The sequence below is a fragment of the Mus musculus genome, chromosome 10 (assembly GCF_000001635.26).
Source record: "Mus musculus strain C57BL/6J chromosome 10, GRCm38.p6 C57BL/6J".
Lineage (NCBI taxonomy): Eukaryota > Metazoa > Chordata > Mammalia > Rodentia > Muridae > Mus > Mus musculus.
Genome location: NC_000076.6, coordinates 79,112,925 through 79,246,919, shown reverse-complemented (window position 1 = coordinate 79,246,919; position 133,995 = coordinate 79,112,925). Strand labels below are relative to the sequence as shown.

The window sequence follows — 133,995 nt, the reverse complement described above, 5'->3', positions numbered from 1 at the left end:
TATGTGCATTTTATGTAATTACTCTACAGATAAAACAAGAGAAAGTATTATTTTCTAGCAATAAAACATTTTTAGTACCGTGAAATACATTGTGCTGTAGTTTAGACATGGCTACATTTTCTTGTTTCTTTGATTGCTATGAAAGCTTGATAACCCCGCCTGGGAGGGCTCTGCTGTGGAGCACCTGGGGGAGCCATCTTGGGTTCCCAGATCCCTCAGTGACTAGTCTGCACAGGTGACAGTGTGGACTACAGAAGTTATTCAGCTTCTGGGACAAGCCCTGTTTCCAGCTGCAGACATCCGGGCACCTTTATTGCCAGAGGAGAGGTGTCTGCCCTGCCCAGGTGGGCTTGCTGAAGAGCATCTGGGGGACACATCTTGGATCCAGGTTCCTTCAATGAGTAGTCTGTGCAGGTGAGAGTGAGGACTACAGAAGCTACACAGCTTCTGGGACAGGCAGAAGTGACACAGCTTCTGGCACAGGCCCAGTTTTGGGCCTTCATCTTCAGCCAAGAGGCAGGTCTGAATGCCAGATACCTGTGCACCTTACCTGCAAGAGGAGAGCTTTCCTGCAGAGAGTACTCTGATCACAGAAACTCAGGAGAGAGCTACACTCCCAGTTCTGCTGACAGAGGTTAACAGAATCACAGGAGGAACAAGTCCAACCAGAGACAACTATAACAACTAACGCCAGAGATTACCAGATGGCAAAAGGCAAACATAAGAATCTTACTAACAGAAACCAAGACCAATCACCATCATCAGAACCTAGCATTCCCACCTCAGCAGTCCTGGATACTCCAACATACCTGAAATGCAAGATTCAGAGTTAAATTCATATCTCTTGATGTTGGTAGAGGACATCAAGAAAGAGTTTATTAGAGCCATCTTGGTTCCCAGATCCTGCCAAGACAAGTCTGCGCAGGTGAGAGTGTGGACTACAGAAGCTAACAGCTTTTGGGACAGGCAGAAGCCACAGAACTTCTGAGGCAGACAGCTTTTCGGGCTCCAGACATATGGGCACCTTCCCTGCCAGAGGAGAGGTGTCCACCCTGCCTGGAAGGGCTTTGCCAGAGCACCTGGGGGAGCCATCTTGGTTCCCAGATCCCACCGAGACTAGTCTGCACAGGTGAGAGTGTGGACTACAGAACCTACACAGATTCTGGGGCAATCCCTGTTTCAGGCCTTCATCTTCTGCCAGATATCTGTGCACATTCCCTGCAAGAGGAGAGCTTGCCTACAGAGAGTGCTCTAACCACTGAAACTCAGGAGAGATCTAGTCTCACAGGTCTGCTGATAGAGGCGATCAGATTCATGAGAGGAACAAGCTCTAACCAGAGACAACTATAACAACTAACTCCAGAGATTACCAGATGGCGAAAGGCAAACATAAGAATCCTACTAACAGAAACCAAGGCCATTCACCATCATCAGAACCTAGCACTCCCACCTCAGCCAGTCCTAGGTACCCTAAGACACCCGAAAATCTAGACCTGGATTTAAAAGCATATCTCATGATGATGGTAGAAGACATCAAGAAGGACTTTAATAACTCACTTAAAGAAATACAGGACAACACTGCTAAAGAGTTACAATTCCTTAAATAAAAACAGGAAAATACAACCAAACAGGTAGAAGTCCTTAAAGAAAAACAGAAAAACATATCCAAACAGGTGATGGAAATGAACAAAACAATACTAGACCTAGAAGGGGAAGTAGACACACTAAAGAAAACCCAAAGTGAGACAACACTGGAGATAGAATCCCTAGGAAAGAAATCTGGAACCATAACACAAGCATCAGCAACAGAGTACAAGAGATGGAAGAGAGAATCTTAGCTGCAGAAGATTCCGTAGAGAACATGGGTACAACAATCAAAGAAAATGTAAAATGCATAAAGGTCCTAACTCAAAACATCCAGGAAATCCAGGACACAATGTGAAGACCAAATCTATGGATAATAGGAGTAGATGAGAATGAAGATTCTCAAGTTAAAGGGCCAGCAAATATTTTCAATAAAATTATGGAAGAAAACTTCCCAAATCTAAAGATAGAGATGCCCATGAACATAAAAGAAGCCTACAGAACTCCAAATAGACTGGACCAGAAAAGAAATTCCTCCCAACACATAATAATCAGAACAACAAATGCACCAAATAAAGATAGAATATTAAAAGCAGCAAGGGAAAGAGGTCAAGTAACATATAAAGGAAGGCCTATTAGAATTACATCAGACTTCTCATGAGAGACTATGAAAGCCAGAAGATCTTGGACAGATGCTATGCAGACCCTAAGAGAACACAAATGCCAGCCCAGGCTACTATACCCAGCAAAACTCTCAATTACCATATATGGAGAAACCAAAGTATTCCATGATAAAGCCAAATTCACACAATATCTTTGTACAAATCCAGCCCTTCAAAGGATATAAAGGGGAAACTTCAACACAAGTTCAGAAACTACACCCTAAAAAAAGCAAGAAAGCAATCCTTCAACAAACCAAAAAGAAGATAGCCAGAAGAACAGAATCCCAACTTTAACAACAAAAATAACAGGAAGCAACAATTACTTTTCTTTAATTTCTCTTAATATTAATGGACTTAATTCCCCAATAAAAAGACATTAAGTAATAGACTGGCTACACAAACAGGACCCAACATTTTGTTGCTCACAGGACCCACCTCAGGGAAAAAGACAGACACTACCTCAGAGTGAAAGGCTGGAAAACAATTTTCAAGGAAATGGTCCGAAGAAAAAAGCAGGAGTAGCCATTCTTTTTTTTTTTTTTAATCTGGTATTTTCCTCATTTACATTTCCAATGCTATCCCAAAAGTCCCCACACACACCCCCACAATCTCCTACCCACCCACTCCCCCTTTTTGGCCTTGGTGTTCCCCTGTACTGGGGCATATAAAGTTTACAAGTCCAATGGGCCTCTCTTTGCAGTGATGGCTGACTAGGCCATCTTTTGATACATATGCAGCTAGAGACAAGAGCTCTGGGGTACTGGTTAGTTCATATTGTTGTTCCATCTATAGGGTTGCAGTTCCCTTTAGCTCCTTGGGTACTTTCTCTAGCTCCTCCATTGGGGGCCGTGTGACCCATCCAATAGCTGACTGTGATCATCCACTTCTGTGTTTGCTAGGCCCCGGCATAGTCTCACAAGAGACAGCTATATCTGGGTCCTTTCAGCAAAATCATGCTAGTGTATGCAATGGTGTCAGCATTTGGAAGCTGATTATGGGATGGATCCCTGGATATGGCAATCACTAGATGGTCCATCATTTCGTCACAGCTCCAAATTTTGTCTCTGTAACTCCTTCCATGGGTGTTTTGTTCCCATTTCTAAGAAGGGGCAAAGTGTCCACACTTTGGTTCTCGTTCTTCTTGAGTTTCATGCGTTTAGCAAATTGTATCTTATATCTTGGGTATCCTAAGTTTCTGGGCTAATATCCACTTATCAGTGAGTACATATTGTGTCAGTTCGTTTGTGACTGGGTTACCTCACTCAGGATGATGCCCTCCAGGTCCATCCATTTTCCTAGGAATTTCATAAATTCATTCTTTTTAATAGCTGAGTAGTACTCCATTGTGTAAATGTACCACATTTTCTGTATCCATTCCTCTGTTGAGGGGCATCTGGGTTCTTTCCAGCTTCTGGCTATTATAAATAAGGCTGCTATGAATATAGTGGAGCATGTGTCCTTACCGGTTGGGGCATCTTCTGGATATATGCTCAGGAGAGGTATTGCTGGATCCTCCGGTAGTACTATGTCCAATTTTCTGAGGAACCGCCAGACTGATTTCCAGAATGGTTGTACAAGCTTGCAATCCCACCAACAATGGAGGAGTGTTCCTCTTTCTACACATCCTCACCAGCATCTGCTGTCACCTGAATTTTTGAACTTAGCCATTCTGACTGGAGTGAAGTGGAATCTCAGGGTTGTTTTGATTTGCATTTCCCTGATGATTAAGGATGTTGAACATTTTTTCAGGTGCTTCTCTGCCATTCGGTATTCCTCAGGTGAGAATTCTTTGTTCAGCTCTGAGCCCCATTTTTTAATGGGGTTAATTGTTTTTCTGGAGTCCACCTTCTTGAGTTCTTTATATATATTGGATATTAGTCCCCTATCTGACTTGGGATAGGTTAAGTTCCTTTCCCAATCTGTAGGTGGTTGGAGTAGCCATTCTTATATCGAATAAAATTGACTTCCAACCCAAAGTTATTAAAAAAGACAAGGAGGGGCACTTCATACTCATCAAAGGTAAAATCTACCAAGATGAACTCTCAATTCTGAATATATATGCTCCAAATGCAAGGGCAGCCACATTTATTAAAGAAACTTTAGTAAAGCTCAAAGCACACATTGTACCTCACACAATAATAGTGGGAGACTTCAACACACCACTTTTACCAATGGACAGATCATGGAAATAGAAACTAAACATGGACACAGTGACAATAACAGAAGTTATGAAACAAATGGATTTAATTGATATCTACAGAATATTTTATACTAAAACAGAAGGATATACCTTCTATTCAGTGCTACATGGTACCTCCTCCATAATTGACCGTATAATTGGTCACAAAACAGGCCTCAACAGATACAAAAATATTGAAATTGTCCCATGCATCCTATCTGATCACCACGGACTAATGCTGATCTTCAATAACAACATAAATAATAGAAAGCCAACATTCACATGGAAACTGAACAACACTCCACTCAATGATTCCTTGGTCAAGGATGAAATAAAAAAAAGAAATTAAAGTCTTTTTAGAGTTTCATGCAAATGAAGCCACAACATACCCAAACTTATGGGACACAATGAAGGCAGTCCTAAGAGAAAAACTCATAGACCTTTTTGGGTGCTTCCAAAAAGAAACTAGAGAGAGCATATACTAGAAGACTGACAGCACACCTAGAAGCTCTAGAACTAAAGGAAGAAAATCCAATCAAGAGGAGTAGACATCAGGAAATAATCAAACTCAGGGCTGAAATCAACCAAGTGGAAACAAAAAGAAATATTCAAAGAATCGACCAAATCATTAACTGGTTCTTTGAGAAAATCAACAAGATAGATAAACCCTTAGCCAGACTAACTAGAGGGCACAGAGACAGTATCCTAATTAACAAAATGAAAAATGAAAAAGGAGACATAACAACAGAACCTGAGGAAATCCAAAACATCATCAGATCATACTGCAAAAGGCTATATTCAACAAATCTAGAAAACCTGGATGAAATGGACAAATTTCTAGACAGATACCAGGTACCAAAGTTAAATCAGGATCAGATTAACGATCTAAACAGTCCCATTTCCCCTAAAGAAATAGCAGCAGTCATCAATAGTATCCCAACCCCCCCCCAAAAAAAAAGCCCAGGATCAGATTGGTTTAGTGTAGAGTTCTATCAATCCTTCAAAGAAGACCTAATTCCAAATCTTTTCAAACTATTCCACAAAATAGAAACAGAAGGACCCTATCCAATTCATTCTATGAAGCCACAATTACTCTGATACCTAAACCACACAAAGATCCAACAAAGAAAGAAACTTCAGACCAATTTCCCTTATGAATATTGATGCAAAAATACTCAATAAAATCCTCGCAAACCGAATCCAAGAACACATCAAAACGATCATCCATCATGACCAAGTAGGCTTCATCCCAGGGATGCAGTGATGGTTTAGTATACGGAAATCCATCAACATAATCCACTATATAAACAAACTCAAAGACAGAAAACCACAGTGTCATCCCGTTAGATGCTGAGAAAGCATTTGACAAAATCCAACACCCCTTCATGATAAAAGTCATGGAAAGATCAGGAATTACAGTTACATACCTAAACACAATAAAAGCAATACACAGGCAACCAGTAGTCAACATCAAACTAAATTGAGAGAAATTCGAAGCAATCCCACTAAAATCAGGGACTAGACAAGGATACCCACTTTCTTCCTACCTATTCAATATAGTATTTGAAGTTCCAGCCAGAGCAATTCGACAACAAAGGAGATCATGGGGATACAATTTGGAAAGGAAGAACTCAAAATATCACTATTTGCAGATGATATGATAGTATATATAAGTGACCCAAAAATTCCAACAGAGAAATCCTAAACCTGATATACTGCTTCAGTCCAGTAGCTGGATATAAAATTAACTCAAATAAATCAATGGCCTTACTTTACACAAAGGATAAACTGACTGAGAAAGAAATTAGGGAAACAACACCCTTCACAATAGTCACAAATAATATGAAATACCTTGGTGTGACTATAACTAAGGAAGTGAAAGATCTGTATGATAAGAACTTGAAGTCTCTGAAGAAAGAAATTAAAGAAGATCTCATAAGATGGAAAGATCTCCCATGTTCATAGATTGGCAGGATCAACATTGTAAAAATGGCTATCTTGCCAAAAGCAATCTACAGATTCAATGCAATGCCCATCAAAATTCCAACTCAATTCTTCAACGAATTAGAAAAGGAAATTTGCAAATTCATCTGGAATAACAAAAAAACCAAGGATAGCAAAAACTATTCTCAACAATATAAGAACCTCTGGTGGAATCACCATGCCTGACCTCAAGCTGTACTATAGAGCAATTGCGATAAAAACAGCAAGGTACTGGTACAGTGACAGACAGGTAGATCAACGGAATAGAATTGAAGTCCCAGAAATGAGTCCACATGCTATGGTCACTTTATCTTTGACAAGGGAGCAAAAACCATCCAGTGGAAAAAGGACAGCATTTTCAACAAATGGTGCTGGTACAACTGGTGGTTATCATGTAGAAGAATGCGAATAGATCCATTCTTATCCCCTTGTACCAAGCTCAAGTCTAAGTGGATCAAAGACCTCCACATAAGACCAGAGACAGTGAAATTAATTTACACAATGGAGTACTACTCAGCAATTAAAAACAATGGATTTATGAAATTATTAGTCAAATGGCCCTATCTGGAAGATATCATCCTTAGTATGGAAAATTAAAAAATTAAATTAAAGTAAATTAAATTGAATTAAATTAAAAAATTAAAGTAGGAAAAAGCCTCGAAGATATGGGCACAGGGGAAAAATTCCTAAAGGGATCATCAATTGCTTTCGTTGTAGAATCAAGAATTGATAAATGGGACCTCATAAAATTGCAAAGTTTCTATAAGGCAAAAGACACTATCAATAAGACAGAAAGGCCACCAATAGATTGGGAAAGGATTTTACCATTCCTAAATCTGATAGGGACTAATATCCAATATATATATACAAAGAGCTCAAGAAGGTGGACTCCAAAAATTCAAATAACCCCATTAAAAAATGCGGTTCAGAGCTAAACAAGGAATTCTCAACTGAGGAATTCCGAATGGCTTAGAAGCACCTGAAAAAAAAGTTCAACGTTCTTAATCATAAGGGGAGTGCAAATCAAAACAACCCTGAGATTCCACCTCACACCAGTCAGAATGGCTAAGATAAAAAATTCAGGTGACAGCAGATGCTGGAGAGGATGTGGAGAAAGAGGAACACTCCTCTATTGCTGATGAGATTGCAAGCTTGTACAACCACTCTGGAAGACAGTCTGAAGTTTCCTCAGAAAATTAGACATAATACTACCACAAGCTCAAGCAAAACACTCCTAGCCATATACCCAGAATAAGTTCCAACTGTCAATAAGAACACATGCTCCACTATGTTCATATCAGCTTTATTTATAATATCAGAACCTGGAAAGAACCCAGATGTCCCTCAACAGAAGAATGGATACAGAAAATGTGGTACATTTACACAATGGAGTACTATTCAGCAATTAAAAACAATGGATTTATGAAATTCTTGGACAAATGGATGTATCTGGAGGATATCATCCTCAGTGAAGTAACCCTATCACAAAAGAAGTCATTAGATATGCACTCACTGATAAGTGGATATTAGCCCAGAAACACAGAACACCGAAGATACAATTTGGGAAACACAAGAAAATCAAGAAGAGGGGTCCAAAGGGTGGATACTTCATTCCTCCTTAGAATAGGCAACAAAATACCCATGAAAGGAGTTACAGAGACAAAGTTTGGAGCTAAGACAAAAGGATGGATCTTCCAGAGACTACCCCACCTGGGGATCCATCCCATAATCAGCCACCAAACCCACACACTATTGCACAATGCCATAAAGATTTTGCTGATGGGACCCTGTTATAGCTGTATCATATGAGGCTATGCCAGTGCCTGGCAAATAGAGAAGTGTATGCTCACAGACATCTATAAGCTGGAACACAGGTCCCCCAATAGAGAAGCCAGAGAAAGCACCCAAGGAGCTGAAGGGGTCTGCAACCTTATAGGTGGAACAATATGAACTATCCAGTACCTCCAGAGCTCATATCTCTAGATGCATATGTTGCAGAAGATGGCCTAGTTGGCCATCACTAGAAAGAGTGGCCCCTTCGTATTGCAAACTTTATATGCCCCAGTACAGGGGAATGCCAGCGCCAAGAAGCAGGAGTGGGTGGGTAGGGGAGCCAGGCAGAGGGAGTGTATAGGGATAGCGTTTGAAATGTATATAAAGGAAATATCTAATAATAAATGAATAAATAAATAAATAAATAAATAAACAAATAATGCTGGATAACATAAAGTCTAAAGGGAGTATAAGCAATGATTTTCTTCAACAAAATATGGTACATTATTGTGGCTTCTGCACCTGAAATATGAGATGTGAACACAGGGAACATAGTAATGGAAATTTTGTTTATATGGGCACATAACTGAATGCAATGTTTTCTCTTCACATTTACTTTCATTCTGACTGTGCCATAAGAACGTACCTGTTCCTAAACAGAACAGCAATGTCCTGTGCTGTAAGATCAAGAATCGACAAATGGGACCTCAAAAAATTGCAAAACAAAAGATACTGTCAAGACAAAATGGCCACCAACAGATTGGGAAAGAATTTTTACCAATCCTAAATCTATTAGGGACTAATATCCAATATATACAAAGAGCTCAAGAAGCTGAACTCTAGAAATTCAAATAACCCCATGAAAAATGGGGTACAATGCTAAACAATGATTTCTCAACTGACGAATACAGAAGGGCTCAGAAGCACTTGTAAAAACGTTCAACATTCTTAATCATCAGGGAACTGCAAATCAAAAATGACCCTGAGATTCCACCTCACACCAGTTAGAATGGCTAGGATCAAAAATTAAGGTGACAGCAGATGCAGGCAAGGATGTGGAGAAAGAGGAACACTTCTCCACTGCTAGTGGGATTGCAAGCTTGTACAACCACTCTTGAAAACAGTCTGCTGTTTCCTCAGAAAACTGGACATAGTACTACTGTAAGATTCAGCAATACCTCTTCTGGGCATATACCCAGAATTTGTTACAACTGGTAATGGGGACACATGCCCCACTATGATCATAGCAGCCTTATTTATAATATCCAGAAGCTGAAAAGAACCCAGGTGTCCCTCAACAGAGGAATGGATACAGAAAATGTGGTACATTTACACAATGGAGCACTACTCAGCTATTAAAAACAATGAATTTATGAAATTCTTGGGCAAATGGATGTATCTGGAGGATATCATCCTGAGTGAGCTAACCCAAACACAAAAGAAGTCTCTTGATATGCACTCACTAATAAGTGGATATTAGCGCAGAAACCTAGAATGCCCAAGATACAATTTCCAAAACACAAGAAAATCAGGAAGGAAGACCAACACGTGGATACTTCATTTCTCCCTAGAATAGGGAATAAAATACCCATGGAAGGAGTTGCAGAGACAAAGGTTGGAGCTAACACGAAGGGATGGACCATCCAGAGACTGCCCCACCCAGGGATCTATCCCATAATCAGTCACAAAATGCAGACACTATTGCATATGCCTTTCAGATTTTGCTGAAAGGACCCTGATATAGCTATCTTCTGTAAGGCTATGCCAGTGCCTGGCAAATACAGAAGTGGTTGCTCACAGTCATCTATAGATTGGAACACAGGGCCCCCAATGGAGGAGCTAGAGAAAGTACCCAAGGAGCTGAAGAGGTCTGCAACCTTATAGGTGGAACAAAAATATGAACTAAGCAGTACCCCCAGAGCTCATATCTCTAGCTGCATATATAGCAGAAGAAGGCCTAGTCGGCCATCATTGGGAAGTGAGGCCCATGGGCTAGCAATCTTTACATGCCCAGTACTTGGGGAATGCCAGGGCCAAGAATTGGGAGTGAGTGGGTAGGGGAGCAGCATGGGGGGGAGGTATAGGGGACTTTTGGGATAGCATTTGAAATGTAAATGAAGAAAATATCTAATTAAAAAATTAAAAATATATTGTGATCCATTTAGCCAATAAATTAGAAAAATAACTGGAAAAAAAGAACATGCCTGTTGAATTTAAGAGTCAACTCCATTATCATTATGAATGCATTAATGCCATGTGAGAAGTGAATACCTATTATGTATCTGTTCTAAAAGGCAATGTGCTAAGTAGAAACTGTAGTAGCTAATTGTCTTATTTTCCTGCACTATATCAATCATACATTTTTATTTGTTTTATGACAAGAATCTAGAATTAATTGTTTATTATATTTTATTTGTAAGTGTGTGTGTGTGTGCAAAAGTTCAGGGATAACTTTTGGATATCATGGTCCTTTGAGCTACAGTTTCTTTGTGATTACTTAAGTATATAATGGAGGCACTTCATCAGGTTGTCTGCAATTACAGCATGAACAATTAAATGCTCAAAAAACTCTTCAGTGCTAGACCTAGGAATTTATTTCTATTTCTTTAATAGGGAAGTGGGAATGGAAAAGTGGTCAAGATCAGGTGTAGTAGGAGGCAAGAGAGAAGGAAAACCATCCAGTAACCATTGGAACTTGGGTCAGTCTCATGCGCAGGCATCAAATAGTGTTCCTGATACTATTACTGATGTTATCTTGTACTTGCAGATAGGAGGTTAGCAGAGCTGTCCTCTGAGAGGGCCTACCTTCAGCTGATTGAGGCATATGCAGACACTTTCTACCAACCACTGAACTGAGATGGGGGACCCGTATGGAAGAGGTTGGGGAAGGATTGAAGAAGCTGAAGGGGATGACACCGTGATCTGATAGGAAGGCCTACAGTGTCAATCACATAAAATCCTGGGAACACCCAGAGAAGAAGCCACCAACCAAACACATACATCTACTGGTTCATGGCAATTAGTACTTAATGTGTCAGAGGACTGCCTTGACTGCGCTAATTGGGACTAGATGTGCATAAATCTACTGTGACTTGAGGCTCCATGGAAGGGTGATGCCTGGTTGTGGTGTTGGTGTGGTGTGGATGTGGGAGTAGTGTATGTGGGGAACACCCTCTGAGAGGAAAATGGGAGGCAGTTTGGGTTGAAAATCTTGGGGAGTAGGGGACGTAGGGTAGGATCAAAATTTGGAACATAAATACATAAAATAATTCATGAACAATAAACACCACGTTGAATTCCTTCTTCTACAAGGATAGATACAGAGAAGCAATTACTGCTGTAAAGAAGCTAATCAGGGTTTGGTTGGCAAGAAGCAACTGTTTATTATCTAACATCTGGTTGTCAGGAATCAAGCATGTATACACCAGCAACCTTATCAACTAGTTCATAAAGCCCATGGACTTCACAACGCAAAATTAAAGGAGTTATTTGTATTATGTCTTCTAAATTGCATATGAACTCTTTAGGAATTTATATCTTGTAAGTATTGCTATCCTATGTTTTTTGTTATTTTAGATGAATTTCCAAATATCCCTTTCTAATTCGTTGAAGAATTGAGTTGGAATTTTGATGGGCATTGCATTAAATCTGTAGATTGCTTTTGACAAAATAGCCATTTTTACTATATTGATCCTGCCAATCTATGAGCATGGGAGATCTTTCCATGTTCTATGAGATCTGGTAATAAGGACACATGCTCTACTATGTTCATTAGCAGTCTTATTCATAATAGCCAGAAACTGGAAAGAACCCAGATGTCCCTCAGCAGAGGAATGGATACAGAAAATGTGGTACATTTACACAATGGAGTACTACTCAGCTATTAAAAAGAATGAATTTATGAAATTCCTAGGCAAATGGATGGATCTGGAGGGTATCATTCTGAGTAAGGTAACACAATCACAAAAAAACTCACATGATATGTACTCCCTGATAAGTGGATATTAGCCCAGAAACTCAGAAAACCCAAGATACAATTTGCAAACATATGAAACTCAAGAAGAATGAATACCAAAGTGTGGACACTTTGCCCATTCTTAGAATTGGGAACAAAACACCCATGGAAGGAGTTGCAGAGACAAAGTTTGGAGTTGAGATGAAAGGATGGACCATCTAGAGAACTGCCGCTCCTGGGGATCCACCCCATAATCAGCCTCCAATCGCAGACACCATTGCATATGCCAGAAAAATTTTGCTGAAAGGACCCTGATATTGCTGTCTCTTGTGAGGCTATGCTGGTGCCTGGCAAACACAAAAGTGGATGCTCACAGTCAGCTATTGGATGGAACACAGGGCACCCAATGGAGGAGCTAGAGAAAGTACCCAAGGAGCTAAAGGGGTCTGCAATCCTATAGGTGGAACAATATGAACTAACCAGTACCCGCAGAGCTCCTGTCTCTAGCTGCATATGTAACAGAAGATGGCCTAGTAGGCCATCATTTAGAAGAGAGGCCCCTTGGTCTTGCAAACTATATGCCCCAGTACAAGGGAACACTAGGGCTAAAAAGTGGGAGTGGGTGGGTAGGAGAGCGGGGTGGGAGGATAGGGGACTTTTGGGATAGCATTGGAAATGTAAATGAAGACAATACCTAATAAAAATTGGAAAAAAATGTCTAGTGTACCTTGTTGCCTAAATATAATGCTGATTCCTTTTCAATATTTATATATATGCAAGCTTTACAGTGGTAGGTTTCTATATGGCTCTTCTAAAGAAATTTATTGCTATTTGCACTTGCCATATTCCCACCTTTATATTTTCTTGCCAACCAAATTTGATCCTTCAATTGTAGGCATATTTGCATGGATGTCAAGCTCCATCCATAACAAGCATACTTATTGGCAACTTCATACTTGTGATTTTTGTTACCAAAAAACCCCAATACTTAAAGTTTAAAATCTAAAATCCTGTATGTGTTACCTCACATATGATTGGTATTTCATGATCCATGAATTTTTTGAAAACTTTCAGGGTTATAATATCTATATATGATCATAATATGTAAATATGACACAGTTTCAGTATCCATTCTTCACTTTAAGTGATCTATGTTTCCAAATCCCAGGTGTGAGGAATACAACCAGAGAGAATATTGATATTCATGTATGTCTGTACTAAGAGGTAAAATTCTTTGGGTGAGTTATCAATAACTGTATAGCTAGATTTTATTGTAAGTTGAAATTCACTTTTCTGAGAATCCCTCTCAACGAATGTTGTTGTGATTACGCCACTAATGGTATGTGAGCGTCCCTTGTAGGGTATAACCAAACCAGTACTTGTGGATCATATTAGATACTAACCTTGTATATTTTGAGTATGTTTTTTTTAATTAGGTATTTTCCTCGTTTACATTTTCAATGCTATCCCAAAGGTCCCCCATACCCACCCCACCAATCCCCTACCCACCCACTCCCCCTTTTTGGCCCTGGCGTTCCCCTGTACTGGGGCATATAAAGTTTGCAAGTCCAATGGGCCTCTCTTTCCACTGATGGCCGACTAGGCCATCTTTTGATACATATGCAGCTAAAGACAAGAGCTCCCGAATACTGGTTAGTTCATATTGTTGTTCCATCTATAGGGTTGCAGTTCCCTTTAGCTCCTTGGGTAATTTCTCTAGCTCCTCCATTGGGGGCCGTGTGACCCATCCAATAGCTGACTGTGATCATCCACTTCTGTGTTTGCTAGGCCCCGGCATAGTCTCACAAGAGACAGCTATATCTGGGTCCTTTCAGCAAAATCTTGCTAGTGTATGCAATGGTGTCAGCATTTGGAAGCTGATTATGGGATGGATCCCTGCATATGGCAATCACTAGATGGTCCATCCTTTCGTCACAGCTCCAAATTTTGTCTCTGTAACTCCTTCCATGGGTGTTTTGTTCCCATTTCTAAGAAAGGGTAAAGTGTCCACACTTTGGTCTTCGTTCTTCTTGAATTTCATGCGTTTGGCAAGTTGTATCTTATATCTTGGGTATCCTAAGTTTCTGGGCTAATATCCACTTATCAGTGAGTACATATTGTGTGAGTTCCTTTGTGATTGGGTTACTTCACTCAGGATGATACCCTCCAGGTCCATCCATTTGCCTAGGAATTTCATAAATTCATTTTTTTAATAGCTGAGTAGTATTCCATTGTGTAACGTGAAATCTCAAACCAGATTTAATTTGCATTTTAGTAATGGTCCAGGATGTTATATAGCTTTAATGTGTGGATCAGTTATCTCTGTCTACATATTTGATAACTACTACACTAGTGCTATACACAATTTGAATCGTTTTGTTTTTCATGTTCAGTTTAGTTTTCATATACAGGAAAATATTACCATGCTGAATAATATTGAGATACCTTCTAGATCAAAATGCATCTCATACTTAGATTTTGAATTGTTTTAAATTAGCTGTAGTAATAAAAACACAATGGCACTGACCCAAAAAGAGACATGTTGATCAATGTAACAGAAGTGATGAGAGACCTTATTGTGAGGATTTGGAGTTAGGAACACAGATAAGACAGAACATGTAGAAAAGATATTTCTGTGTCTGGATTTCCTTTGCCAATAAATTATTTTCTAGGTCCACCAATTTACCTGCAAATTTTATGACTTCCATTTTCCTCTGAAATTATTATATTCTAATTATTTGCAATATCCATTTTCATTATCCATTCATTGAATGAATCACATTTGTTGTGTCCCTTTACTGACATTTGGGACTTACTCTACAATGCACATGGAAAACCAAGCATCCTTGCACAATAGGTTTACACCTTTGGACATATCTTTGCCATATGATAGATTTGTTTTTATTTTTTTTTAACTTTCTTAATGCTCATCTCAAGCTTGGTTTCAACAAATCACATCCTGAATATGAGGCTTTCCCTTTTCTCAAAACTAAATAAGAATTTCTTTCCTATTCATTCCTAGTCTCACTTATTCTGACTGAAGTAAGGTGAAATCACCAAGTTGTTTGGACTTTCTTTCCATAACTGCTAAGGATCATGAACCTGTTTCACTATTTTATGAATTTTTATTTCTTCTATTGAGAACAATATGTTTAAATCCTTTGCCCATCTTTTCAAGTGAATCATTTGTTCCTTGATTATATTTGGTTTTTGATTTCTCTATATGTACTGGATATTAAGTCAGATTCCCTGGTGGCATATGATATCTGCATCTATACCTCAGGAAATAAGAAAGAAGTGTGGAATGGGTAATGTGAAAGGTAAAATATGAAGAAGTCTGTGATGAAACTCTTCTACAAAATGGCTGCATAAATAGACACATTAAAGTGAAAGAGACAAAGTTTTGCATGGTTACACTAACAACACCAAGAATTACAGGTATCTACTGACAGCCAGAAGGAGAAATAGCATCCCATTGGAATGAATCTGATTAATTATTGCCTTATGCTTTGCAGTATTCAGCCTCTAAACCATATATACAAAAACAGCATAATCAGACTCAGCTCATGTAAGCATATAAGTCTGTAATAAAACTAAACAAAAAGGGAGATAATAAATTAGAATTTTCAGGTAATATGGAATGATTTAGAGGGAAGTAGCCTGAGAGGAGCTTATGGAAAGCAAATTAATTCTTGTTCAATTATAATATATTAAAATTCCCCAAATTTATTGAAAATATTTCCCATACTAATTGTTCCTAAAATGCATGGGAATATTCATATTTTTTCAAAAATGTATCTAATATCTATAATATACTCAAGATACTCACATATCACAGAATCAAAATAGTGAATGAAATGTATAAGTCAATCAAAGACAGAAAAGTATAAGTTAACGTGAACAGACACCTCAAAGGATAATGATGCTGAAATTGTAAACTTTTATTATCCAAGTAATAATTTGAGGGTACACCCTCAACCAAGGAATGAAGCCTATCAAAACAAAGAATGATAGGTAGAAGACAAAGTAGAGAAATTTGATCATTCAGAAATGGAAAAGGGAAATAAATACATAAACAAAATACAGGAAACATTTTTGTTCCCACTCAAGGGACAAATTTTGTATTAGATACATAGAAGGAGAAAAATAACATTGTGAAATAATAGAAAATCCTAAAAGAAAAAGTTCAAGAGGTAAAGTCAAGAGATGCCAATCCAGATACAAGTGATTTACAGAATACCAGGAAGAAATACGCCAATAGAAACTCATGCTGTATATGAAACTCAAGAAGAAAGAAGACTAAAGTGTGGACACTTTGATCCTTCTTAGGAGGGGGAACAAGATATCCATGGAAGGAGTTACAGAAACAAAGTTTGGAGCAGAGCCTGAAGGCATGACCATCCAGAGACTATGCAAGCTGGGGATCCATCCCATAAACAATCACCAAACACAGACACTATTGTAGATGCCAACAAGAGCTTGCTGACAGCAGCCTGATATAGTTGTCTCTTGAGAGACTATGCCAGTGTTTGACTAATACAGAAGTGGATGCTCACAGTCATCCATTAGACAGAGCACAGAGTCCCTCATGAAGAAGCCAGAGAAAGTTCCCAAGGAGCTGAAGGGGTTTTCATCCCCCTAAGTGGAACAACAATATGAAGTAACCAGCAACCCCAGAGCTCCCTGGGACTAAATAAGTAATCAAAGAAAACACACAAAGAGACTCATGGTTCTAGCTGCATATGTAGGTGAGGATGGCCTAGTCGGTCATCAATGGGAAGAGAAGCCCCTGGTCCTGTGAAGGTTCTCTGCCAAAGTTGGGGTATTGCCTGGACAGGAAACAGGAGGGGTTGGGTTGTGGAGCAGGGAGTAGAGGATAGGAGATTTTCAGAGGAGAAACTAGGAAAGGGGAAAACATTTGAAAGTAAATATAGAAAATATCTAATTAAAAAAAGAGATGGAGAGACTCATGTTGTAGTTAAGATAAAAAAAATACAGAATAACAAGAGAATAGTTGAGGTTTTAAAACAGAATTGGTAAATCACTTCCAAAGGCATCATCATGACAATCATGTGATTGTGTGTTACAAATCTTAAAAGTTCGAGAGACCTAGGAAGATGTATTTGAATCAAGAGAAACCAGAAAATTTAACATGTACTAGTATATTTTGCAAAGCTACTTTTTCAAAAAGAAGTAAGAATAAATAATGTACAAACTGAAGGGTTCTTTGGAAAGTTAGTTGGATGTTGTTTTGCTGGGGCAGATACATGAAGGAATGTTTATCTGAAGTGAACATAGGTGAAAGATTAAGGCAGATTCATGAAGGAATGTTTAGCTGAAGCAGATACAAGTGAAAGGATGCTCTGCATGAGCAACCACATGGATGGACATGTGATTAAAGATTCTTCACTAATGACACAAGCCTTGGCCAACCTTATCTGATCTCCATAGAGAGAAATGCATCAATAAAATTCTGGTTGTGTGCTGCACTTTCTTTGCCCTTTTGTGATCTTGGCCTGATTGGCAGAGTGATGTAGGATGAGACTGGCTCAAGTGCTGAAGCAAGACACTTGCTGCAGCAAGTCCTTTGGAGGCCATTTGATGTTTGGATGAAGTATAAATAGGGTTTTATACATAGGGATGGAGGTTGTGTGGCTTGCTTTTACAGCTAGCTGTCCAATGCTCATTTGTCCTGAGCCTCTACTGATATTTACTTCTACAAGAGAAGCATAACTGAAAAAATTTCCAGGTGTTCCTGTTGTTTCTAATCTCCCCCTGTTGACCTGTATGAGGCTGAGGCCTGGCTGTTCCTGCTAGGTCCTATCACCACTGCTGCTAACCCAGTTCTACTGAACTGGACTACTGGTGAATGGGTAAATTGTTTGCAACTGGATTGAGGTGCTACTACCATCTCCCGTGCAGTGAACTGCTGATTAACTCGAAACAGTCATAGGATTTGCTCCAAAGAACTCTTTATAAACATGTCCACTTCCCTGATATCCTTTCTTAAATACTACCTCTGATGGGTGGTATAAATAAATAATTTCCACTATAAAGTATGCTTTAGACTGAGCTCTCAGAACCTGGTGGCATAGCTGGTAAAAGGACTAGAGGAGTGGAAGTTGATTGCAAACCCATTGGAAAAACAGCATAGGTTGGACTGACCATCCAGTTCTCAGTGAGTCTAGACCACCAACCAAGAAGTCTATCTGGAAGGATCCATGGCTCCAGATTCATATGTAGCAGAGGATGGCCTTGCCTGACAGCAATAAAAGGGGAGGCCCTTGGTCTCTGAGGGGCTTGATGCCCCAGAGTATGGATATGCTGGAGTGGTGTGACAGGACTGTGTGGATGGGTAGGGGAGCACCCTCATACAGGCAAAGGGAGTTGGAGGGAGGATGTGGAAGGGAGGTTGATGAAGGGGTAACTGGGAATTGGTATATCATGTGATGGGGGTTGGTGAACCTGATAACTCAGAAGTGGGATATCATTTGGGATATAAAGAAATGGAATGCTTAATAAAATTTAAAAATATATATTTTAAATAGTCTATTAAGATATGTGTACTGGATATTATAGAAGAATTACTTCCATCTGAAGAGAAGTATAAACACCGTAAAAGGAATGCATCAGATGACTGATAAACTAAAAAAAAAAAAAGACATTTTGATATTTTGAGATAAATATACTCATTTCCACAATGATTCTATACATGAAGTGTCTCAATTATTCATACAAACACCAAAATTATGGAATGAATTATAAAGCAACCACCATTTTGATGATTACTAATACACCTTATCGTATAAATCGAAAACTATTTTATAATAAATGAAATGAAAAAAACTATTCCATTAAAAATCAAAGGAAACAAATATTGCTATACTCATACATGCCAATATAGACATGTTAGAAAAAATACACTAAAGGAACACTACATTTCTAAACATGGATATAGAAAGCATGGTTTCACCAAGTTTCATAGATGAAACTATTCCATCTAAAATCATACACTAACCACAACACAACTCAACACAATAATAACTGGTAATTTCTGCAACCAACACCAGCCAGTCATAAGTCACCTACAAAACAAAACACCCAGAAATATAAATAAAGGCATTATAAAATTAAATGGCATTAAAAGTACAATGGAATTAAAACTTATCTCAAGAGCATTTCATTTAAACCTTAATGAATATACATTCTTTTCCTGAGCCCAAAAACATTCTGCAAAATCAATGACAAAATAAGATATAAAACAAGCCAAACATACACAGAAAAATAAGATTCTATAGCCACATTGACCATGAAATAAGAAAGCTGAATATGAATAGTAATAGAAACTGCAGAAAATGCAAAGTATTGTGGGAGATATTGCCATACTACTGAATGATGCTTAACTCAAGAAAGTGGTGGACAATGAAATCTATGCTTTCCTAAGCCAAGCCTGAGTCACAATGCTAATTTATAATAACAAAATCTGTAGTACATATAAAGCCATAAAGAAGAGAAAACATTATGTCACTAAGTGACTATATAAAAATATTTTTCTTTAATTTGTAGCTGAATAAGGTGACAACCTTTGAAAAAAAAGAATAATAAAATACACAAAGATGTATGTATGAAGAGATAATAGCAACCAGAGCCAACAAAAGAAAACAAGATCTACCAGATAATTAATAGAACGAAGCCATAGATTGAAGATTTCAAGAGTTTATCCTTTAAAAGTACCAACTTCTTGACAAAGTTTGGGACAAATAGATGATTTGAACTAATGGGTACAAATTGATAAAATTATGAATGAAAAGGGAAATAGTAAAAAAACAACCTAGGAAATTCAGACAATCATTACCACATACCTATTAGTAGTTCAAGCAGGTAAAGTGTTGAGTAAAGGGAATACTCATGCATTGTTGGAGGTATTACAAATATATACAGCTAATACAGAATGTAGTATGGCACTTTCAAAGGAATCTGAAAATTTATCTACTTCAAGAATAGCCCATACAACTCTTGGGCATATATCCAAATGACACTATGTCTTAGTACAGAGATACATGCTAAACAATATTCATTTAAACTCTATATTAGCAAGAAAATGGAAACAGACTGTATGTCTGACATCAGATAAAAAGATATTGTAAATGGCTGTTTTAAGTGGAATATTACTCAGCAGAAAACATGAAAATATAAAATTCTCAGGTAAAAGAATAAAGGTAGAAAAAAATGATACTGAGATACAATTCACAGCCAGAAAAGAAAATATGGCGTTTACTTACATAAATATGGATGTTACATTTGTACACTTTGGTAAGCATACTATAATCCATATAAGCACATATAATGGTAGGAATTTCTTTCTTTTTTTTAAGTTTTATTTATTTATTTATTTTTAATTTTTTTCACTTGATCTTTTTTTAAAATATTTTTTATTACATATTTTCCTCAATTACATTTCCAATGCTATCCCAAAAGTCCCCCATACCCTCCCCCCCACTTCCCTACCCCCCCATTCCCTTTTTTTTTTTTTTTTTTTTTTGGCCCTGGCGTTCCCCTGTACTGGGGCATATACAGTTTGCATGTCCAATGGGCCTCTCTTTCCAGTGATGGCCGACTAGGCCATCTTTTGATACATATGCAGCTAGAGTCAAGAGCTCCGGGGTACTGGTTAGTTCATAATGTTGTTCCACCTATAGGGTTGCAGATCCCTTTAGCTCCTTGGGTACTTTCTCTAGCTCCTCCATTGGGAGCCCTGTGATCCATCCAATAGCTGACTGTGAGCATCCACTTCTGTGTTTGCTAGGCCCCGGCATAGTCTCACAAGAGACAGCTACATCTGGGTCCTTTCGATAAAATCTTACTAGTGTATGCAATGGTGTCAGCATTTGGAAGCTGATTATGGGGTGTATCCCTGGATATGGCAGTCTCTAGATGGTCCATCCTTTTGTCTCAGCTCCAAACTTTGTCTCTGTAACTCCTTCCATGGGTGTTTTGTTCCCAATTCTAAGGAGGGGCATAGTGTCCACACTTCAGTCTTCATTCTTCTTGAGTTTCATGTGTTTAGCAAATTGTATCTTATATCTTGGGTATCCTAGGTTTTGGGCTAATATCCACTTATCAGTGAGTACATATTGTGTGAGTTCCTTTGTGAATGTGTTACCTCACTCAGGATGATGCCCTCCAGGTCCATCCATTTGGCTAGGAATTTCATAAATTCATTCTTTTTAATAGCTGAGTAGTACTCCATTGTATAAATGTACCACATTTTCTGTATCCATTCCTCTGTTGAGGGGCATCTGGGTTCTTTCCAGCTTCTGGCAATTATAAATAAGGCTGCTATGAACATAGTGGAGCATGTGTCCTTCTTACCGGTTGGGACATCTTCTGGATATATGCCCAGGAGAGGTATTGCTGGATTCTCCGGTAGTACTATGTCCAATTTTCTGAGGAACTGCCAGACTGATTTTCAGAGTGGTTGTACAAGCCTGCAATCCCATAATGGTAGGAATTTTAAGAGGGATTGAATATATGTAGGAAACAGAAGTAGAATTGATAATTATGGATACATGAAGGCAGGGCTAGTGTTGTGTTAGAATCACAATCCAGACAGACCACACCAGGTCAAGACAGTTCCATGTTGGATTTAATGTGGGGGAAGAGGGAAAATGTGGAAACAAAGACAAATGGGGATCAGAGAGAGAAGTTAGGTCCAAAGGGTCTGCTTTTTATTTGGGTTGTGATATAGCTTTACCTTTACAGGTAAAGGTGGGTCATGAGCCAAGTTGAATCTGGGAATATATGGTGGTTGCCGTGGCAATAGATGCATGGATCCCTGTCACTTATGTGGGATGTCACTGAGTTCAGAGACAATCTGCCATGCTGGTTCCTTATACCAACAGCTACCATGAAAAAACTACAATTGGAAAGATGGGGCAAACTGTGGTTAGGGAGGTAATATAAGAACTAAGAGCTAATACTAAGGGACATTTCAAATGTTGTAAGGAAACCTCCTGCTGTAAAAGCATCCTAATTAAATACATATATGAACATAATCTAAATAGAATCTTCAAATAGTGGGAGAGAAAAGCCCAACAAGATATTTTTTATCATTAAATGAGTTTCCTAGTTTAGGAATGATTACATGCTATAGAGATATTGGTCAAGATGGAAATGCCTAAAGAAGTCAGGGTATTAACAAGGCTATGGGGTCACTCATGCCAAATAAGAGGAAACAGAAACTAAGGGGAATACCTAAGATATCCCATCTATTGAGCAAAAATAAATTCACAAATCTGAATATGCAGCTATAATAACTACGAAAAACCCAACAACAACAACAACAACCAGATGGTTAAAGCCCAGGTTACAAAGTACTGTCAACAGAAGACAGGTAAATGTAGAACCACCAGAGCCCAAGTATACTTCTACAGCAAGCCCAGTGTATCTCAACAGAGCTGAAGCCCAATTTATCTCTATTTAATATTCAAAGTTCTAGCAAGAGCAAATAAACAACAAAAGGATATCAAATTGATATAAATGGGAAAGGAAGAATTCACAGTATCACTATTTATAGATGATATGGTAGTATACATGAGTAACAGACAACATTCCACCAGGGAATTACTACAGCTGATAAACAACTTTAGAAATGTGGCAGAATATAAATTAACTCAAACATTCAGTAAATGTCTTTCACACAAATGATAAAAGGTTTGAGAAAGAAAGTAAGGAAACAGCATCCTTCATAATAGCCACAAATAGGATAAAAGATCTTGGTGTAATTCTTACTAGGCAGGTAAAAAAAAAATTATGAGATGAACTTCAAATCCCTTAAAGAAGAAATTAAAGAAGACCTCAAAAGATGGACAGACCTCTCATGCACATTGGGAGGAATACCATAGTAAAAATGGCCATCATAATAAAAGTACTCTACAGAATCCACAAAATCCCCCTCAAAATTCCAACACAATTTTTCACAGACATGGAAAGAGCAAATCTCAACTTCATATGGAACAAATAATCAAAGAATCAAACAAATACAAGGTAACCAAAACAATTATCAACAGTAAAAGAACTTCTGCGAGAGTCACCATCCCTGATGTCAAACTGCACTAGACACAATAATGTTTATAACTGTGTGGTATTGATACAGAGATAGGTCAATCAATGGAATAAAATTGAAGTCCCAGAAGTAAACCCATACACTTATGGAAACTTGATCTTTGAGAAAGAATTAAAAAACATACGGTGTAAAATTGAAAGCATTTCCAATTAATGGTGATAGTCTAACTGGTAGTATCTATATAGGAGAATGAAAATAGATCCATATTGATCACCTTGCACAAAGTTCAATCTAAGTGGATCAAGGACCTCAAGATAAAACGAGATACACGGATTTTTTTAAGACAGGGTTTCTCTGTGTAGCCCAGGCTGTCACAGAACTCACTCTGTATACCAGGCTGGCCTCGAACTCAAAAATTTGCCTGCCTCTGTGTTTTTTGTCCTCTGAGCCTGAGGTGACACAAACAACACAGACACCAAGTTGGGTTCACGCAATGGCTTCTTTTTTTTTTTTTATTACATATTTTCCTCAATTACATTTCCAATGCTATCCCAAAAGTCCCCCATAACCTCCCCCCTACTTCCCTATCCACCCATTCCCATATTTTTGGCCCTGGCATTCCCCTGTACTGGGGCATATACAGTTTGCATGTCCAATGGGCCTCTCTTTCCAGTGATGGCCGACTAGGCCATCTTTTGATACATATGCAGCTAGAGTCAAGAGCTCCGGGGTACTGGTTAGTTCATAATGTTGTTCCACCTATAGGGTTGCAGATCCCTTTAGCTCCTTGGGTACTTTCTCTAGCTCCTCCATTGGGAGCCCTGTGATCCATCCAATAGCTGACTGTGAGCATCCACTTCTGTGTTTGCTAGGCCCTGGCATAGTCTCACAAGAGACAGCTACATCTGGGTCCTTTCAACAAAATCTATGCAATGGCTTCTTTACTTCAGGGTTTTTCCCCTACAGCTCTTTTCCCCAGCAGCCTTGTCTTCTACTCCTTCTCCTAAAACAGCTTCTTCTACTACTACTCTCTTCTAAATAGGGCAAGGGCTAAAACAACTTTTATTACAACAGCTTCTCTTACTTTACTTCTACTCAAGGCAAGGGGTAAAACTTTATCTCCTTACTCCTCGAGCAGACTCACCTCCTTCTAGCTCCACCCCACCTCATCCAATCAGAATTCACACATGCTCCAGGCACGAGCTCAGGTCGTTCACAGATAGGCTGACAGGTCCCGATTATGAGGAACAGTCCAGCCTGGCAGGCAGCACACTCTTGCAGCCTCACTATGCATGCTCGGGCAAGTCAGTAATCCAGTGGGTTTCACTGGGTCTGTGGCCGCACCCACTTCCATCACCTCTGCCTCCCAAGTGCTGGGATTAAAAGTATGCGCCAGCATGCCCAGGCCAGATACACTGAATTTTATAGAAGTGAAATTGGGAAAGAGTCTCAACCTCATTGGCACAGGGGGATATTTCCTGAAGAGAACACCAATGGCTCATTATATAGATCAACAATTGATAAAGGGGACCTTATGAAACTGAATAGCTTCTGTAAGGCAAAATAAGCCATCAGTGAGACAAACCAGCAATGATCAGAGTAGGAAAAAATGTTCATTGACCCTACATCTGATAGAGTGCTGATATCAAGAATATATAAAGAACTCAAGAAGTTAAACTTCAAAAACCCAAATAACCTACATAAAAATGGGGTTCAGAACTAACTAAAGAATTAAAAGCAGTGGAATCTAGAAGAGCAGAGAAGCACTTAAAAAGTGTTCAAAATTCTTAGTTGTCAGAGAAGTACTAATCAAAACAACCATGAGATTCCACCTCACATCAATCAGATGCTAAGATAAAAGCTTCAGTATTAGCCAATGCTGGAGAGGATGTGGAGAAAGTGGAACACTCCTCCATTGCTAATGGGATTACAAAATGGTAAAACTACTGTGGAAATCATTCTGGCAGGTTTATTGAAGGATTACCTTCTTACTTTTTCTAGGGCATCATTTCCCTCCTTATTTTGGTGTTTTCCCTTACTTATCCTTTGAAGGGCTGGATTTGTGGAAAGATATTGTGTGAATTTGGTCTTGGATGGTTTTATTCAATTCCATCACCTGCTTGGTTATGTTTTCTTCTAATTCTTTAAGGGATTTTTGTGTTTCTTCTTTAAGGGTTTCTACTTGTCTAACAGTATTTTCCTGTAATTCTTTAAGGTCTTCCACCTATTTCACAGTGTTCTACTGCACTTAAGTGAGTTATTAATGCCCTTCTTAAAATCCTCTACCACCATCATGAGATATGATTTTAAATCTGAATCTTGCTTTTCAGGTGTGTTGGGGTATCCAGGTTCGCTGAGGTGGGAGTGCTGGGTTCTGATGATGGTTAGCACTCTTGGTTTCTGTTAGTAAGATTCTTACATTTGCCTTTAGCCATCTGGTAACCTCTGGCATTAATGGTTATAGCTGTCTCTGGCTGGAGCTTGTTCCTCCTGTGATTCTATTAACCTCTGTCAGCACTCCTGTGGATCCAACTCTCTCCTGAGTCTCAGTGGTCAGAGTCCTTTCTGCAGGCCACCTCTCCTCTGGCAGGGAAGGAGTGTAGGGGCCTGGGGTTCAGATCTGCTTCCTGGCTGAAGATGAGGGCCCGACACTGTGTCTGTCCCAGAACCTATGTTGCTTCTGCAGTCTACAGGCTCTCCTGTGCAGACTGGTCTCTGAGGGACCTAGGATACAAGGTCTTCATTTCAAATTTTAGACTGTCCTGTGCAAGTAGATTTGTATTATCAGCAGAGGCTCCTGTTTTGAATTTATTTCTTAGACCAGGCTTTTTCTACATGTGTTCTACATGTCTCTAACTCATCGGTCTACTGTTTTTAGCTCTGATGGTGTACTGTAACTGCCTATGCTTTCATCCATTTGTTTACAGAGATAGGTGTTTTGGCCTTCTGCCCAATTCTGGCTGTAGCACCCAAACTAAGGCTGCACTTTTAAAAGTCATGATAATTGGGCATCAATTCCCATATGGTATGGCTAGACTGACCTTACAAAATCTGTTGATCCCACAGCTATGAACTTTCAAAATTCTCCATGGATTTTGCAATCTCTTGCTGTATCAGGTGCATCTAGCCCTTGTGTAACCCAGAGCTGGTTCCTCCACCTTAGATGTGCTACCCCCAGGAGAAGCCTCAATTTCTTTGTCTTGCTTTTAAATTTAGTATGAGCTTCTTGAAAAGGCAACTTTTTCTATTTCTATGAAAATTCCTTCTCCTTGGTTAGGAAATCTACCCAGCTATTTGTCTTATCTTGTTCTGGGAAGCTTTGACTTCAGTCTCTCTTCATTATTTCTTTCCTTATTATTATTACTATTTATTATTATTATTTTTTAAAGAGATCAGATACCTTGCCCAACTAACCTGACCATTCCCTGCTTTTTACCCAGTACTTTTTATGCTGTATGCTTGGGTTTTAATTGCCATTAAATTGGGTTCCATTTTGTTGCAGTTAGGCCCTGATTCTTCTTCCCGGCCACCATATTCCCAGAAATAAGACTCAGACTCAAAATATATTTACAATTGCATTGGCTATATGTGGGACTGTGAAAAACAGCCTGTTTTCTCATCCTGTTCCAGGATCCCAGGATAACAGGAGCTTGGTCACACCAGGACCTCAGGGTCTCAGAGAAGCTTGACTGCCAAGAACTCTGACACACCCAGAATCTCAGGTTCACGGGAGTTAGGAATTACAGGATCACAGAGAAAGCTGGACTCTGAGGAATCTTGAATCAACAAGGATTATAGGAAGGAGAGAGTCCAATCAGATATATTGAGGGCAGCAAGCACTCAAGATAATCAGATGGCAGGAGGCAAGTGTAAGAACAGAAGCAACAGAAACAAAGGTTACGTGGCATGTTCAGAACCAAATTCTCCCACCATAGCAATTCCTGGATACACCATCACACCAGAAAAGGAAGATATAGATCTAAAGTCACTTCTCATGATGATGATGGGGGACTTTAAGAAGGAAATAAGTAAGTTGATTAAAGAAATACGGGAAAACACAGGTAAACAGCTAGAAGACCTTAAGGATGAAACATAAAAATCACTTAAAGACTGACAGAAAAACACTGCCAAACAGGTGAAAAAATTGAACAATAAAATCCAGGATCTTAAAATGGGAGTAGAAACAATAAAGAAATCACAAAGGGAGACAACTCTTGAGATAGAAATCCTAGGAAAGAAATCAGGAACCATAGATGCAATCATCAGCAACAGAAAACAAGAGGTGGAAGAGAGAATCTCAGGTGCAGAAGATTCCATAGAGAACATGGGCACAACAATCAAAGAAAACACAAAATGCAAAAGGATCCTAACTCAAAACATCCAGAAAGTGCAGGACACAATGAGAAGACCAAACCTACTGATAATAGGAGTAGATGAGAATGAAAATTTTCAACTTAAAGGACCAGCAAATATCTTCAACAAAATTATAGAAGAAAACTTCCCATACCTAAAGAAAGACATGCCCATGAACATACAAGAAGCCTACAGAACTCCAAATAGAGTGGACCAGAAAAGAAACTCCTACCAACACACAATAATCAGAACAACAAATGCACTAAATAAAGATAGAATATTAAAAGCATTAAGGGAAAAGGGTCAAGTAACATATAAAGACAGGCAAATTACAATTACAACAGACTTCTCACAAGAGACTATGAAAGCCAGAAGATCCTGGACAGATGATATACAGACCCTAAGAGAACACAAATGCCAGCCTAGGCTACTATACCCAGCAAAATTCTCAGTTACCATAGATGGAGAAACCAAAGTATTCCATGATAAAACCAAATTCACACATTATCTTTCCAAGAATCCAGCCCTTCAAAGGATAATAACAGGTAAATACCAACACAAGAATGAAAATTATATCAAGGACTAATAAATTGGTTACACAAACAGGACCCAACATGTTGCTGCTTACAGTAAACCCACCTCAGGGAAAAAGACAAACACTACCTCAGAGTGAAAGGCTGGAAAACAATTTTCCAAGCAAATGGTCTGAAGAAACATGCTGGAGTAGCCATTCTAATATCAAATAAAGTTGACTTCCAACCCAAAGTTATCAAAAAAGACAAGGAGGGGCACTTCATACTCATCAAAGGTAAAATCTACCAAGATGAACTATCAATTCTGAATATCTATGCTCCAAATGCAAGGGCAGCCACATTCATTAAAGAAACTTCAGTAAAGCTCAAAGCATACATTGCACCTCACACAATAATAGTGGGAGATTTCAACACCCTACTCTCATCAATGGACAGATCCTGGAAACAGAAATTAAACAGACACATGGACACTATGAGAAGTTATGAAACAAATGGATTTAACTGATATCTACAGAACATTTTATCCTAAACCAAAAGGATTTACCTGATATGCACACTCCAGTGAAGTTTGCTTGGCAAGCTGAGAGTCCTGGGAGCATTCATGAGGCAAAGAGTTTCACTGAAACTCATCTCCTGGAACTTTGGCGTCTTATAACCCATATACTCATACCCTATCCTGGCGTTAGTCTGGTGTATGGATCCACGTGCTCTCCTTTAGTATTATCTTATTATAAGTGCCTTTTAAGATTGAATTCTGACATAGCTAAGCCTTTGCCGGTGTTCCAATGTCCCAGAAAATTCTCAAAGCCAACAAACTTGGAATTCAGTAGGAATTCAGTGAGAATTTTACCTATTCAGTAACATTCAAATTTACTTCTAGTAGAGTCAGTGAAACTAATTAGGCATTACAAAGAACCTAGCCTGATTAGCTCAGGGCTGGTCTGCAGAGTGTTTACTTGAGGCAGTAGCCAGTCTCACCCATACACAATGGCCTAGCTAATAGGTGGGTTTACCATGTAAAAGTTAGGGAATCCCACTGAGACAGGGATCTTCACTACAGCCAGATAGCAGGCTACATTGCATATTAGAAGCAAGTTGGTGAATTCTTCTGACAAATGGAGATTCTCAACAGATACTTAAAAGTTATACAAGAATTTATCAGGGCCTAGGAAATCCGGGGTTGTGGTATTTTATTATTCATAAAAAGGTCTGCTAGAGCAGAATCCCTGGTGCTAGCTTTCACAAGGCTCAAATGAGTAGCACTAATTGTGACTAGGGTGTGAAATCCTTACCTATCATTAAGCTGACCCTAGGCAGGACTGCTTTATCTTTACTGTAAACATTTACCTGGTTCCTGTAAGTCCTTTTGAAGTCATTCCTTTGTTTTGTGTCAGGTAACTTCAATGTACTTTTCCTGCTGTGACTTCCTACCCCCTTTATTTTTTTGTATTATATAACACTGGTTTTCACTTTGTGACAATACATTCAGATTCTACACAATCTTGTGTGCATCTGTCTGTCATTTTTGCCGACTCTTTGCTCATCTGCACCCAGAGACCTGTCCTATGCAGACAAGGGACCCAAGAGGGTCTGTGGCATATACCTTCTTCTCAGCACCACATGGTACCTCTTCCAAAATTGACCATATAATCGGTCACAAAACAGGTCTCAACAGATACAAAAATATTGAAATTGTCCCAGGCATCCTATCAGATCACCACGGACTAAGGCTGATCTTCAATAACAGCATAATTATAGAATGTCAACATTCATGTGGAAACTGAACAACACTCTACTCAATGATACCTTGTTCAAGGATGAAATAAGGAAAGAAATTAAAGACATTTTAGAGTTTAATGCAAATGAAGCCACAACATACTCAAATTTATGGGACACATGAAGGCAGTCCTAAGAGGAAAACTCCTAGTTCTGAGAGCTACCAAAAAGAAACTAGAGAGAGCATACACTAGCAGCCTGACAGCACACTTAAAAGCCCTAGAACAAAAGGAAGCAAATTCACCCAAGGGGAGGAGATAGCAGGAAATAATCAAACTCAGGGATGAAATCAACCAAGTAAAAACATAAAGAACTGCTGGTGAGGATGAGGAGAAAGAGGAACACTCCTCTGTTGCTGGTGGGATTGCAAGCTTGTACAACCACTGTGGAAGTCAGTCTGGCAGTTCCTCAGAAAATTGGACACTGTTCTACCTGAAGATCCAGCAATACCTCTCCTGGGCATATATCCAGAAGATGTTCCAATGGGTAATAAGGACACATGCTCCACTATGTTCATAGCAGCTTTATTTATAATTGGCAGAAGCTGGAAAGAACTCAGATGTCTCTCAACAGAGGAATAGATACAGAGAATGTGGTACATTTACACAATGAAGTACTGCTCTGCTATTAAAACAATCAACTTCAGCAGGGTGTGGTGGCTCACCCCTTTAATCTCAGCACTTGTAAGGCAGAAGCAGGCAGATTTCTGAGTTCCAGGTCAGCCTAATCTACATAGTGAGTTTCAGGACAGCCAGGGCTATACAGAGAAACCCTGTCTTGAAAAACCAAAAAACCAACCAACCAACCAGCCAACCAACCAACCAACCAAACAAACAAACAAACAAAATCTTTGGCAAATGGATGTATCTGGAGGATATCATCCTAAGTGAGGTCACCCAATCACAAAAGAAGTCACTTGATATGCACTCACTGATAAGTGGATATTAGCCCAGAAACTTAGAATACCCAAGATACAATTTGCAAAACACAAGCAAATCAAGAAGAAGGAAGACCAACCTCTGGATACTTCATTTCTACTTAGAATAGGTAGGAAAATACCCATGGAAGGAGTTACAGAGACAAGTTTTGATCTAAGTCAAAAGGATGGATCATCCTGAGACTACCCTACCTGAGGATCCATCCCATAATCAGCCACCAAATCCAGACACTATTGTATATGACAAGAAGATTTTACTGAAATGACCTTGATATAATTGTCCTGTGTGGGGCTATGCCAGTGCCTGGCAAATACAGAAGTGCATGCTTACAGTCATCTATTGGGTGGAACACAGGCCCCCCAATATAGGAGCTAGAGAAAGTACTCAAGGAGCTGAAGGGAGTGCAACTCTATAGGTGGAACAACAATATGAACTAATCAGTACTCCCAGAGCTCTTGTCTCTAGCCTCATATGTAGCAGAAGATAGTCTAGTAGGCCTTCAGTGGGAAGAGAGTCCCCTAAGTCTTGCACACTCTATCTGCCCCAGTACAGGAGAATGCCAGGACCAAGAAGTGGGAGTAAATGGGTAGGGGAACATGGCAGGGGTAGGGTGTAGGGAACTTTTGGGATAGCATTTGAAATGTAAATAAAGAAAATACCTAATTAAAAATTGGAAAATTAAAAAAAAGAGCAGTAACTGAAAAAAAAAAAGAAAAAGAAAGGAAAAAGAAAAGGAGGATAGAAAGAACTATTCTTAATAAAAGAATTTCTGTTGGAATTACCATCCCTAACCTCAAGCTCTACTACTGAGCAATAGTGATAAAATCTGCATAGTACTGGTACAAAGACAGTTAGGTAGATGAATGGAATAGAATTGATGATACAGAAGTGAATCCACACACCTATAATCACTTAATGTTTGATAGAGAAGCTAAAACCATCAGCAGGAGAATGGGGACTCCAAAGGAGAATTTAGGGAAAGGACACTAGGAGCTGAATGAATTTGCATCACCAAAGAAAGAACAACAATCACAAACAACCAGACCTGCCAAAATTCTCAGGGATTAAACCACCAACCAAAGAATATGCATAGAGTAATATACCCATGGCAGCAGGTGCATATGTACCAGAGGGTCTTTATCTAGCATTATTGGGAGGGGAGGCTCTTTGTCCTGTGAAAGCTCTATGTCACAACATAGGGGAATGGTAGAGAGGTGAATCAGGTGTCGGTGGGTAGGTGAGGAGCTCCCTCATAGAGGCAGGGGGAGAGGAGAGGAATTTGGGGTTGGGGGAGGGGAAATTTGGAAAAAGGAATATATTTGAAGTGTAAATAAATAAAATAAAGAATAAAATATTTTTAAATGTTTATATATCTGAGAGTAAGTAGATATTTGTTGGTATCTGGGTTTTATGAATAAAGATTGGTCTTCAGTTCAAGATCATACTCCCTTTTTTCTGGGCAATGAGAAGTGAAGGAACAGCAGGAGCCAATGTAGCAGAAAGAAGGTTCACTGAGTGGGTAAGGACACTCAACACTGACACATAGAACACTGAACTTGACAATGATTTAGAATAGACAACAGCACTTGATATGAGTGGCTCTACTGGCCTTCAGTTCCTATATGTCAGTGTCACTATGCTGATTTCTTGCTCTACATGATGCGTTTTACAACTAACTTTTTCTTCCAACAATGTTTACCTGATAGATGGCACAAAATGTTGTCTAGTGAGAACACGAACATCCCTGACACCCTTTCTATTACTAAAACTGTGCTGATTCCTGGCTCCAGAAACTCTGTGACTCATCCCTTATCTGTTTTTTAAATTAGTTTTATTTGATATTTTATTTATTTACATTTTAAATGTTATCCCCTTTTCCAGTTCCCTCCCCACAAGCCTCCTTTTGCACCCCCCCTGCTTCTATGAGGGTGATCCCCCCACTAACCCACCCACTCTAACCTCACTAATCTGGCATTCATCTACACTGGGGCATTGTGTCCCTGCTGGAATGAATAACTCTTAGGAATGGCTTCACCTCAGTGATCCACTATTGCCTTTATTTGACAAGTGAAGTCCTTTTTGCCAGAACTCCTAAAAGTGAGAGCTTAAGCACATGAGAGAACAATTACATTCCACAGTCTAACAAAGAGATTAGCCTAGATCATATATGTGTATTGATTCAGACACTATTTTTTCTAGTGCACATAGAGTGTTCTTATTTTTTTTCTTTTTTCCTTTTGTTTTTTCTTTTTCATTTTCTTTCTTTTTTTTGTTTTTTGTTTTCTTTGTTTTTTTGATACAGGGTTTCTCTGTCTATCTCTGGCTGTTCTGTTACTCATGACCGGCCTTGAACTCAGAAATCCTCCTGCCTCTGCCTCCCAAGTGCTGGTATTAAAGGCTTGTGCCAGCACTGACTGGCCTACATATAGTGTTCTGATTAACTATGATCCATTTGGTGACAATGGGAGGGTTTTCTCAGTTGTTCAATGCCAGGTCTATAAACTACGATCTCTAATGGAGTATCATGTTGAAGAATAGCTTTTTTTTTCCTTTGTTTTTGAGACAGGTTTTCTCTGTGTAGCCCTGGCTGTACTGGAATGTACTTTGTAGACCAGGCTGGCCTCGAACTCAGAAATCCAACTGCCCCTGCCTCCCAAGTGCTGGAAATAAAGGCTTGCGACACCACTGCCTGGCTGAAGAATAGCTTTTAACTGACCAATAACAATGTGATATCAGAATATAAGTAAATGTCATTCATTTCTATAAACAGGGCACATGATGTACTAAAGTCTCATTGTTGTAGCCTGTTTGATGTGGTGAAGTGATACACATGAAACTCTACATAAGGCAATTGAAGAGTATACATTAGTTCTTAGACATTATATTTCATTTTATTAGAAGCTTGAGGATCAATTCATTGTACATATGCTGTACACCTTAATATAAACTTTTAGATCTATTCAAAGAAATTCTTCTCACAATGGGTCAATCCTCTTTGCAGTTTTATGGCAAGTGAAGAGTTCTTTACCATAGAGCTTATCCATCCAATAGAAGATTTCACATCTACCTGTGAAATGGGTGTCTTTTGTTGTCAAGTGTAACAACCCACATATGCACAAAACTTATCTGGGGAAATTCTTTGATGAGAGCTTTTTTGACAACTTAAAAATAAAAGGCACACACTGAAGTTCAATGTCCACAGAAGATGAGTATAGATTATCAAAGTTATTAAGCAATATGGGGGCAGACACTTCACATTCATCATAGAAAAAAATCTACCAAGAGAAAGTCTTAATTCTGAACACCCATGCCCCAAATTGAAGGGCATAAATACTCATAAAACAAAATTTATTAAATCTCCAAACACACATTGAACACCAGACAATAACAATGGGAGATATCAACACCCTATTGTCACCAATTGACTGGTCATTGAAATGGAAACTAAACAGAGACATAGTGAAACTAGTAGAGGTTATGAACAAATGGATTTAACAGATATCTACAAAACATTTTACCCTGAAACAAAAGAACATACTATAGTCTCAGCATCTCATGGTACCTGTAGTGGCTATTCCTGGTTGTCAACTTGACTATATTTGGAATGAACTACAATCCAGAATTGGAAGGCTCACCAGTGACCCTTATCTGGAGGCTTGGAGATCCTTATCTGGATCTTGGTATGGAGATCTTGAGCCATAGTGGCTATGGATTCCAGAAGATTCAATCTCCGAGTTTAAGGAACACACCTTTAATCTGGGCTACAACTTTTCATCTGGGATTAAGGGTGTGGTGGAACACACCTTTAATCTGGGCTACACCTTCTGCTGGAGACAATATAAGGACATTGGAAGAAGGGAGTCTAGCTCTTGCTCCTTCACCTGCTTGCTGCGTGAGACTGAGTAACTGCTAGATCCTTGGACTTCCATTCACAGCTGCGACTGAACAATTGTTGGGAATTGGGCTGCCGACTGTAAGTCATCAATAAATTCCTTTACTATCTAGAGACTGTCCATAAGTTCTGTGACTCTAGAGAACCCTGACTAATACAGAAATTGGTACCAGGAGTGGTTCTAGAGTAACAGAAGTACAAGGATGAATCTTTTAAAATACTGGAATTGGCTTGTTGATCCACCAGCACGTTCAACTATTGAAACCTCTCCAGATTCTCTCCCTCCTGGGAGCTCAGAGAATTTTGAAGACCCATGGTTGAAACTATATTCCGAACTTAAAGAAGCTAATGCCCTTGATTTTCTTAATGAATTAGGTGATTCAGTGCACAAAGCTTTCTACAAGATGGGGAAAAAATCGGAAAATGATTTTACTGGCTGGCTGCTCTTAGTATCTGTGGAAAGAATGATGAATGAAAGGAAGGAGTTGTGTGATAAAATCGAAAGGCTCCAGACACAAGTAAACGATCTAAAAGTTGCTAAGTGTGTCCTTGAAGAAAATCTTCTCTCTTGTAGCAACAGAGCTCAAGTTGCAGAAGATCAAACGGAAACTCTCATTGTAAGGTTGGCTGAACTACAGCGAAAATTCAAGTCTCAGCCTCAGAGTGCGTCAACAGTTAAAGTAAGGGCTCTAATTGGCAAAGAATGGGATCCTATAACATGGGACGGGGATGTGTGGGAAGACCATGTTGAAACTGAGAATTTTGAATCTTCAGATTCTCAAGGGTTTGCCCCACCTGAGGAAGTAGTACCCTCAGCCCCACCCCTTGAAATAATGCCTTCCCCACATGAGGAAATTAATTTTGCAGAGTCTGATAAACCAGCAATGACTTTCACTACTGATGTTTCTCAAAGCCCACCAATGGTTTCTTCTAGACCTGTAACCAGACTCAAAGCAAAACAGGCTCCTAGAGGGGAGGTAGAAAGTGTAGTCCATGAGGAAATTCGCTACACTACTAAGGAGCTTAATGAGTTTGCTAATTCATTCAAACAGAAACCTGGTGAATATGTGTGGGAATGGATTTTAAGGGTGTGGGATAAGGGTGGAAGGAACATAAAACTAGAGCAGGCTGAGTTTATTGACATGGGTCCTCTGAGTAGAGATTCTAGGTTTAATACGGAAGCTCGCATAGTTAAAAAAGGTGTCAAAAGTTTGTTTGAATGGTTGGCTGAGGTGTTTATCAAAAGATGGCCTACTGGAAATGACTTGGAGATGCCTGATATTCCGTGGCTTAGTGTTGATGAAGGGATTTTAAGACTCAGGGAAATTGCAATGCTAGAGTGAATATATTGTGTAAAGCATAATTGTCCACAATGGGAAGGTCCAGAAGATATGCCTTTCACCAGCTCTATAAGACGCAAATTGGTGTGAGGGGCACCAGCACATTTGAAGGGTTTTGTTCTTTCCCTTTTCCTTGTGCCAGATCTTAGCATTGGAGATGCTTCTGCTCAATTAGATGAATTAAATTCACTGGGTTTAGTTGGATTCCGAGGTAACAAGGGCCAGGTGGCAGCATTGAATCGCCGGAGACAAGGTGATCCTAGTTATTATAATGGACAGCGTAGACAAAAGAATGTTTATAATAACATACCCAGTAATGGTCAGCACAGGAGAGGTGAAATTTATAATGGCATGACTCGGTTGGACCTTTGGTACTGGCTAACCAATCATGGTGTTTCCAGGAATGAAATACATAGGAAGCCTACTGCATATTTGTTTGATCTGTATAAGCAGAAAAATTTTCAAACAAATGAAAGAAAGGCTACATTAGATCATGGTAAACAGCCAAATGAAAGAAAGGCTACATCAGATCGTGGTAAACAGCAATCTCGGCCAGTGAATCAATTTCCAGACTTGAGACAGTTTGCAGATCCGGAACCCCTTGAATGAAGGGGTGGCCAGGTTCCGCTGAGGAAGGATCTTGATAAGACACCCAAAGGTTTTGCTGTTACCCTTTCTCCAGTTCTTCCCCAGAGGGACCTACGGCCTTTTACAAGGGTAACTGTACACTGGGGAAAAGGAAATAATCAGACTTTTCGGGGTCTGCTGGATACTGGTTCTGAGTTGACACTGATCCCAGGGGATCCCAAGAAACATTGTGGCCCTCCAGTTAAAGTAGGGGCTTAGGGAGGGCAGGTGATTAATGGAGTTTTTACTGATGTCCGACTCACAGTAGGTCCAGTAGGTCCCCGGACACATCCTGTGGTGATTTCCCCAGTTCCAGAATGTATAATTGGGATAGATATACTCAGAAATTGGCAGAATTCTCATATTGGTTCCCTGAACTGTAAAGTGAGGGCTATTATGGTTGGAAAGGCCAAATGGAAGCCTTTAGAGTTGCCTCTGCCAAAGAAAATAGTGAATCAAAAACAGTATCGTATTCCTGGAGGCATTGCAGAAATTACTGCCACTGTCAAGGACTTGAAAGATGCAGGGGTGGTGGTTCCCACCACATCTCCGTTTAACTCTCCTATCTGGCCAGTGCAGAAAACAGATGGATCGTGGAGAATGACAGTTGATTATCAAAAACTAAATCAGGTAGTAACTCCAATTGCAGCTGCTGTACCAGATGTAGTTTCGTTACTTGAGCAAATTAACACATCTCCTGGCACCTGGTATGCGGCTATTGATCTGGCAAATGCCTTCTTCTCAGTACCTGTCCATAAGGACCACCAGAAGCAATTTGCTTTCAGTTGGCAAGGCCAACAGTATACCTTCACAGTTTTGCCTCAAGGATATATTAACTCTCCTGCCCTGTGTCATACTTTAGTTAGAAGGGATCTTGATCGTTTGGATCTTCCACAAAATATCACATTGGTGCACTATATTGATGACATTATGCTGATTGGACCAAGTGAGCAGGAAGTAGCAACCACTTTGGACTCATTGGTAACACATATGCGTATCAGAGGATGGGAAATAAATCCAACCAAAATTCAAGGACCATCTACCTCAGTGAAATTCTTAGGAGTCCAGTGGTGTGGGGCATGCAGAGATATTCCTTCTAAGGTGAAAGATAAGTTATTGCACCTGGCCCCTCCTACAACCAAGAAAGAAGCACAACGTTTAGTGGGTCTATTTGGATTCTGGAGACAACACATCCCTCACTTGGGTGTGTTACTTAGGCCTATTTACCAAGTGACTCGGAAAGCTGCTAGCTTTGTGTGGGGCCTGGAACAGGAGAAGGCCCTTCAACAGGTCCAGGCTGCTGTGCAGGCTGCTCTACCACTTGGACCATATGACCCAGCAGACCCGATGGTACTTGAGGTATCTGTGGCTGATAGAGATGCTGTTTGGAGCCTCTGGCAGGCCCCTGTAGGTGAATCAAAGAAAAGACCTTTGGGATTTTGGAGCAAAGCTCTACCATCATCTGCAGACAACTATTCTCCCTTTGAAAAACAGCTCTTGGCCTGCTATTGGGCCTTAGTGGAAACTGAACGTTTGACAATAGGACACCAAGTTACTATGCGACCTGAACTACCCATCATGAGCTGGGTACTATCAGACCCTGCAAGTCATAAAGTGGGACGCGCACAGCAGCAGTCTATTATCAAATGGAAGTGGTATATACGTGATCGGGCCAGAGCAGGTCCTGAAGGCACAAGCAAGTTACATGAAGAAGTTGCTCAAATGCCTATGGTTTCTACTCCTGTTACAATGCCATCTGCTGCCAAGCATGCGCCTATAGCCTCATGGGGTGTTCCCTATGATCAACTGACCGAAGAGGAGAAGACTAGAGCCTGGTTTACTGATGGCTCTGCACGTTATGCAGGCACCACCCAGAAGTGGACAGCTGCAGCATTACAACCCCTTTCTGGGACAACCTTGAAAGACACAGGTGAAGGGAAATCTTCACAGTGGGCAGAACTTCAGGCAGTACACATGGTATTACAGTTTGTTTGCAAGAAGAAATGGCCAGATGTACGATTATTCACTGACTCATGAGCTGTAGCCAATGGATTGTCTGGATGGTCAGGGACTTGGAAAGATCACAATTGGAAAATTGGTGAGAAAGACATCTGGGGAAGAAGTATGTGGATAGATCTCTCCAAATGGGCAAAGGATGTGAAGATATTTGTGTCCCATGTAAATGCTCACCAAAAGGTGACTTCAGCCGAGGAGGAGTTCAATAATCAAGTGGATAAGATGACCCGTTCTGTGGACAGTCAGCCTCTCTCTCCAGCCATCCCTGTCATTGCTCAATGGGCACATGAACAAAGTGGTCATGGTGGTCGAGATGGAGGTTATGCTTGGGCTCAGCAACACGGGCTTCCACTCACCAAGGCTGACCTGGCTACAGCTGCTGCTGATTGCCAGATCTGCCAACAGCAGAAACCAACACTGAGTCCCAGATATGGCATCATTCCTCGAGGTGACCAGCCAGCAACCTGGTGGCAGGTTGACTACATTGGACCACTTCCTTCATGGAAAGGACAGCGTTTTGTTCTTACTGGAGTAGATACTTATTCTGGTTATGGATTTGCCTTTCCTGCACGTAATGCCTCTGCTAAAACCACCATTCACGGACTGACAGAATGCCTCATCAATAAAACCAGAAGCTAGTTCTTTGAGAAAATCAACACGACAGATAAACACCTATCCAAACTAACTAAAAGATTCAGCAAAATTACCAACGTAACAAATCAGAAATGAAAAGAAATACATAAACAGAAATTGAAGAAATTAAAAATATCATCAGGTACTATTACAAAAGCATACACTCAACAAAACTGGAAAATCTAGATTAAATGGGTGATTTTGTAGACAGATGACACAAATGAAAGTTAAATCAAGAGTAGGTAAACTATCTAAATAATCCTATATCTCCTAAGGAAATAGATGTCATTAAAAACCACCAGCTCCCACCTACCCCAAGAACAAACAAACAAACAAACAAACAACCCAGGGCTTTAGTGCAGAATTCTACCAGAGCTTCAAAGAAAATTTAATTCTTCAAACTATTCCATAAAACAGAAACAGAAGAAAACACTACATAGTTCATTCTATGTAGCTAAAATTACTCTGATAACTGAACCAAAGAAGAACACAACAACAGCAACAACAAAAACAAAACACGTCAAACTAAATAGCTTCAGATCAATTTTGCTTCTGAATATCAATGCAAAAATTCTCAACAAAATTCTAGGAAAACTGAATACAAGGACACATCAAAACCATAAATAAACACTATCAAGTAGGTTTTATCATATTGGGGCAAGGTTGTTTCAACATATGAAAATCCATTTTAGTGACCAACTATATAAACAAACTCAACGTAAAAAAATCACATGAAAAAGTATTTGATTAAATACAACACCCCGTAATGTTAAATGTTTTGAAGAGATCAGGAATTCAAGGCCCATACTTAAACTTAATAAAAGAAATTTACTGCCAATCAACAGCCAATATCAAATTAAATAGTGAGATAGTTGAAGCAATCCCACTAAAATCAGAGACAAGACCAGAATACTCACTCTCCCCATATCTATTCAATATATTACCCCAAGTTCTACCTAGAACAATAAGACAACCAAAAGAAATCAATGGGATAGAAATTGGCAAAGAAAAAGCAAAAAAATCACTATTTGAAGATAATATGATAGTATATATAAGTAATTCTAAAAATTCTACCAACTTCTTCAGCTGATAAGCAACCAGCAAAGTGGCTGGATATAAAATAAACACAAATAAATCAGTAACCTTCCTTTATACAAATGATAAACAAGCTGAGAAGGAACTTAGGGAAACAACTCCCATCATAATAGCCACAAATACTATAAAATACCTTGGGGCAACTCTAACCAAACAAGTGAAAATCTGTAGGAAGATAACTTGAGGTTTCTTAAGACAGAAATCAAAGAAGATCTCAGAGAATGGAGAGATACCCGTAGTCATGCATTTTCAGAATTAACATAGTAAAACTGACCATCCTACCAAATACAGTCTACAGATTCTAAGCAATTCACATCAAAATCCTAACAAAGTTCTTCAAAGACCTGGACAGAACAATTCTCAAATGCCTCAGGAAAAGTTAAAAAAAAAAAACATAATGGTTAAAAGAATTAATAACAATAAAAGAACTTCTGGGAGAATGATCATCCCTGACCTCAATCTATACTACAGAGCAATAGTGATAACAACCACATATCATTGGTAAAGAGACAGACATGTTGACCAATGGAATTGAATCAAAAACTGATAAATAAAGCCAGATAATTACAGACACTTGATCTTTGACAAAGAAGCCAAAAATATACAACATAAAAAAGAAATCATCTTCAATAAATGGTGCTGGTCTAACTGTCAGTTAGTATGTAGAAAAATGAAAATAGATCCACATGTGTCACCTTGCACAAAGCTCAAGTCAAGTGGATCAATGACCTCAATGTAAAACTAGGTACACTACATCTAATAGAAGTGAAAGTGGCAAAGATCCTTGAACTCATTGGCACAAGGGGAAATGTCCTAAACAGAACTCCAATGGCTCATTCTCTAAGATAAAGAATTTGTAAATGGTACTTCATGAAACTGGAAAGCTTCTGTAAGACAAAGACATAGTCAATAGGACAAATTGATGACTTACAGATTGGGAAAAAAATCTTCAATAACCTGACATTTAATATAAGGCTAATATACAAAGTATATAAAGAACTCAAGAGGCTAAACACTATAAAAACACAAACAACCCAGTCAAAAATTGTGGTAAAGTACTAAACCAAGAATTTATTTATTTATTTATTTAAATTTCGAATTTTTATGAGACTGATATCACTGTACTTGGTCAAGACATATAAAGAAAGCTATGATTTTTACCTATTTTGAATAGCATGACACATATACAGAATACCAACTGAGATGGTAAATAAAACATAACATTTAAACCGAGAATTTAAGACAGAGGAATCTCGAATGACTGAGAAGCACTGAGAAATGGTCAAAGTCCTTTGTGATCAGGGAAATGCAAATCAAAATGACCCTGAAATTCCACCTTACAGTAATCACAATTGCTAAAATCAAAACCTCAGGTTACAGGACATGTTGGCAAGAATGTGGAGAAAGAGGAATACTCCTTCATTGCTGGTTAGATTGCAAACTGGCACAACCACTCTGGAAAATCAATCTGGAGATTTTTCTGAAAATTGGAAGTAGATCTACCTGAAGAACCAGCTATACAACACTTGGGCATATCCCCAAATGATGCTCCAACATGCCACAGGGACACTTCACTGTGTTCAATGTAGCCTTGTTTGTGATAGCCAGAAGCTGGACAAAATGCAGATGTCCCACAAGAGAAGAATGGATACAGAAACTGGTTAATTATACAATGGAATATGACACAACTATTAAGAATGAAGAGAACCTGAGTTTTGCATGCAAATAGACAGAACTAGAAAATATCTCCCTGAGTGAGGTAACTCAGACCCAAAATGACATGCATGTTATCTACTCACTCATAAGTGGATACTAGCCAAAAAAGTATAGAATACCCAGGATAAAATCCACAGAACTCAAAAAAGGTTAACAAACCAAAGAGCCCCAAATGAGGATTCCTCAATCCCACTTGGGAGGGAGAAGAAAGCAATCACAGAAGGGGGCAGGAAGGGCCTGGGTGGAAAAGGAAAAGGGAGAGGAAGAGCGGAATATTATCATATATTGGGTGAGAGGAGTAAGACCGAAACCCTGAGGGTTAGCACAAAGAATAAAACCAGGCAACCTAGGGAGGTAGGATGTAGGGGGATCCTCCAGAATGTATATTATGCCAGGGAGGTTGAGACTCTCAGAACTGAAAGGGAGAGACTTTAGATGAAATGTCCAACATTCAGAAATGGGAACTTGTAAATTCCACCTTCTGTGGACAGACAGGAGGTCAACGGGATGGATGAGGTTGCCATCCCACAATGAAATACTCTGAACAAACTGCTGGGATAAAAATGGAGAAGATCCTGAGAATAAGGATGTCCAGTGACAGGTCTAAATTGAGATTAAGTTCAAGTGGATGCTCCAAGGTTTGACACTGTGAGGCTATGTTGTGCTCACAAAATGGGGCCTATCATGACTCCCCTTTGAAACACCCAATAGTCAGATGAAACAGTCAGATGCAGATATTTATACACAACCAATTGAAACAAGCTGCTGATCCCTGTCATTGAATTAGGGAAAAGCTGGAAGAAATTGAGGAGGAGGGTGTCCCTATTGGGGAACCAGAAATCTCAATAACCTGGACTCCAGAGATCTCAGACACTGGGCTACAAACCAGGCAGCATACACTAGGTAATATGAGACCCTCAACACATATACAGCAGAAGACTCTTGGGGCTGGACTCTGAAGATACACCTAGCCCTCAAGGAACAGGAGGATCCAGATATTGTTCAGATTTGTTGTGGTGGAGGATTTCAGGGTGGGGACATCCTCATGGATGGGTAGGAGGTGTGGAATGTGGAATAGTCAGAGATGGACTATGAGGGGGATAAAATCTATACTGAAAAAAGATAAAATAAAATAAAATAAAATAAAATAAAATAAAATAAAAGATTTGAAAATAGGAAATGTTATAAGGAATATTGTGGTATGAAGTTTAAAGTTCCAGTCACAGTGTGTGAAATTTGTTACTTACTTCATCATGGGGTTCCAGAGACTCAAGGACAGATAGAATATTTGGTGAGAATGTATATCCACAAAGCTTTCTTAAGAACAACATTTCGGCAGGTGGGGGAGCCATCTTGGGTACCAGATCCCTCAAAGACTAATCTGCACAGGTGACATTGCCGACTACAGAAGCGACACAGCTTATGAGAGAGGCAGAAGAAACACAGCTTCTGGGATAGACACTGTTTCAGTCTCCAGACATCCAGGCACCTTCCCTGCCAGAGGAGAGGTGTCTTCCCAGGAGGCGTCTGCAAGAGCAGGTAGGGGAACCATCTTAGGTCCTGGATCCCTCAGAGACTAGTCTGCACAGGTGAGAGTGCAGACTACAGAAGCAATAAAGCTTCTGGGTCAGGTAGAAGTGACACAGCTTCTGGGACAGGCCCTGTTTCAGGCCTTCATCGTCAGCCAGGAGGCAGGTCCGAACACCAAATATCTGTGCACCTTCCCTGCAAGAGGAGAGCTTGCCTGCAGAGAGTACTTTGACCACTGAGACTCAGGAGAGAGCTAGACTCCCAGGTCTGCTGACAGAGGCTAACAGAATCACAGGAGGAACAAGCTCAAACCAGAGAAAACTATTAACAACTAACTCCAGAGATTACCAGATGGTGAAAGGCAAATGTAAGAATGTTATTAACAGAAACCAAGACCACTCACTATCATCAGAACCCAGCACTCCCACCTCAGCCAGTCTTGGATACCTCAACACACCCAAAAAGCAAGACACAGATTTAAAATCACATCTCATGATGCTGGTAGAGGACATCAAGAAGGGCTTTAATAACTCACTTAAAGAAATTCAGGAAAACACTGCTAAAGGGGTAGAAGTCCTTAAAGAATTACAGGAAAACAACCAAACAGGTGATGGAATTTAATAAAAAAAAATCCAATACCTAAAAAGGGAATTAGAAATAATAAAGAAAACCCAAAGTGAGACAACGCTGAAGATAGAAACTCTAGGGGAAAAAAAAAAAACTGGAACCATAGTTGTGAGCATAGGCAACAGAATACAAGAGATGGAAGAGAGAATCTCAGGTACAGAATAGCCTATAGAGAACATCGGTACAACAATCAAAGAAAATGCAAAATACAAAAAGATCCCAACTCAAAATATCCAGGAAATCCAGTACACAATGAGAAGACCAAACCTACAGATAATAGGAGTAGATGAGAATGAAGATATTCAACTTAAAGGGCAGGGAAATATCTTCATCAAAATTATAGAAGAAAACTTCCCAAACCTAAAGAAAGACATGCCCATGAACATACAAGAAGCCTACAGAACTCCAAATAGACTGGACCAGAAAAGAAATTCCTCCTGACACATAATAATCAGAACAAAAAATGTACAAATAAAGACAGAATATTACAAGCAGTAAGAGAAAAATGCCAAGTAACATGTAAAGGCAGGCCGATTAGAATTACACCAGACTTCTCAACAGAGACTACGAAAGCCAGAAGATCCTAGACAGATGTTATGCACATCCCAAGAGAACACAAATGCCAGCCCAGGCTGCTATACCCAGCAAAACTCTCAATTACCATTGATGGAGAAACCAAAGTATTCCATGACAAAACCAAATTCACACGATGTCTTTTCACGAATCTAGCCCTTCAAAAGATAATATAAGGAAAACACAAACACAAGGACCGAAACTACACCCTAGAAAAAGCAAGAAAGTAATCCTTCAACAAACCTAAACGAAGACAGCTACAAGAACAGAATGCCAACTTTTACAACAAAAATAACAAGAAGCAACAATTAATTTTCTTTAATATCTCTTAACATCAATGGACTCAATTCCCCAATAAAAAGACATTAACTAATAGACTGGCTACACAAACAGAACCCAACATTTTGTTGCTTACAGGAACCCCACCTCAGGGAAAAGGACAGACAATTCCTGAGAGTGAAAAGCTGGAAAACTATTTTCCAAGCAAATGGTCTGAAGAAACATGCTGGAGTAGCCACTCTAATATTGAATAAAATTTACTTCCAACTCAAAGTTATCAAAAAAGATAAGGAGGGGCACTTCATACTCATCAAAGGTAAAATCTAGCAAGATGAACTCTCAATTCTGAATATCTATGCTCCAAATACAAGGGCAGCCACATTCTTTAAAGAAACTTTAGTAAAGCTTAAAGCACACATTGCACCTCACACAATAATAGTGAGAGATTTCAACACACCACTCTCACCAATGGACAGATCCTGGAAACAGAAACTAAATGGAGACACATGGACACTAACAGAAGTTATGAAAAAAATGGATTTAATTGATATCTACAGAACATTTTATCCTTAAACAAAAAGATACACCTTCTTCTCAGCGCCACATGGTACCTCCTCCAAAGTTGAACATATAATTGGTCACAAAACAGGCATCAACAGATACAAAAATTTTGAAGTTATCCCATGCATCCTATCTGATCACCATGGGCTAATGCTGATCTTCAATAACAACATAAATAATAGAAAGCCAACATTCACATGGAAACTGAACAACACTCCACTCAATGATCCAAGGATGAAATAAAAAAAAAAAGAAATTAAAGACTTTTTAGAGTTTAATGAAAATGAAGCTACAACATAACCAAAATTATGGGACATAATGAAGAAAGTTCTAAGAGGAAAACTCATAGCCCTGAGCGTCACCAAAAAGAAACTAGAGAGAGCATACACTAACAGTGTGACAATACACCTAGAAGCTCTAGAAGTAAAGGAAGCAAATCCACCCAAGAGGAGTAGACAGCAGGAAATAATCAAACTCAGGGCTGAAACCAAGTGGAACCAAAAAGAACTATTCAAAGAATCAACCAAACCAGGAGCTGGTTCTTTGAGAAAATCAACAAGATAGATAAACCCTTGGTCAGACTAACAAGAGGGTACAGGGACAGTATCCTAATTAACAAAATCAAAATGAAAAAGGAGACATAACAACAGAACCTGAGGAAATCCAAAACATCATCAGATCCTACTACAAAAGGCTATCTCAACAAAACTAGAAAACCTGGATGAAATGGACAAATTTCTAGACAGATACCAGGTAGCAAAGTTAAATCAGGATCAGATTAATGATCTAAACTGATGCTAGCTGGCCCACAGTTCACATGGACCAGGTATACCTGGGTGGCAGGCCAGGGCTGAAAGACAGAAACTAGGTGGTTGAGAGAAATAATGGATGCCAAGTCAAGGTTCCTGATCAAGGCTCAAAAGTTTAATAGCAATCTTTGCTTATAAAGGCAGGGGAGGCCCATTCCCGCCAATCTATTCTTGGTGCCTGGAACCAGCTGCAGGTGACAACATGCAGGACAGGGTGTAGTCTCCAGAATATCTCAAGGCCTCTCAGCAGGTAGCAATGTCTTGAAGGAGAACAGCAGCACTGACTGAACAATAGAGCCATCTAGGCAGGAAGGCTCCACCCCAGGTGATCTAATTCTCAGTGGCAACAGAGTCTGAACCAGCCTGTTTCAGGCTGGGGGAGGTTACACTAAACAGTTCCATTTCTCCTAAAGAAATAGAAGCAGTCAGCAATAGTCTCCCAACCAAAAAAAAAAAAAAAAAAAAAAAAAAAGCCCAGGACCAGATGGGTTTAGTGCAGAGTTCTATCAGACCTTCAAAGAAGACCTAATTCCAACTCTTCTTAAACTATTCCACAAAATAGAAACAGAAGATACTCTACTCAATTTATTCTTTGAAGCCACAATTACTCTGATACCTAAACCACACAAAGATCCAACAAAGAAGGAGAACTTCAGACCAATTTCACTTATGAATATAGATGCAAAAATACTCAATAAAATCTTTGAAAATCGGATCCAGGAACACGTCAAAACTATCATCCATCATGACCAAGTCGGCTTCGTCCCAGGGATGAAGGGATGGTTTAATATACGGAAATCCATCAACGTAATCCACTATCTAAAAAACTCAAAACAAAAACCACATGATCATCTGGTTAGATGCTGAGAAAGCATTTGACAAAATCCAACACCCCTTCATGATAAAAGTTTTGGTAAGATCAGGAATTCCAGGCCCATACCTAAACAAAATAAAAGCAATGTACAGCAAACCAGTAGCCAACGTCAAACTAAATGGAGAGAAACTCGAAGCAATCCCACTAAAATCAGGGACTAGACAAGGCTGTCCACTTTCTCCCTGCCTATTCAATATAGTATTTGAAGTTCTAGCCAGAGCAATTAGACAACAAAAGGACATCAAGGGGATACAATTTGGAAAGGAGGAAGTCAAAATATCACTTTTTGCAGATGATATGATAGTATATATAAGTGACCCCCAAAATTCCACCAGAGAACTCCTAAACCTGATAAACAGCTTCAGTGCAGTAACTGGATATAAATTTAACTCAAATAAATCAATGGCCTTTCTCTATGCAAATGATAAATGGACTGAGAAAGAAATTAGGAAAACAACACCCTTCACAATAGTCACAAATAATATAAAATACCTTGGTGTGACTCTAACTAAGGAAGTGAAAGATCTGTATGATAAAAACTTCAAGTCTCTGAAGAAAGAAATCAAAGACGATCTCAGAAGATGGAAAGAACTCCCATGCTCATGGATTGGCAGGATTAATACAGTAAAATGGCTATCCCTCTGAAAGCAATCTACAGATTCAATGCAATCCCCATCAAAATTTCAACTCAATTCGTCCCTGAGATAGAAAGGGCAATTTGCAAATTCATCTGGAAAAATAAAAAACCTAGGATAGCAAAAAATATTCTCAACAATAAAAGAACCTATGGTGGAATCATTAAGCCTGACATTAAGGTGTACTACAGAGCAGTTGTGACAAAAACTGCATGGTACTGGTACAGTGACAGACGGGTAGACCAATGGAATAGAATTGAAGACCCAGAAATGAATCCACACACCTATGGTCACTGGATCTTTGATACGGGAGCTAAAACCATCCAGTGGAAAAAAGACAGCATTTCCACAAATGGTGCTGGCACAACTGGTGGTTATCATGTAGAAGAATACGAATCGATCCATTCTTTTCTCCTTCTACAAAGCTCAAATCTAAGTGGATCAAAGACCTCCACATAAGACCAGAGACACTGAAATTAATAGAGGAGAAATTGGGGGAAAGCCTCGAAGATATGGGCACAGAGGAAAAATTCCTAAACAGAACAGCAATGACTTGTGCTGTAAGATCAATAATTGACAAATGGGACCTCATAAAATTGCAAAGCTGATGTAAAAAGACACTTGCAATAAGACAAAATGGCCACCAACAGATTGGGAAAGGATTTTTACCAATCCTAAACCTGATAGGGGACTACTATCCAATATATACAAAGAGCTCAAGAAGGTGGACTCCAGAAATTCAAATAACCCCATTAAAAAATGGGATGCAGACCTAAAGAAAGAATTCTCAATTTAGGAATACCAAAGGGCTGAGAAGCACCTGAAAAAATGTTCAACATTCTTAATCATCACAGAAATGCAAATCAAAACAACCTTGAGATTCCACCTCACACCAGTCAGAATGGGTAAGATCAAAATTTTAATTGACATCAGTTGCTGGCAAGGATGTGGAGAAAGAGGAACACTCCACTACTGTTTGTGGGATTGCAAGCTTGTACATCCACTCTGGAAGTCAGTCTGGAGCTTCATCAGAAAATTTGAATTTTGCCGGAAGATCCAGTGTACTGGCTAGTTTTGTGTCAACTTGACACAGCTGGAGTTATCAGAGAGAAAGGAGCTTCAGTTGAGGACATGCCTCCATGAGATCCAACTGTAAGGCATTTTCTCAATTGGTGATCTAGGGGGAAAGGCCCCCCCCATCTCTGGACTGGTAGTCTTGGTTCTATAAGAGAGTGGTCTGAGCAAGCCATGGGAAGCAAGTCAGTAAAGCATATCCCTCTATGGCCTCTGCATCAGCTCCTGCTTCCTGACCTTTTTGAGTTCCAGTCCTGACTTCCTTGGTGATAAATAGCAGTATGGAAGTGTAAGCTGAATAAATCCTTTCCTCCCCAGCTTGCTTCTTGGTCATGATGTTTGTGCAGGAATAGAAACCCTGACTAAGACAAATTGGTACCAGAGGTGGGTATTCCTGTGACAACCTGACTGTGATTTGGGGAGGACTGTGGAAGGACTTTGGAACTTTGGGCTTGAAGATCCATTCGTTGTTAAAAGCTCTGTCAGATGTTGTGTAGAAGCTTGGAAGATAATGTTGAGAACAGTGCAGAAAAATGGAGGCCAGCTTGTGAAATTTCAGAGGGAAAATTAAAGAGTCTTTTCAGGGCCATTGCTATTTTGGATTGTGAAGATTCTGTGGTTCTGGTTAGCTGGGCTGAAGAATCAGCTGTGATTAACAAGATACCAGAACTATTAAAGTAAAACCTTTACATGTCTGGGACTATTGATGCAGGTTAGCTGGAGCTAAGAAATTAGCAGTGATTAAGAAGAGACCAGCATCTTTGAGGTGACATCTTCTGGGAAGTGTTTTCTGAAAGCACAAAGAGGCTGTGTTCCAGAGATAGCCAAGGTTGTACTCCTGCTGCAGCAGGATTTGGTAATGTGTAAGGGTCACCCAGGTGGTACTGGTTTTTAAGGCATGAAGAGGTCACTCAGAGCAGCTGAGTCTCGGCACTGTGAGAGGCCATGGAAGGCCATTGATGAGGGTGCAGCCTCATTTGCAATTGACGGTCCAGGATTGAAGGGGTCATGCAGTGTTTTGGAGATGCCAATACCATGAGATGACCACCAAGAGCAGCAGCAGTGGAGTACGGGCAGCTGGAGCCTAGAGAAGTGACCCAAGCCCTTGGAGGAGCCCAGAAGATCGTGAGTTGGATCCCAGACATTGGATGGTTGGAGATTGGTTTTTGCTTTTGATTGTGACTGTGCCCTGACATTTTCCCTCTTGAAGGAAGAAACTATTTTAATGGAGCCCATAGTTAAGAGACTTTTAATTGCAAAAAGACTTTGGATTTTAAAAGAGATGGATATTTTAAAGAAATTGAAAATTTAAGAGTATGTAAAGAATGTGGGACGTTTAAAGTTATTTAGACCTTGGGGATGAATAAGAATATAAGGGTTCAGTCTTTCTAGTAATGTGTTTGTGTGTCAAGTTGACAAGGGGTCAATTGTACTGGTTAGTTTTGTGTCAACCTGACACAGCTGGAGTTAGCAGAGAGAAAGGAGTTTCAGTTGAAGAGATGCCTCTCTGAGATTCAACTGTAAGGCATTTTCTCAATTAGTGATCAAGGGAGAAAGGCCCCTTGTGTGTGGGACCATCTCTGGGCTGGTAGTTTCGGTTCTATAAGAGAGCAGGCTGAGCAAGCCAGGGGAAGCAAGCCAGTAAAGAACAATACTCTATGGCCTCTGCATCAGCTCCTGCTTCCTGACCTGGTTGAGTTCTAGTCCTGACTTCCTTGGTGATAAACAGCAGTATGGAATTGCAAGCTGAATAAACCTTTCCTCCCTGGCTTGCTTCTTGGTCATGATGTTTGTGCAGGAATAGAAACCCTGAGTAAGACATCCAGCAATACCTCTCCTGGGCATATACCCAGAAGAAGTTCCAACTGGTAATAAGAACACATGCTCTACTATGTTCATAGCAGCCTTATTTATAATAGCCAGAAGCTGGAAAGAACCCAGATGTCCCTCAACAGAAGAATGGATATAGAAAATGAGGTACATTTACACAATGGAGTAGTACTCAGCTATTAAAAACAATGGATTTATGAAATTCTTGGACAAATGAATGTATCTGGAGGATATCATCCTTAATGAGGTAACCCAATCACAAAAGAAGTCATTAGATATGCACTCACTGATAAGTGGATATTAACCCAGACACATAGAACACCCAAGATACAATTTGCAAAACACAAGAAAATCAAGAAGAGGAAAGACCAATCGGTGGACACTTCATCCCTCCTTAGAATAGGGAACAAAATACCCATGAAAGGAGTTACAGAGACAAAGTTTGGAGCTATGGTGAAAGGATGGACTATCCAGAGACTACCCCACCCAGGGATCCATCCCATAATCAGTCCCCAAACTCAGACACTATTGCATATGCCATAAAGATTTTGCTGAAGGGACCCTGTTATAGCTGTCTCATATGAGGCTATGCCAGTGCCTGGCAAATACAGAAGTGGATGCTCACAGTCATTTATAAGATGGAATACAGGGCCCCCAATGGAGAAGCTAGAGAAAGCACCCAAGGAGCTGAAGGGGTCTGCAACCCTATAGGTGGAACAACAATATAAACTATCCAGTACCCCCAGAGCTCGTATCTCTAGCTGCATATGTAGCAGAAGATGACCTAGTCGGCCATCACTGGGAAGAGAGGCCCCTTGATATTGCAAACTTTATATGCCCCAGTACAGGGAAATGCCAGGGCCAAGAAGCAGGAGTGGGTCAGTAGGGGAGCAGGACAGGGGGAGGGTATAGGGAACTTTCGGGATAGATTTTGAAATGTATATAAAAAATATCTAATAAAAAAATAAAGACAGGAAGAAAAAAGAACAACATTGCATAAATTTACATTTGACAGTTAAAATGGTTGATATCTAGAAAAATTCAATTTAGTTGAAGAATCATGTGAACTATGTTTTAAAGTAAAATTTTGCTCCTGTGCTGTCTTTTATCCCTGTTGTGAGTAAGTGTGTTCACCTCTGGCCTAAACAAAACAATGTAGCACTTAGGAGCAAAGACTATGATAAGAATGCTTGCACTGGAAGCCAAGGTAGAGAATATTTCCATAGCCACCATGACCTTCCCAGAGGTGCTGTGGTAGACAGGGAGAAACATGACCCATACACTGCAGAACACAAGCATGCTGAAAGCCAGTGACTTAGATTCATTAAATCTGTCGGGCAGTCTCCTGGACAAGAAAGCCAAGAGGTAACTCCCAAAGGCCATGACTCCCAGGTAAGCCAGAGTGCAGTAGAAGTAAATATATGAGCCCTTGCTGCAAAGAATGATGATGTGTCCATGTTCAGAGTGACAATCCTTGTCAATAAATGGAGGAGATGTTCCCAGCCATATACCAGAGAGAAGTATTTGTATCAGGGTGCAAACTGGAATGACAAATTTAGGGACCTGTGATGTCAGCAACCATCTTATCTTTCTTCCTGGAGCAGTAATCTTGAAGGCCATAACTACAGTGATGGTTTTGGCTAACACAGTGGATAGGGCCACAGTGAACAGAAGTCCAAATATGTACTGTTGCATTATACACATTGCTGTATTTGGAAGGCCAATGAAGAGCAATGGACAGAGGAAACAGAGGATGAGAGTGATGAGCAGTATGTAACTGAGGGATCTATTATTGGCCTTTATAATTGGAGTGCCTCTGTGGTCTACAAATACCCAAATAAAAAGAGCTGTGAGTGTTGAGAATCCAATGGAAAGAAGTGTGATTCCCTTCCCCAGGGGATCATCATAGGACAGAAATGTTACTCTTTTCTTCAGGCAGTATCTCTTCTCTCCATTCGCATAATGAGTTTCTGGACAGTGCACACACTGATCCAAATCTGGTAGAAATGAAGTTGTTTGTAAATCCATGGTCAAGTTTTCCCTTTACCCTAATATATTTTAGAGTTCAACGTCATTGCATTGTTACTACAACCATGTTCCATTGTCACTTTTGGTATAGAGAAACATGTATTCTAAAGTGAATAATCCTACAAGTAAAGGTTTATAGTCCTTTCAAAAAAAACCCATGAGGAAATGCCCCTTCTGGAGATATGGGTGTTTTTCACATTACCCATTATGAATATATCACTGAGCAAACAATAAAGGAACTGAAGATATGATAAGGAGGTAAGAATTCAGTCTGAATACATCAGGGTGTGGTTTAGCCTGCCCTGTCTCTACCGTATTACTCAACCTGATTTGTTAAGTAGCTCATGGTACCACCTCAAAAATCACAACAGTGCAGTGAGGCTTTCTAGCCCACAGCAATCACTAAACACGATGTGTGCAAGAGGCTGGCCTACAAGTCCTTGAAAAAATTTTTAATACTGCTTTTCTTTTATTCAATAATATTGATTGTGTCAAACAGACAATGAAAATATGCAGAAAACCATATTACTAGAGCCCATTTATTTTACTGTATGTTGAACTGTCCTTATTATTTAAGTTTTATTTTTATTAGATATTTTCTTCATTTATATTTCAAATGCTATCCCCAAAGTCCCCTATATCCTCCACCTGCCCTGCTCTCCAACCCACTGACTCCCACTTTCTGTCCCTGGCATACCCCTGTACTGGGGTACATGATCTTCACAAAACCAAGGGCCTCTCCTCCCATTGATTTCCAACTAGGCCATCCTCTGCTACATATCCAACTAGAGACACAACTCTCAGGGGTACTGATTAGTTCATATTATTGTTCCTCCTATTGGGTTGCAGACCCCTTCAGCTCCTTGGGTACTTTCTCTAGTTCCTTCATTAGGAGCCCTGTGTTCCATCTAATAGATGACTGTGAGCATACACTTCTGTATTTGTCAGGCACTGGCATAGCCTCAGAAAAGAGAGCTATATTAGGGTCCTGTCAGCAAAATCTTTTTGGAATATTCAATAGTGTCTGGGTTTGCTGGTTGATTATATGATGGATTCCCAGGTGGGGCATTCTCTGGATGGTCCTTCCTTCCGTCTGAGCTCCCATCTTTGTCTCTGTAACTCCTTCCATAGGTATTTTGTTCCCCATTCTAAAAAGGAATGAAGTATCCACACTTTGGTCTTCCTTCTTCTTGAGTTTCATGTGTTTTGCAAATTGTATCTTGTGTATTGTAAATTTCTGGTCTAATATCTGCTTATTAATGAGTGTATAGCACGTGTGTTCTTTTGTGATTGGGTTACCTCAGTGGCCTTTCTCTACACAAAGGATAAAGAGGATGAGAAAGAAATCAGGGAAAGAACACCCTTCACAATAGTCACAAATAATATAAAATACCTTGGTGTGACTCTAACTAAGGAAGTGAAAGATCTGTATGATAAGAACTTCAAGTCTCTGAAGAAAGAAATCGAAGATCTTAGAAGATGGAAAGATCTACTATGCTCATGAATTGCCAGGATCAATACAGTAAAAATGGTATCTTGTCAAAAGCAATCAATAGACTCAAGGCAATCCCCATCAAAATTCCAACTCAATTCTTCACTGAGTTAGAAAGGGCAATTTACAAATTCATCTGAAATAACAACAACAATAAAAAAACCTAGAATAGGAAAAACTCTTCTCAACAATAATAGAACCTTTGGTGGAATCACCATGCCTCACCTCAAGCTGTACTTCAGAGCAATTGTGATAAAAACAGCATAATACTGGTACAGCGACAGACAGGTAGATCCATAGAATTGAATTCAAGACCCAGAAATGAACTTACAAACCTATGATCACTTCATCTTTGACAAGGGAGCTAAAACCATCCAGTGGAAAAAAGACAGCATTTCCACAGATGGTGCTGGCACATCTGGCCGTTATCATGTAGAAGAATGTGAATTGATCCATTCTTACCTCTTAGTACAAAGCTCAAGTCTAAGTGGATTAAGGAACTCCACATAAAACCAGAGACCCTGAAACTTATAGAGAAGACATTGGGGAAAAGTCTCAAAAATATGGGCACAGGGGAAAAATTCCTGAACACAACAGAAATGGCTTGTGCTGTAAGATTGAGAATCGACAAATGGGCCTTATAAAACTGCAAAGCTTCTGTAAGGCAAATGTCATGTCAATAAGACAAATGGCCAACAACAGATTGGGAAATGATCTTTACTATTCCTAAATCAGATAGAGGACTAATATCTAATACACTTAAAGAACTCGAGAAGATGGACTCCAAAAAATCAAATAACCTTATTTAAAAAGTTGGGTGCAGAGCTAAAAAAAAGTATTCTCAACTGAGGAATAACAAATGGCTGAGAAGCACCTGAAAAAATGTTCAAACATCCTTAATCACTGGGGAAATGTAAATCCAAACAATCCTGAGATTCCACCTCACACCAGTCAGAATGGCTAAGATCAACAATTCAGGTGACAGCAGATGTTGGCTAGGAAGTGGAAAAAGAACAGTCCACCATTGGTGGGATTGCAATCTGGTTCAACTACTCTGGAAATCAGTCTGATGGTTCCTCAGAAAATTGGACATAGTACTATAGAAATATCCAGCAATAACTACCCTGGGCATAGACCCAGAAGATGTTCCAGCTAGTAATAAGGGTACATGCTCCACTATGGTCATAGAAGCCTTCTTTATAAAGACAGAAGCTGGAAAGTACCCAGATGTCCCTCAACAGAATGGATACAGAAAATGTATTAAAAACAATGAATTTATGAAATTCTTAGGCAAATGGATGGATATGGAGGATATTTTTTTCTTAACCTTTTATTTATATTTTGTAATATAGTTGAAACTTACATTTAGATTTTGAGAATACAAAATTATACTGCAGAAAATAATTTACTTCTTATACCAATTCACAAACAAAATGTTTCTTAATTTCCAATTGATTTTGTGAATTCAATTTTCAAGAAATATTGTTCATTGAATTTATTGTATAAAATCATGGTAGTCTTAGATGTATGCAATGTTTTCTTTTCATGTGATCTTGATTGGATGCCAGTGAATAATTGTTTAAAATATTTCTTGTCTTTTCCACCCCTCTCATTTTTTGTTAACAGGCAAATCTCACAGATGTTATTGTTAATATGTGGATGTTAGAGAAAACTTATTGGGACTTAACTCTAATTATTTCTGTGTTCTTTGATGATATTCAGGTTAGTATGGGGGATGTAAACTCCTTTATATATTGAGAGAATTTTGTGGCTATTAGTTCATGGAACTATTGATAAACTTAGTGAAAGTTTTTTAGTCAAACACCTACATAATTAAATTTACTTTTTCTTTGTTCCTCCACAACAGATTTTTAAGAACTAAATCTCTGTGAATCAAACTTAGAGGAAGAAAAATATATGACTTATTTCATGACATGTATAACTTTCCACAATTTGTAAATATTTCATTTCAAGAATGATTTTCTTTCATTTTTTCCCTAAATCATATAGAAAGAATATACATTCAAATCCTTTTACACTCTAATCTCTATTTGTGTATGTTTCTTATGCTTTTTAAAACTCTCCTGTCACAATAGTTAACATTTTCTCAATGTCTTTATTTTGGCTAATGTCACACTCATATAAATCTATGCTGGTCTGCTTTTAGATAATTTTTTATTCTATGTTATGTTAGCTTCTAATATGATTCATAGAAACAGTATTCATTCATCAATGGTGACTGATTTGTAACACACAACATTTTACTTTGTTTACAACTTATGTCTTGTCTTGAAATATAGGTTTTGTATATTTCCCTATATTTTCTAAGTAATGTTTTTAACTTTTGAATATTCAACACTGTATTTTTAAACTAATACAATCTGACTTAGTGATATATGTAGATAAATTCTTCATTCTACTCTATCAAAGCAAATGTAAATATCACTGAAATGTCTAATGCTTAGTCTATAATAGTAGAAGAATTTTGAGGTGACATTTGATGTGTTCCTTCTACAATTACATTAAATTCATAAATGAAATGACTATGTCTTCAATCTGCATAGAGGAAGTATAATCAAATAAACAGTCAGTTGGTAGTTTTTATGTTTTCTTTCAATATGTTCCAGAGGAATGATTTATGTATAATGTGTTTATAGTGAAATAATGAGAATTAATAGGTGAGGAAATATAATTATCCTGCTTTCCAGACCAGACTTCCAGTCTCCTACCACCTGTCTGCCTACCTTCATCAGACCTGTTGATCCAGAACCATAAAGGTACAATGAAAACACCAAACCAAAGAATGATAGGAAACAACAAAAGTCAAGGACCATAGAACACCCCTATCCTACAACTTCAAGCCCTGCATAATTTAACACAACCAAACAACAATGTCCTGAAAACCAATCTTATAAAGATGATAGATTCAACTAAGAGGGAAATAAATAAATCGCTTAAAGAAATAAGGGAAAACAAATATAGGCCTCTAGAGAGGAAACAAATAAATCCCTTAAAGAATTTACAATTAACCAGGGGAATAAATAAATGTGTTCAAGACATGATAGTGGAAATAGGAGCAATAAAAATACAAGGTGAGGCATAACTGGAGATGGAAAACCTAGGGAAGAGAATCAGAACAACAGATGCATGAATCACCAACACAGAAGGGATGGAGGAGAGAATCTCAGGCAAACAATTAAACAAATTAGTGCATCAGTAGAAGAAAATATTTATTCTAAGATATCCCTGAAATAAAATATCCAGAAAATTTGGGTTACAATGAAAACACCAAACCAAAGAATGATAGAAATAGAAGTTAAAGAGTTTCACCTCCAAGGATGAGAAAGTTTTTCAACAAAATCATAGTAGAACATATTCACACATTAAAGAGAGAAATTCCTATAAATATCTAATATGCTTGCAGAACACAAAGTATATTGGAACAGAAAAGAAAGTCTTGTCTCAACAAAATAACCAAAATATGGAATTTAGAGAACAATAAAAGAATATTAAAAGCAGCAAGCGAAAAAGACCAAGTAACAAACAAATGCAGAAACTATTAGAATTTTACCTTTTGATAGAGACCCTAAAAACTGAAGGGCCTTGACAAATATCTTAAAACCTATAGAAACACACATGCCAATCTAAGGTACTACACCCCCCAAAAAATTCTCAACAAATATAGATGGAGAAAGCAACAATATTTCAAGAAAACTCTGAATTTAAACACTATCTATCCACAAATAGAGTCCTGAAAAAAAAAGAAAAGAAAAAAGAAAAAGAAAAAAAGAAAAGGAAAGAAAAGAAAACAAATTGAAGGAGAACTCCAACAGAAAGAATATAACTACTTTCAAGAAAACACAGGAAATAAATAATTCCATACCAGAAAAAGAAAGTTAAATACACACAATAACACATACACACTAACATTACAAACATCAAAATAACAGGTGTAAACAATAGCTGGCTGTTAATGTCTCTCACCAGCAATGGACTCAACTTTCCAATAAAAAAGAAACAGGCATACAGAACAAATGCAAAAATAGGAACCAACCTTTTGCTGCAAAAAGGAAACACAGCTCAGCAATGCAGATAGCTATTAGCTCAGAGTAAATGCTATAATTTTTTCTGGGCCACAGGACCCTAGAAGCAATTTGAAATAACTATTCTTATATGTATGAAAATAGACTTTCAACTAGAATTAAACAAATGGGAAAGGACACTACATACTCATTAAAGAAAAATCCACTAAAATGATATCTCAATTCTCAACATGTATGCTCCTAATTCAAGGGCACCCATGTTTGTAAAAGAATCATCCCTAAAGTTGGAAACGCATATCAAACTCCACATATTAAAAGTGGTTGATGCTATACCACAATCTCACCAACTGACAGGTTGCTTAGTAAAAAAGTTAATAGAGAAATAAGAAAACTGGCGGAAAGTATGAATAAAATGGACCTAAAAGTCATCTAGATAATATTATACACAAACACAAAAGAATGTACCATTTTCTTATCACTCAAGTCTTCCTCTAAAATTTAGCATCCTTCACAGATACAAGAAAATTGAAGTAGCACCATTTCCTCTATGCGGCAACTATGTAGGAAAGCTGGACTTCAACAACAACAGAAACACCAGAAAGTAGACACAATCACGGACATTGAACAAGCCTCTACTCAATGATCTCTGGTTCATGGAAGAAAGAAAGAAAGAAAGAAAGAAAGAAAGAAAGAAAGAAAGAAAGAAAGGAAGGAAGGAAGGAAGGAAGGAAGGAAGGAAGGAAGAAGCTTTTAAAATTCAATAAATATAAAGGTCCAACATATGCAAATTCTTGGAAAACAGTAAAAATAATTCTAAGGGGAAAGTCCATTACATTGAGTATGTCCATAAAGAAATTTATTTGAAATTTTTCATATGAACAAAAAATGTACGTTTAAAAGGTCAAGAAAAAAAGAAGAAAACACAGTTAAGAGGAGTTAGGGAAGAAAATAATCTGATTTCAATAATTTGAAATCCAATGATTAGGAAAAAATGGACCAATGAAGACAAGATTAGCTCTTAGAGAAAATCAACAAGATAAACATACCCTTGCCACACTAACTAAAATATGTGGAGATGTTATCAAAATAAATAAAATCTAAAAAGAAAAGAGAGAGAAAACAGAGAAAAAAAAAGTACAAATAAAGCACTTGGTCTTTCTTCAAAGCCCGTAATCTACAAAGCTGGAAAATCTTAAAAATAGGATGGTTTTCTAAACTAGTATCACACTTACAAAGGTTAAATTAAAATCAGGAAACCTATATAAATAGCCCTAAAACCCTGAGAAACGAGATGCAGTCATGAAATATCTCCTGACCAAAGATGCCCAGAGTCAGATGGTTTTATTGCAGAATCCTACCAGAGTTTCAAAGAAGAGCTAATAGCAATACTCCCTAAATTACTCCACACAATAGAAACAGAGGAACACGGTGGAACTCTTTCTATGTGGCTTGCATCATACTGATACCCAAATTACACAAAGACTCAACAAAGAGAATTTTAGTTCTATTTCCCTTATGAATATTGATGAAGAAATGAACACACACACACACACCATATATATAAATATATATATATATATTTGTGATTGGGTTACCTCACTCAAGATGATGCCCTCCAGGTCACCCATGGAAGGAGTTACAGAGACAAAATTTGGAGCTGTGACAAAATGATGGATCATCTAGTGATTGCCATATCCAGGAATCCATCTCATAATCAGCTTCCAAACGCTGACACCATTGCATACACTAGCAAGATTTTATTGAAAGGATCCAGATATGGCTGTCTCTTGTGAGACTATGCCGGGGCCTAGCAAACACAGAAGTGCATGATCACAAACAGCTATTGGATGGGTTACATGGCCCCCAATGGAGGAGCTAGAGAAAGTACCCAAGGAGCTAAAGGGAACTGCAACCCTATAGGTGGAACAACAATATGAACTAACCAGTACCCCGGAGCTCTTGTCTCTAGCTGCATATGTATCAAAAGATGGCCTAGTCGGCCATCACTGCAAAGAGAGGCCCATTGGACTTGCAAACTTTATATGCCCCAGTACAGGGGAACGCCAGGGCCAAAAAGGGGGAGTGGGTGGGTAGCGGATTGTGGGGGTGGGTATGGAGGACTTTTGGGATAGCATTGGAAATGTAAACAAGGAAAATACCTAATTAAAAAAAAAAGAAAATCCATTTGTGTAATTCACTATAAAAATAAAATGAAAAAAAAACTCATGGTCATCCCATTAGATGCAGAAAAATAACTTTAACAAAATGTGACACCAATTCTTTTTAAAAGTCTTGGAGCAATCATGGATACAAGGCATATATCTCAATGCTATAAAACCAACATACAGCAAACCAAGAGCCAACATCCGATTACATGGAAAGAAACTTAGGCAATTCCACTAAAATCAGGGACAAGACAAGGCTACTCACTCTTGTTAATCTACTCAATACAGTACTTGAAGTTCTAGCTTGAGTTATTAGAGAACTAAAAGAAATCAAGTCGATGCAAATTGGAATGAAAGAAGTGAAAGGATTTCTATTCACAGATGATATAATAAATAAAAACAACTCCAAAATTCTACCAGAGAATACCTTCAGCAAAGTGGCTAGATTCAAAATTACCTAAAAATAAAAAATATAAAAACATAGTCCTCCTTTATACAAATGGTAAATTAACTGAGAAAGAAATAAGGGAAATAAAACACTTTACAATATTTACAAATAATACAAATATCTTCATGTAACTCTAACCATGAATTTAAACACCTTTATAACAACAACTTGAAATCACTGTAGAAAAAAATTAAAGAAGATTACAGAATATGGAAAGATCTCCAATTCTCTTGAAATGGTAGGGTTAATATAATGTACATAACTATATTACCAAAACCAATCTACATATTTAGTGTGATCCTCATAAAAATTTCAATACAATTAATTACATACCTTGAAATAGCAATTCTTAACTTCAGATGGAAAAAAAAAAGAAACAAACAAATAACCCAACATTGCTATAACAATCCTAAACTATAATTAAACTCTTGGAGGTACACACATCCCAGAACTCTAGGTATATTATCAAGTAATAGTAACAAAATTTGCATGGTAATAGTCTAGGGATAAACAGGTTGATCAATGGCATCAGTCTTCAAATATTGCCACATACCTACAGACACAAAACCATAGAATGTGAAAAAGAAAGCATCTTAAAGAATTAGTGCTGAATTAATGGGATGTCTGCATGTAGAGGAATGAAAATAGATTTATATATATCTTCCTACACAAAACTCCAAGTGAAGTGGACTGAAGATCTTAACATAAAGACAAATAAAATAAATCTAGTAGAAGGAAACTGAGGAATAGTCAGTAATGCATTGGTACTAGAGAAAACTTCCTGTACAAAAGAGTAATGGATCAGGCTCTAAGATAAAGAATTCATATATGGTAACCAATGAAACTAAAAACCTTCTATTAGGCAAGGACACTCTGGAAATCAATTTACTGGATTATCAGAAAAGTGGCAATATTTCTGCCTCAAGACCCAGCTCTATCACTTCTGGTCATAAATCCAAAGATGGCACATTATTGCACAGTGACACTGGCTCAACTATGTTCATATCAGTTTTCTTCCTACTAACTAGAAACTGGAAACAACTTAGATATCCCTTAACTGAAGAATGGATAGATAAAGAGTAATTGGTATGCCTACAGAATGGAGTACTATTCAGCCATTAAAAACAAGGGCACCATGAATTTTGCAGGGAAATTGATTGAACGTGAGACTATCATCCAGAGATTGGTAGCCCCAAAGGATTATCATGGTATATTCACAATTATACGTGGATATTAGCCATAAGTACAGGATACACACAATACACACTAAAGACACAAAGCTAAAGTAAAAGCAGCACTCAAGTGAGGGTACTTGATTCTCACTTAGAAGGTAGAATATAATAGTTATAGGAGGCAGACGGAATGAGGCATCTGGGTGGCAGAGGGGACAAGGAGGTGACTTGGAGTGTTCCTGGTCAAGTGTACAGAGAAACACAGGAGAGGGATAGAATGCCAGGAGAGAGACTAGAAATCCGTAGTGTGAGGTATAGGATGGCAAGAATTATGAGGATATGATAAAGATTGCTGGGAGCCCCCAGCAATCAAAAGGGTGACCTTACCTCAGAGTCATAATAGTGGTTCTTTGGAACCTGAAAAGTGTACCCCCTTTAGCCAGGAAGCCCCTATTGAAGCAATAGGGAAACGAACTCACACACACAATTTTTCACTCTGAATTCATCCTTTCTACAAGAGTTGCAGAAATAAGGGTTGTGGTAGAGACTGAGGGTAAAGACAACCAATATTCCCAATAGAACCAATAGAGACAATGGTCGCACTTCAGTTTCATCCCATTGGAAAATACCAATTCCTGAAATTATTATTGATAGTCTCTCCTGCTGAATGAAACAGATGCAGACACTCTCAGACAAAACCTGCCCCTCCCTACATATGGAGCAGATGAACAGCAAAGAAATGAAAATATAGCTATCTATATAGTGCTTGATTGTCTGTCAAATGTTTTTCTAACTTGGTTGCCTTCTCTGGCCTCAGTGGAAGAGGACTTGACTAGTGATGTAGACAAATAATAGCCAGGTTAGATGACAGCCAAAGGTGAGGGCTCCTGCTTCTGATTGGAGAATGAGAAAGTGGATAGGAGAGGGATTTTCTGAGGATGAGAACAAGAGGTGAGGCATGGATTGGGATGTAGAATAAATAATAAAAACAAAATTATCGTGCCCCTGTCAGAAATGTGTTATGTTTAATACAATGTACATATAGAAAATGGGAATTTATTTCACAAATAATACTGAAAGAATCAACAAATAGCCTTCTTTTTCACATCAATGTTATTAACTGTAAATCCCTTCTACTTATGTTTACTATTCAACCTGGAGTGGCACAATGCTTATTCTACACCTGCTGATTGTAGGCACCTTGTGACTGGCTCATGCTTGTTGTTCTTATTTTGACATAGTTTAACATTTCCCCCAAATTTTCTGGAACTTATTATTCTTCACTTCATGTCTTGATGAATGAATACAGGTGTGTGCAGTGTTCAGTAGATCTTGGCATATTCACTCCAGCAACATTACATTCACCCATCTACCAGTGCATCAAAACGTGGATATGTTACCAGTTCTCATTTTAAAGGATGTCACATGACCTTTCTACACATTTATATTTGTTTCCAGTAGTTCTAATGAGAACATACATACACTATTGATATTTGGGTGTTAATGAGTTAATGAGTAACACAACATATTCTAAACTTTGAGGACATCCCCACTGTTGAGTCAGTTACAATAATATTTTCAAATGGTACATAACTATAGTTTCAACTTCATTAGTAGATATGGAAATATTAAATATATAAAATAATTACACTTCTTGAAAAGTGAATTAATTTATAAAATTCTATACAAAATAGGTATTCAGTTTTTTAATTCCATCCCTTACATCTTTGACTGTCTGTCTTTCAGCCTGTTTACAATAACTTAATTTCTTTGTCTATGACTGTCTGTCTTCCAGCCTGTTCACAATAACTTAATTTCTTTGTCTAACGTATTGTTCAAATGCATTTACTGGGTTGAAGGAAACCTGGCAATAAAATGTTGTAATTATATTAATTTAGAAACTTTCTTATGCCCTAAAACAGATCAAATACAGAAATTGCAACTGGGAAAATGAAATAGTTTCTGGGTCCACTGTATGAAATAAGACAATTATGGAACTACTATAGCAAAGCTAAATTATTCAAATTTAAATGTAATGCAAGTATCATTAAAGTTTGCTTTCAAGATTAATATTTTGTTTTTTGTTTTGTTTTGTTTTGTTTTGGTTAATTTTTTTTTTGAGACAGGGTTTCTCTGTGTAGTCCTGACTTTCCTGAAACTCACTCTGTAGACCAGGCTAGCCTTGTACTCAGATTATCCACCTGCTTCTGCCTCCCAAGTGCTGGGAATAAAGGCATGTGCCACCACCACCTGGCCAAGATTCCAAAGACTTAATATTCAGAATATTATTGATTAAATTTATGCTGAAATTGCACATTCATCTTTGCTGTGAGGAAGTGAATTCTTGATCCCACAATGCCTACAATGACTAAGAAGGTGAATCATTCCTATGTGTTATTTTAATAGAACATACAGGTAAAAGATTCAGTTGTTAAACTGAAGTAACGTAATGGTCATGTGGTTCCCTTGTCTCATTTTTTTCCTTTACTTAGTTTTGTGAGAGCACTGTAGAAAGAATGGAAAATCCTCTGAGAAACTTGTCCTTCACCTGTTTCATTGGAAATCTCATTGTCTGGGCAAGGAGTGCAGTCAAAGCAACAGGTAGGCTTGCTCTCCAGGGCAACTTTCCTGAATCCAGGACTGCAGCTCTCACTGCATACAGAGTGAGGAATCTGAAAAATATTAAATACAAGATACAAAACACTTAGCTCTTAATTAGTGCACAAGTAAAGTATGTATTTTATAATACAGAAAGTATATTAATTAAAATTTATACCTAAATATGTTGGTTTTTGCTGTTTTCCTCCATTGGCCATTGAATGAAAGTGGAAATGACCTTTGGTCAGCAACGGCCATCACTTTCCTTTCCTGAATTTAATGAAATCTGCCCAGTGTCCTAAAATTAGCCCTGTCATAATCCTCTGCCTTAGGGAACTTCACCCTCAAACTGTGATGTTACAAATAAAATTTTTCTATCCTCATATTAATTTTGTTGCCTACATGTTTCCAACAATACAGTTAAGTATAAATGGGAAATACTCACTTTGTTCTTTATTTGTCAAAGGCTTGAAATCAAAGGCCATCTGAAAACTGACAGTGACTGTCTAAGCTAAGTGTCTTAGGGTTTCTATTGTGATAAAATAGCAGGACCATAGAATATTGTGGACAAAAAGGCTTATCGTCAGTTGAAATAAGGACTGGAGTTGAAGCAGAAAATTTGAGAAAGTAGTGGAAATGGAGAACATGTACTATTTCTCTTTACTGTCATGCTAATTGTAGCTTTCTCACCTTAGATTCTTAAACAACTTAGGACCACCTGCCACCACCCAAATGTTTTATAGGCCATTTGTGATGTTAGTGATTTTTTCCATTAATTAATATTTTATTCCATTTATATATCAAATGCCACCCCTCCTGGTTCACCCCCAAAGAGTCTCCCCTTCCTTTTTCTGCTGGAAGGGTGTGCAACCAGAGTATATCCTGTCACCCTGGCACACCAAGATTCAATAGGATTAGACTCATCCTCTCTCACTCTGACCAAAGAAGGCAGCTCATTTGTGGAATGAATTCTCCAGAAGGGTATCAGCTTAAGGAAGGCACCCGCTTCAGCTCTTGAGGAACTCACATGGAGATTGAGCTGCACATATGCTACATATATTGGGGGTTGGTGGGGCTAAGTGCATCGCATGTACACTATTTGATTGGTGGATCAATCTCTGAGAGTCCCGAAGTGTCGAAGTTATATGACTCTTGTTCTTCCGGTGAAGTTCCTAACCATCTCTGGACTCCAATACTTCCATAATTGTCCTGTAACTCTTTTCAATGTTAGGCTGTGAGTCTCTTCATTTGTTTCAATTAGCTGCTGGGTGGAGCATCTGGAAGGACAGTTATCCTAGGTTCTTTTTTTGCAAGCATAATATGTATCATTATTTGTGTCGGATTGATACTTGCCCCTGGAATGGTTCTCAAGTTGGGCCAGTTATTGGTTGGCCATTCTCTCAGTCTCTGCACCATCACTGCATTTCTTGTACCTAGGAATAATTTTGGGTCAAAAATGTGATGGCTATGTTGTTTTCCTTATCCCTCCACTGCTGGGAATGCTTGGCCATAGAAGGTGTCCTCTTTATGTGCCATATCTGCAGTGCTATTGGTCTTAGTTATCATCACATGCACTTACTACTAGTAGCCTTCCTAATGAGATGTCTCTGGCACTTCTTTGAGATTGCCCCAAACCCTCCACTACTGCCAGGTGCAGCTCACTTTTTGTTCTCCTGATGATCATAACATCTCTCCTGACTTTTACAAGACCTGATACTGAGACCACCATTCCCTACCACATTCTGTCTCACAGAAAGTTACCTTTCTCCATCTACCTCTTATGACTATTTTATACTCCCTCTAAGTGAGATTCAAGTATCCTCAATTTGGCCTCCCTTTTTTGTTTATTTTCTATTGGTCTATAGATTGTAAAATGGGTATCTTATACCTAATCGCTAATATCTCTAATAAGTAAGTACATACTATACATGTGTTTTGAGTCTGGATTACCTCCTTGAAGATGATATTTTCTAGTTCCATCCAATTTCTTGGAAATTTTAATGTTCTAAGTTTTATAGCTGTGTACTATAACATTGTGCGAATGAACCACATTTTCTTTTATCCATTTTTTTTTTTTTTTGGTTGAGGGACTTCTGGGTTGTTTCCAGTTTCTGGCTATTATGAATCAGGCTTCTATAAACACTGGGTAGCACATGTCCTGATATGTTGGAGTAGTTTTGAATATATTGTAGGGAGCAGTATATCGGTGTCTTCATGTAGTACTATTTCCAGGTTTCTGAGCAATTACTAGATTGCTTTCTTATGTGCTTGTGCAAGTTTGCAATCTCACCGCCAATGAATGAGTGCTCACATTTCTCTGTGTCCTCATTAACATATACTATCCCTTCAGTTTTTATCTTGGCCATTTTGGTTGTGATAGATTCTCAGGGATATTTTGATTTGCATTTACCTGATGACAAAGGTTGATAGATGTTTCTTTAACCACTTCTAGTACATTTGAGACTCCTCTTGTGAAAATTCTCTGTTTAGCTTTTATCACATTTTTCTTTCTTTTTTTTGTATTTTTTTATTTTATTAAACAAATAAAATTTATTTTTAAATGTACAACTTAGTATTTTCATTTTTTTTAAATTAGGTATTTTTTTTCATTTACATTTCCAATGCTATCCCAAAAGCCCCCATAACCTCCACCCCACTCCCCTACCCAATCACTCCCACTTCTTGGCCCTGGTGTTCCCCTGTACTGAGGCATATAAAGTTTGCAAGACCAACAGGCCTCTCTTTCCAATGATGGCTGAGTAGGCCATCTTCTGATAAATATGCAGCTAGGGACATGAGCTATGGGGGGGGGGTACTGGTTAGTTCATATTGTTGTTCCGCCTATAGGGTTGCAGACTCCTTTAGCTCCTTGGGTACTTTCTCTAGCTCCTCCATTGGGGGCACTGTGATCCATCCAATAGCTGACTGTGAGCAACCACTTCTGTGTTTGCTAGGCCTCAGCACAGCCTCACAAGAGACAGCTATATCTGGGTCCTTTCAGCAAAATCTTGCTAGTGTATGCAATGGTGTCAGCATTTGGAAGCTGATTATGGGATGGATCCCCGGGTATGGCATTCTCTAGATGGTCCATCCTTTCGTCTCAGATCCAAACTTTGTGTCTGTAACTCCTTCCATGGGTTACATGTTTTGTTCCCAACTATAGGAAGGGGCAAAGTGTCCACATTTTGGTCTTCATTGTTCATGAGTTTCATGTGTTTTGCACATTGTATCTTGTATCTTGGGTATTCTAAGTTTCTGGGCTAATATCCACTTAGCAGTGAGTAGATATCATGTGAGTTCTTTTGTGATTGGGTTACCTCACTCAGGATGATACCCTCCAGGTCCATCCACTTGCCTAGGAATTTCATAAATTGATTCTTTTTAATAGCTGAGTAGTACTCCATTGTGTAAATGTACCACATTTTCTGTATCCATTCCTCTGTTGAAGGACATCTGTGTTCTTTCCAGCTTCTGGCTATTATAAATAAGGCTGCTATGAACACAGTGGAGCATGTGTCCCTCTTACTAGTTGGAACATCTTCTGGATATATGCCCAGGAGAGGTATTGCTGGATCCTCCGGTTGCACTATGTCCAATTTTCTGAGGAACCACCAGACTGATTTCCAGAGTGGTTGTACAAGCTTGCAATCCCACCAAAAATGGAGAAGCGTTCCTCTTTCTCCACATCCTCGCCAGCATCTGCTGTCACCTGATATTTTGATCTTAGCCATTCTGACTGGTGTGAGGTGGAAGCTCAGGGTTGTTTTGATTTGCATTTCCCTGATGATTAAGGATGCTGAACATTTTCTCAGGTGCATCTCAGCCATTCTGTATTCCTCAGGTGAGAATTCTTTGTTTAGCTCTGAGCGCCCTTTTTTAATGGGGTTATTTGATTTTCTGGAGTCCACCTTCTTGAGTTTTATATATATATTGGATATTAGTCCCCTATCTGATTTAGGATTGGTAAAGATCCTTTCCCAATCTGTTGGTGGCCTTTTTGTCTTATTGATGGTGTCTTTTGCCTTACAGAAGCTCTGAAATTTTATGAGGTCCCATTTGTCAATTTATGATCTTAGAGCACAAGCCATTGCTGTTCTATTCAGGAATTTTTCCCCTGTGCCCGTATCTTCGAGGCTTTTCCCCACTTTATCCTCTCTAAGTTTCACTGTCTCTGGTTTTATGTGGAGTTCCTTTGATCCACTTAGATTTGACCTAAGTACAAGGAGATAGGAATGGATCAGTTCGCATTCTTCTACATGAGAATCACCAGTTGTGCCAGCACCATTTGTTGAAAATTCTGTCTTTTTTCCACTGGGTGGTTTTAGCTTCCTTGTCAAAGATCGAGTGACCATAGGTGTGTGGATTCATTTCTGGGTCTTCAATTCTATTCCATGGGTCGACATTTCTGTCGCTATATCAGTAACGTGCAGTTTTTATCTCAATTGATCTGTAGTACAGCTTTAGGTCAGGCATGGTGATTCCACCAGAGGTTCTTTTATCCTTGAGAAGAGTTTTTGCTATCCTAGGTTTTTTGTTATTCCAGATGAATTTGCAGATTGCCCTTTCTAATTCGTTGAAGAATTGAGTTGAAATTTTGATGGGGATTGCATTGAATCTGTAGATTGCTTTCAGAGGGATAGCCATTTTACTGTATTAATCCTGCCAATCCATGAGCATGGGAGATCTTTCCATCTTCTGAGATCTTCTTTGATTTCTTTCTTCAGAGAGTTGAAGTTCTTATCATACAGAACTTTCACTTCCTTAGTTAGAGTCACATCAAGGTATTTTATATTATTTGTGACTATTGTGAAGGGTGTTGTTTTCCTCATTTCTTTCTCAGCCTGTTTATCCTTTGTAGAGAAAGGCCACTGACTTGTCTGAGTTAATTTTATATACAGCTACTGTGCTGAAGCTGTTTATCAGGTTTAGGAGTTCTCTAGTGGAAATTTTAGGGTCACTTATGTATACTATCGTATCATCTGCAAAAAGTGATATTTTGACTTCTTCCTTTCCAATTTGTATCCCCTTGATCTCCTTTTGTTGTCGAATTGCTCTGGCTAGGAATACAAATACTGTGTTGAATAGGTATGGAGAAAGTGGGCAGCCTTTTCTAGTCCCTGATTTTAGTGGGATTGCTTCCAGGTTCTCACCATTTACTTTGTTGCTGGCTACTGGTTTGCTGTAGATTGCTTTTATTATGTTTAGGTATGGGCCTTGAATTCCTGATCTTTCCAAGACTTTTATCATGAATGGGTGTTGGATTTTGCAAATGCTTTCTCCACATCTAACAAGATGATCATGTGGTTTTTGTCTTTGAGTTTGTTTATATAGTGGATTTCCGTATATTAAACCATCCCTGCATCACTGGAAGGAAACCTACTTGGTCAGGATAGATGATTGTTTTGATGTGTCCTTGTATTCAGTTAGTGAGAATTTTATTGATTATTTTTGCATCAATATTCATAAGGGAAATTGGTCTGAAGTTCTCTATCTTTGTTGGGTCTTCCTGTGGTTTAGATATCAGAGTAATTGTGGCTTCACAGAATGAATTGGGTAGAGTACCTTCTGTTTCTATTTTTGGAATAGTTTGTGAAGAACTGGAATTAGATCTTCTTTGAAGGTCTGATAGAACTCTGCACTAAACTCATCTGGTCCTGGACTTTTTTTTGGTTGGGAGACTATTAATGACTGCTTCTATTTCTTTAGGGGATATAGGAGTGTTTAGATCATTAACCTGATCCTGATTTAACTTTAGTACCTGGTATCTGTCTAGGAATTTGTCCATTTCATCCAGGTTTTCCAGTTTTGTTGAGTATAGTCTTTTGTAGAAGGATCTGATGGTGTTTTGGATTTCTTCAGGATCTGTTGTTATGTCTCCCTTTTCATTTCTGACTTTGTTAATTAGGATGCTGTCAGTGTGCCTTGTAGTGAGTCTGGCTAAGGATTTATCTATCTAGTTGGTTTTCTCAAAGAACCAGCTCCTCATTTGGTTGATTCTTTGAATAGTTCTTCTTGTTTCTACTTGGTTGATTTCACCCCTGAGTTTGATTATTTCCTGCAGTCTACTCCTCTTGGGTGAATTTGCTTCCTTTTGTTCTAGAGCTTTTAAGTGTGTTGTCAAGCTGCTAATTTGTGCTCTCTCTAGTTTCTTTTTAGAGGCACTCAGAGCTATGATTTTTTCCACTTAGAAATGCTTTCATTGTGTCTTATATGTTTGGGTATGTTGTGGCTTTTCATTAAACTCTAAAAAGTCTTTAATTTCTTTTTTTATTTCATCCTTGACCAATGTATCATTGAGAAGAGTGTTGTTCAGTTTCCATGTGAATGTTGGCTTTCTATTATATTGTTGTTATTAAAATCAGCCTTAGTGATCTGATTGGATGCATGGGATAATTTCAATATTTTTGTATCTGTTGAGGCCTGTTTTGTGACCAATTATATGGTCAATTTTGGAGAAGGTACCATGAGGTGCTGAGAAGAAGGTGTATCTTTTTGTTTTTGGATAAAATTTTCTGTAGATATCTGTTAAATCCACTTGTTTCATAACTTCTGTTAGTTTCACTGTGTCCCTGTTTATTTTCTGTTTCCATGATTTGTCCATTGATGAAAGTTGTGTGTTGAAGTCTCCCCCTATTAATTGTGTGAGGTGCAATGTGTGCTTTGAGCTTTACTAAAGTTTCTATAATTAATGTGACTGCCCTTGCATCTGGAGCATAGATATTCAGAATTGAGAGTTCCTCCTGGAAAATTTTACCTTTGGTGAGTATGAAGTGTCCCTTCTTGTCTTTTTTATAACTTTGGGTTGGAAGTCGATTTTATTTGGTCTTAGAATGACTATTCCAGCTTGTTTCTTCAGACCATTTGCTTGGAAAATTGTTTTCCAGCCTTTCATTCTGAGGTAGTGTCTGTTTTTTTCCCTGAGATGGGTTTCATGTAAGCAGCAAAATGTTGGGTCCTGTTTGTATAGCCAGTCTGTTAGTCTATGTCTTTTTATTGGGGAATTGAGTTTATTGATATTAAGAGATATTAAGGAAATGTAATTGTTGCTTCCTATTATTTTTGTTGTTAGAGTTGTCATTCTGTTCTTGTGGCTGTCTTCTTTTAGGTTTGTTGAAGGATTACTTTCTTGCTTTTTCTAAGGCATGGATTCTGTCCTTGTATTGGTTTTTTTCTTTTATTATCTTTCGAAGGGCTGGATTCGTGGAAAATAATGTGTGAGTTTGGTTTTGTCTTGGAATACTTGGGTTTCTTCATCTATGGTAATTGAAAGTTTGGCTGGGCACAGTAACCTGGGCTGGCATTTGTGTTCTCTTAGGGTCTGTATAACATCTGTCCAGGATCTTCTTGCTTTCATAGTCTCTGGTGAGAAGCCTGGTGTAATTGCAATTTGCCTGCCTTTATATGTTACTTGACCCTTTTCCCTTAATGCTTTTAATATTCTATCTTTATTTAGTGCATTTGTTGTTCTGATTATTATGTGTCAGGAGGAATTTCTTTTCTGGTCTAGTCTATTTGGAGTTCTGTAGGCTTCTTGTATGTTTATGGGCATGTCTTTCTTTAGGTTTGGGAAGTTTTCTTCTATAATTTTGTTGGAGATATTTGCTGGCCCTTTAAGTTGAAAATCTTCATTCTCATCAACTCCTATTATCCGTAGACTTGATCTTCTCATTGTGTCCTGGATTTCCTCAATGTTTTGAGTTAGGATCTTTTTGCATTTTGCATTTTCTTTGATTGTTGTGCCGATGTTCTCTATGGAATCTTCTTCTACCTCTTGTATTCTGTTGCTAATGCTTGCATCTATGGTTCCAGATTTCTTTCCTAGGGTTTCTATCTCAAGCGTTGTCTCACTTTGGGTTTTCTTTATTGTGTCTACTTCCCTTTTTAGGTCTAGTATTGTTTTGTTCATTTCCATCACCTGTTTGAATGTGTTTTCCTGTTTTTCTTTAAGGACTTCTACCTGTTTGGTTGTGTTTCCCTGTTTTTCTTTAAGGACTTGTAACTCTTTAGCAGTGTTCTCCTGTATTTCTTTAAGTGAGTTATTAAAGTCCTTCATGATGTCCTCTACGATCATCATGTGGTATGCTTTTAAATCCGGTTATAGCTTTTCGGGTGTGTTGGGGTGGCCAGGACTGGACAAGGTGGGAGTGCTGCGTTCTGATGATAGTGAGTGGTCTTAGTTTCTGTTAGTAACATTCTTACATTTGCCTTTCACCATCTAGTAATCTCTGGAGTTAGTTGTTATAGTTGTCTTTCGTTAGAACTTGTTCCTCTAGTGATTCTGTTAGCCTCTATCACCAGACCTGGGAGACTAGATCTCTCCTCTGAGTTTCAGTGGTCAGAGCACTCTCTGCAGGCAAGCTCTCCTCTTACAGGAAAGGTGCACAGATATCTGGCGTTTGGACCTGTCTCCTGGCAGAAGATGAAAGCCCAAAACAGGGCCTGTCCCAGAAGCTGTGTCACTTCAGCCTGTCACAGAAGCTGTTAGCTTCTGTAGTCCACACTCTCACCTGTGCAGACTAGTCTCAGAGGGATCCGGGATCCAAGATGGCTCCCCCAGGTGCTCTGGCAAAGCCCTTCTGTGTGGGACGGTCACCTCTCCTCTGGCAGGGAAGGTGCCTGGATGTCTGGAGCCTGAAAAGGTGTCTGCCTCAGAAGCTGTCCTCTAGGGACCTTGGGGGTGTCCACCGACTCAGCACCCAGGTGACCTGAAGCTGGTGCTGACCGGAAGGGACTTGTGACCCTGGTCATGCCGGGTTTTCTGCTTCCCTAATGCTGTCTCAGGTCCCGTGCGATTGGATTGGAACAGAAGTTCCACATTTTTCATTTGGGTTATTCACTTTTTAATTTTGGAAACTAACTTCTTAAGTTCATTATTATTTGAAATATTAGACCACAGTTGAATGTAGGGTTAGTGAAGATCTTTTCCCTGACTACCAGTTCCCATGCTTGTCCTATTGACACTGTTCTAGGCCTTATGAAACTTTTCAGGGTCATGAGGTCCCATCTATTAATTTTTCCATTAACCACCAAGGAAATTGTTTTCTGTACCAATGGGTTCAAAGCTATTCACCAATTTCTCTTTAATTGATTCAGTGCATCTGGTATTGTGGTGAGGTCTTTGATCCACTTCAGACTTGGGTGTTTTGAGGAGTGATAAATATGGATCTATTTGCATTGTTCTACAAAGCAGGTATACCATTAGAACAGAATCATTTGTTGAAGATACATTCGTTTTTCATCATATGGTTTTGACTTCTTGTCAAAAATCAAGTGTCTTTAAGTGTCCTTCTGAGAATGGATTTCATTCCACTGATCAACTACCTTGTATCTATACAAAAACTAAGAAGTTTTTATACCATTGCTCTGTCGTTCAACTTGAGACCAAGAATGGTAATTACTCCAGAGATTTATTTTATTGGTAAGGTTCATTTTTGTGTCCTGGATTGTTGTTCTTCAATATGAATTTGAGAGTTGCTCTTTCAAATTCTGTAAATAATTGTGTGGAACTTTTGATAGGAATTATATTGTATTTGTATATAACTTTGTTAAGTATGTGGAATTTTGGTAACAGTCAAAAATTGTTCATTGTCACTAATCCAACTAATCTATGAAACTGGAAGATTTTTCTAATCTTCTGAAATCTTCAGTTTCTTTTTTCAGAGACTTGAGGTGATTTTCATTTATGTCCTTTGATTTTCTTGGGTATTGATGTGGTCAATAATAGCAACCAAGGGTCATTAGATTCAGAAAAATATAATATTTACTTATATTAGATACATACCCATCTCTGGGCCAATTAATCCTATATTCAAATTTCAACATTTATTCCCCTTTGGAGCATTGGGAGCAGATGTACCCACTTTCACTAATAGTGAAAGACTTATTGGCTATTGTAAAGAGTGTTGTTTCACTAATTTCTTTCTCTTTTTTCCCCCATAAATAAGGGAAATAAATACATCCTCATTATAATGGTCCCTCATGTGATAAAAGAAGTTTGGAAATATTATTCCTACTAAGATTCTTCTCAGGGAATTGCAATTTATGTTCTTATGAAAATAAATTTACCTATGACAAGAAAGCCAATATAAACATCCTGATATCTCTTTAGTTACAATGATCTCAGAAAGGACTAATTTATATCCTTCCTTTAAATGATAAAATGAATAGATAATTGGAAAATATTTAAAACACATCCACCAGAATAAGTCATCAGTAAAAATCTTAAGATTGATAGTTTTTAGTGTATTGATGTGGTCAATAATACCAACCAAGAGTCATTAGATCCAGAAACATATAATATTTACTTCTATTAGAAATAAACCCACCTCTGTAAATCCTATGGGCCAATTAATCATATATTCAGATATTGACAATTGTTCCCCTTTGGGAGCACTGGGAACAAATGTACCCACTTTCACTAATTGTGAAAGACCTGTTGGGAAATTCCAAATGTTGGTAATATCATACTCTGGATCTGCCTTCCTTTTCCAGTCCAGAACCACGTGGTCACCAACAGAATTTTTCACTTGAATCTTCTTCAGAAAAGGGTGAAGCTAAAACATTTATGAAATCCTGTCATGAAATTGCAGTTACAAAGCCATAACTAAATTACAAATAAAAGTTATTTCTTGACTGTAAATGCATCTTGTATGTAATATAGCATGTTAATGCTGTTTTAATTAATTACCTATGGGGTTGAACGAAGGAAAGCTTAGGAGAATATAATTATTTGTTTTTGTAAATGTCAGTTTGTATAGAATATGATTTGTCAAGCAGTGCCTAACAATCAAGGATTAGACAGAAAACAAATGTCAACTTAAAAAAAATTCTAATTACATCATTTCTATCACTATAATCTAATGGAATAAAATATAATTTTAAGAATCTGTGCAATACTGTGAAAGGAGTTTACTTTGCTCCATTGTTTTTAATTGTTTTAGTAGTATGCAAAATACTAAAAAATGATGAACTATATAGTAAACAAATCTCAACTTCTCTGAAAACTAGCTATCTCCTTATATTTTCTGAAATTTTCATAGCCTCAATATTTATGATGAGGTAATTTGAGTTTGGTGGATAAGCAGAAGTGGTTTACAGCACATAAAATTTCTAATGGCATCCAGGAATATTGAATATGTTTTGTGTAAAATCAACATGAATACTTGTTTAGTTTAGTTTTGCTTGGTCTTGTTTTTAGACTGTTTAATTAAAAAATCAGACTTTTAATAAACTTAATAATGTAGAATATATCACAGTTTTCAAATTAGACAGGGTAGTCTAACATGAATTGTTAGCCAAGTTCTATATATTTTGATAACTTCTATGGATCCAGAGGGACACAGAAGGACTGTATGTTTCACTATCTTAGAGAATGCTTATGGTTCCTAAGAATAAAAAGGCACACAAAAGTTTTCCATGATCCAAATATGAGAACACCCAAGCCCTCATGATATACACCTCTTAAGCCAGCTACATCAGGGCAACTCTAGAAGACATAGCAGGCAGGCAATTGGGTTTTAGATAATTCCAGATGCAGTAAAATTGACAACCGTGAATACCCATTACTACTAACTTACGATGAAGTTAGTAACATTACTACTAGGTTACGATGAAGAAAAACAAATTATTCTTGTTTATCTGCAGTAATATATTCTTTAATCAATATTTTCATGTTATTTACCCTCTAATCACCTTTCCTCTGATAATTATCATTTTACTTCCTAAATCTCCTCTATAAGATGTATCTAGAAAATTGTTTTCCATTATTCATATTATTTTAAGTTTAATTATTCAATTCCATCCTAATTGCAGCTCTTCTTTCTAGGTTATCCCTCAGACAACCTATATCCCTGTTGCCCATCAACTTTTTCTCTGAGATGGTGGAGTCTTCTCTGCAAGTTACCCACCCTGAGATATCAAACCTCTTTAGGGTTAGATGCATCACTGAAAACCTGGGTGTTCCTACTGAGAAATTACAAAGAAAATGTTCATACTTTTTCTAACAAAATAATAATTACTCTGTTAAATGGAATCTTCCATAGGTGCACTCATCATGCTTATAGACATGTAAGTACATTGATATCTAGTCACTGAAATATATGCTACCTCTTATAGATTATTGAATGGAAAAATAATCTAACATAATTAGTTTGAGAGATTTTAAAGCCTCTGTTGTCATATTGGGGAATTTAAAATACAAGTAATTTCACATTACCTGCCAGGGGAATAACAGAGTCCTATCAATATTTGCCTGTGGTTGAAATTGTATTTGACTGAGTGTTTTCTCATGCAGACTGTAGGCCACTGCGAGCACAGCATTGTACACATTGTAACTCTCTTCAGTCATGGTCATTGTAAAAATGTTCCCTGGCAACAATTCCAAAGAGGCATTCTGCAGACAGTTTTCAAATATTTTACATTCAGAATGCAAAAATGAGCAGTTGAAATGCCAGTACCACAATAAATGAAGAAAAATATCTTCTGGGTACTTGTTTGGGGTGGCTTCTTGCATAAACTTTTTGAAACCAGTAATCTCCTCATAATGGGGGGAGAAAATGAGAGCCCCATGGGATAATTCTATCATATTATATAGTTCCAAGTTTGGACAAAACCATTTTGAATTCATAATCCAAATTTTTTTCATGTTGTATTTTCTATATGTGCTTTCTATTAAAGTTAATAGAATAGAAGTGGGTCCATAAATTACAATCACATCTGCTGTTGATGATTCTAGAAAGTGGATAAGATTTTGGGATAGCAAATGAAGTAGGGTTTCCTCCAGATATAATACTGTTTGCACGAAAGCTATGCAGATTCTAGTTTTGTCTAGCTCCTTTCTAAAGTCTGATAGAAACTGAGCACCTCTGTGGTCATCTGTGATGATCAGTCCCACCCAGTTCCAGCTGAAATGAAGCATCAAAGAGGCAATACCAGACAATAGAGCTGTGTCTTTGGGGGCCATCTGGTAGAGAGATTGAAACTGGTTTCTATCAATCTGAACAGGATCAAAAGGCCCAAAAGTAAGCTGAAAGAAATACAAAATGTTAAAACGGAGAACAAGAATTGCCATTCAAAATGTCTTAGTCTTAAAAGACAAAATGAAATTATTAAACTTTCCACATTGCTGTTGATCACCAAAGGAAGTCAGTACTGGAACTCAAGCAGGTCAGGAATCAGGAGGTGATGCAAAGGCCATGGAGGGATGTTACTGGCTTGCTTCCCTGGCTTGCTTAGGTTGCTTTAAAATAGAACCAAAGACTTCCAGCCCAGGGATGGCACCACCCACAATGGGCCCTCCCCTCTTGATCACTAATTGAGAAAATGCATTGCAGCAGGATCTCATGGAGGCATTTTCTAAACTGAAGCTACTTACTCTGTGATAACTCCAGCCTGGGTCAAGTTAATACAAAACCAACCAGTATACTATATTTAAAAGTAAAAACAAAAATAAAAACAAAAACAAAAACAATGTGTCTTTGTCTTTGTCTTTGTAGATGATAATTTAACTTAATTAATCAAAATTTGTATCTTTCATTTTGCAAACAGGTCAATTCAAAGAAAAGCAACCTGGCTGCCCATCACTCACATCACTTGCTCTCACCTGAGGAAATTTGTAAAGATCCAATATGGTCCAAATTGTTTCAGATGTTTTCCATGATACTCCAGTAAGTGTAACAGCTGAATTGCTTTCTTTTCTACATGTATAATTAGGGATCACGCTACTCAAACCCGTGAGCCAAGAGAATACAGTCCTAAAAATGTTCCTTCCAATAGCTGGCAGATTATAAATCTCAAGTCCAAGAGAGGTGTTTGGTAAAATATGGGAGTTCAAGTTGATCTCATTGATGGCAAATAACATGGCCAAAACGAGTTGGTAATTTCGTTCACTCATCCTGCAGAGAAGTATCACAGCATTCACATGGGGAACTCATAATAATTATACATACAACTTTAGTGCACTAGTTCTATACTTTGAATGGTTGTGTTTGCTTAGAACACGTACTTTTATGTCATCCAATGAATTGTTTCAATTCAAATGATATCCTAAAACAATTGTAGTTAATGAGATCCTAAAAGGGGAACCTTGTGGACTATAGACCCAAGAGAGCTTGCTTTCTCTGGTTTGTAGATGTGGAAATATAAGATAATTCAACCATAAAATCAAGTCTATTTCTGTAAAGTTATCCACTCTTCTCTTCCAGCACAAAAATTATGCAAATTAATTGATTCTTCATTAAGCTGCCAAATTCCTGTGATAGACCATTATGAAAGAACTCACTTACTGATTTCAAACTATCTGTGGCAAGATTTTGATTTTGTACAAACTGTTTATTGTTTGTTCACCTTGGAAAATAGGTGCATATCACATTCTCAGCATGGACTAGAGATTAAATACCTTTTGCAAGAAATAATGTTCAGGAAGGAAATTTTATTGGATAAACCCTCAGGAACTCTGAATTTCTCATTAGCATAAAAACTTTGGTTTTGGACATGTGACCACAGGTGATGTTTCCTTATGTGGGAATTATGGCACATGTGCCATTTAAGGAATCAAGTAGGGTATAGGGAGATACCTACCATCTCACGTGGGTATCTGCTGGGTTCTCAGACCCACTCAAGCTTATTATGTTTTATGGCATGGTGTGTAATCCCACAGGAGAGATCTTAAGAAAACACTGAAAAGGATCAGGCATGATGGCAAGGGATACTTTGTGTGAATTTTTTCACTATAGTAGGCTGTTGATTGCCAAACTTGTTGAAAGTAAAGTACTAACTTAGTTGTCAATTCTTGGAATTGGTATTTCTATAGCCCATCACTGGTCTAATACTTTGTGAACATATGTCCTTTCTCACTTGTATTTTGGATGTGATATATATCTGACCACTAATAGATAGGCAGAAAATGCAATAGCAAAACTTCCAGGAGATATGGGGATTCTTCAAAGCAAAGGGGAGAGATTTGCTAGCAGGACACTGACATTACTGTTTGGACGTGAAAATGAGGAGAGAAGTAGAGCTGTCTATATCCAGGACATAGTGCCAGCTTTTGAATTAGTCAGCTTGAAAGCTATCTGGTAATCTGCTCAGCTAAAACTCCTAAGTTTTAAAATATTAAAAAGTGTCTATATCATTATTTATACCACCAGTAGGTCCAAGAGTCCCACTACATGGCTACAATATTATCATAAAGAAGCAGAAGCAGGCATATCTATAAATTCCAAACCAGTTTGTGCTATATTTTGCCATCCAGACTGTCCTGGATATACAATGATCCTACCACAAAGAAAACGAAAGAATAGAATAAATCCAATGTAAAGTCTCAAATATTCTTAGAAATTATTAAGTTTGCATCCAGTTTGGGCCAGTGCCTAGAGGAGACCTTGGGCATCAACTCCTCAGCCAGTTCCACAACACCCAGAGGAAGACCCACTCCCATGTGCTCTAACATACTCAGGATCATAGGATCAGAGGTGCGGAGAACACAACATCTGTCACAACACAGGAAATAACTGGGACCATTGTGTCCCAGGCACCAAGGAACTCCACACAACCAGTGTCATGGGCTCTTTTCAGTCTGAGCTAGTGCCCTGAGCAGAGCTTGGACATCAACTCATCAGTCAGTCCCACTACACCCAGAGGAAGTTACACTCCCAGGCACTCTAACATGCCCAGGATCATAGAATCAGAGATGCCCAGAGAACTCCTTGGTCCCTAACTCAGCATCCAGTCCCACAACACCCAGAGGAAGCTCCACACTCAGGAGCTCTGACACACCTAGGATCTTAGGATCACAGGATCTCGAAATTACAGGATCACTGAGACAGCTGAACTCTGAGGAGTTCTGACACAACCAGGATCACAGGAAGGACATATCTAGTCAGATAGAGAGAGGGCAGGTAGAACTAGAGATAATCAGATGGCCGGATGCAGGCATAGAACATAAGCATCTGAAACCAGGGTTACCTAGCATCATCAGAATCCAGTTCTCCCACCATGGAAAGTACTGGATGCACCATTACAGCAGAAAAGCAAGTTTCAGATCTAGAATCTATTATCATGATGGTGATAGAGGACTTTGGGAAGGGCATGAATGGTCTCTTAAGTAAATACAGGAGAACACAGGTAAACAACTAGAGGCCTTTACAGAGGAAACACAGAAATCCCTTAAAGAATTACAGGAAAACACAATCAAACAGGAGAAGGAAATGAACAAAACCCTCCAGGATATAAAAATGGAAATAGAAACAACAGGGAAATCACAAGGGGAGACAACCCTGGTGTTAGAAAGCCTGGGAATATTAGGAGTCATAGATGCAAGCATCACCAACAGAATGCAAGACATAGAAGAGAGAATCTCAGGTGCAGAGGATACCATAGAAAACATTAGCACGTCAAAGAAAATGCAAATGCAAAAAATTCCTAACCCAAAACACCCAGGAAATCCAGTACACAATGAGAAGACATAAGGATAATACTTGTAGAAGTGCACTGGCCAGTTTTGTGTCAACTTGACACAGCTGGTGTTATCACAGAAAAAGGAGCTTCAGTTGAGGAAATGCCTCCATGAGATCCAACTGTAAGGCATTTTCTCAATTAGTGATCAAGGGGGAAAAGCCCCTTGTGGGTGGGACCATCTCTGGGCTGGTAATCTTGGTTCTATAACAGAGCAGGCTGAGCAAGCCAGAGGAGGCAAGCCAGTAAAGAAACATCCCTCGATGGCCTCTGCATCAGCTCCTGCTTTCTGACCTGCTTGAGTTACAGTCCTGACTTCCTTCAGTGATGAACAGCAATACAGAAGTGTAAGCCAAATAAACCCTTTCCTCACCAACTTGCTTCTTGGTCATGACGTTTGTGCAGGAATAGAAACCCTGACTAAGACAAGAAGAAAGCAAAGATTCTCACCTTAAAGTACCAGCAAGTATCTTTAACAAAATTATAGAAGAAAACTTCCCTAACCTAAAGAAAGATGCCAATGAACATCCAAGAAGCCTACAGAACTCCAACTATACTGGATCAGAAAGGAAATTCCTCCCATCACATAATAATCAAAACAACAAATGCACTAAACAATGATAGAATATTAAAACCAGTAAGGGAAAAAGGTCAAGCAACATATAAAGGGAGACCTATTAGAATTATACCAAACTTCTCACCAGAACTATGAAAGCTAGAATATCCTGAGCAGGTGTCACACAGACCCTAAGAGAAGACAAATGGCAGCCCAGGCTACTATACCCAGCAAAATTCTCAATTGCCAAAGAGGGAGAAAGCAAGATATTACAAGGTGGAAAGAAAGGTACACATTATCTTTCCATGAATCAAGCCATACAAAGGATAATAGATTTAAAACACTAACACAAGGTGGGAAACTACACCCTAGAAAAAGCAAGAAAATAATCTTTCAACAAACCCAAAAGAAGATTGCCACAGAAACACAATTCCACCTCTAATGACAAAAATAACAGGAATTAACAATCACCTTTCCTTAATATCTCTGCATCAATGGACTCAATTCCCCAAAATAGAGACTAACAGATTGGACACATAAACAGGACCCAGCATTTTGCTGCATATAGGAAATGCTCCTCACTGAGAAAGAAAAACACTACTACCTCAGAGTAAAAGGATGGAAAACAATTTTCCAAGCAAATGGTCTCAAGAAACAAGCTGGAGTAGCCATTATAATATTGAAAAATATCAACTTTTAACCAAAGGTTATTAAAAAAGATAAGGATGGACACTTCATTCTGATCAAAGGAAAAATCTACCAAGATGAACTCTCAATTCTGAACATCTATCCTCCAAATGCAAGGGCACCAACATTCATAAAAGAATCTTGAATAAAGCTCAAAGCACACATTGCAGCACATGCAATAAGAGTGGGAGACTTCAACACCCCACTCTCAGCAATGACAGATCATGGAAACAGAAACTAAACAGAAGCACAGCGAAACTAACAGAAGTCATGAAACAAATTACTCTAACAGATATTTATAGAACATTTCATCCTAAAACAAAAGAATGTACCTTCTTCTCAATACCTCCCAATACATTCTCCAAAACTGACCATATAATTGGTCACAAAACAGGCCTCAACAGATACAAGAAGATGGAAATAGTCCTATGCACATTATCAGATTGCCATGATTAGGGCTGGTCTTAAATACCAACAAAAACAACAGAAAGCACACATATACATCAATGTTAACCATGCTTTACTCAATGATGACTTGGTCAAGGAAGAAATAAAGAAATTAAAGGCTTTTTAGAATTTAAAGAAAATGAAACCACATTATACCAAAACATATGGGCCACAATGAAAGCAGTGATAAGAGGAAAACTCATAGCTCTAAGTGCCTCCAAATAGAAATTAAAGAGAGCTTACACTAGCAGCTTGACCTGAAAGCTCTAGAACAAAAAGAAGGAAATGCACACAAGAGGATTAGACTGCAGGCAATAATCAAACTCAGGGATGAAATAAACCAAATAGAAACAAAAAGAACTATACAAAGAATCAGCCAAACCAGGAGTTGGTTCTTTGAGAAAATCAACACGATAGATCAACCCTTAGCCAAACTAACCAGAGGGTACAGAGACAGTATCCAAATTAATAAAATCAGAAATGAAAAGATAGACATAACAATGAAATATATCTTAAAATAAATTTTCTGTTCATTGAATATTAACAGTTGAAAATATTGAAATCGTGTTCTACAAAAAAGAAAAATATATATTCAACTAAATTGGTTAAAAGAAAAAAGAGATAAATATTATTAACATACTTGAATGGAATAAATTTTGTATTCAGAATTAAGATGACTTGGGCTCAGTTTTCTAATACACCTGTTAAAGCCAGAGGGAGTAGTGAATGTGTATAACCCATGCTGAGCAAATAAAGATAAGTGCCCCCCTCAAATAACTAAGTTTAATGCGTGCCACTAAATAAATCTAAAATGCAGGATAAAGAAAAGGGTCAACATAGCAGGACTTCACTGGTAAAGAACAGTCAGATCTGAAAGTCAGGATAAAGTAGGAACATCTAACTCCAACATTAGAACCAATGGACTCTACTGAGGCATGAAGAGCATACATTTTGAGAGCACCATTTTGATGAAATGCCGTGTAATACAAAAAGTTGCACATGTACATCTAATATTTTTAATCTTTTTTTCACCTTATGATATCATCATAAATTTTATCAAATACCTAAAAAAAAGCATCAAGCATCACAACACATGCATGTGCTTTTTGGTGGCTTAGATTAATATAATCCACAGAATAAGCAAGAACAAACTGGATACATTGTAATTCTGAAAACTAAAACCCTTGTGTACACAGACAGAAAGAAATAACAGAGAGAAGATAACACATAATGGATAAGAAAGGCTGTTGTACACTTTTCAACTAATAAATAGTTAGCACATCAGAATCCCCTAATAATGCAAACAGAATCTAAGAGAGAGTATTATGAAAGGACAAAGCAAGTCTTTTTTTGTGTGTGTAAGGACAAATTCCATGGAAGGACGAACAGAATGGAAATATTTTATTTCATCTTAGAGTTTTCCCTTAATGTCTGAGGAAAATATAATCAACTACTCAAAGGAATAACATGGAGGCAGGAAGTGATGTATATAGCACAGCATAATCATGCATTCTAGCTTGCTTTCCATGGTTTACACAGGTTGCATTCCCACACAGTCCCAGACCATATAACAAGAATTGGTATCATCCAGAGTAGGCTCTTTCTCAGTTGTGTTTCTTTCAATCTACTTTTTGTGAGCATGGCAGAAACAAAAACAACAGTTCTGTAATAAAAGGAAAACTCCACTGGTCAAACTATTTTGAGAATAGTTGCTCAATTTCATTATTCATTGGGTGAATTGCATTACTTAACCATACAGAGCAGTCATTTCTCCAGATATAGAATGCAAATTTTCAATGGATCAGTTGGCAGGTACTGGTAATAGTGTAGAGGAGAATGAATCTCCTATAGTGCTGATAGTAATATAGATCATTAAAACCACTCCCAAGATTTAAGTATGTCTGTGACAGGTGGACATACAAAAATATCAGTGTGTCCATTTCTCTGGAAATATCAAAGGAAATGATGTGGACATAGCATCTGTCTCTGGTTCAACATAATCTATGCAAATATAATTTAAATACAGCAGCCTAAATGACTCATAACTTCAAGATTCTAGATGGGGGACCATGACTGAAAAGCTGGAAGGTGAAAACCTAGACTGTAGAGTTGTGACTCAAAACAATTTTAAGGACAATATTGGAGCAGAGACTGAAGAAATGGACAACCAATAACCTGCCCGACTTGATGTCCATCCCATTGGTGGGCAACAATCCCTGACCCTAATAGTGATGCTGTGTTGTGCTTGAAGAAAAAAAGCCCAGTATGACCATCCTCTGAGAGGCTCTGATCCAGCAATTGAATCAGACAGATGCAGATACTTACAACCAAGGACTTGAATAAGCTTGTGAAACCCTAAGGAAGAGTTATGGGAAGGGCTGAAGGAATGGATGAGATGGACATCTCATAGGAAGACCAATAGTGTCAACTAACCTGGAACTCTCATAAATCTCAGAGTTTTACCCATGGAGAAAAAGAGCATATATGAGCTGTTCTGACTCATACAGTACATGAGTAGCAGAGGACTGCCCTGTCTGGCCTCATGGGAGAAGATGTGCGTAGTCCTACAGTGTCTTGTTTCCCCAGGGTCAGAGGATATCAGGGGAACACTCTCTCAGAGACAAAGAGGAGGGCATATGAGGTGAAAATATCTGCAAGGTGGGGCCAGGAATGGAGTCATCATTTGGTATATAAAAATAATAAAAGAATTAGTTAACTAAACAAAAAAATTTGAAAGAATTACAATATCTACTGATCATCATGGTAAGGGGCATTGTAGATTATGAAATTATTACTGATAATGTATCAGAAATAAAAGTGAAGAATGCAAATCTCCAAACACAGAGCACTATATGGATTTGAAAAATAAACCAATCAGACTTTGAAATTATATATAAATTCCTGCTTAGGAAAAAAGCATGTCATACATATGTATAATTATAAAAGAAAGGAAAGTTTTCTTTAAAAGGAAGATATTTGTTAAATGTTATAATGTCATCAGTGTAAAACTTTTATTTTGCTGGATTCTTCTTCATCATCATCTAAATAAGTAAAAATATCAAAATGTTAAGTTTATTTAAACTTTGCTTAACTTTTTAAGAAAATGTACACTTCTTTCTTCATGGAACTTTAATATTGAGTGAAAACAGGTCATGGAGCATATGAAGAATATGAGTTTTCAGACAAAAAATGTGAATATTTTATAATATACTAGATTAATTGAAATATAGATCAATATAGGTATCCAAATGGATAGATCAATTGAAATAAAAGAAAGAGTAGAGTAAGCATATAATTTGTGTTTCTTAGTGTTTTCTTCATGACGGCATATTCCTTGAAATTTTGCAGTCAATTACATTACTTCTTACAGAAAGATAAGGCTAATATGCATTGTTGTAAATTAAGCAGAAAGTATATATTTTTCTTTATATTTCATGTATATTAAATTTAAATTTGTCTTTTCCTAAAAGGAAAGGAGGAAAACAATTTAACCCCAATCTTCCCTTCTCTCTTTATCTCCATATTGAAGCCCACACTTCTGGAAGAAAACTTCTACCCAACTAGATGTCAGACTAGTTTCCTGAACCTCAGGTAGGATAGCTTTTCCTCCCTGACCATCCAAAGACAGTAAATCCCCCATCACCATTGCTTTACTTGTCACCATGTTACGCTCCACACTTTTGACAGAAGCCTCCTATCAATTCAGGTGGCTAGCCATCTTACTTTAAAGCAGATGAGCTACCATCTATCCTGCTTGTATGAATCAGAAGTCATTGAGGCTATCAGAAGTGCAACAGCCAACTAGTACAGAGACAATAAGCAGTAATTTAAGTTAGGCACATGACGCTCTGTCCAGAAAACAAGAGATGAGCCAGAAACCAAGGAAGAAAAATAAAAAATATATAGAAAATCCAAGAAAGACAAAGCCAGAAGTAAGTAACTAGATATATAATCAGTTCAAATCCAGATGCCTAGACATCAGTATAAGAACACAGTGACTAATAGTCTAAGCACCATGACAGCACTAGTTCCCTGCAATCTCTTTATAGTATGTATTTATAAACCCTAAATACCCTAACACAACTGAATCACAGGAAACTACTACAACCCAACTTAGTGAAGATGACAGAGGTTCATAAAGAGAAAATGATTAAGTCCCTTAAGAATTTGAACAAAATCAATTAAAAATGGGAAGAAATTTATAAACCTAGTTCAAAAAATATCAAGAAGATGAAGGGGGCAGAAATATATAAGGAGGTGAAAGAAATGAATGAGTCTGTTCAATCCAGAAAATCAACATAGAAGCAACAAAGAATATACAAAATGAGGGAATTCTGGTAATGGATAATCAAGGTAAGTGAACAGGAATTACAGGTACAAGCATTGCCAGGCAGAATACAAGAGACAGAAGAAAGAATCTCAATCATAGGAAATAGCATACATAAAATAGATACATTCTTCAAAGAAGATGTTAAGTTTAAAAAAATGCCAGACCAAAAAACTATCCAGGAAATCTTGGACAATATAAAAGAACCAAATATTAAACCAACAGAAATAGAAGAAGTTGAGAATGCCCAGGTCAAAAATCCAGTATATATTTTATCAAATTCTTCTAATAAAAATGTCCTAACTTTAAAAAGAGATGCCTACAAACATGCAAGAAGCTTACAGAATACAAGGAAAGAAAACCTCCCTGATATCTAATAATCAAAACACTAAGTATAAAAAAGAAAAGAAAACAACAACTACAAAAAAATTAAAACTGCAAGGAAAAAATGCCAAGTAATATATAAAGTCATGCCTAACACAATTGTATGGGACTTCTCAACAGAGACTTCAAAAGCTAAATGGGTCTGGCTTGACTTAAGTATATTCTAAGAGACCAAAGATATCAATGAAGAGTATTATACCCAGCAAAACTTCCAGTCACCATGGGAGAAGAAAACAAGATACTCCATGAGAACACAAAGGACAAAAATGTACAAGTAGAAAGTGTCTAACCCAAGGAAGTTAGATGTACTCCTGAAACTTCAGGAAATAAAAAATCTCATACTAGCATAGTAAATAGAGGAGAGCAAAAACACACCCATCACCACTATTAATACCTACAACAAAATTACGAGGGTTACAAGAATACAATTAATTATTAATTATTAATAATCAATTATTGATATCTCTCATTATCATTCTACCTAATTCCTTGTAAAACAATACCACCAAACAAAATGCTGACAAAAACAAGTTGTCTACTTTGCTGCATAACGCAAACACTCCTCAACATCAAGGATAGAAATTATCTCAGAGTAAAGGCCTAGAAATAATTTTCAAACAATTATCCAAGAAGATAGCTAACGTAGACATGTTAATGTCTAACAAAATAGACTTAAAACTAACATACATATAAAAAGATGGGGAAGTGGACTTCATACTTATCAAAGAAAATCTACCAATATTATATTTCCTTTCTCAAAAACTATACCTTAAATTCAAGGGTACCAAGACTTGAAAAGGAACATTACTAAAGCTTAAATTGCACACCATCTGTCACACACTTGTAGATTGATACTTCAATATCCCACTCTCACCAATGGTCTGTTCATCCCAGACAAAAACTAACCATAGAAATCATAGAGGTATCAGGCAATATCAACCAAATGTATATAGCAGATAACTAAATGTATTTCACTCAAACACAAAAGAAAATACTTTCTTCTGAGCATCTCATAGAATACTCTTAGAAAATTACCACATACTTTTTCTCAAAGCATGTCTAAATGCATAAAAAATTGAAATAAAGCAGTATATATGATCAACAAATACTAAATATAGTAGGATATCAAAAGTGCAAGGAACAACATACAGCTTACAGACTTATAGAAACTGAACAACTCTCTACTGAATGAATAATATATCAATGTATAAATAAAGGAAGAAATAAAATCTTTGTACAATTGAGTGAAAATAAATGTACATCACACTCAAAGTTATAATACTCAAAATTTTTAAAGCACTAAGTATTTGCATCAAATATTGCAGATCTCCTACATTTAACTTAACAGCACATCAGAATGTTCTAGGGAAAAGAAGCAAACATATGCTAGATGACTGTGTGGCAGGAAATAATCAAACTCATTGCTCAATTTATTAAAACAGAAACAAAGAGAGCAAAACAAAGAATACCTTAAACAAGAGTTGTTTCTCTAAGAAAATCAACAAGATAGGAAAACAATTGTTCAAACTGCCTAAAAGACACAAAGAAAATACTCAAGTAACCAAAGTCAGAAACAAAAAGAGGCAAACAACCACATTTATGAAAGAAAGTCCAAATAATCATCAGTTTTTACTTTAAAAATGTATACTCCGCCCAGTGGTAAAAGAAAGGGACAATTTTCCTCATAAATACTACTTACCAAAGTTAAATCAAAATCAGATAAGCAATGTAAATTGTTCTATAGCCTTGAAGGAAATAGAAGTAGTCATTAAAATCATCCAAATAAAACAAAAGCAAAAACAAAACCGGAAGGTCAGATGGTTCTAGAGCAGAATTCAACCAGACTCTCAAAGAAGAACTACAGCTAATCCTCGTCGAAATATATCCAGAAGAAACATTGCCCAATTCATTTTACTATACCACTGACACTTTAATGACCAAAGTCACAAAGAATAAAGATAGTCAATTAAGCAAATTTCCCTGCTGGCCAAAGATGCAAAAATACTTAATAATTTACTTGAAAAGGAATTGAAGGAAAATTCAAAATGTCATCCACTATAATCATGTGGGTTGTCTCTGAGATTCAGCCATTGTTCAATATTTTAAAAAATTTCTCAATGTAATCCACAATATGAAAAATCTGAAACAAAGTACAGGATCATGTCATTAGATGCTGTAAGGCCATTTGACAAAATTGAGCACCTCTTCATGATAAAAATCTCGTACAGATCGGGGATACAAAGGACATACACATAATAAAGGCAGTTTACACCAAGCCTGTATCCAAAAAAGCAATTTCCCAAAAATCAGGAACAAGATAAAGCTGTACACTATCTCTAGAATTATTCAATATAGTATGTACAGTTGGAGATAAAACAATAATACAAGCCGGGTGTGGTGGTGCACGCCTTTAATCCCAGCACTTGGGAGGCAGAGGCAGACAGATTTCTGAGTTCGAGGCCAGCCTGGTCTACAAAGTGAGCTCCAGGACAGCCAGGGCTATACAGAGAAACCCTGTCTCGAAAAAAACAAAAACAAAAACAAAAACAAAAACAAAAACACAAAAAACAAACAAAACAAAACAATAATACAGTAGAGAATTTTAAGGGATTTCAAATTGAAAAGGAAGCAATCAAAATATCACTAATTGCAGATGACATGATAGTATAGATAAGTAACCAAAAATTCTATCATGAAACTCATACTCTAAACTTGTAGGATAAAAAAAACCTAAAGTGTGTGTGTGTGTGTGTGTGTGTGTGTGTGTGTGTATCACTAAACATATTGTAACAATTAACAGGCTGAGGAAGAAATTAGGAATATAACACCCTTCACAACAGTCACAAATTATATAAAAAATGTGTGGTAACACTTACCAAGCAATTGAAAACATTTATAATATAAACATTAAGTATTTGAAGAAAGAATTTGAAGAATTTATGAGAAGACAGAAGGACATCATGTGCTGTTATATCAGTAGGATCGACATAATGAAAATGGCTGTTAAGCCAAAAGCAATCTCAAGTTTCAATGTAATCTTTAGCAAAATTCCAACAGAATACTTTACAAGACTTAGAAGAATACTCAGCTTCATATGTAGAAATAAAAACCCAGTTAGATTAAAAAAATTCTGTACAATAAAAGAAAATCCCATTGTATCACTCGCCATGATTTCAATCTGTACTGTAAAGCAATAATAAAAAAACACATTGTATTAGCTTAAGAAGACAGGTTGGTTAATAGAATTAAACAGAATACCCTGACTTATATATGTACACCTATGGACACCAGATTCCAGATAAAGACTTCAAATATATACAATTGTAAAACAGAAAGCATTTTTAACAAATGGTGACATCTCACTAATGCCAGTAATTATAAAATGCAAAAAATTGCACATCTACCATATAACATAAACCTCAGTTTCAATTGGATCAAATATATTTACATAAAACCATAAACACTGAGTCTATTAGGAGAGAAAGTAGGTCATAGCCTTGAATGCATTGAAACAGTAAACAACGTTCTGAACAAAACACCAATAATACTGTCACTGTACATTATCACAGTTAATAAAAGGAAAGCTCATGAAAATAAAAAGGGTTTGTAAGACAAAAAACCCATCAATATATCAAAACTGTAGTCTTCAGAACGCAAAAATTATTTTCACCAACTGGATGTCTTGCATATAACTGACATCCAAATTATTTAAAATACTTGAGAAAGTAGACATTAACAAACCAAATATTTCAGTTAAAATGCTGTATAAATCCAAACATATAATTCTCACCAAAAATCTCTGATGTCTGTGAAAATTAAATAAATGTTCAACAATCAACAGGTTAATGCAAACCAAAATGAATCTGTGACTTCATCTCACCCATGTCTTTATGGCTAAGATCAGAAACAAGTGACAGTTGATGTTGTTGAGGACCTGAAGAAAAGGGTACCTTCCTCCATTCATGGAAAGCTTTTATAGTCACTTTAATTATAAAGGCCTCAACGACCAGTCATAACACTCCTGAACATATATCAAAAGTATTCACAAGTACCATAAGGACATTTGCTCAACTATGTTCTTTGCAAATTAATGCATAACAGCTAGAATCCAGAAGAAATCTAGATACCTCTCAATAAAAAAAAATGAATGAAAAAGTGAAAATTTTACACTGAGTTGTATTACTCAACTGTTTAAAAATGACATAAAGGAGCAACATTTGTGTATAGGCCCAGAAGTGGTATAGATGGGTTTTCAGGTAGAACTATTTCCATTTTTTCAAGGAACCACCAGACTGATTTCCAAAGTGGTTTTACCAGCTGGCAGTCCCTCCAGCAATGGAGGAGTGTTTGTCCTTCTCCAAGCCCTAGCCAGCATCTGCTGTAGCCTGAGTATTTGATCTTGGCAATTCTGATTGTTGAGAGGTGGAATCTCAGAGTTGTTTTGATTTGCATTTCCCTGTTGACTAAGAATGTTGAACACCCTCAGGTGAATAGCTTTGTTTAGCTCTGTAGCCCATTTTTAACAGGGTTATTTGGTTCTCTGGAGTCTAACTTGTTGTACTCTTTTTAAAACAATTTTTATTAGATATTTTGTATTTCAGTCTTCTATGTGATGTAGGGTTGAGAAAGGTCTTTTCACAATCTGTGGGTTGCCCTTTGTCCTATTGATATCGTCCTTTGCCTTACAGAACCTTTTCCATTTTGTGAGGTTCAATTTGTCAATTTTTGATCTTGAAGCATTAGCCATTAGTGTAGTGTTCATGAAATTTTCCTCTATGCCAGTGTGTTCAAGTTTCTTTCTTAATTTCTCTTGTATTTGATTCAACATACCTGGCTTTATGTGGAGGCCCTTGATCCACTTGGATTTGAGCTTTGAACAGAAGATAATGAGGGATCAACATGCATTCTTCTACATGCCAACCACCAGTTGAACAACCACCATTTGTTGAAAATTCTGGTTTTTTTTTTTTTCAACTGAATGATTTTGGCTTCTTTGTCAAAGCTCAAGTGACCATAGGTGTATGGGCTCATTTCTGGGTCTGCAGTTTTTTTTTTTCCTTTGATCTACCTGCCTGTCCGTATCAATATCATGTATTTTTAAGTCACTATTCCTCTGTTGTACAGCTTGAAGTCCAGGATGATGATTCCACCCAGAAGTTTTTCTATTGTTGATAATGATTTTTGTTGTGCTGTTTTGTTGTTGTTGTTGACTTTTTGTTTTCTTTTTAATCCAGATGAATTTGAGAATCACTCTTTCTATGTGTATGAAGAATTGAATTCGAATTTTGGTGGGGGTTGAATTTGCCTTGGGTAAGATGCCCATTTTTACTTACTAATCCTACCAATCCATTAGCATGGGAGATCTTTCCATTTTCTGTGGTCTTCTTCGATTTCTTTCTTCAGAGACTTGAATTTCATGTTATAAAGATCTTTCACTTGCTTGGTTAGAGTCACATCAAGATATTTTATATTATTTTTGACTGTTGTGAAGGATGTCTTCTCCATTATTTCTTTTTCAGCCCTTTTATCCTTTGAGTAGAGGGAGGCTACTGATGTGAGTTAATTTTATATCAAGCCTATTTGTTGAAGTTGTTTATTTGGTAAAAAATCATCTTGTGGATTTGGGGGGATGCTTATTCATGCTATCATATCATCTGCAAATAGTGATACCTTGACTTCCTTCTTTCCAATTTGTATCCCTTTGATTATCATTTGTTGTCTAATTGCTCTGGCTAGAACTTTGAGTACTAAATTGAATAGACATCGGGAGACTGGGCAGCCTTGTCTTGTCCCTGATTTTTGTAGTATTATTTCAAGATTCTCTCCATTTATTTTGATGTGGGCTAATGGTTTTCTGTATATTGCACTTACTGTATTTATGTATGCACATTGAATTCCTGATCTCTCCAGTACTTTTAATGTGAAGGGGTGTTGTATTATAACAAAGGCTTTTTAAGCATCTGATGAGATGATCATGTGGGGTTTTTTTCCCTTTGAGTTTGTTTACATAATGAATTATATTGATGGATTTCCTTATATTAAAACATCCCTGCATTTCTGGAATGAAGCCAACTTAATCATGGGGAATTATGGTTTTGATGTGTTCTTGGATTCAGTTTGCAAGAATTTTATTGAGTATTTTTGCATTGATATTAATATGGGAAATTGATTTGAAATTTTCTTTCTTTCTTGGGTCGTTGTGTGATTTAGGTATCAGTGTAACTGTGGCTTCAAAGAACGTATTGGGTAAAATTACTTCTATTTTATGGAATAGTTTTAGAAGTATTGGATAAGGTATTCTTTGAAGGTCTGATAGAATTCTGCACTAAACCTATTTGTTCCTGTTTTTTTTTTTTTTTGTTTGTTTTTTTCTTTTTTTTGGTTGGGAGGCTTTTAAAGACTGCTTCTATTTCTTTAGAAATTATGGTACTGTTTAGATGGTTTATCTGATCCTGATTTAACTTTGGTACTTGGTATATGTCTAGAAAATCACCTCTTTTTTTTTTCCTAGATATCCCAGTTTTGTTGAGTACAGGCTTTTGTAGTCAGATCTGCTTCACTATATTTATAGCAGTCTTATTTATAATAGTCAGACGCTTGAAACAACCCAGATGCCCCCCCAACAGAAGAGTGGGTACAGAAATTGTGGTACATTTATACAAATGTAGTACAATCCAGCTATTAGAAACAAAGACTTTGTGAGATTTTCATGCAAATGGATATCCTATGTGAGGTAAACCAAATACAAAAGAATATCCATAGTATGTATTCACTGATAATTGGATTTTAGCCTGAAAACCTCAGAATACCCATGATACACCCCAAAAACTATATGCAACTTAAGAATTAGAAAGAGCAGAGTGCAGATACTTCAGTCCATAATCACATGAGCTAGAAGGAGAGAGGGACCATGGAGGGAGAGAGGGATTATGGAGGGAGAAAGGGGATAGGAACAGGTATTGGAAGAGATAACACAGATGTACAGAGGATCAGGAAATTACACAGAAACATATAGCAGAGGAAGATGGGGATGTGGGGTAGCCACTAGAAAGTCACAGACTCTAAGGAAGTGAGAGGTTCTTAGGAGCTAGTGATAATGAACTTAGCCAAAATACTCAAAAAAGGGAGATACAAACTGTAGAGACAATCTCCAGTAGAGAGGCACAGCACCCAGGTGAGAGATGGTGCCACCTATTCATCTCAAAATTTAAACCTAGGAATGCTCCTGTCCAAAGGAAATGCAGGGAAAAATTGGAACAGAGACTGAACAATAGGCCATCCAGAGACCACCTCACTTAGGGATCCATCCCATCTCCAGCCATCAAACTTCCACAGTATTGCTGATGCCAAGAAGTACTTGCTGTCAGGAGCCAGATAAGGCTGTTTCCTGGGAGGTTCTACCAGCACATGACCAACACAGATACAGATACTTATACCCAACTGTCAGACTTAGTCATGGGACCTCAGTGGAAGAGATAAGGAAAGGACTGAAAGAAGTGAAGGAGATTGCAACCCAATTATAAGAACAATATCAACTAACTGGACCACTGAGATCTCCTATAGGCTAAATCACCAACCAAAGGGTGTACATGGAGGGAGTCAAATATACATATACATATGAAGCAGATGATCATCTTATCTGACATCAGTGAGAAGGGAGGGAGGCTTCATGTTCCAGCATAGTGTGATGCTAGAGAGGTGAGGTGGGCATAGGTGAATGGGTAGATGAGCACCCTCATAGACACAAAGGTGGGGGGATGATTGGGGATGGGATGGGGTGTTGGTGGAGGGGTAACCAGGAAGGAGGAGATTATTTGGAATGCAATCAAATAAAATGATTATAGAATGACAGAATGGAATTTGGAACTAGAAAAACTTATCCCTAGCATGGTTTCCCAGCCTCAGAAAGATGAACATGGCATGTTCCCACTTATAAGTGGACATGAGCTTTGAAGTACAGATTTTGACAAAGGAAGTAAGATGGAGGACTAAAGGGAGGGTGCAAGAATGTTCACAATGTAACAAATATTAATGTCATATTTATATAAAGAACTTGCTTTTTTGTTTATTAGCATGTATTTTCACTTCCACTGTTCTATTGGAATGTTATTTTGTGAATTTACATGATCTTAAACCAAAAACGCTATACTTTTGTAATTAGGATATTTTTGGTGGTTTAACATTTACCCAATATTCGTGTAACTGGTAACATAACTAGCAATATTTCACTGAAAAAAGTTATAGTTTAAAAATACCACTATATAAAATAAATCAAATATTCAGACTTCGTTTTATGTGTAAAACGCTCTAGCTTGAAGTTCCAATGCTTGTCTTACTGTTGTTTATGCTTCCAAAGTAATTTTAGTTAAAAAAAAACCACACACCTTGCATTAAATTATTACAAAATGAATTAATAAAAGATCAGAAAATAAATTCAATTACACACAGATAAATTGAAACAGAAATGTTGATGTATATAGTTCTAGCCACGCTAAAGCACGCGATCATTGCAATCATGATGCTTGTGCTTGTGCACAATGACTCATAGTGTGCAGAAAATGCCCTGACCACTGTCAGAAATACCCATGTCAAATGGCTATGCACTCATTCACTATATTATAAAAGTTTAGTCAGGGGTTTGAACGAAGATCAGTAGATATTAATATATGTCTGATCATATATCCTATCTTGTACAAAACTAAATATTGTTAAAATATGTTAAATAAGGCAAATATATTTATCATACATGGTAAATAAAACAATCTGCAAATTCCATTTCCTTATTTCATATCGTGTTAAATAATCTGACAAGCCATTTCCAACTGTTTGTTTTTGATGTTCTGGGCACTTAAATCTGTTCTACTTCATGTGTGTTTTTGCAGTCAGATCACTATCACTCACTATAGTGTCTGGAAAGACATGGGGCATAGGGCAAAGTGGTTCCTGGCATTGAGATACTGCACAAGAAAAGAAAAGAAAAGGGGAATCAAATACAGTGTTATTTCTTGCAAAACTGAAAATAACGAGTCCTTGAAAAATGAACATGAAATATTTCACCTAGCTGTGAACTTTTGAATTACTCTGGACAGTATTAAATCTTATGACAAACTATGAAAAGATGTCTTCTCTACTTAAAATGTTTCATTACTGAAATACTTCCCTTCTGCACTGTCTTGATCTAACACATTATCACCATACCAATTTGTTAGCAAAGAGTAGCAATGTATCATTCCTAAGAACCTACTTAGTCTTTCAGCAATTTTCTAGCAACTAACCACAAACTGGACACTCATTGCCCATGTTTATTCCCCCATGGTGAGTTCAGGGTTGAATATATGCTTTGGTTTTCCATTTCAGTTCTTTAGTTTATGTGCATACTACAGAGATAGAAATTTCAGCATGATACAAAATACACTTTATTTCTTTGAAAAAGTATTGTACATGGTTTTCTCTGAGTTCACCAAGGAAATTGAAATAAAATGTCTATCTGGATCTTCTGTTTCTGCAGACTAAAAATTAAGGAGGAGCTCTCAGTGAACATAGTCTCATTGAATATTATTTTATGCATAAATCCTTGAAGTCAAGTTATGTATAATGGAATCATGTGGTTTAAATAGGTTATAATCTAAAATCAAGTGATGTGAAAAATATTAGCTTTCAATTCCCTACAAAATGTTAAGGATACAAAATAAAAGTGAAGATAGGTAGATTTCTAATTCTGCCATTATTGAACTCAAATTAGAGTCAGCTGACACAAGCAACACTGATCATTCTAGAACCTGAGCAGGGCTTCCAAAGTCACAGGGGTCAAAGGCGTTATCTGCTCTAACATAATCAGGTCTGGCTTTCCCTAATTCTCTGAAGTGTTGTGTCTGGCCACTATCAACAACCTCTCTAGTACGTAACTGGCATGGTATATGCTCTGATTCTGAGGAATTTCAGGTAGCATGGGGAAATGAGAACAAACTGCAGCGATCAAATATTAAACATAAAACTATGCAATGACACATTTTTCTTCTCACTTGAGAGGACAGAAAGAGCGACTAAGAAAACAAAATTAGAGAACTTGGGAGGGAATATATGGAGCCTCGTGATGAGAAATACTTGGGAAAATGTTAGAATACATATTTAAAGCAGGAGACAAGAATATGTAAAATTAGTTAATAGAAAGCACTTACCCAAAATAATTATCCGTGTCCATAGGCAAGTATTTCCATTCTGTTGTTAGACTTATAGGTGAATTATGTAAAATAGGAAAAAATGCACCAATGACCACAGTCCCATCATAGTGTATTAGGTATTTTGTGTCAGTTGGGCAGATATCAGTTGCAATGATCCAGGTGAAAGTTGGCATGTTTAAAAACCAAAAGAAAATAAACAGAGAGAACAGCATATTAAGAGATGTTTCTGTTAAGATCTAAGTCGTGAGGTGTTAAAACCCATGGTGTGTAACATATATATTTTGAGTTACTGTGCTTGTATATTTGCATTGTTGTTGACATTCTGAATGAATACGTCACTCTAATCATCTAGAGACGTTTTCAGGGATCCTTTCCTCCACCTCTTGAGAGTTCTATGGCACTTGATCCTTCAGGCTCTCCACCTGAGGCACCGCACTCAGTGATAAACAGATTACTGCTTAACAGGACATACTTTCTTTTCTAGTCAGAATCACAATTATTTACTCCAAGACTGAAAAATTCCAGTGTCACTTTCTGCTTCTCTGGTTTTGGCCACAGGGGTGTACAGACAGATTTTTTTTTAGAGAGTTTATCAAGATAATGTCCAGATATGTCATCAAAGATAATCATCATTGGAAATACGGGAACAGAGAAGAAAAAAGACATACCATGAATTGATGGTTTAATTAAAGTGACATCAGAGTCCATAAAAATTGATGCTTTTGACTTTCCTATGTGTCTCAGGATTCTGAGACCATTCTCTCTTTAACACATGCAGGTCTATATACAAATAATTGGCCAGTTCATTGCTCCTGATCTTTTGGGTCTCATTCTTATGTAGCCTAATGTGAAGGTGAACTTATCACTTCAGATGCATAACTTAATTTCACTGTAGAAATCATACTTGACTGATCTTAATTTTGATCTTCTTTGCTATTGTTCTCTATTTTTTATCCATATTGAATCATTGAGTCGATATATTCTCAGTGTCCTCCTTACCACTCATTTCCCATTTTTTGACATGAGCATATTAGAGAAATACAGCCGCCCCCCCCCAATTTCTCCAAATGACATATTATGTGCTGAGGATCTCTATGTGAATTTTGTGGAATTACTCTACAGATAAAACAGGAGCAAGTATTATTTTCTAGCACTAAAACAATTTTAGTTCAGTGAAAATACATTGTGCTGTAGTGTAGACATGATTACATTTTCCTTTTAGTTTGATGGCCATGACAGCTAGATAACATAAAGACTAAAGGGATATATAGGCAATGACATTCTTCAACAAAGTATGGTACATTATTGTAACTCCTGCACCTGAAATGCAATGTGTGAACACAGGGAATATAGTAATGGAAATTTTGTTTTTATGGGCACATAACTGGCTGCAATGTTTCTTCACATTTACTTTAATTCTGACTGTGCCATAAGAACATACCTGTTAAATTTAGGAGTCAATTCCATTATCATTATGAATGCTTTAATACCATGAGAGAAGTGAATACCTATAATGTGTCTCTTCTTAAGAGGCAATGTGCTAAGTAGAATCTCTAGTATTTATTTGTCTTATTTTCTAGTACTGTATCAATCATACATTTTTTATTTGTTTCATGACAAGAATCTAGAATTAATTGTATATCATGTATCATTTGTGTGTGTGTGTGTGTGTGTGTGTGTGTGTGTGTGTGTGTGTGTGCGTGCGTGCGTGCGCATGCATGAGCTCAGGGATATCTCTTGGACAGATGATCATGATCTTTTGAGCTACAGTTTAAGGTGTCTTTGTAATTACTTAAGTATATAATGTAAGGCACTTCATCAGGTTGTCTGCAATGCAGCATCAACACTTAAATACTCAAATAACTCTTCAGTGCTAGACCCAAGAATTTATATCTATTTGTTTAATAGGGAAGTAGGAATGAAAAAGTGGCCAAGATCAGGTATAGTGGGAGACAGAAGGAAAAACCATTCAGTAACCAGCAGAAATTGGGTCAGTCCCATGGGCAGGCTTCAAATCGTGTCCCTGACACTATTATTGATGCTATGTTGTACTTGCAGATAGCAGCCTAGCAGAGCTGTCCTCTGAGAGGGTCTACCTGCAGCTGACTGAGGCATATGCAGACACTTTCCACCAACCACTGAACTGAGGCAGGGGGCCCCTATGTAAGAGGTAGGGGGAGGATTGAAGAAGCTGAAGGGGATGACACCCTGACAGGAAGGCCAACAGTGTCAAGTTACCTGGAACCCAGAGACTAAACCACCAACCAAAGGGCATACATCTACTGGTTCATGGCACCTAGTATTTTATGTGGCAGAGGACTGCCTTATCAGGGTTCAGTGGGAGCAGATGTGCCTAAGTCTACTGTGATTTGAGGCTCCATGGAAGGGTGATACCTGGTGGTGGTGTTGATGTGGGTGAGGGGGTAGTGTATGTGGGGAACACCCTCTGAGAGGAATATGGGAGGCAATTTGGGTTGAAGAACTTAGGCTGGGGGGGACTTGGGTAAGGTAAAAAATTTGGAATATAAATACACAAAATAATTCACTAACAATAAAAACAATGTTGAACCAGCTTGGTCTACAAAGTGAGTTCCAGTACAGCCAGGACTACAGAGAGAAACCCTATCTTGAAAAAACAAAACAGAGATAACCCGGCCTGATCAGGGGCACAAGTCCCTTCCAATCCACTCCAGCACCGGGGTTGCTTGCCAGTGGAGTCTTCAGAAACCAAGACCACTAACCATCATCAGAACACAGCACTCCCACCCCACCTAGTCCTGGCCATCCCAACACACCCGAAAAGCTAGACCCAGACTTAAAAGCATATCTCATGATGATGGTAGAGGACACCAAGAAGGACTTTAATAACTCACTTAAAGAAATACAGGAGAACACAGCTAAACAGGTAGAAGACCTTAAAGAGGATACACAAAAATTCCTTAAAGAATTGCAGAAAAACACGACCAAACAGGTGATGGAATTGAATAAAACGATCCAAGACATAAAAAGGGAAGTAGACACAATAAAGAAAACCCAAAGTGAGGCAACACTGGAGATAGAAACCCTAGGAAAGAAATCTGGGACCATAGATGCGAGCATCAGCAACAGAATACAAGAGATGGAAGAGAGAATCTCAGGCGCAGAAGATTCCATAGAGAACATCGGCACAACAATCAACGGAAATGCAAAATGCAAAAAGATCCTAACTCAAAACATCCAGGAAATCCAGTACAAAATGAGAAGACCAAACCTACGGATAATAGGAGTTGATGAGAATGAAGATTTTCAACTTAAAGGGCCAGCAAATATCTTCAACAAAAGTATAGGAAAAAACTTCCCAAATCTAAAGAGTGACATGCCCATGAACATACAAGAAGCCTACAGAACTCCAAATAGACTGGACCAGAAAAGAAATTCCTCCCAACACATAATAATCAGAACAACAAATGCACTAAATAAAGACAGAATATTAAAAGCAGTAATGGAAAAAGGTCAAGTAACATATAAAGGAAGGCCTATCAGAATTACACCAGATTTTTCACCAGAGACTATGAAAGCCAGAAGAGCCTGGACAGATGTTATACAGACACTAAGAGAACACAAATGCCAACCCAGGCTACTATACCCAGCCAAACTTTCAATTACCTTAGACGGAGAAACAAAAGTATTCCACGGCAAAACCAAACTCACACATTATCTTTCCACAAATCCCGCCCTTCAAAGGATAACAGAAAAAACCGATACAGGAAGGTAACCACGTCCTAGAAAAAGCAAGAAGGTAATCCCTCAAAAAACCTAAAAGAAAACAGCCAAGGAACAGAATGCCAACTTTAACAACAAAAATAATAGGAAGCAACAATTACTTTTCCGTAATATCTCTTAATACAAATGGACTCAACTCAACAATAAAAAGACATACACTAACAGACTGATTACACAAACAGGACCCACCATTTTGCTGCTTACAGAAAACCCATCTCAGGGGAAAAGATAGACACTACCTCAGAATGAAAGGCTGGAAAATAATTTTCCAAGCAAATGGTCTGAAGAAACAAGCTGGAGCAGCCATTCTAATATTGAATAAAATCGACTTCCAACCCAAAGTCACCAAAAAAGACAAGGAGGGGCACTTCATGCTCATCAAAGGTAAAATCTTCCAAGAGGAACTCTCAATTCTGAATATCTATGCTCCAAATGCAAGGGCAACCACATTCATTAAAGAAACTTTAGTAAAGCTCAAAGCACACATTGCACCTCACACAATAATAGTGGGAGACTTCAACACCCCACTTTAATCAATCGACAGATCGTGGATACAGAAACTAAACAAGGATACAGTGAAACAAACAGAAGTTATGAAACAAATGGACTTAACAGATATCTACAGAACATTTTATCTTAAAACAGAATATACCTTCTCAGCACCACATGGTACCTTCTCCAAAATTGACCACATAATTGGTCACAAAACAAGCCTCAACATATACAAAAATATTGAAATTGTCCCATGCATTCTATCAGACCACCATGGACTAAGGCTGATCTTCAATAACAACATAAATAATGAAAAGCCAACATTCATGTGGAAACTGAACAACACGCTTCTCAATGATACCTTGGTCAAGGAAGGAATAAAGAAAGAAATTAAAGACTTTTTAGAGTTTAATGAAAATGAAGCCACAACGTACCCAAACCTATGGGACACAATGAAAGCATTTCTACGAGGAAAACTCATAGCTCTGAGTGCCTCCAAAAAGGAACTAGAGAGAGCACACACTAGCAGCTTGACAACACATCTAAAATCTCTAGAACAAAAGGAAGCAAATTCACCCAAGAGGAGTAGACGCCAGGAAATAATCAAACTCAGGGGCGAAATCAACCAAGTGGAAACAAGAAGAACTTTTCAAAGAATAAACCAAAGGAAAAGCTGGTTCTTTGAGAAAATCAACAAGATAGATAAACCCTTAGCCAGAGTCACTAGAGGGCACAGGGACAGCATCCTAATTAACAAAATCAGAAATGAAAAGGGAGACATAACAACAGATCCTGAAGAAATCCAAAACATCATCAGATCCTTCTACAAAAGGCTATACTCAACAAAACTGGAAAACCTGGACGAAATGGACAAATTTCTAGACAGATACCAGGTACCAAAGTTACATCAGGATCAGGTTAATGATCTCAACAGTCCTATATCCCCTAAAGAAAATGAAGCAGTCATTAATAGTCTCCCAACCAAAACAAGCCCAGGACCAGATGGGTTTAGTGCAGAGTTCTATCAAACCTTCAAAGAAGATCTAATTAAAGTTCTTCTCAAAATATTCCATAAAATAGAAGCAGAACGTACTCTACCCAATTCATTCTATGAAGCCACAATAAATCTGATCCGTAAACCACAGAAAGACCCAACAAAGATAGGGAACTTCAGACCAATTTCCCTTATGAATATCGATGCAAAAATATTCAATAAAATTCTCGCTAACCGAATCCAAGAACACATCAAAAAAAATCATCCATCCTTACCAAGTAGCTTTCCTTCCAGGGATGCAGGGATGATTTAATATACAGAAATCTATCAATGTAATCCACTATATAAATAAACTCAAAGATAAAAACCACATGATCATCTCATAAGATGCTGAGAAAGCATTTGGCAAAATCCAACACCCATTCTTGATAAAAGTCTTGGAAATATCAGGAATTTGAGGCCCATACCTAAACATAATAAAAGCAATCTACAGAAAACCAGTAGCCAACATCAAAGTAAGTTATGAGAAGCTGGAAGCAATCCTACTAAAATCAGGAACTAGATAAGACTACAGACTTTCTCCATACCTATTCAACATAGTACTTGAAGTCCTAGCCAGAGCAATTCAACAACAAAAGGAGATCAAGGGGATACAAATTGGAAAAGATGAAGTCAAAATATCACTTTTTGCAGATGATATGATAGTATATATAAGTGACCCTAAAAATTCCACTAGAGAAGTCCTAATCCTGATAAACAGCTTCAGCACAGTAGCTGGATATAAATTTAACTCAGACATGTCAATGGCCCTTCTCTACACAAAGAATAAACAGGCTGAGAAAGAAATTAGGGAAACAACACCCTTCACAATAGTCACAAATAATATAAAATAACTTGGCTTGACTCTAACTAAGGAAGTGAAAGATCTGTATGATAAGAACTTGAAGTCTCTGAAGAAAGAAATTGAAGAAAATCTCAGAAGACGGAAAGATCTCCCATGCTCATGAATTGGCAGAATCAATATAGTAAAAATGGCTCTTGCCAAAAGCAATCTACAGATTCAATGCAATCACAATCAAAATTCCAACTCAATTCTTCAACCAATTAGAAAGGGCAATCTGCAAATTCATCTGGAATAACAAAAAAACAAGGATAGCAAAAACTCTTCTCAAGGATAAAAGAACCTCTGGTGGAATCACCATGCCTGACCTAAATCTTTACTACAGAGCAATTGTGATAAAAACGGCATGGTACTGGTGTAGTAACAGACAAGTAGACCAATGGAATAGAATTGAAGACCCAGAAATGAACCCACACACCTATGGTCACTTGATCTTCGACAAAGGAGCTAAAACCATCCAGTGGAAGAAAGGCAACATTTTCAACAAATGGTGCTGGCACAACTGGCGGTTATCATGTAGAAGAATGCAAATTGATCCATTCCTATCTCCTTGTACTAAGATCAAATCTAAGTGGATCAAGGAACTCCACATAAAACCAGAGACACTGAAACTTATAGAGGAGAAAGTGGAGAAAAGCCTCTAAGATATGGGTACAGGGGAAAAATTCCTGAATAGAACAGCAATGGATATCACTGTAAGATCGAGAATCGACAAGTGGGACCTCATAAACTTGCAAAGCTTCTGTAAGGCAAAAAACACTGTCAACAAGACAAAAAGTCCACCAACAGATTGGGAAAGTATCTTTACCTATCCTAAATCAGATAGGGGACTAATATCCAATATGTGTGTATATATATATCAAGAAAGTGGACTCCAGAAAATCAAATAACCCCATTAAAAAATGGAGCTCAGAGCAAAACAAAGAATTCTCACCCGAGGAATACCAAATGGCAGAGAAGCACCTGAAAAAATGTTAAGCATCCTTAATCATCAGGGAAATGCAAATCAAAGCACCCTGAGATTCCACCTCAACCAATCAGAATGGCTAAGATCAAAATCTCAGGTGACAGCAGATGCTGGCGAGGATGTGGAGAAAGAGGAGCACTCCTCCATTATTGGTGGGATTGCAAGCTTGTACAAGCACTCTGGAAATCAGTCTGGTGGTTCTTCAGAAAATTGGACATAGTGCAACTGGAGGATCCCCCAATACATCTTCTGGGCATATATCCAGATGTTCCAACCGTTAAGAGGGACAACATGTTCCACTATGTTCATAGCAGCCTTATTTATAATAGCCAGAAGCTGGAAAGAACCCAGATGCCCCTCAACAGAGGAATGGATACAGAAAATGGTACATTTACACAATGAAGTACTACTCAGCTATTAAAAAGAATGAATTTATGAAATTCCTAGGCAAATGGATGGACCTGGAGGGCATCATCCTGAGTGAGGTAACCCAATCACAAAAAAACCTCCCACATTCCAATAATCTGAATGCTTCAAAGCATCGCCTTCTTAACTTTTGAAGAACTCCATTTTTAACTTATTCCTGCTATATGCAGCCTGCATTTTCACAGCAGGAAAAGACTTCTCTCTGTGTCTTGCCTTATTCTAGCAGAAGCTCAGAATTCCCTCTGTTTGGAGCACCAAAAATCCAATTTTCCCCACATCCTAATATTAAAGAGAATATATTTTTCCATTCAGGAATCTCAAATTAACTTTTAAAAGTGAATTTTTACTAGACACATTGGGTACCAGCTGTTAAATTAAATATTAATTATAAGTCCTGCCTCGTGTTGCTACTTGCCTCAATGGTTTATGATCAGGAATGAAACATATGCACGCTCAGTCTTTATATTTTAATATGCCTTAATCTGAACATTAACTGTGCCAATGCCTAAATTCCACTGCTGTCAGAATCTACCTTTCATTGATAATTCTTAGTTAATACTAAATTCTATGTTCTATCTTGACTGCTCTAGATTCCAGTGGGCAGCCCTAGGGACTTTGCTCTACCAGTTCCTTTGCATGGCAGCTATGCCTCTCTATCCTATACTCTTCTCAGGCATGGTATCTCTCCTGTCCTCCACAATCTCCCATCATGGCAGATCTCTCCTTTTCTCTCCATGCTTCCAGTCCCAAGACAGGGAAATCCTAAAATCTCTCCTCTGTCTGTGCTCTCAGCTATTGGCTCTTGGCATCTTTATTTACCAATCAGAATCAACTCGGGGCAGGTTCCTAAAAGCTACTTGCTGACACTCTCATGCAAGCAGTTTTTGAGGAAACATAATCAGCATTCATAATACAAGCAGCTACACCGTTAGCATGAAGGGATGTTGGATTTTATCAAGGCCTTTTTCAGAATCTAATAAGATAATCATGTGATTTTTTTTTTTTTTTTTTTACATTTTGTTTATATGGTGGATTATGTTTTGGTTTTGGTTGGTTGGTTTTGGTTTTTCGAGACAGGGTTTCTTTGTGTAGCTCTCACTGTCCTGGAACTCACTTTGTAGACTCGGGCTGGTCTTGAACTCAGAAATCTGCCTGCCTCTGCCTTCCAAGTGCTGGGATTAAAGGCGTACTCCACCACTGTCCTGCGGTGGAGTGTGTTGATAGATTTTCACACATTGAATCATCTCTGCATCCCTGGAATGACACCTAGTTGGTCATGATACCATATATCTTTGATGTGTTCCTGAATTTGATATTCAAGTATTCTATTGAGTATTTTTGCATCAATGTTCATAAAATAAGTCACTCTAAAGTCCCCTATCTTTGTTGAATCTATGTGGGTTTTAGGTCACAGGGTAACTGTGGTCTCATAGAATGTTTCTGGCAGTGCTCCTTTTGTTTCTATTTTGTGGAATAGTTTGAGAAGCACTGATATTAGCTCTTCTTTGAAACTTTGGTAGAATTCTGCACTAAATACGTTTGGCTCTGGAATTATTTTATTTGGGATTTTTAAAAAAAATGACAGCTTCTATTCATGTAGGGGATATAGGTCTGTTTAAATAGTTTATCTAGTCTTGATTTAACTTTGGGGAGTGGTATCTGTATATAAAAATCATTCATTTTTTTACAATTTTCCAATTTTGTAGAGTACAGTCTTTAGAATTAAGACCTAGATCTTGTATCCCAGGTCCCAAAGAGACCAGTCTGCACAGGAGAGTGCGCAGGTGGCAGAAGTGCAAAGCTTCTGGGACAGGGTCCCTTTATGGCCTTCATCTTCAGCCAGGAAGCAGAGCAGAGACCCAGACCTCTGGGCACTTGCCTACTGAGAGTACTCTGACCACTGAGACTCAGGAAAGAGTTGGACTCCCAGGAGTGCTGACAGAGGCTAAAAGAATCACAGGAAGAAGAAGCTCCAGCCAGAGACAGCTACAACAACTAATGCCAGAGATTACCAGATGGCAAAAGGCAAATGTAACAATCTTACTAACAGAAACCAAGAACATTCAGCATCATCAGAACCCAGCACTCCCACCACAGTGAGTCCTGGACACCCCAACACACCTGAAAAGCAAGACTCGGATTTGAAATCATATCTCATGATTCTGATAGAGGATTTTAAGAAGGAAATTAATAACTCACTTAAAGAAATACAGGAGAACACAGCTAAACATGTAGATGGCGTTAAAGAGGAAGCACAAAATCCCTTAAAGAATTACAGGAAAACACTGCTAAACAAGTAGAAGTCCTTAAAGAAGAAACACAAAAATCCCTTAAAGAATTACAGGAAAACAACCAAACCAAACAGGTGATGGAATTGAACAAAACCATCCAAGATCTAAAAAGGGAAGTAGAAAGAATTAAAAAAAAAAAAAAACCAAAAGGAAGACAACTCTGGAGAAAGAAACCCTAGGAAAGAAATCAGGAGCCATAGATGTGAGCATCAGCAACAGAATACAAGAGATGAAAGAGAGAATATCAGATTCAGAAAATTCCATAGAGAACATGGACACAACAATCAACAAAAATGCAAAATGCAAAAAGATCCTAACTCAAAACATTCAGGAAATGAGGACACAATGAGAAGACCAAATCTAAGGATAATAGAAGTAGATGAGAATGAAGATATTCAACTTAAAGGGCCAGTATATATCTTCAACAAAATTATAGAAGAAAACTTTCCTAACCTAAAGAAAGATATGTCCATGAACATACAAGAAGCCTACAGAACTCCAAATAGACTGGACCAGAAAAGAAATTCCTCCCAACACATAATAATCAGAACAACAAATGCACTAAACAAAGACAAAATATTAAAAGCAGCAAGGGAAAATGGTCAAGTAACATATAAAGGCAGGCCTATCAGAATTACTCCAGACTTCTCACTGGAGACTATGAAAGCCAAAAGATCCTGGACAGATATTATACAGACACTAAGAGAACACAAATGCCAGCCCAGGCTACTATACCCAGCAAAACTCTCAATTGCCATAGATGGAGAAACCAAAGTATTCCATGACAAAGCCAAATTCACACAGTATCTTTCCATGAAACCAACCCTTCAAAGGATAATAAAGGGAAAACATGAACACAAGGATGGAAATTACTCCTTAGAAAAAAACAAGAAAGTAATCCTTCAACAAACCTAAAAGAAGACAGTCACAAGAACAGAATCCCAACTCTCACAACAAAAATAACAAGAAGCAACAATTACTTTTCTTTAATATCCCTTAATATCAATGGGCTTAATTCCCCAATAAAAAGACATAGACTAACAGACTGGCTATACAAAGAGGACCCAACATTTTGCTGCTTACAGGAAACCCACCTCAGGGAAAAAGACAGACACTACCTCAGAGTGAAAGGCTGGAAAACAATTCTTCAAGAAAATGGTCCAAAGAAACAAGCTAGAGTAGCTGCTTCCACCTCAGTGTCCACCAATGCCACGTTGGTTGCTCCAGGAGGCTGCACCCATCATCCTGCACTGAGTCAGGTGGGGCTGAGACAACGAGAGGCTGACTAGCCAGTAAGGAGTACAGGGTAGCTTCTGGTAGAATTTCAGGAGAGCAGACCTCTTCCCAAGTGGCAGTGCTACAGCTCTTATGACAGAAGCTCTCAGACAATGGAATAGTTCTCACATTCCTTTATTCCTTCTCAATAGGATTCTTACAGTTTTGGGGTGGATCAGAATACAGCAGGTACTTCCCATTAGCTTGGTCTGAGAGCTTGGGGATACCTTATCTGCATGTTGGAGGGCTTGGGATGCTGTTCCTATGTAACGGATGGTCAAAGACCTCTCTGCAGGGGATGATGGGGCTGTAGCTAGGTTACAGGAGTCAGGGGTCCAGGGGCATGGCAAAATGCCTTCCATCACTCAGGGTCACAAGGATTTCAAACCTCTGCTCAACCAGGATCTAGGCTGCCTTTCACAGCCCACTGCACCACAACTCTCTTTTTCTTTTTATAAGAAAGAGGTGTCATCAGAATAACTGTCACCTATGTTGGAAACAGTTTGATACTGAACCAAGACCTGATTGGCAGTGACTTTTATAGTGCTACTAATCTGCTTCTGTAGAAATTGAAAGAGACAGGGTGTTAAGAGAAGAAAGACTCCAATGCCTAGTATGGGACCAAGGAGGGGAAGAATCCAGGCTACCAAGGGGTTAGAGTACCAAGGGGAAAGAGTGTTGGGAGTATAGTGTACCCAAAAGTTCCCCTGGAGCTCTTTGAGCATTTGTATATCTTGTTCTACCAGCCCAGATTCATTGGCTTAGAAGCAACATTCATCCCACAGCAAAACACAACTCCCCCCTCCCCTGTTCAGCAGTCAATAAGTCCAGGGCTCTTCAGTTTTGGAGAGCAACTTCTGCTAAGGAAGTTATCTGACATTGAAGAGACTAAAGGCTGTCTGTAGTGGAAGCCATTGCCTGGTCAAGCTTGTCTTGGAAGTCACTGGCCAGATGTTGTGTTTGGACAAGGGCTGCTCCAGCAGTTTTGGTCTCACCCAGTGAGACAGTAAGGCCTAGTCCAATGAGCAGAGGGATGAAGATCTCTCTCTTCTTTCCTTTTCCCATCTGCAAGGCAAGTTCTTCAGGGCCATAGAGATAAACCTGGGGGACAATTATCATGGGGGTGCAGAAGACTTGAAAAGGGAGGTTAATACAGACACCTGTAGTGCCTTTGCACCAGAGGAGGATGTATGTGACATCACAGGCACAAGTAAGATGGGGTTTTGAGGAGGGTTCTACAAGGCAAAAAGGGGGTTAGGTCAAAGAGAGGAATGTCCTGTGCTTTCCTTGTGGATAGGGGTCCGTGGAGGTAGTGAAGGGAAATGTTCATGGGAATGGCTCCTAATAATGGTTAAGAGAGAGAACCACAAAAATAAGCATTGGGAAGAGCTGTGGTGGGTTGTTAAGGCAAGGATGTCAGTTGCATATTGGATGTATTGTAGCCTGAAGAGGGTAGCTCATAGCTCCTTCTAAGAATGACTTTCCTGTTGGATAATATTAGCATGGGTAAAGGCTGATTTGGAGGCAGGAACAAGCTCACAGGATTTGTGCAGGTCAGCTACTGGGTATTTGCATAGCCATTAGGGGTAAAGTTTACCATGACTCTGGTTCACCAATGTTCGTTTCATGGATCGCTGATGGAAAGCTGAAACTGAGTTTTAAGGTTGGTGAGCATGGTTCTACCATGACTGGTGGATTCCATTCTGCAGCTCCAACATCTGCAACCTCTGTATGTGGAGACCTCCTGGAGGCATTCACCTGTGTTTCTGTAAGGAAAGCAGAGAAAAGGGCTGGGGATAGTGAAGATGGAATCCAGGTATAGAGGGATCTCAATCCTGGTTCAACATCCTTTAAGTGGACAATCCTGGGTCCCTATAACTTTGTTGTGTCTATTGTAGGTTTCTCTAGTATAGAATCCCCAGTGGTAGGTGTTGGGAAGACTAGGGAGAGGCTGAGCAGTAGCAGAGTTAGCATGAATAATGACAAAAACTGCTAAGAGAGTAGAGGAGAGGGGTACTTGTGGAGGGCACATGGCCTGGGCAGCAGTCATCAGGTCATGGGTGTCCTTCCAGGAGATCTTGTCCTTCTAGATGTGATGTTTCCTCTGCCTACTCTTCTGTCCTTGATCTGCCAGTGACAGGTAGGCCATCCTCTTGGATGGTGGGGTGGTATCAGACATTTCTGGCAGGAACCCAGATAGGCTTAGGCTGCTCCTGTGGGAAAACACAAGTGAACCCCCTCCCAGTCATAAGGAGAGGGTCTGGTCTCTTCCAAATTCTATCCAAAGGATCTCACCATCATACTAGGATGTGTGTGTGTGTGGGGGGGTAATTTTGGTGTATGCCAATGAAAGGGGATGGGAGGATATTTGGAGTTTTTGTAGATGTTAAATATGTTTAAGGTAGGTCAGAGCCTTCATTAATTGTACATTAGGGAGATAGTGGTTGTCTTTTATTTTAAGAGTTGGGTCTTTAAGGTTTGGTGTCTTTCTATTATTCCTTGGCCCTGATGTTTGTGAGGGTTCCCATAGGATGGGCAATTTCTCAGTATGTGCAGAAAGTTCTGAGTTGACAGTTAGTGATGGCAGGGTCAGTATCAGTTTTTATCTGTTGAGGAATGCCCAGGATGGCAAAGGTGGAGAGCATATGGTGAATGAAACTTTTTGAGCTTTCACCTGTTTGGGCTGTAGCCCATATAAAATGTGAGTATATATTTAAGGTGACAAAAACATATTTCTGTCTACTGAATTGGAGGATGTGGGTGACATAAAATGCCATTAGGCATTGAACTTAAGGCCTCAGGAATTGGTGCCCATCTTTTGTAAAGCTAGGGTGGTAATGAGAGATGCACAAGAGGAGCATATTTTTATTATCCTTTGGAGTTGAGTAAGTGGGATGTGGGGGAAGCAGGCATGAAGCCCCTTTATATTTTTGTGTGTACATGAATGAAATTGGTCTGCTTGTTCAGTGGAGGCCATGAATGTCCCTGTTGAGGTGGTTTGGTCAGCGAGTGTGTTTCCCTCAGATATAGGACCTGGCAGAGGACTGTTCAATCAGGCATCCTGGATATAGATGGGGGAGGCTCTTTCCTGTAGGAGGGTGGAGACCTGTATGAGTAGAGGGGAAAGTGGGTTGGCATCTAGTTTGATGAAGGATCTTAACAACCAGGGGATCAAATTCACAGCATATACACTGTCTGAAAAGAGGTTAAGGGGGCCTTTGTTCTCATTTCTGTGGTATTAGGTTTTTGTTTTGTTTTTAAATCTGGTTGATTTTCTCAAAGAACCAATTCTTTGTTTCATTGATTCTGTGTGTTCTCCTCTTTATTTTGTTTTATTGATTTTAGTCACCCATTTGACTATTTCTTGCCTTCTATTCCTTTTAGATATGCTTATTTTTGTTCAAGAACTTTCAGTTGTGCTGTTAAGTGAGAGTTCTACAATTTCATTATGAAGACACTTAGTGCTATGAACTTTCCTCTTAACACTGCTATGATTGTGTTAAGTTTGAGTATGTTCCACCCTCATTTTCATTGAATTCTAGAAACTCTTTAATTTTATTCTTTACTTCATCCCAGACCCAGTGCTTATTACATAGAGAGTTGTCCAGATTAAATGAGTCTGTAAACTTTCTGTTGTTTTGGCTGTGGTTGAAGTCCAGCTTTAATCCATAGTGGTCTGATAAGTTACAAGGGGTTAATTAAATTTTCTTGTATACATTGAGGCTTGTTTTGTGACCAACTAAATGGTCAGTTTTGGAGAACAATTCATGAGTTGCTGAAAAGATGTATTCTTTTGTGTTTGGATGGAGTGTTCTATACATATGTTAGGTTGATTTATAATGTCAGTTAGCTCCAGAATGTCTCTATTGTTTTTGTTTGGAAGGCCTAACCATTGATGAGAGTGGGATACTAAAGTCTCTGAGTGTGCAAGGGTCAATATGTGATTTAAGCTTTTATAGTTTTTCTTTATAAAAATACATGCTCTTTGTTTGAGGCATAGATGTTAAGAATTGATATGTAATATTGCTGGATTTTTCTTGTTGGATATGTAGTGTTCTTCTGTGCCTCTTTTAATTAATTTTATTTTAAAGTCCATTTTGTCAAATACTAAAATACCTACACTGGCTTGCTTGGGATAAGTTTTTCCAACCTTTTACCCTGAAGTAATGTCTGCCCTTGGTATTGTAATATGTTTCTTGGATGAAGCAGAAAATGATAGGTCCTGTTTTTGCATCTATTCTATTAGTCTGGCTCTTTGTATTGGGGAATTGAGACCATTGAAGCTGAGAGATATCAATGACCAGTGATTAGTTCCTATTATTTTGTTGTTGGATGTGGTGGTGGTGTGTGTGTATGTGTCTTTTCTTTTGTTTTTGTTTTTTTTTCTTTTGGATATTTTCTTTATTTACATTTCAAATGATTCCCTCTTTCCAGATCACCCTTCAGAAACCCCTTATCCCATCCCCCCTCACCCTGTCTCTATGAGGGTGCTCCCCCACCCACCCACTCCCATCCTCCTGCCCTGGCTTTCTCTTACACTGGGGCATCAAATACCCTCAGACCCAAGAGCCTCTCCTCCCATTGGTGTCCAACAAGGCCAGCACCATGGGTCACTCCATGTGTATTCTTTGGTTGGTGGTCCAGTCCCCAGGAACTGCCAGGGTAGGGTGTCTGTGGTCTGGCATGTTGATAATGTTGTTCCCTCAATGGGGCTGCAAATCCTGTCAGCTCCTTCAGTCCCTTCTCCAATTCCTCCATCAGGAACCCCCAACCTCAGTCCAATGGTTAGCTGAAAGATTCAGCTTTTGTCATTGTCAAGTTCTGGAGAGCCTCTCAGGAGACAGACATATCAGGTTTCCATCAGCAAGAACATCCCAGAATCCCCAATAATGTCCAGGTTTGGTGGCTATATATGGGATGGAACCCCAGGTAAGGCAGTCCCTGGATAGCCTTTCCTTCAGTCCCTGCTCCACATTTGTTTCCATATTTCCTCATGTAAGTATGTTGTTTACCCTTCTAAAAAGCACTGAAACATCCACATTTTGGTCTTCTTTCTTCTTAGGCTTCACATGGTCTATAAATTGAATCTTGGGTATTCTGAACTTTTGGGCTAATATAAACTTATCAGTGAGTACATACCATGTTTGTTCCTTTGAGACTGAGTCACCTAACTAAGGATGATATTCTCAAGTTCCATCTATTTGCCTGCAAAATTCATTAATCCATTGTTTTTAATAGGTGAGTAGTAGTCCATTGTGTATCCATTCTTCTGTTGAGGGACATCTGGGTTACTTCCAGTTTCTGGCTATTATAAATGTGGCTGCTATGAACATAGTGAAGCATGTGTCCTTATTAAAGGTTGGAGCAACTTCTGGGGATATGCTGAAAAGAATTTGACAAAATTCAACATCCCTTCCTGTTAAAAGACTTGGAAAGATCAGGAATTCAAGGCCCATACCTAAACATAGTAAAAATAATATACAGCAAACCACTAGCCAACATAAAAGTAAATGGAGAAAAACTTGATGCAATCCCACTAAAATCAGGCACTAGACAAGGCTGCCTATTATCTCCCCATCTATTCAATATAGTACTTGAAGTTCTAGCTAGAGCATTTAGACAACAAAAAGAGGTCAAAGGGATACAAATTGGAAAGGAAGAAGGCAAAATATGCCTATTTGCAGATGATATGATAGTATACTTAAGTGTCCCCAAAAATTCCACCAGAGAACTCCTACAGCTGATAAACAACTTCAGCAAAGTGGATGGATACAAAATTAACTCAACCAAATCAGTGGCCTTCCTCTACTCAAAGGATAAACAGGCTGAGAAAGAAATTAGGAAAACAATACCCTTCACAATAGTCACAAATAATATTACATAACTCAGTGTGACTCTAGCCAAGCAAGTGAAAGAGCTGTATGACAAGAATTTCAAGTCTCTGAAGAAAGAAAATGAAGACTATCTCAGAAGACAGAAAGATCTCCCATGCTTGTAGATTGGCAGTATTAATATAGCAAAAATGGCCATCTTGCTGAAAACAATCAAGAGATTCAAAATTCCAACTCAATTCTTCATAGAGTTAGAAAGAGAAATTTACACATTCATTTGGAATAACCCAAAACCCAGGATAGTGAAAACTATTCTCAACAATAAAAGAACTTCTGGGGGAATCAGCATCCTGGACCTCAAGGTGTATTACAGAGCAAAAGTGATAAAAACTGTATGATATTAGTACAGAGACAGGCAGAAAGATCAATGGAATAGAATTGAAGACCAAGAAATGAACCCACACACCTATGGTCACTTGATCTTTGCCAAAGAACATAAAACCATCCAGTGGAGGGAAAAAAAACAGCATTTTCCACATATGGTTCAACTGGTGGTTAACATGTAGAAGACTGCAAATCGATCCATTCTTATCTCCCTGTACAAAACTCAGGTCCAAGTGGATCAAGGACCTCCACATAAAACCATATACACTGAATCTAACAGAAGAGAAAGTGGAGAAAAGCCTCAAATATATGGGTGCAGGGGAAATTTTCCTGAACAGAACACCAATGGCTTATGCTTTAAGCTCAAGAATTGACAAATGGGACCTCATAAAATTGCAAAGCTTCTGTAAAGCAAAAGACACTGTCAATAGGACAAAATAACAACCAACAGATTGGGAAAAGATCTTTATCAACCATACATCGGGAAGAGAGTTACTATCCAATATATACAAATAACTCAAGAAGTTAGACTCCATAGAGTCAAATAACCCTACTAAAAATGGGTTACAGAGCAAAACAAAGAAGTTTTAGTGGCTTTTAATATCTAATGGCTGAGAAGCACCTAAAAGAGATGTTCAACATTCTTATTCATCAGGGAAACAAAAGTTAAAATAATCCTGAGATTCTACCTCACACCAGTCAGAATGGCTAAGATCAAAAAATCAGGTGACAGCAGATGCTATTGAGGATGTGGAGAAAGAGGAACATTCCTTTATTGTTGGTGGGATTGCACGCGGGTACAAGCACTCTGGAAATCAGTCTGGCAGTTCCTCAGAAAATTGGACATAGTATTACTCCTGGACATGTACCCCAAAGATTCTCCAACATTTGACAATGACACATGCTCCACTATGTTCATAGCAGCCTTATTTATAACATCCAGAAGCTTAAAGGGACCCAGATGTCCTTCAACAGAGGAATGGATATAGAAAATGTGATACATTTACACAATGGAGTACTACTCAGCTATTAAAAACAATAAATTCATGAAATACTTAGGCATGTGGATGGAGCTAGAAAATATTCTGAGTGAGGTATCTCAGTCACAAAAGAATATGCATGGTATGTACTCACTGACAAGTTGATATTAGCCCAAAAGCTAGGAATACCCAAGATACAAACCACAAGCCACATGAAGCTCAAGAAGAAGGAAGAGCAAAGTGTGGGTGCTTCAGTCCTTCTTAGAAGGGGAACAAAATACTCACACGAGCAAATATGGAGACAAAGTGTGGAGCAGAGACAGAAGGAAACACCATCCAGAGACTGCCATACCTGAGGATCCATCTCATATGCAGACATCAAAACCAGACACTTGGGCAGATTCCAAGATTTGCTTGCTAACAGGAGCCTGATATAGTTGTCTCCTGAGAGGCTCTGCCAGAGCCTTACAAATACAGAGGTGGATGCTCACATACAACCATTGGACTGAGTGTGGGTCCCCAATGGAGGAGTTATAGAAAGGACTGAATAAGCTGAAAGGGTTTACAACCCCATAAGAAAAACAAAAATATCAACCAACCAGACCCCCAGAGCTCCCATGGACTAAACCACCAACCAAGGAGTACACACTGAGGGACCCATAGCTCCAGCCACATATGTAGAAGATGATGGCCTTGTCAGGCATCAGTGGGAGAAGAGGGCCTTGGTCCTGTGAAGGCTCGATTGATGCTCCAATGTAGGGGAATTTGAGGGTGGGGAAGCAGGAGTGGGTGGTATGGTGGGAGATCACCCTCATAGAAGCAGGGGGAAGAGGGATGGGATGGGGGTTTCCAGAGGTGGGTGGGTGGGAAACAGGAAAGTGGATAACATTTGAAATGTAAGTAAAGAAAATATCCAATAAAAATAATTCTAACCCAAAAGATCAATGGGATTTGAGAGACAATAAAAACCCCAAACCTAAGAATAGTAGGAATAGAAGAAGGTGAAGATTTCCAGTTTGAAGGGTGTGATGGTTTGTATATGCTTGGGCCATGGAGTGGCACTATTAGAAGGTGTGGCCTTGTTGGAGTAGGTATGTCACTGTGGGTGTGCTCTTTAATACCCTAGTCCTAGCTTCCTGGAAGTGAGTATTCAGCTAGCAGCCTTCCAGTGAAGATTAGAACTCTCAGCTCATCCTGTATCATGCCTTTCTAGATCCTGTCATGTTCCTGCTTGATGATAATGGACTGAATCTCTGAACTTGGAAGCCAGCCTCAATTAAATGTTGTCTTTTATAAGATTTGCATTGGTTATGGTGTCTGTTTACAGTAGTAAAACCCTAGTTAAGACAAAGGGCCAGAATACATCTTCAACAAAATCATATAAGAAATCTTTCCTAACCAAAAGAAAGAGATGGCCATAAACATACAAGAAGCCTACAGAGCAACAAATAGACTGGACCAGAAAAGAAAACCCTCCCACCACATAATAATAAAAACACTATAAATTTACAGAACAAAGCATATTAAATGCTGCAAAGGAAAACATATGTGCAACATATAAAAGATAACCTATCCAAATTACACCTGATTTCTCAAGAGACTTGAAAAGCCAGAAGATCCTGGACAGATGTCTTGAAGACCCAAAGAGATCACAAATGCCAGCCCAGACTACTATTACCAGCAAAAATCAAATCACCATAGATGGAGAAACCAAGCTATTCCATGGCAAAACCAAATTTAAACAATATATTTCTACCAATCCAGTCCTACAAAGGATACTAGTAGGAAAACTCCAACACAAGGAGGGCAACTAAACCAAAGAAAACACAAAAAAGTGATCATCTCACAATAAACCCAAAAGGAGAGAATCACACACAGAGAGAGTACCACCTCCAACAACAAAAATAACAGGAGCTAACAATCACTGGTCATTATCACTCGACATCAATTGACTCAATTCCCCAATAAAGAGACACAGGCTAAAAGAGCAGATTCAAAACAGAATCCTGATTATGCTGTTTACAAGAAACAGATCTCAGCAGCAAAGATAGACACTACGTCAGAGTAAATGGCTGGATAAAGGGTTTCCAAGAAAATGGTCCTAAGAAGCAAGATGTAATAGCCATTATAACATCTAATAAAATAGACTTCTAACCAAAAGTAATCAAGAAAGATGGGGAAGGACACTTCATACTCATCAAAGGAAAAAAAAAATCCACCTAGATGAAGTCTCAGCACCTCATGGAACCTTCCCCAAAAATGGAACAGATAATCATAAACAAAACAAGCCTGAACAGATACAAGAAGATTTAAGTAATCCCTTGCATTCTCTCAGATCATTAGGAACTAAGGCTGGATTTCAATAATACCAAAAATCAATAGAAAGCCCAAAAAACTCATGAAAACTGAACAACTATCTATCTACTCAATGATAACTTGGTCAGAGAAGAAATAAAAAAATGAAAGACTTTTCATAATTCAATGAAAGTAAAGGCACAACATATACAAATTTATGGGACACAATGAAAAGTGTTAAGAGGAAAATAGCATTAAGGGCCTTCATAAAGAAACTGAAGATTTTATATTAGCAACTTGTTGTGTGGGGTGGGGTACTTTTAATTTTTAAATGATAAATGTTTAGTTTTTAATTTTTATGGGTTATTTTATTTATTTACATTTCAAATGTTACCCCCATCCTGGTTTCTCTTATGCAACCTCCTAACCCATACCCTCTGCTTCTGTTAGGGTGCTCCCCCACCAACCCATTCTCTCCCACCTCACTGCTATAGCATGCCCCTATGCTGGGCATAGCCTCTCCTCCCATTGATGCCACATAAGGCAATCCTCTGCTACATATGCAACTGGTTTGTACTCTGTACAGATACAACTCCATCTGTACTCTGGTTTGTGTTTTAATTTATGTGAGCCCTGGAGTGGGGGGCTCTGGTTGGTTAATATTGTTGTTCTTCCTGAGCGGTTACAAACCCCTTCAGCTCCTTCAGTCCTTCCCATAACTCCTCCATTGTGGTCACGATGCTCAGTATGATGGCTAGGAGCATATGCATCTGTGTTGGTCAGGCTCTGACAGAGTCACTCAGGGGACAGCTATACCAGGCTCCTGTCAGCAAGAGCTTCTTGGCATTGGCAGTAGTGTTTGGGTTTGGTGTCTGATTAACAGCAACTTAACAGCAAAAGAAGCAACAAATCCAAGAGGAGTAAATGGCAGGAAGTAGGCAAACTCAGGACTGAAATTAGAAACAGAACAATACAAAGAATCAACAAAACCAAGAGCTGGTTCTTTGAGAAAATCAAAAGAATAGACAAACTATTATCCAAACTAACCAAAGGGTACAGAGACAGTATCCAAAAAAAAAAAAAAAATCAGAAATGAAAAGGGAGACATAAAAAAAAGGAAAATTAAAATATATATATATTAGGTCTTACTACAAAAGCCTATACACAACAAAACTGGAAAATCTAAATGAAATGAATGGTTTTCTAGACAGATACCATTTAACAAAATTAAACCAAGATCATGTAAACTATCTAAATACTCCCATAACTCCTAGGGAAATAGAAGCAGTCATTAACCTCCCAAAAGGTCACAAATCCCTTTTGGTCAGCGCCAGCACCAAATGCTTCACCTTGGATGCAAAGTCGGCGGACACCCCCAAGGTCCCTAGAGGACTCTCCATGATATCTTAAGACCAACGGTGAGTGGAACACAACTTCTGTTCCATTCCAATCGCAAGGGACCTGAGACAGCATTAGGGAAGCAGAAAGCCCGGCCTGATCAGGGTCACAAGTCCCTTCCGGTCGGCGCCAGCACAAGGTCACCTTGGGTGCAGAGTTGGTGGAACCCCCAAGGTCCCCTAGAGGACAGCTTCTGAGGCAGACCCCATTTCTGGCTCCAGACATCCAGGCACCTTCCCTGCCAGAGGAGAGGTGTCCACCCTGCCTGGGAGAGTTTTACCGGAGCACCTGGGGGAGCCATCTTGCTTCCAGGATCCCTCTGAGACTAGTCTGCACAAGTGAGAGTGTGGACTACAGAAGCTTAACAGCTTCTGGGACAGGCCCTGTTTCAGGCCTTCATCTTCTGCCAGGAGGCAGGTCTGAATGCCAGATATCAGTGCACCATCCCTGCAAGAGGAGCCCTTGACTGCAGAGAGTGTTCTGACCACTGAAACTCAGGAGAGAGCTAGTCTCTCATGTCTGCTGATAGAGGCTAACAGAACCACGAGAGGAGCAAGCTCTAACCAGAGACAACTATAACAACTAATTCCAGAGATTACCAGATGGCAAAAGGCAAACGTAGGAATCTTACTAACAGAAACCAAGACCAATCACCATCATCAGAATGCATCACTCACACATCACCCTGTCCGGGGCACCCCAACACACCCGAAAAGCTAGACCCGGATTCAAACCATATCTCATGATAATGGTAGCGGATATCAAGAAGGACTTTAATAACTCACTTAAAGAAATACAGGAGAACACTGCTAAAGAGTTACAAGTCCTTAAAGAAAAACAGGAAAACACATCCAAACAAGTGATGGAAATGAACAAAACAATACTAGACCTAAAAAGGGTAGTAGATACAATAAAGAAAAACCCAAAGTGAAGCAACGCTGGAGATAGAAACCCTAGGAAAGAAATCTGGAAACATAGATGCAAGCATTAGCAACAGAATACAAGAGAAGAAAGAGAGAATCTCAGGTGCAGAAGATTCCATATAGAGAACATTGCCACAACAGTCAAAGAAAATGCAAAATGCAAAAAGATCCTAACTCAAAACATCCAGGAAATACAGTACACAATGAGAAGACCAAACATATGAATAATAGGAGTAGATGAGAATGAAGATTGTCAACTTACATGGCCAGCAAATATTTTCAACAAAATTATAGAAGAAAACTTCCCAAACCTAAAAGAAAGAGATGCCCATGAACATACAAGAAGCCTACAAAACTCCAAATAGACCGGACCAGAAAAGAAATTCCTCCCAACACATAATAATCAGAACAACAAATGCACTAATTAAAGATGGAATACTAAAAGCAGTAAGGGAAAAACGTCAAGTAACATATAAAGGCAGGCCTATCAGAGTTACACCAGACTTTTCACCAGAGACTATGAAAGCCATAAGAACCTGGACAGATATTACACAGACATTAAGAGAACACAAATGCCAGCCCAGGCTACTATCCCCAGCCAAACTTTCAATTACCATACATGGAGAAACCAAAGTATTCCACAACAAAACCAAATTCACACATTATCTTTCCATGAATCCAGCCCTTCAAAGGACAATAACAGAAAAAAAAGAAACAATACAAGGATGGAAACCACGTCCTAGAAAAAGCAAGAAAGTCATTCTTCAACAAACCTAACAGAAGACAGCCACAAGAACAGAATGCCAACTCTAACAACAAAAATAATAGGAAGCAACAATTACTTTGCCTTAATATCTCTTAATATCAATGGACTCAATTCTCCGATAAAAAGACATAGATTAACAGACTGGCTACACAAACAGGACCCAACATTTTGCTGCTTACAGGAAACCCATCTCAGGGAAAAAGACAGACACTACCTCAGGATGAAATGCTGGAAAACAATTTTCCAAGCAAATGGTCTGAAGAAACAAGCTGGAGTAGCCATTCTAATATCAATAAAATCGACTTCCAACCCAAAGTTATCAAAAAAAGACAAGAAGGGGCACTTCATACTCATCAAAGGTAAAATCTTCCAAGAGGAACTCTCAATTCTGAATATCTATGCTGCAAATGCAAGGGCAGCCACATTCATTAAAGAAACTTTAGTAAAGCTCAAAGCACACATTGCACCTCACACAATAACAGTGGGAGATTTCAACACACCACTCTCATCAATGGACTGATCGTGGAAAAAGAAACTAAACAGGGACACAGTGAAACTAACAGAAGTGATGAAAAAAATGGACTTAACAGATATCTACAGAACATTTTATCCTAAAACAAAAGGATATACCTTCTTTTCATCACCTCATGGTACCTTCTCCAAAATTGACCACATAATTGGTCACAAAACAGGCCTCAACAGATACAAAATATTGAAATTGTCCCATGCATCCTATCAGATCACCATGGTTAAGGTTGATCTTCAATAACAACATAAATAATAGAAAGCCAACATTTACGTGGAAACTGAACAACACTCTTCTCAATGATACCTTGATCAAGGAAGAAATAAAGAAAGAAATTAAAGACGTTTTAGAGTTTAATGAAAATGAAGCCATAACATACCCAATCTTATGGGACACAATGAAAGCATTTCTAAGAGGAAAACTCATAGCTCTGAGTGCCTCCAAAAAGGAACTAGAGAAAGCACACACTAGCAGCTTGACAACACACCTAAAATCTCTAGAACAAAGAAAGCAAATTTACCCAAGAGGAGTAGACTGCAGGAAATAATCAAACTCAGGGGTGAAATCAACCAAGTAGAAACAAGAAGAACTATTCAAAGAATTAGCCAAACGAGGAGCTGGTTCTTTGAGAAAATCAACAAGATAGATAAACCCTTAGCTAGACTCACTAGAGGGCACAGGGACAGCATCCTAATTAACAAAATCAGAAATGAAATGGGAGACATAACAACAGATCCTGAAGAAATCCAAAACACCATCAGATCCTTCTACAAAAGGCTATACTCAACAAAACTGGAAAATCGAGATGAAATGGACAATTTTCTAGACAGATACCAGGTACCAAAGTTAAATCAGGATCAGGTTAATGATCTAAACAGTCCTATATCCCCTAAAGAAATAGAAGCAGTCATTAATAGTCTCCCAACCAAAAAAAGCCCAGGACCAGGTGGGTTTAGTGCAGAGTTCTATCAGACTTTCAAAGAAGATCTAATTCCAGTTCTTCACAAACTATTCCACAAAATAGAAGCAGAACATACTCTACCCAATTCATTCTAGGAAGCCACAATTACTCTGATACCTAAGCTACAGAAAGACCCAACAAAGATAGAGAACTTCAGACCAATTTCCCTTATGAATATCGATGCAAAAATACTCAATAAAATTCTTGCTAACTGAATCCAAGACCACATCAAAACAATCATCCATCCTGAGCAATGGAATACAATCAAAGCCCCAGCAATAAACACATACACCATTGGGTTCTATATTTTTTGACAAAGAAGTCAAAACCATGGGAAAAATAAAGGATGTTTAACCAATACCGCTATTCTAACTGGCAATCTATATATACAAAATGCAAATAGATCCATATTTATCGCCCTGTACAAAACTTAAGTCCAAGTTGATCAAGGACCTCAACATAAAACCAGATTCACTGAATCTTAGGGGGGAAAAGTAGAAAATAACCTTGAACACATTGGAACAGAAGAAAATTTCCTGAACAGAACATCAGTGGCTCAGGCTCTAAGATCAACAATTGATAAATGAGATCTCTTGAAACTGAAAAGCTTTAAGGCAAAGGACATAGTCAATAGGATAAAAGGGCAGCCTATTCTCTAAGCAGCAGCTGCTAAGTAGGATATAGGGTTGAGGCTAGCTACTGGGTCTGTATTCATTGTATTTATGGGTCCTGCCTTTCACTGTGGAGCCATGGCTCTTTGTTTTCAGTAACAAGAAGTCCAATTAAAAAACAGTCTCTACAAGTAAAAATCAAGAGTCCTAACTACTATTATTGCTGAGTTTCAGTGTTAATGATGGGTTGCCAGGGGTAGGATCCTATGCTAAGCATCAGATAAGCTGTATTTCATTTCTCTATTGTACCAACTCCTTTTTAAAAGACTTTTTAATTTTTTAAAATTATGTGAGTCTCTGTGTGGGTATGTACAAGCAGGAGTGCAGTTGCCTATGGAAGTCAGAAGAAGGTATCAGATCTTCCTGGAGCTGAAGCAATAGACAGTTGTAAGTCATCTAATATGAATGTTGGGAACTAAACTCAGGTCCTCTCCAAGAGTAGTACGTTCCCATGTGTGGCTGCAATCTCCTGTATGCACTGAACCATCTCAGCAGCCCCCACCCCAAACTATTTCAACAAGATAAAGTATACAAATAAGTTTTAAAAAGGGGGGCAGCCTATAAATTGGGAAAAGATCTTCCCTAATCCTACATTCAACAGATGACTAATATCCAAAATATATAAGGATCTCAAGAAGTTAGACTCCAAAACAAAACCCCAACTAGGCCAAATTAAAAAGGGGAACAGAGAATTCTCAACCAAGGAATCTTGAATATCCAAGAAGCACTTAAAGAAATGTTTAACTCCTCAGTCATCAGGGAAATGCAAGTCAAAACTAACCTGACATTCTACCTTACATCAATCAAAAAACCTAAGATCCAAATCTCAAATGACAGCACATGCTGGTAAGAATGTGGAGCAAGGGTAACATTTCTTCCATTTCTTGTAAGATTGCAAATTTGTGCAACCACTCTGGAAATCAATCTGGGGGCTCCTCAGAAAATTGAAATTAGCTATACTTGAAGACCCAGCTATACAGCTCCTGAGCACATACCCAAAATATGCTCCACTATATCACAAGTACACATGCTCCACTTTGTTCATATCAGCCTTATTCATAATAACCAGAAACTGGAGGCAACCTAGATGTCCTCAACTGAAGATTAGATACAGAAAATGTGGTTCATTTACACAATGGAATACTATTCAGCTTTAAAATAAGGACATCATGAATTTTGCAGGCAAAGGAATAGAACTAGAAAATATTCTGAGTGAGGTAATTCAGACCCAAGAGGACATGTATGGTATGCACTCGCTGATAAGTGGATATTAGCCAAAAAGTGCAAAATGCCCATGATACACCCCATAGTCCCAAAGAAGGTAAAAAAGAAGGAAGACCCAATCACGAATGCTTGAATTTCACTTAGAAGGGGGAATAAAATAGTCATGGGAGGCAGATGTAGGGAATGAACTAGATGGGAGAAAAGATGGGGAGGAGAATGAGGGTGTCAGGATCAAGTGTGAGGACAGACATGAGAGAGGAACAGAAGTCAGGGAGAATGAATGGAAATCTTCATCTAGTGAAGGTGGGGAGTGAGGAACATCTCTAGTACATACCAGAAACCTGGGGTTGGGAAGACTCCCAGGAGTCAATGCAGGTGATCTTAGCTGAAATTCCCAACAGTGAGGATATGGAACCTGAAGAGATCACCTCCAGTAGTCAGACAGGACCACCAATGGAAGGATGGGGACACCAACTCACCTACAAAACTTTCAAACCAAAATTGCTCCAGTCTCAAATGCAGGAACAAAAATGGAGCAGGGGCTGAAGGAATGCCCAACTAGTGACCTGCCCGATTTAGGACCAATCCCATAGGTGGACACCAATCCTTGACACTACTACTGATATGTTGCCCTTGCAGTCAGGAGTCTAGCATGTCCCCTACACAGCAGCCAGCTGAGACAGATACTCACAAATACCCACAGCTAAGCATTAGGTGAAGGTCTGGGACCCTATATGGAAGGGTTAAGGAAAGAATTGAAGGAACTGAAGGGGATAGAAACTCCCACAGGAAGCCCAACAATGTCAAATAATCTAGACCCCTGGAAGCTCTCAGAGACTGAGTATACTAGCTGGTTTTGTGTCAACTTGACACAAGCTGGAGTTATCACAGAGAAAGGAGCTTCAGATGGGGAAGTGCCTCCATGAGATCCAGCTGTGGGGCATTTTCTCAGTTAGTGATCAAGGGGGAGAGGCCCCTTGTGGGTGGTACCATCTCTGGGCTGGTAGTCTTGGATTCTATAAGAGAGCAGGCTGAGCAAGCCAGGGAAGGCAAGCCAATAAAGAACATCCTTCCATGGCCTCTGTATCAGCTCCTGCTTCCTGACTTGCTTGAGTTCCAGTCCTGACTTCCTTCAGTGATGAACAGCAATGTGGAAATGTAAGCTGAATAAACCCTTTCCTCCCCAACTTGCTTCTTGGTCATGATGTTTGTCCAGGAATAGAAACCCTGTCTAAGACACTGAGCCACCTACCAAAAAGCATACACACGCTGGTCTGAGGCCCCAGACACATTTGTAGTAGAGAGCTGTGGTACTTATTTTTATACAGACTATCTAAACTCACATCCTTTCATCACAGTTAAGCATTTTACCCTCTGAGCCAGGTCTTACACTGAGGAAATGAATTTATGCCCTGGAAGGACCAAAATGATACACACATGGAACATTACTACATTTTACAAGAAAAATATAATTTCAGAAGCTTTGGATGCATTGACACAGGAAGACACCTTCCTTAACAGAACACCAATAATAAGAGCATTAAGATCAACAGTTAACAAATGGGACCTCATGGGACTGAAAAGCTTCTATAAGGCAAAGGACTTATGGAATGGGAAAATATCTTCACCCCACATCTGACTGAGGGCTAAAGAACTCAAGAAATTAGACATCAGCAAACCGAATAATCCAATTTTAAAATGGGGTATAAATCCAAACAGAGAATTCTCAATAGAGGATTCTCAAATGGCTGAGAAACACCTCCATATCAATCAGAGAAATACAAATCAAAACTACTTTGAGATTCCATCTTAAGATTCCACCTATCAGATGGTTATGATCAATAACACGAGTGACAACTCAAGTTGCCAAGGATGTAGAGCAAAGGGAACACTCATCCATTGTTAATGGGAGTGTAAACCTGTACAGACAGTTTAGAAATCAATATGGCAGTTCCTCAGAAGATTGGAAACTGATCTACCTCAAGACCCAACTATACCATTCCTGGTATAGTATACCACTTCTTGTATAGCTCCTTCATACCAGGGACACTTGCTCAACTATACTCACATCAGCTTTATTCATAATAGCCAGAACCTGGAAGCAACCTAAATGTCCCTCAACTGAAAGATGGATGAATAAAATGTGGTTCATTTACACAATGAAGTACTACTCAGCTGTTAAGAACAACATCATTAAACGTGCTGGCATATTTATGAAACCAGTGAAAATCATCCTGAGTGAGGTAATCCAGACACAAAAAGACAAATGTGATATGCAGTCTCTTATATTAGCTGTAAAGGAAAGGATAACTATGCTCTGGAAAGACCAAAATTATACACACTTGGAGGGCTATTGATACATTTTACAAGAAAGATATACTATTTAGAATCTTTGAATGCATTGGCACGTCATGAAATTTACTGGCATATTTATGAAACTAGAACCTGGGAAATAGAATAGATATGGAGGTTGAACAAGGGTAGGGGTGGAAGGGTAGGAACAGAAGGAATCAGGTTGGTGGAGGATGGAGAGAGGGAGAGTACTAGGAGAGACAACTGGAATGGGGGGCATCTCAAAGAAAGCTAGAAACCTAGCAGAATGGAAACTTCCTAGCTGTGATGGTTTGTATACGCTCAGCCCAGGGAATGGCACTATTAGAAGGTGTGGCCTTGTTGGAGTAGGTGTGTCACTGTGGGTGCGGGCTTTAAGACCCTCACCCTAACTACCTGGAAGTGAGTCTTCCACTAGCAGCCTTCAGATGATTTAGAACTCTCAGCTCCTCCAGCACCATGCCTGCATGCCTGTGGATATGTTCCTGCCTTGATGATAATGGACTGAACCTCTAAACCTGTAAGCCAACCCCAATTAAATGTTGTCCTTTGTAAGACTTGTCTTAGTCATGGTGTCTGTTCACTGCAGTAAAATTCAAACTAAGAAAGAAGTTGGTACCAGGAACTGGGGTATGCTGTGATAGGCCTGACCATGCTTTTGTTTAGAAGAATGGATTTTGGGACTTTGGATTTGCAAAGCAGTGGAATGCTTTAAATGTGGCTTAATGGGCCATCCTAGTAGGAATATGGAAGACATAGTTACTGAGAGTGATTTGAATTATTCAGACCTGGCCCAAGAGGTTTCAATGGAGAATTTCAATATGTGGCCTAGAGACATTTTTTTTGTGTGTGTGATATTTTGGATAAGAATGTGGCTACTTTTCGTCCTTGTCTGAAGAATCTGCTTAAAGATAAGGTGAAGAGACTCAAATTAATTGCATTGACAAAGGAAGTCTCAGAAATGCCCATATTAGACTTTGTTCTCTGGTTAAGTCTCATGAAGAACATTTTAAACAAGAACAGCAAGCTGAGAAAGGAAAAATATAAAATCTATGGATTGAATTTTAAATTCAATTTAATTAATTAATTTTAATTAATTAAATTCAATTTATTTCACTTCACCAGGAAGTGAAATGGAGCTGAATCCTGTGTTCAAGGATATTAAATTGAATTAAGGGAGTAGTGACTTTGGGGCAAGATCCTACCCAGCTAAATTTATATCCAGGAATGGTGGTGCACACCTTTAATCCCAGGAAATAAAGGCAAGCATATTTCTGAGTTCAAAGCCAGCCTAGAACACAGCAAGTTCTGGGTGAAGAAAAGCTTGTCCAGGCTTGGTGGACCACACTTTTAATCCCAGTGTTTAGTAGACAGACATGCAGATCTCTGAGTTCAGTCAATTTACAGAGCAAGTTCCAGGACAGCCAAGTTTAGGCAGTGAAAGAGCTAGAAAACAGAAAACTAGTGATAATGTAATAGAAAAAGGGGGTCATGTTCCAGCCCCAGCAAGCAGCAGAACTCAGCAGATTTGGCTTTAGAGTTCATAATAGAAGGGACTACTGGGAAAATTGGTGCTGGTTAGCTGGAGCTAAGAAATTAGTAGTGATTAAGAAGAGACCCATATCACTGAGGTGAAATCTTCTGGGAAGTGTTTTCTGGGAGCACAAACAAGATGTGTTCCAGAGATAGCTAAGGTTATATCTCATGCTGCAGCTGTACTTAGCAATATATAAGAGTAATATATGGTTTTGAAGGCATACAGGAGCCATGAAGAGCAACTGAGTCTTGGCACTGTGAGAGGCCATGGAAGGCCACTGATGAAGGTGCAGCTTCAGTTGCAGTTGACATCCCAGGAATGAAGGGGTCATGCAAAGCAGTTGAGGTTTGGCACCATGAAGAGAGCCTATAGAAGGTCATTGGTGAAGCCTAGTTGCAGGGGAAGATCCCAGTTTATTGAAAATGCCAGTCATGAGGATGATGACCAGCATCAGTAGCATCAGTGGAGTGGATCAATTTGAGCTTAGAGTTCTATGGAACACAGAGCTGTAGAAATAACACCAGCCCTTTGGAAGAGCCCAGAAGATCATGTGTGGAACTCAGACATTGGAACAAGAAGCTGTAATGTTGACGTTGCCTTGGAGACCTCAAGATGTTAAAGATGTCAGTGCTGTGGGATTTCTGCCAATGAAAGCTGCTAACAGAGAGTAGAAGCAGCCCAGGAGAAAGAAATTTGTTGCAGTCAACAAAGATGAAAAAGGAGTTGGAGATCTGAAGACTGCTTTGACATCAGAAATGGAGATACAGAGTTTGGAGTTTGCCCAGCTGGTTTCCTGTCTTGCTTTGGTGATTACAGTTAAGTGATTGTATGAATCTCAGAAGAGACTTTGAACTTTTGACTTTTAACATTGCTTAGACTGCTATAGGCTATGGGGGCTTTTGAAGTTGGACTAAATGTATTTTTTATTATGCTGTTGGTAGGTATGGGGCCCATAGACTCATGTGTTTGAATAAGCCTATAGGGCCCACGGTGTAGAATGTGATGGTTATGCTTGGTCCAGGGTATGGCACTATTAAGAGGTATGGTCTTGTTGGAGTACATGTGTCACTGTGAGTATGGGATTAAGACCCTCATCCTAGCTGCCTGGAAGTAAGTATTCTGCTAGTAGCCTTCAGATGAAGATGTAGAACTCTCAGCTCCTCTTGAATCATGCCTGCCTGGATGCTGCCATGTTCCTGTCTTGATGATAATGGACTAAATCTCTAAACCTGTAAGCCAACCCCAATTAAATGCTGTCTTTTATAAGAATTCACAGCAGTAAAACCCATATTTAGAAGAAATTCATCCAATTTCTGTCAAGCAATGGCCACTAGATGGCGAGATTTCACAGTGTTGTGGGAACCTTTGTGATCTGGGAATAGAATGCCACAGTTGTTGGCATACTCCCTGTGCTTCTTAGGTCTGGAGGTCAGAGAGGCTGTGTATTGCCAGTTGCTTGCCTTGAGAAGGGCTGTTGAGGGGAGATTCACAGGAGGACTCTGAAGGTCAGCCCAGCAGGCCATGATAAGTGCAGCCGCAGAGCTGGTGATGGGCAGAAGACTGGCAGCTTCTGCAGAGTTGGGGTGGGGGGTCTTTCAAGAGAGGTTCCAGAACTTTGTGGGTCTGCAGTCCCCCCTCTGTCATCTGGTCAGGGAGCAGCAGCCCAGCACTGCAGCAGTAGGCAAAGGAGAACCCCTTTGGGGACCCCTGCCCAAAGAAAGCAGATCCCTGACCAGGGAAATTCCTGAGCTATCAGAAAGAAAAAGTTAACGACTCTCTGAAGTACAGACAAGGGTATAATGTTTATAACTTAAGCTCTTATGACATTTAGAGAATGTTAAAACAAAACAGAACATAACTTTAAGAATTCCTAAGGAATGACAAGGCCTGAGAAACAGAAGGAAATACAAGTAATTTCCTTTTAAACAGGATGCATCTGCTTAAGCCACTCTTCTTACGTGTTCTTATAGCAGATTCATAATTCACTATTTTAGTGAAAACTTAGCTGGATTTGAAATGCTAAAGGCCTTTTAAGTTTTTTGTAAGTTTAAAGATTACTTTTTATAGATTCAAGCATTGGGTGTTAAAAGGCATTATTCTGTATGCTCTGGGCTTATACATCATTACACTGAGTTCTAGTTGTGATTAGTGCCACAATAAGACAGTTTCCAAATAAGGAAACTGAGACTTCAGATTATGAAGCTTTTTAAAGGTCCATTTTGTGTAGCAATGTATATATGTTATCTCCAGCTGTGTTTTCCATATGAACACTTCATAGAAATTATGTCAGCTGAGCTTGGTGCTGCATGCCTATAGAATCCGAGTAGGCAGACTGATCCCATGTTTGAGGTCAGACTGGGCCACATAATGAAGCCATTGTGAGAATCTGACTCAAAAATAAATAACAAACAAATGTACAAACAAACAAACAAACAAAAACACAAAGGGAAGAAATTGGTCTTGGTGACACAAGCTTACTTGTTGAGCCCAGAGATTGAGATGTCAGGGCCAGGACATTTAGAGTTCAAGGATATGTTTAGCTACATAGTGAAGTTTGAGGCAGGTCTGGGCTACATGAGATATTTTCTGAAAAAAATCGAACTGAATTGAACCATACATCTCACCTTTTTCTGACAGACCCTACACTGAGAAAATAGACATTGAAATTGAAATCCATGTTGGTTGACTGATGTCACAATGGTCAGTGGCTCCTAGTCAGCACCAAGTGCTAGGCTCAGGGCTAAATACTGTAGATTTCTCACAGACATCCCAAAGGTTGGGAAATGAGGTTAGGGACTGTGCCATCAATTAATCCTGCTACTGGCATGAAACAGTAAGGGTGACGAGAATGGAGACAACAGAGATCCCACATATGCAGGAGGACTGGTTTTGTTTTGTGTTTGACCAGCCATGAGTGTGTGAAAGTGCATTCTCATGATATTTGTAGTCATGCTGGAATTTTCATAGAGTAACAGCTGTAATATCAACCAACACCTGTGTGTGTGTGTAAAACACATTTCATGTAATCCAAACTGGCCTCCAATGTGTGTTGTAGACAAGGCTGTCCTTAAACTCCTAGACATCTTCTTTCTGTCACCTCCCAAGTGCAGAAATTACACATGTGCACCAAAACATGTGTCTTGTTTTCTTACAGTCTAGGCTACCCTGAAACTTGCCAGCCTCAATCTTTTTTGTTTTTGTTTTTAAAATATTTTTATTAGATATTTTCTTCATTTACATTTCAAATGTTATCCTGAAAGTCCCCTATACCCTCCCCCCACCCTGCTTCTCTACCCACTAACTCCCACTTCTTGGCCATGGCATTCCCTTGTACTGGAGCATATAAAGTTTGCTAGACCAAGGGGCCTTTCTTCCCAATGATGTTCGACTAGGCCAGCTTCTGATACATATGCAGCTAGAGACACGAGTTCTGGGGGTAATGAGTAGTTCATATTGTTGTTCCACCTATAGGGTTGCAGACCCCTTTAGCTCCTTGGGTGCTTTCTTTAGCTTCTCCATTGGGGGCCCTGTGTTCCATGCAATAGATGACTGTAAGCATCCATTTCTGTATTTGCCAGGCACTGGCATAGCCTCACACAAGACAGTTATATCAGCGTCCTTTCAGCAAAATCTTGCTGGTGTATGCAATAGTGTCTGCATTTGGTGCCAGCCTCAGTCTTAAACCTTCCCATCACCAGGTTTAACAGGGGTCACCACTACACCCAGTACAGGTCAGCCCTTAGTGAATGCATACATAGTACATAGGACTGATACGAGGAAGTGTACACCTTTTTTAAAAAAATCAATCACTTTAAATGTTTTTCTCTTTTTTCCACAGTGATATAGTTTTTGACAAGCTGGTGGTATGATGGCATTAGACCATACTAGTCTTAGCACTCTTGAGGTCATGGTTCAATCTCTGGGTTTGAAAAATCACAATTGAAAGTTATGACTCAAGAAGAGAGAGAGAGAGAGAGAGAGAGAGAGAGAGAGAGAGAGAGAGAGAGAGAGAGAGAGAGAAAGGGAAGGGGAGGGAAGGGAAGGGGAGGGAAGGGAAGGGAAGGGAAGGGAAGGGAAGGGAAGGGAAGGGAAAGAGAGGAGAGGAGAGGAGAGGAGAGGAGAGGAGAGGAGAGGAGAGGAGAGGAGAGGAGAGGAGAGGAAATTATAGCTCTAGCCAGGCACAGTGGTTGGCACCTAAAGTCTGAGTGTTTGTGAGGTGACAGGAAGTCAGAACTTCAAGGATATCTATCTATCTATCTATCTATCTATCTATCTATCTATCTATCTATCTATCTTCATTCAAGTCCAGCTTAAGCTACAAGGAACCAGGTCTCAAGAAAACAACAAAGAAACAGAAAAGAAGACAGACAACCCTGACATTCTAACGTATATCAACCAGAATGGTTAAGATCAAAAACTTGAGTGACGAGACATGATGATGAGAATGTGGAGAAAGGGGACCATTCCTCCATTGCTAGTGGGAATGCAAACTTGTACAGCCACTCTGAAAATCTAACTGGCAGTCTCTCAGAAAATTGGAAATAGTTCTACCCGAAGACCGCTATACCCGCTCCTGGGTTTATACCCAAAATAATTCTACCATACCACAGGGACACATGCTCCACTATTGTCATAGCAGCCTTATTCATAATAGCCAGAAACTGGAATCAACCCAGATGTCCCTCAGCTGAAGAATGGATACAGAAAATGTGGTTCATTTATGCAATGGAATACTAACCAGCTATTAAAAAGAAGGACATCCTGAATTTTGCAGACAAATGGATGAAACTAGAAAATATCATCCTGAATGAGGTAACCCAAACCCAAAAGGACATACATGGTATGTACTCACCTTTAAGTAGATATTAGCTATAAAATACAGGATACCCATGATACAATCCACACCCCAAAGAAGGTAAACAAGAAGGAAGGTCCAAGTGAGGATGCTTGAATTTCACTTAGGACTGGGAATAAAATAGTCATAGGAGACAAATAGAGGGAGAAAACTGGGTGGGAGAAGAGATAGAGGGAAACGGGAGATCAAGATCAGGTTTAGGGAGAGATAGGAGAGAGGGGCAGAAGATTGGGAGAATGAATGGAAGTCTTCCGCTGGTTGGGAGTGGGGGTAGGGGACATCTCTAGGACATGCCAGAAATCTGGGATGGGGA

General features: G+C 38.5%; 1 protein-coding gene across 1 annotated transcript; it reads right to left on the bottom strand.

Moving 5' to 3' along the window:
• Positions 1–51,986: 51,986 nt before the first annotated feature.
• Positions 51,987–98,104, bottom strand: Vmn2r80 (vomeronasal 2, receptor 80). Its single transcript, NM_001103368.1, has 6 exons — positions 97,890–98,104; positions 78,459–78,750; positions 77,073–77,882; positions 75,184–75,411; positions 64,809–64,932; positions 51,987–52,909 (listed from the first exon to the last, which is right to left on the bottom strand). Exons 1-6 carry the CDS (start codon positions 98,102–98,104, stop codon positions 51,987–51,989), a joined length of 2,592 nt encoding a protein of 863 aa, NP_001096838.1.
• Positions 98,105–133,995: the final 35,891 nt, after the last annotated feature.

Excerpts from the sequence above, each read along its gene's own strand:
- Vmn2r80 (NM_001103368.1), bottom strand. The coding sequence starts at position 98,104 with ATGCTGTTCTCTCTGTTTATTTTCTTTTGGTTTTTAAACATGCCAACT. Across the intron at positions 78,751-97,889 it reads GACACGGATAATTATTTTGG|GATGAGTGAACGAAATTACC; the intron begins GTAAGTGCTTTC and ends ACTTCTCTGCAG. Across the intron at positions 52,910-64,808 it reads TGAGATTTCCAATGAAACAG|ATTTGGATCAGTGTGTGCAC; the intron begins GTGAAGGACAAG and ends CATTTCTACCAG.